The sequence below is a fragment of the Equus przewalskii genome, chromosome 1 (assembly GCF_037783145.1).
Source record: "Equus przewalskii isolate Varuska chromosome 1, EquPr2, whole genome shotgun sequence".
NCBI classification, from domain to species: Eukaryota; Metazoa; Chordata; class Mammalia; order Perissodactyla; family Equidae; genus Equus; species Equus przewalskii.
This window is the reverse complement of record NC_091831.1, coordinates 58398965-58543143: the sequence shown is the minus strand read 5'-3', so window position 1 is coordinate 58543143 and position 144179 is coordinate 58398965. Positions and strand designations below refer to the sequence as shown.

Sequence of the window (144179 nt, the reverse complement as noted above, 5' to 3'; positions counted from 1 at the left end):
ATTCAGTGGCCATTTACTTCACGTCCCAATCTCCTCTAAGCATTTTTCTAGTATGCTGTTGTTTAATCCTCATGACAACCTTACAGGAAGGTACTATTATTCCCCCCAGGTAGGGAAACTGAGGCACAGGAGAGTTAAATCACTTGGCCAAAGTCATGCCACCTGGGCAGAGCCAGGATTCGAACCTGAGCAGTCTATTCAGCACAGCCTTGCGTGGGGAGAGGTTTTTGCACGTAGCTGTAGGGAGATAGGAAGGCACAGGCAAGTTATGTCTGAAGCACATAACTTTAGTTGGGAGGAAACTCCCTTGGGGTGGAGAGACGGTGTACGGTAATGAGGTGGGATTCCCCAGGCCCCTCAGGCAGCCAGCCTCGCTCCCGACAGCAGTGCCTCACAGAGTGAAGCAGGTAGGCAGCGTACCCCAATGGAAGTACTATGTGAGGATTTTCACCAGATTCTCTCATTAAGCCTCACCAGGAAGGCCAGTGGTGCTCAAACTAGCTGTACACTCAAATCACCTGGGAGCTTTAAAAAAACCTGTGTCTAGACCCCACGCCAACTAAGTCAGAATTTCTTTTTTCTTTTTTTTTTTTTGAGGAAGATTAGCCCTGAGCTAACATCTGCTGCCAATCCTCCTCTTTTTGCTGAGGAAGACTGGCCCTGAGCCAACATTCGTGCCCATCTTCCTCTACTTTATCTGTGGGACGCCTGTCACAGCATGGCTTGCCAAGCGGTGCCATGTCCACACCCAGCGAACCCCGGGCCGCCAAAGCGGAATGTGTGAACTTAACCACTGCCCACAAGGTGGGCCCCTAAGTCAGAATTTCTGATGGTGAGTTTCACCCTTGGTGATTTTTTATAACTCCCCAGTGATTCCAGTGTGCAGGCACTGAGCTAGACCAGAACCTTCCATCAACAACTGCCTTCCATCCCTGAAGAAGCTGTAACCTCTCTCTTCCCCCTCCTCCCGTGCGTGGATGCATGCATGCATGCGTGCATGTGTGTGTGTATGTGCGTGTTTGTGTATGTATGTGTGTAGCTACATTAGGATGAGAGGAGCAACCAGCTCGGCCATGAGAGCTGCCACTTGGCTGGGAGGGTGGCAGAGGTGAGCTCTGTGGACTTACATCTTTCCCTGGGGGTTCCTCTTTCCCCTGGACCCTGGGCATGGTGCTCTGCTGCCCCAGTGCCCACAAAAGCCCCTCTCCTGGTTTCCCTGTAGCACAGCCCGCTCACCTGGTACTTTAGGAAGGAACTTCATCTATAAGCCAAAGGCAACTGAGAACATATAGATAGCAAAACAGAAGGCCAGTTCCCAAAGAACAAGTTTGTGGCAGAGAATCCTGGTGGAAGCGGAGAGCAGTTGGCCTGAGCTCCAGCACCTCTTACTTGGGCGCCTGCGGGCCTGCCCAGGTGGGCTGCTCAAGTTGGTTCACCAGTGGCGTGCTGGAGGCGCTCACTCAAGTTCGATGACCTCGCCTGTGTAGCCTGAAATCAGCCATGGTGGGAGTATTACACCATAAAAAATCAGCAAATGCTACAAATCAGAGGTTTTTGCCCCTCAAAGAGTTAAACCTTCACCAGCACTCCGCTGGCTCAGACCCTTCCCACTTCCTGCTATCATTGGTGTCCTGACCACTCTCCCCCACCACCGCCTTCAACTCACTTTGTTTCCCAGAAACTGGTTTCCCTGGTGGGGCCCTACATACCTCTTTCCCACCTGGTGGCTATCTTAGGAGCTTTCCTTCCTATTTTTCCAATTGTAAGGGAGGTCTTATTTCTCTGACAATGATCTTAAGCCTGAGAAAAAGATTTGTAAAGTTGGTATCAGCAACCTTAATTTCCAAGCACGGAGAAGGATTTGCGAAGGAGCCATTGGCCCATCGCCCACACCCCCGGGGAAGGAGCCTTCAGGGCAGGCGCCGACTTTTCCATCCTGTGTGTCCCATCACCCCGCACTTCCGGACACACGGCCGACACACAACCGATGGGGCAGTTCCGGTCCTCTGTGCGGGGGTGAGACACGTGCACGCCACCAGCTGTGAGGGAGGGAATGGGAGATGCTTCATGAGAGGTGGCAGTGGAATTGTCATTCTTCTCTGAGGCTCTCCCCAGAGCACCTAACTAAACCAATTGGAGGAACTAAAAGAGGCCTAGAGTGGCCTGGGAGGGCTGGGGGGATGGGGCACAGGGCCCTCCAGTGGCTGAGGTGCAGGGGGCAGGTGAGGGAGAGCAGGGCCTTCAGTGGGGCGGAAGGGATGGGCCCAGGGGAGCAAAGACCAAAATCTGACCGGGAAGATAAGCGCCAGGCATGGGCCAGGCAATTTGAGTTGCTTATTTGGCTGTCTCCAGAGCAGCCAGTAAGAAGACTGTGTTATTTCTGAAGAGAATTGTTCTGCTCCAGCTTTGGCTGCGTGTTAGATCGAGGCTGGGGAGTGTGCAGGAGAAGGCTGTGGCAGGTGGCCCACTGGATGCTATCAGCCCTGCTTTGCTGGCCAGCTGGGCATGGAGGAGGGAATCGCAGCCAGGGCTTTGCTCCTCTTCTGTTTTTCTTTCCCTGCAGTTTGTACTTAAGGAGAAAAGAAGTGTCTCTAGGTTCAGTAGTGGATTCTAAAGACACTCTGTGCTTCCCATCCTTTGATGGGGATGCCCACGGCACTGTCTGCATCTCAGTAACTCCATCCTTCTTGGGGAGCACCATAGGGTCCCCTCCGCCATCCCCTTTGGCTCTGTGAGGCAGGAGGACTGTTTTAAAGATGACAGGTTGAGGTTCAGAGAGTTAAGGGGCCTGCCCGAGGTTGCATGACTTTATGTGGCCGATCCGAGGTGAGAGCCTAGGTCCCTGCCCTGTCTACTCTCCTGGAGGGCCTCTCTTTCAGCAGAGAGCTGAGAACGCCTGGATCCACCAGCCTTCCCTGAGGGCCGAGGAGCTCGGCTTGCAGGATTAAGGGTGTGCAGTGTCCTCTGTGCCCCTGAGGGTAGGGGCTCTTCCTGTTTTCTTCCTGTGGCACCACCACCTCCCACCCCCACTGCGATGCTCAGTCCAGGGCTCTGTGGGACTGAGCGAGGCTGGGTCACTGCCCCTACCTGGCTCCTGCCAAGCTTCTGAAGGGACAGACCCAGCATGAGTGAGGGATGTGTGTGAGTGTGGCCTGGGAGCCTTCTTGTTACAGGCACCATTCCCTGTCCTCACCATGTCACTGTAGTTTGCTGGCTGGTCTCTTGTGGCTTTTTGAGTGAGTGCGTGAAGCTCAGCTCAGCTCAGCTCAGCTCCGCACAGCACAGCACCCTTGATCTTAGTTGTTTTGGTCCCTAGGCACCAAGAGCTGCATCGAGGCTGAGATCTGGGCCAGGGCCGGCCTGGTTCTCAAGCATGGATGTGCACGCCACCCCCAGGGAGACCAAGGTGGTCTCCGAGGTGCCGCCCACAGGCCTGAGGCACTACGGCTGGGGTGCGGCCTTTCTATCTTTAACCAGCACCCCAGGTGCCATTGTAAGAAAGTTTTCCAAAGGTGCAGGCTCCAAGCTCACTGGCCGGGATCCCTTGGGGATGCAGAGAAGGTGAAGGGTCCTGCATTCTGTTCAGAAGGAGATCACCCAGGTCAGAAGTGGGACAGCCAGCCCCGTGCAAACTCTCCAGTGCGCTCCTGCCTGGGCAGGGTAAAGGGTGTCCTTTGTTTCTAAGCTGCCAAGGGAGCCAGAGAACTTGCTCTGGGCCACCAGGTTGGGGAGCCTCAGATCCCAATTCCAGAAGGGACCTTCGATGTCATGGGCCCAGCCCCACCGAAGCAGGAGTCGGAGGTGGCTGGTCTGTGCTGGGAAGCTCACTCAGTGCCCCTTGCCACTTCCGTGGGCCCAGACCCTTCCTCCTCTCCTTTTAGACCGTGGGCCTCGTGTGTGAAGAAGAGCGCTCTGGAGCGCTCATTTTTGTCGTCTTGCCTCCAGCTGTCCCACTGGCACGAAACAAGTTTGCCAGTCACTAGTGCTGAAGATTAGTGAAGTGAGATCATGCTGACCTCAGGGAAGTACTTTTCTCTAAATACTGCCCACTCTGATTCTGCTATTATCAATTACTTTAAGCTTCCACCAACATAGCGGGAGGCTGGGATGGATGTCTGTGGAGGGAGCAGGCTGGGTCATCTGTGCAGCTGGGAGGAGGGCAGACGGGGCCTGGGGTCACCGGCTGCAGCCTTGTGAGATGACAAGAAGATGCAGTGGATTGTGCCCCACCTGTGCCAGGCTCACAGTGTTTAATCCAGGTGGGAGTCCTTCTTCCCTGCCCCAGGTTGCTGAGTGGCTTTAGTCCCCACCCAGGGTCCTACACCTCACAACAGAAGTCCATCAACACCACCATACACTTGGGGGCAGTGTGAAAGTCAAAGGAACATTACTCTGGCTTCATAAAAGAATTCTAGAAGCTCACATTCTACATTCTACAGTCACAGGCTGAAAGAGATGAAGTAACCCCGGAAGTCTTGTGGACTCATAGCCTCTCCTGATCTGTGATAGTGAAAGTTGGAAACAACCTGAATGTCCAACAATAGAAAGAGGAGCCAAAGTGTGGTCGCTCTATGCCATGGACCACCATGCAGTCATAACAATGTCACTGACTTGTAACCTGAAGAGATGTTTACATGTCATCAAGAAAAACACATTATGGCTTAGTATCTAGGATGCCATTTTTTAAATATTGGGGTGTGTGTATTTAAAAAGTTGTGTATCAAAAAGTTGGAAAGGCCATATACCAACACATTAATATGATTGGTTCTAGATGGTGGGACATGGGTGATTTTATTTTGGCTCATCCATAATTTCTCATTTCCTAAATTGGATTACTGGTGCTAAAGGGCCAGTGTCCTATCACAACCTTGGTCCACAGAGGCCTGGCTCTGACCAGCAACGTGCACAGAATGGGTCACACCAGGGGAAGGGCCCCAACTCTTGAATGTGCTGTGGTCACAAAGTTGCTTAATCAAGCCGTGTTAATGGTGGATCCACTGTAGGCCCAGCCTGGGGTGGTCCTGAGCCTGAAAGAACTTATGATCTATTTCGGGCGGTAAGACATTAATTCATTCATCCAACAAAGTTACCCTGTGGGCGCTGTGCCAGGTCCTGCATTCTCAAGGGGGACAAACATGCACAGGTTGCAGAGCATGATGCACGATACAAGCCTGGGAGAAAGGTTATGGGAGTTTGGGTGGGGACCAAGGGGAGTGCCAGAGGAGGTGGCCTTTGAGCTGGCATTCGAGGATGAGCAGCACATCGGTGAGTGGTGATAAGGGCATGGCCCATGGGAGAGGGGAGAGCTGAGGCCCCCCCTCCTCTCCAGGTGTGCCAAAGCCCAGAGGCCAGGCTTCTGTTACCATCGGGCCGCTGTGTGCCCTGTGGCCGTGGGAAGGTTGTTTAACCTCGCCAAGCCTCAGTCTCCCCATCCATAAAATGCTGATCCTACCGTATCTTCCTCTCCACCCTCCAGCCATCTCCCCCTTTGTCAGGATGCTCCGAATATAAATGATCTTTCAGCTTTGTCTAGAAACTCCCAGTTGGCCTCTTGGGCTTGTCACTTGTGAGCTCGGCTGCTCCGGTTTGTTGATTCTGCCAGTTTGACACAGTCTGCTGGCCCCATTGCTCCTTCCTGTAACCTGCTCAGACTGTGTTAGCAGTTAAGTCAGGGGACGGAGATCCACCAGTCCCTGCTCTGTCCCTGTGAAGGCCGTCACCACCCTTCAGCCAGGCGGTTTGGAGACGGGGGCGGACCCTGGAGAGGGCAGCGCGTGGGAGACTTGAAAGTGGCCAGCTGAGAACCAGGCAGTACTGGAGACCAGGCCTGGGGGTGCAGGGGTCTGCTCCGGGACTCGGCTGCAGCTGCTCTGTGCGCCACATCCCGCATGCCTGCAGCAGCGACAGCACAGGAGACTGTCCTCTGCTCTCCCTCGCACGGCCACTCTGCAGGCTGCTGGCCTCCCCAGCTGAGGGATGGAGGAGTCACGGAGTCCAGAGTGAGAAAAGTCCTTAGCAACCCCCTTGTTTACCCTCTCTGGAGAAACTGAGGCAGAACCAGTGGTCCCCAGTGGTGGCGTATGGGGAGATAGGGTGACTTGGCAGCTCTGAGCCTCAGCCCCCATCTCTGAAGTGAGGCTGTATTGAGATGCCCTCAGCCCAGGTCCAGCCCTTAGAGTATTGCTCAGCAGAACCTGCCTGTCGAGATGACCTTCCTGGGCCAAGGCCCTGGTGGAGGGACACGGGGTCTGGCACTGGTCTTGCCCCTCTGTGTTGTGGGATGAAGCACATGGGCTTTGGGATCAAAAACTGTCCTGCCTTCACCACTTATTGGCTTGGTGGCCCTGGGCCCTGTCAGAGAAAAACCAGAGCTGAGCAGGAGTTAGAACAGTAACAACAGATTTTATTCAGGTTATTGCAATGGGGGAAAGAGACGTCAATATAGAACCGGGCTTAATTCCAAATACAGCATCGCAAGTGGGAATTATAGCCACAGAGCAGGGTGGGGGTCAGTGGGTGGAAAATTACTAGGAGGAAGCATCAGGGGTGGGGGGGATTCTGGCTAAACCGTCTTCACAGGATTCTTGCTGAAGACAGGCCAGGGTGGTCAGACATCACCCGGGGGATGGTGGAAAATGAGGAACCCGATTAGATATCAAGGGTGATCAGATATTGAGAGTGGAGACTCTGGCTAAACCAGCTTAGCGGGATTCTCTCTCTCTCTCTCTCTCTTTTTTTTTTTTGTGAGGAAGATTGGCTCTGAGCTAACATCTGTGCCAGTCTTCCTCTATTTTGTATATGGGATGCCACCACAGCATGGCTTGATGAACGGTGTGCAGGTCCACACCCAAGATCTGAACCCATGAAGCCCAGGCTGCCAAAGCCAAGTATGCGAACTTAACCACTACACCACCAGACCTGCCCCCAGGATTATTGCTAAAATTGGACAGTGAGAGACAAACACAGAAACTCAAAAGTTAGGCCTAATTGGAAAATCCAGGGGAGCCAGAGTAGAGTTAGAGAATCTTTGTCAGCCCTGAGAATCCCAGGCTCAGTTTCCTTATCAGCAAAACAGGTCATTGTGAGGAACCATGTAGCACAGGGCCTCAAATATCAGTTCCCAGAAGTAGCCTCCTTTGCTGGGCTCATTTAGGCAAGGTGCTAAACCTCTCTGGGCCTGGATTTCCCTCTGTGTTACACAGGGGATAAAATACCCCATGAGATGACTCTACCTCTTAAAAGCTCAATGCAAGCTTTTCGTATCTGGGTGATCAGGGGCCGTGGGGATGGCGTCTGTCCTGCCTGACCACGCTGCTGGCTGTGCTGGTGGCCATGGCCATTACAGAGCTGCGGCTACTGTGAAGAAGAGGAAGGGTCCAGGTCATTAGCCCTCGTCTTCCCAGCCATCGTTGCTGAGGAAAATGGGGCCCAGCTTGCTTGAAGAGAAGCTAGAACTCCCCTGGGCAGCCCCTTCCCTCAGCCCCCACTGCAGCAGCCGCTGCTCCCAGTAAGGGGCGGGGAGGAGCAGGCTGCCGGCTGCTGTACAGTGTGGCTCTAGCACACAGATAAGCTCTGGAGAAAGTGGAAGATGTGGGTGGGAACTGATACCAGCTGATTTTCTTTTTTTTCTGAGCAAGTTTCGCCCTGAGCTAATACCTGTCGCCAGTCTTTCTCTTTTCTTCTTTTTTACACGGGCTGCCGCCACAGCATGGCTACTAACAGACAAATGGCGTAGGTCTGCGCCCAGGATTTGAACCCAGGCCACTGAAGTGGAGTGTGCCGAACTTAACCACCAGGCCACCAGAGCAGGCCCTGCCACCAGTTGGTCTTGCTTTTGCTCCCCTCCCTTGAGTAACGTCTGCTCACAGCCCTGCATACTGCATACGCCTTGTCTCTGCTGCTTTCGCTGCCTGAGCTTCCTAGTTTGCCCTGCACACTGGGTCCCTCCTTCGCTGCTCCTGTCCTCTCCATCCTGTAGGTCCCTGCCTGCCCGACAAGTACTGTCCAACTCCACACACCACCCTGGAGCTGATCTTCCTGCTGGGGGCCTGCTCCTGGTCGCCGCCCAGCCTCGTAACTCCCTCCCAGCTGCCCAGAGTCTTTCTATGCCCACCATGTATGTATGCCAAGCATGGTGTTTGGCCCTGGGGATTCAGGGATAAAGAAATGACTTTGCCCACAGGAGCTTAAGAGTTTCCTGTGCTCCCAGGATGTGCAGGGCCACAAACTGGACCGCTGGGCTAACAAACAGAGCCAGGCCCTGAGGGAGCTCAGAGCCAGGTCACCCCAAGGTGCTAAGGGAGAGCAAAGTCCTAATGGGAGGGGCTGCCTGTTGAAAGCACCTGTGGACTCCAGTATGTCCCTCCTTTCTGGTCTAAGTGAGTCTCACCTGTCTCAGGTCAGCCTGGCCGCCCAGGGACTGGGTGATCCCGGCAAAGATGCTTCCTCCCACTGTGCCTCGGTTTCCCCAAATTCGAGAGCCCTCCCAGCTCTGATGGTCCTCTGCTGTGATGTGTATGGCTGCTGTCCAGCAACTCATGAAAATTAATACCTCAAGGAAGCTTCTGGTTGGTTCTCTCCACTCTCAGCAGAGGCTACATCCAGGGCTTCTGACCTTCGGTGAGTGGCCGTGAGGGGCTCGGAGAGCTGTAGCACTTTCGGGAGAAATCTGAGGCCTCACACCTCTTCCCTTATCCTCCTGGTGGCAGACTCTGGCCAAGGTGTTGCTGGCCAAGCTCTGTGGCTGGCGTCTGCTTATCCTCAGGGATCTGGGTGGTGCTTGGCTGGTGTGTAGGCACCAGACTAGCCACAGGAGCAGGGGGCCTACACCTGTGGAGTGTGTTGCTGGAGCAGTGCGCTGGCATACTGCACACTGGCCTCTCCTCAGATTCTCCTGGCCTCCCTGCAAGGCAGGCAGAGTGACCCACTTTACACATGGGAAAGCTGAGGTACAGAGGTGCTGCTGCCTAGAGCAAGACAGTCAGGCCCTGGAAAAGCCAGTCTCATTTTTCTGACTCAAAGCTCTGTTCTGCATCTTGACTACCTCTCCACCGCCCACCCAGTATCATGTGGAATGAAGGATCTGGCAGCATTCGCCTGAAGAAGGTGGTGGGGGTCTGCTGGCTACAAGTTTCACAAGTGTTGTTATGGACAAGAGGGACAAGTTTGTTCTACACTGTGAGCTAGAGCAGAATAAGGAGGCATGGAAAATTCCAGAATCAATCTGAGAACATCTCCAGGAAACCCTTTCTCTTAGGGCAGGTCAACAAAATGGAACGGCTGCCATGGGGACCTTAGAGGGCTCAGAGATTCTGTGACTCCTGCCCTGTGCCCCTGGCTTCTTTAGAGGTGGAGTCCCTGGGCTGTGGGTGGCCCGGAATGCTGTGAGTGTCCTGGTCAGGGGAAACTAGACACTCACGCAGAGTCCAGGGAGCCCTGCAAGAAGACTGTTTTCTATCTCCCGTTAGTGAGGAAACTCCTCGAAGGGTTGTCACGGCTGGTGGAGGGGGGAACATGCCAGGCTGGGGGCCGTTTGGGAGGTGGCATGAAGAACATGGACTCTGGAGCCAGCCAGCCTGGCTCCAGGACTTCCTAGCTGTGGACCTCGGGCAGGTTACCTAACCTCTCTGCCCTTCATTTTCCTCATCTATCAAATGGACATCATAATAGTGCTCAATTCATACAGCTATTATGAGGATTAAAAACCTTAACATAAAGAGCTTAAGTCAGCAAGCACTCAACACGTGTTAGTTAAACAAAAAAACACCATCAACAAGACTTGACCGGACATGGAGATCCCGAAGGCCTGAAGCCCTGCAGACTCCCACCTGGATGGGAACATCCTGGGCTGACGGCCTTGGGAAGAGGCCCCTGGGAACTCCCATAGTTGCTGAGTCACCTGCTGACTCGAGTTGAAGGCCTTTGGGTTGCTTTACCTGCTCTCATCCCTGCCCACCCAGCTAGGCGCTGACACTGTGGAGCTTGCTGCGAACCACCAGGCAGCAAACCAGGGCCCAACTCTCCTGCTTCAGAGTGGAGCGTCAGTCTTTGCTCAGCCTCGGTTTCCTCATCTGTAAAGTGGGCAGAGGGGCACCTGTGCTGCTCTGCGCCCATGGCTCTGGGGAGAATCAATAGGGAAATGCTTTATCAGGTCAAGTGACATGCACCTGTGAGGAGCTGTCCTGAGCTAGTCGCCTCCCCTTCCCTTCTCAGAAGAGCTAGGAGGTAGCTACATCCCAGATACCAAGCCCGGAGGAGGGAGAGTATCTGTCTTCAGGGGATTCAGTTGTGTGGGCTCCCTCCACAGTGTAGAGAGCAGAGCCCAGAGTGGGCTCTCCTCACCCCCTTCCTGGCTGTGGAACCCCAGGCACTGCCCTCCCCTCACCGCAGAGCTCCAAGGCAGGGAAGGAAAGGGTACCACAGAATCCTTGCTGAAGTTCAGGCTCAGTGTCGGCCAGCCTGGAGATGGAGGGCAGGTCCAGGCAGCCTCCATTGAAAGCCCTGGGCCAGCAGAGTGACTGGAGCTCCTGGCAGACTCAGCAGGAGTTCTGCAGAACACCTTAGATGAAGTTTACTTTGCTGGAGCAGTCAGTCCTGCTCCTGGGCATCCATCCAAAGATGTTGTCACACTGGCCCTTAAGAACAGATGGAGGCCACCTGGGTATCCCTCACTAGCAGAGTAGAGAGGTGGGGTGTGGTGGGGACACAGGATGGTGCTCTAGGCAGCAGTCTAAAGCAAACGGTTTAGACGTTCCTGGGACCTCATGGATGGATTGTGAAACATAGTTTGGTCAACGGCACTGTTAGTGTTGCGTCCCATCCCCCTCCCCACTGACTTCCTGAAGGCTGGTTCCAGGGTGGGGGCAGTGAGGACCCGAGATGCGCCTTCCTAGAAAGTAAGCAAGTGCATCAGAAAGTGCTGGGGGCACGTCAGAGACTAGAGCCAGATTGAAGGGGCGCCTGCTGGCCAACTGGGGCAATTTGAGCACCAAAATACTCCAATACGATAAGGAACTGTGAAACATAGGAGTCTACGTTGATAATCAGTAGATGAGTGGGAGAGGAGGGAGGGCTCTTGCTTAGAGTGAAATACTGGGGTTGGGAAATCTTCATTTTGCAACCATCATGAAGATCAGATCAGGCAAGCCTCCTCCGTGGGTGTTAAATCTAGGGGCGATGGATGCTAAATTTTGATGAGGAGCAGGATATTTGCATGCTCTTAAAGTGTGTCCCGACAGACTTCTTGTTAGTTGCAAAGGAGGAAAAAGAACAGTAATTATATGGTGGAGAAATCAGGTAACCCTGGACTGGGTGAAGAAAATTAACGTCACTTATGAGGGACAGATGGACACCATGTATCTCCGGATGCGACACCCCGAGAAGAACAAGCCACCTGCGCAGTGTTTCAGCTGCGGATGCATAATCCCCATCTAATCCTGAGGAAACACCAGACAAACACAAAACAAGGGACTCTATCAAAAAGACAGGGGTAATGGCGTGACATTCTTCCAAAATGTCAACATCATAAAAGACAAAGGAACCCAGAGAGTCATGACAACTAAATGCAGTACCTGACCCTCCACTGGATCCTGTGCTGGACTAGGGGATGCTAAAAAGGACATTTTTAGGTCACCTGACAATGCTGAAATATGGGCCATATGTTAGATAAGCATTCTGTCAATGTAATTTATGAAATCGATAACTGTGGTTATGTAAGAGAATGTACCTATCCTTTTTTTTTTTTTGGTGAGGAAGATTGGCCCTGAGCTAACATCTGTTCCTAATGATCCTCTTTTTGCTTGAGGAAGATTGTCACTGAGCTAACATCCGTGCCAATCTTACTCTATCTTGTACGTGGGATGCCACCACAGTGTGGCTTGATGAGCCGTGTGTAGGTCTGCACCCAGGATCTGAACCCATGAACCCTGGGCCACCAAAGTGGAACATGCAAACTTAACCACCATGCCACTGGGCTGGCCCCCTAGAGAATGCCCTATTGTTAGGAAAGACACAATGAAGTAGGGATGAAGGACCTTGATATATGCATATTACCCTCAAATAATTCAAAAAACAATCGTGTGTGTGGAAACAGAGCGCACTCGTGCACAAACAATAAAGCAGAGGGTAAAATGTTAACAATTGGTGAATCTTGGTAAAGGGTTTATGGTGTTCTTTGTACTGTTCTTCCTTTGTAACTTTTTATAAGTTAGAAATTATTTACAAATAAAAAGGTAAAAAGAAAATGATAACTTGAGACAATAATATTCAAAATGTCCTAAGTAAACAATTCTTACCCTGAAGGTCACATACTAGCCGTTCACCAGACACGTACCAGATGGTTCCACTTATATTAAGTTCAGGAATAGGCCAGATGAATCAATGATGAGAAAAATCAGGGGTATAAACTGGGAAGAGAAGAAGGGACCCCTGTGGGCATTCTTGGCACGTTCCAGTCGATCTGGACGGAGGTCCCCCAGTGCAGACATGTGCACACCTCCTTGCACGGTAAGCATTATACTGTCTGTGTATCTCCAAAACAATTTAGTGGTACTTAGTGAAAAAACACAGAAATAGAATGAGATCTATAGCACAATACCATTTACCTAAGCTAAAAATATGTGCATAACGTGCACCAACGTGGTCCAAAATTTAAAACAAAACAACCACAAAAACAAAAACTCCTCACCTCTGCCCAGCACACGGTGTCCTGGAGGCAGGAGCTGGCTCTCGCCATTACTGACAGCCTGCGACTGTGCCAGCTCGGAGGGGTGAGGCCCTGGCCCTGTCCTGGGCTAGGGTGGGAGGTCATATGGGATCTGGGCTGCTCACAGAGTGGGATCACGGGGGGCGAACACAGCCAGAGCTTCTGCGGGGACAGCGCTTGCATCCAGGGCAGCACAGCCCTGGGCCTGGATGGTATAGCATTGGGCTGATTATCAGCTGCCTACTGTGTGTCCAGACACTGTTCTGAGTGCTTTGTGTTAACTCCTCTGATCCTTACAACAACCCCATTGGATAAGTGCTATTATTTCCCCCATTTCACCAATGAGGAAACTGAGTCACAGGAAGTTTGATTAATTGGCCTAACGATACACAGCTAGAAAAATGGCTGAGCTGGAATTTGAACCCAGGTGGTCTGGATCACTCTCTAAACCACAGTATGCACCCTCCTAAGTAGAGACTTCCCTATATGGTGGTCTAAAATGGGGAACAGAAAAACAGATCAGGTTGTCCCACAGGGGTCCTGGGCCCAGGCGGGGGGCCTGGCTCCCTGAGCTGAGGGGTCCTACCATCCTTGGTGTTCCAAACTGCCCGCAGGGCTGGGCCCCTTCTAGATGCCATTGATACAGCTTCCAGTCCCCCTGCTCCCTGCTTTCTCTGGCATGCTGCCGCATGCTTTTGCTCACCAACCTCGAACGCCCCTTCCCCTCATTCATATCCTGCCCACCCCTCAAGTCCGAGCACAGCTGCCCCCTCTGTGTCCAGGCTGGCTGCTCCCTCCCTGAGCTCCTACCGTCTTTTTGAGAACATGTGTTCCAGCTTGTGCTCAGCTAATTACAAGCTGGTTGTCTTAGGCAAGTTGACTTAACTTCTCTGGGCCTCAGTTTCCTTTAATAATGTTATCTAATATTCACTGAGTACTGTGTGGAGTTAACCACTTTAAAGTGTACAATTCAGTGGCATTTAGTACATTCACAATGTTCTGCAACCATCGCTTCTATCTCATTCCAAAACACTTTCATCACCCCGTCCACATTAGGCAGTCACCCTCTATTCCCACCCCCCGTGGCCCCTGCAACCACTAATCTTTCTATCTCTATGGATTTGCCTATACTGGACTTTTCATGTAAATGGAATCATGCAGTATGTGACCTTTTGCATCTGGCTTCTTTCACTCAGCATGTTTTTGAGATTCATCCAAGTTGTAATATGTGTCAGCGCTCCATCCCTTTTCGTGTCTGAATAATATTCCCTTCTGTGGATGTACCACATTTGGTTTACCCACTTCTCCGTTGATGGACATTTGGCTATGGCGAATCTTGCTGCTGTGAATATTTGTGCACAAGCATTTGAGGACCTGTTTTCAATTCTTTTGGTTCTTCCCAGGAGTGGAATTGCTGGGATAAATGGCAATCCAAAAGTTTAACTTTATTTTGGGGGGTGCTTTCCTGCCTGTGTTGTAATGCCCTGGGGGGCCCTGACAGCCTTTCGCGCTGGGCTGGGCGCCAGCAGCTGGGCCCCCCGTGCAGGGAGTGCCTCTCCAGCAGGGTGAGCTTCTCCCTGTTCCCTCGTCCTTCTTCTCTGCCTGCCTGGCCCCCTAACCTGTCCTCTCTCCCCAGCAGATGTGCCCGTGGAGAAGCTGGCCGCCATGCCCGCCTTGCGCAGCATCAACCTCCGTTTCAACCCGCTGAATGCCGAGGTGCGCGTCATTGCGCCACCGCTCATCAAGTTTGACATGCTCATGTCTCCAGAGGGCGCTCGGGCACCCCCACCGTAGGCCTGTCTCCTCCTGCCCACCCACCAAGGGACAGAGGCCACCTGGCCTGACACCCTGAGGGGAGGGTGTCCCTAGGCCCATGGGAGGCCAAGCTTGGGGGACTGGGGGTGGGTGGGCGGAACAGTGCGTGGTGGGGGGGTGCGGCCAGTCCAGGATAGACAGCTTAGAGCAGTAGCGGGCCCTGGAAGGCCCAGAGAGAGGAGGCGCAGTGGGGGCTGGAGCCCAGACTCCAGGCACTCACAGCTTCCGTGCAAACTTGGGCAGACCCCCCACCCTCTCTGAGCCTTGTTATTTGGGAAAAGGGGTGGAGGGGGGAACCTTTGCCTCCTTTGGGCTCCTTGGAGGCTTTTTAGGCAAAACATGCCTCCAAGTTACCCTCCAATCTTCGGGCACCTTCTGAGCCCACAGATGAGCATCGCGGAGCATTTTCTGGGCGCCTGTGGGTTTGAGGCCTAGTTTCTAGTGCTGAGAGCCAGTCGCTGCCCTGAGAGGCATAGAAGACAACCTCCATCTATTCATTGCTTCCTGAGAACCAGCCTGGATGAGGCCCTTCCCAGGGCCCTGTGGGTCTCTAGATTGGTGGGAAAGCTGTGGAGAGTGTGGCCTGGCGCTGCAGCGGGCTGAGAACATTTACATAGGAGCCCAAGGCCCAGCAGGCCGAGAGACCAGGGAACACATCAAGTCAGCTCTGTCCTTCCTCATGATGTCAGTGGGGTCAGAAGTTCTGAGTGCTCCTGGGGACGGACCAGGTGTGCCTGGCATCAACCCTTGAGCCGCAGGAGAAGTGGCCGGAGAGAAACAAAGCCACGTGTGCCTGTGGCTCTGGTCTCGGGTGATTGGGTGGCCACCGCCACCACACTCTCCTTCTGGCTGCCTTATCATTGGTCCATCTCGGGACAGAAGGCACCACGGACCACTGAATTTGTGATCAGCCAGCTCCCAGGCCACCACCCAAAGCCCTGCTGACCTAGTCACTTCTAAGCCCTCAGCCTGGAGTCTAGGATGTGACCAACCTTCCCTGTTTGCCCAGGACTGAGGGGTTCCCAGGACATGGAACTTTCACTGCTAACACTGGGACAATACCAGCAAACAGGGACAACTGGTCCCCCTGCCAGGTGGGGGCCTGGGGCTCTTGCTTTATGACAACGTCTGTGGTTTGTAGAACCCTTGACCTCTTGATCCCCAGGTATCTACCCCCCACCTTCTGATCTGTGGGGCAAGCAGGCTCAGAGTCCAGAGCCCAGCTTGTCTGGACCTTGGTCTTGATCTATGGGAGACACCTGAGGCCCCATGACTTGGACAAGCCAGGCCACCCACATCCTATGTCCATGGACTGGTAGCCACTCTTCTACTCCTAGGATTAAGCTGTTCAGAGCTGAGAGCACTGGCCCTTTCCCAGAATACTCCCATTCCCTTTATCCCAGTCCTGGGGCCTGCCCCTGCCCAGGCGTCCTGTCTCTTGGCAAGAAGCTGACAGCTTGGGACCATTGTTGGTTCCTCACTGAGCACTTAGCGTTCCGAGAGATGCTGTGTTCCCTCTGCTTATCTCACAAGGCCTGGTTGGCCAAGCTCTGGGAAAGTGGTTCTCCAGGGCTACAGAATTCAGCTGTGGACACTGGGGACAAGTTGGGGCTGCAGTAGTCCAGGCTGGCCTTGCCCCACCCACCCTGTGTCCTGGAGTGCAGTTTCTCCTTGTGGAAGAAGGGGTGCACTTTTCTGATACGCACAAAGGCATTGTGTGGCCAGAGCCTTGCAACTCAAAGTGTGGTCTGTGGACCAGCAGTATTGGCATCCGTGGGAGCTTGTTAGAAATGCAGAATCCCAGGCCCCATCGCAGACCTCCGGAATCAGAACCTACATTTCCATGAGATCCCAGGTGACTCCTGCAAGCACTTTACAGTTTGAGAGGCAAGGGCCAGGGGGCGACCCTGGGGATGTCCTCAGAGTGGAGGGTGAAAGTTCTCAACTCTCCCCCTGCCATCCCCAGGGCTCTGAGTCTGTGCTCCCCCTCCCTACACCAGCCCCCGGAAACCCTGGGCTTCTTAGAACTTTTCAGAGTCTTCATGGCACTCCCAGCGAAGGGAGTGACCGGCGGTCTCCAGGAAATGGGGGTCAGGTGTGCCTGGCCCTGTGGCCACTGCCTTTCTGGTTAACCTCTGCATGCCAAGTTCCTGCTTCCCCAGGTCCTCACCTCAGGCCTTGGGAGGGGTTGCTTCTAGAAGCTGTTTTCTTTCTGCTTGGCCAGTTTGCCCTTGCCTCTCTGGGAAAGCTGGGGCAGTCAGAGAAGCCCCAAATCAGAGCCCACCGTGTGAATGAGCCCTTAGCTTCAGTCTGCAATAAAGAGTGCACTGGTTTCCTCTGCCTGGTTGGCGACTGACTCATTCTCACTGCACAGACCTCCCGTAGCCTGGGTGTCAACCCGCCCACCTGGGAAGAGGAGGGACTGCCCCTCTTGAAAGCGTGAGGTAAAGAAAGCCATTCAAGGTGTTCCTCAGAATATTCACGGATGGGCGCAGGCTGCAGCCACACAGGATTGACATGTGCCCTAACACAGTGCTGCTGCAGGGCAGCCGGACGTCAGCCCTGGGGGAGGCCCGGACACCTGGGAAAGGACAAAGGGACCCACTGTCCCCACATTTTTCCTTTACTGATGGGAGAAATTACACTCTTGGTGGTTCATTCTGCAGGGTCTGTGCTTCCCAAAGAGGAGTCTCTGGACCAGCGGCATCGACATCACCAGGGAGCTAGTGAGACATGCACATTTCTGGCCCCACCCTGTATCTAGAACGAGACACTCTAGGGGTGTGGCCCAGCACTGTTTTAACAAGCCCCCAGCTGTTCTGACGCAAGTGAGAAACCGCTTCCGGGTACACACTTAAAGTCAATCTTTGTTTTCTAAATCAGAAAGGCCAACCTGAATTTGCCTTGAGTTTTAGCCCAGACCCTGCATTATTTTTATTTAACAAATACATACGGAGCTCACTGGGTACCAGGCAGTGTCTAAGCGTGTTATAGATGTTAACTCCTTTAATCCCTGTGACGTCCTAGCCAGCTCTCTGAGTTGGACAAATCCCTTTCTCCAGGCCCTGTTTCTGTCTGTAAGGTGAAGGGGCTGCACCGGGAGATCCTCGAGGGCCTTTCTGGAACTCGCATGGTCACTATTTCTCCGATTCGGGGGCCCTGCCATAACTGTCTCCTGAGCCTGGACTCAGGCTGCTGCCCACCCCCACCCAAAGGTCAGACGGAGGACTCCCATCTGACTCTGTCTCTTCTTGTCGAATGCTGACTCAAATATACCATCAGATCGCCCTATTGGTCCGTCAGAACTGAGCCGACTGCTCGCTGAAGGGAAAGCTTTGCCCGAGTCTGAGGAGAGTGTCGGCGCCCGGAGGGCAGAGTCTTGGTGGATTTCGGGTCTGGTTTCAGGTGGGGCTCTCAGTGCAAGGGAAGACACCTCGACTGGGACTGAGTGCAGATCATGATATAGTTTAGGATCGGTGGACACAACAAGGGGTATGTTGAGGGGAACGGTTGATCTTAAGGTGTAAATTCTCTTTTTATGCTGTTTGCTGAAGAGTTGAGCAGTTTGGTGTTCCTTTAAATGATTCTTTTGGGAATCTCCTAGAATGAACAATAAAATGATTTACAATTTACTTCCTGGGCAAGATTTTCCTGGAATAGTAGTACCGTCATGTTGAAGAAGATGGATGAATAACCAAGTCTTATTAATGTAGACAGTAGGCTGTGTGGGGTTGGAGGGGTTTTTCTTTCTTTGAGATATAATTGACACATGACATTATATTAGTTTCAGGTGTGCAACATAATGATTCAATATATGTATGTATTGCAAAATGATCACAATACCTCTAGTTAACATCCCTCACCAACATAGACAGCTTTGATTCTCAGTCTCCCCAGTACCATGTTGGACCCTAGACCCTTACTTTGGAGCTTCCCTTTACGTGAAATGTGTCTGTCCCTTCTCAGAAAGCCAGCCCTGGGCCGGGGAGCAGTTCCTGGAAGGGTGAGCATTGGCAGCCGCCCCAGAAGGCCTGGCCAGAGCCTGGGAGAGGTGCCAAGGCCTGGGAGATGACATGACTCAGGGCATGGACTGGGCCGGGCCCAGAAGCAGCCAGACCTTGCTGTGGATGCATGTCTCAGGGCCAGGTGGGGCAGAACCATTCCTCCCAAAAGGGACCCTCTGCTTTAGGTCCAAGCAAGAGCACTCTGTGAGCTCCTACTGTTTATCAGGACTGGGCAGGCACTGTATGATTTCTCATTTACTATTAGCAACACTCCTCTTGGTGCCCACTCTGCAGATGAGGCAGGAGGCTTAGTTAGGGGTCCACATGTGGCTAGGAAGGAGCAGAGCTGGGGTTTGAACTGGAGGCTGGCTTGGATGGAAGAAGCAATCACTTTTTCCAACTCGCACCTTCCTTCTCCCATCACATTCCTGTAAAGAGGCCTCTCTGAGCCTTGCTTTTCTCATCTATGAAATGGGTTCTAACCTGCCTTCCCTGATGTCATGGGGGTTAACAGCAGAGGGTGGAGGAAAGTGGCCCTTGGTGGACAGCAGTGTGTCCATTTCACCTACCTGAGAATGTCCTCACCCATCTGCTTACGCCTGCCGTGTGTGGGCCCAGCCTATGGTGCCCTGACCAGAACCTCGCCTCCCCAGGCAGTGCAGAGCTGCCTGTCATACCTTTCTGGAGCACATCTGGATGCTGATGGGAGATTTACTCCCACAGGGAGTAAGAAGACCCACAGCCCACCGCTCATCCCATCTTCACAGTTCAGGAATCTATGAAGCTCCTGTCAGGCCTCAAGGACCACTGAAGACAGGATGATAAGGCATTCGATGCCTTGGCCAGGAGCCAGCTGGGGCTCATGCTACTCTGTGTACCTCCAACTTCTTACAGCCAAGGGACCTGTGTACCCTCTTTCCTGTAGACGGGAAGTACTTAAATTAGGGTATCTTCAAGGGTGGGACCTGCAGGACTGCCACATTGCACAACTCTGATGGGTGTCATTCACAATGCATTCCAGCTGATTGGCACCTGTTACGTGGGAAACAATGTGAATGGGCCCCTAGAGTTGTGCAAGAGGTGGTGCTGGATCTCTGGACCATCAACGAGAGTCAATCACTGGAGTGCTTTAAGAAGCACATTCCCCAGCCCACCTGAGCCCCAGTAAACCAAACTCAAAGCAAGGCCCACACCTCTGCACCTTAAGTCTCTATTTCTCCTCCACACAGCACCCAGAGGGGCCTTATAAATCCTAAGTCACTCGTCTGCCCCAAGTCCCACAGTGGCTCTCCACTGCACTTCAATGTGAAGCCAAGTCCTTACAATGGTCTGCAAGGCCTGCCTTCTTCCTGTTACTTTCATCCTTCAAGCTTTCCTTTAACACCCAGGTGTGCTCATGCCTCAGGGCCTTTGCATCCCACCAGGAAAGTTTGCTTCCAAACGACTAACAAGCAGTAGGAAGTCTTCCCCACTTTGGTCTTCCCATCCCTCCCAAGCCATGATATTGTGGCTGGGCCTTTTCCTAAGTGGAGTGGCCAAAAGCCAGAAGGCATGACCTGAGGGAAGATGTGCAGCCCTCCGATCCCCCCCACTAGCCTGCTACTGTGCCTGAAGTCCATCAGTATGAGAGCTTTGCTTCTGGTTAAGCATTGTCCTCTTCTTACCACATATAATCATAGGTTCTCTACCCACCACACAAGAGGGGCCAAATAAAAACTGGAACACCAGACTTATGGCAAGGAAAGGTTTTTATTTCGGGTGACATAAGCCAGGAGACAAGAGTGAGCCCTCAAATTTGTCCCATCTCCCTGAAATATGGAGGCCAGGGGTTTAAAGGTTGCAAGGAATGTGTCTGCTTGTGGGGAGGGGGAGCCTGTGGCCTTGCTGGTCAGCACTTTCCCACCAGCCTGCATTTGGCTGTGTGAGGCTGTTTGCAAGGAGAAAGATGGTGAGATAAAGGAATTTGCAGGTAGGTGTCCTTGGTTGTCTGTCTCCATGGTGGCTAGTGGATTCTGGTGCCAGGAAGCCAAGGAGTAAGCAGGGAAAGGGCATGAGTGCTTTGGTTTTAACCCCGTATATGCTGAGTTTAATGTAGGGGAACCAATATCAGGCCAGTATCAATTTCCCCCTATTTTATGTTCCTTCCTCAATCTTCAGGGATTTGGGGTGACAACTTCTCTAGCTTCTTCCTGCTGAATCAGAGCATAGGTTGCTCTATCTCAATGAACCAGTCTTTTAATAAGACAGTGATGCAGGTGGGCTCCCAAAGTTAGGCCTGTACTGCATAAGTAAGTAGCCAGGTATTTCATAAGTGTTTCTAGAGAAACAAAAAGAAAAAACAAGGTTAATTGTTGGAGCAAATTATAAACCAGTTCCTGAGCCCAGGGGGCAGCGAATCGAAAATATTTCTAGAAGTCAGAGTTAAAGCATTTTTTGCCGTTTGAAATGTCTCTGATGGTGTCATTGGGTGTTCAGGTATCTTTCTGAGTGGCTTACATAGTAGCAGGCATGAATCCCTCTTAAGTTTATATTAAGATGTCCAGCTTTAGTTTGCAGGGCTTCAGGGGAAAAAAAAAGAGCAAGTTCAGTTTTCAATGATTCTGAATGAAAATGATGGAAAAATTGAAAATGTTAGTTTAGAGATCTGTAGCCAGATATTTCAGAAGACTAGATGAATTCAGGATCCAGTCCAGTTAACAGATATAAACCAAAACTTCAGACAATTAACAGAACTAGAATCTAATATCCATGAATGTGTATTATAGTTTTTATTGAAACATAATTTTTCTCTCTAAAATCACCCTCATTTTTACTAAAGATATCCAAATTAAGACCCCATTGGTTTACAAAATAAGTCTAGTTTTAATAAACTTGGCTCAATTATTTACATAAGTATAGCAAGAATAGCAATTGATCATATAGGCTCTTTTAAATCTGCTTTGCTGAAAGTTTTTGTAAGGAATCTCAGGTTGAACTTTAAAGGCCAGGAAAACCAGACCAAGAGCTTGTCGTCAGACTCTGCCTGTAATATCTACAGATTTGGGTGAATTTCTCTCTTCTGAGGTCCTCAAAATATTGAGGTTCCTTGCACCTGCCAGATAAGTAACCTTCTTTACTTACCCAGGATGATTGATGGGAACACGTGAGCAAGATACCAGGCCAATATTTTCAAGTCCAGCTGCTGGACTGCTTCCCAGGAAATCCCAGTCAGCCTGGAGCTGCAGAGCCATAGGCGAGAGCCTCCTGACTGGCTTGCCAAATTGTTACCACATATAATGATAGGTTCTTTAACCGCCACACAAGAGGGGCCATATAAAAACTGGAATAGCCAGGAGACAAGAATTAGCCCTCAAATTTGTCCCATCTCTCTGAAAGATGGGAGGCCAGGGGTTTTAAAGGTTGCAAGGAATGCAGCTGCTCATAGGGTAGGGGAGCCTGTGGCCTTGCTGGTTGGTGATATCCCGCCAGCCTGCACTTAGCCTTGTGAGGCTGTTTGAAGGGAGGAGGATGGCAAGATACAGAAATCTGCAGGTGGGTATCCTTGGTTGTCTGCCTCCGTGGTGGCTAGTGGATTCTGGTGCCAGGAAGCCAAGGAGTAAGTAGGAAAAGGGTATGAGTGCTTTGATTTTAACCCCACATATACTGAGTTTAATGTAGGGGAGCCAAAATCAGGGCTGGTATCACTCTCCCTGTGACCTTATTCCAACCCTGTCAGGATTGCAAAGGGGATTCCTATAGACAAAGCTGAGAGGTTGGACCAGACCCTTTCCTCTCAGAGCGTGGTCCTCAGATGAGCAGCATCAACAATACCCAGGGCCATGTTAGATCTGCAGAGGCTAGGTCCCTCCCCAGACCTTCTGAATCAGAATCTGCATTTTAACAAGCCCCCCCATGTGATCCAGGGGCATGTTAAAGTTTGAGAGGCATGGCATTCTGTGACTTTAAGGTCCCTCTCACCTTCTCAAAGTCTCTGTGATAGGCAGTGCCAAAGTATAACTTTGAGAAGCTAAAAACATGAATCTTGTAAATAGAAGATGAACATGTATCAAAGATTTTATTCAACTCATTAATTAATGAGGGAACCAATAAGATAGTAAAGCTGTTTCCCAGAGCATTTGAAGAACTGGAGTTATCATAGTCCTTAAAAAACAGTATTGGAATAAGATTGCTGTTACATACAACACTGATCAATGTCCTATAGGATAATAAATAGTCAACTTTAGAGTCGACTTTTTACTGGACACAAATCCACAAATTAACATGTAACTTCACAGAGTCCCTTAATTAATGGTAACTAACAAAACCACAGTGCCACGTTCTTGTGGGCAAGCCTGTGGACCAGTGCTTCATGCGTGCAGTTATCATCTTGGCCTCACTTCTAGGTTTTAAGTAATATTTCCTAAAAAAATTCCCCTGGGAGGGCATTATTATCCCTGGGACCAAGTTGATCATCTGCTGTGTGTTTCTGTTAAATGACTGGGGCCACCCAAAGCTTGAGGCAAAGGAAAGAACCAGAGGTGCAAAAAGGAGTAGAGAAGGAGAAAAGCATCTGAAATAAAAATATGTACTAGCAGCTTACCCTGTGTCTGTGACTATGCTAAGTGCCTTGCATTTCTTTTCTTATTTAATCCCCACAACAACATATAAGGTAGCTACTATTTTTATTTCCATTTTATAGATGAAGATGCTGAGGACTGGAGAAGATAAGAACCTGGCCAAGGTCAGACATTAGTCAGTGGGGCAGCTGGGATCCAAACCCAGGCCTTCTGACCAGAGTCGGTGTCTCTTAGAATCAGTGTTCAAGGCCTGGGGAATGGTTTACAAAAGGCTGCGCCTCACCTGGAGGAGGCCCCTGGGCTGCCCCCAGAGAGCTGCACACCTTTCCCAAGAGGCTTCAACACCTTCCCAAAGACTTGTTCTTCCTGGCGCCATGGAGACTGACCAGTACCCCTCCTTGACCTGGAAGCCCTCACCGCCGCCCAGGGTGCAGGACCCAGCCAGAGAGCTGGACTGCCCCAGTGTGCCCCCCTCCCCAGCTCCTCATCAGGAAGAAACTCCTTGCCCTGGGTTCTCCAGAGGAGAAGGTAAACTGTCAGAGTGAGAAAGGTCTGGTCCAAACCTCTCCGATTTTATAGATGGGAACACTGAGTTCCAGGGGAATGTTCGAGAGTGTTCCAGAGGGCACGTGGAGTAATCTGCTCAAGGACATGCGGGGAGCTGCTGGCAGAGCTCAGATGAATGCCCAGGTCTCCTGGCTCCTGCCCTGGGTTCCTTCTGGGCCCTTGCTTGGTCCTGATGTTTGGGAACTCATCTGCTTAGCACTCCTGACCTCTGCTCCTTGGCCATGCTGTCCTAACTGTGCTGTGGGAATGAATCAGCCATTAGAACCCTCACTTGTCATTTATGAACGCAGATACCAACTCAGGCCTCCTTCCTTGGGGAGAACTCACTAATAAGCATTTTAAAGCATTTTGAAGGAATTGGTCCTCAGAGGCTGGCTGAGGAGAGGGAGGGGTACCTCCTGGCTCCCAGGAAGGGACCCCACCAGCCTCCAGACCTCAGCCTCTCTGTAGCTCCCCTGGCTTCACTCTTCAAGGTGATAGTCCCTTCTCCCCTACCCACCACCCCCACCAAATAGATGAAAACACCAGCAGTGTGCCGGGGTCTGCTTCCCAGGGACCATACCACCACGAGGTTCAGACCTTCTTCCCCTTCTCTGTGGATTCTAAGCCTTTTCAAAATGGTGGCTATGCCAATGGCCTTCCTCATCCCAAAGGCCCACATGCATTTCCGATCAGGGAGCAATAGTCTGGGTCTCCCAGTGGAGATGCTTGGCTTTCCCACCACCAGGGAGGTATCCCACAGAGGACTGTGCAGCTTCATGCCAACCCTTCCTCAGGCACCTACCAACTCTCTCAGGCGTCTCAGAACCCACTTCCAACTCTGCTTAGAGGAGAAGTTCAGGTGAGAGGCCAGCACAGGCCTCGTACATTCCATCCACGCCCACCGAGGGCCTGTGACCAGGAAGGATGCCAGGTCATTAAACCTCCAAGGAGAAAGGCTGTCCTTCAGTCATGGTATTGTCCCCTTTGACTTCCATCACTGCCCGCTAGAAAGCCTGATTCTAAGATCACCCTCTACCTCTTCCTCTGCTCCCTGTGGACCCAGGTGTCCACATTCATTCCAGTCGGCACAAGAGGCCCTTCTCCCTTCTCAATCCCACTGCCCTCCTGCCACCTCTTGGTACCCAGCTTTTCAGATGGAAATCAGTTTCCAGGATGGTAGGGCTTTCTGTGGAAAGGCCCTAGGCCACAGCTGTTGGAGGTGGGGTGGGATGGGGAGCAGCTCCCCTGAGGATGAGGAGCCAGGCCAAGGGCTTGGCCAGATTGGGCAGAGCAGGAAGCCCTGAAGAGCAAGGAAGTGATGGGACTCCTCGAGATGCACAGAGACTGGCCTGGAAGACTGCACCCGTAGTTTCTCAGATGCTCCTGGGGTGCCACGAACCTTGAGGGCAGGCTGGGGTGAGGGGCAGCAGGGCCAATGCCCAAGGAGTCCAGAGGAGTGTTCAGCCTCTTTCCTCCACTGTCCAGCTGTGCAATATTGGGTAAGGCATTAGCCTCAGTGGCTCCACGTGCAAAATAGGAACAATGGTGCCTTGCTTGTCTGAAGGGCTCTGGACTTGAGGTTCAAGGCTGGGAAGTAGCCCAGCCCTACGGTCCAGTAAACCTGGGGGGAAGGCATGCTCTGACTGTGCCTCAGGTCTCCTGGGAGCCCCTTGGGGGTAGGGAGGGGAGTGAGAGGAGGCACTTTTTTAATCTGCATGGAAAGCCCTTTCTTCAATCTATCTGGCCTCTACCCACAACTTTGGGGATGAGGACGGGCCCTGTATTTTTGGCACTTGACTTTTGATCCTCAACAACAGCCTGGAGAAGAGGATCATAAATCCCACTTTACAGATGGGGAAGATGAGGTTAGAGGGCTTAAGGGACTTACCCTGGCCACTCATAATAAGTGGTGGAGGAAGGATTCACACCCGGGTCTTTCTATCCATGGCACTGCTCTGCCTGCCCCTCAAAGGCTGGGCCCACTGAGTTCATTCTGTGTGGTGCCAAAGGTACTTGGCACTGGACACATGTTCTGATGATGGAAGAAAGAAGTCTGTAGAAGAGGAGGCAGAAGGAAAAGAAGCTCTGTCATCCAGAACCATTCAAATAAAAAAGATGCGGGGAGGGGAATTGACCACAAGCTTACATTAATGCACTAGAATGATGTGGCTGTTAACAGAAGAAGAAAGGAGGGGAAAACGAAGAAGGAGGAAAAAAAAGTGGAAAGAGAGACTGAATTATTTAAAGCCTAGTTTCCAAATATTTACTGTGGTAAGTGCTTTACTACATGGCAAATACTATTATTATCCCTATTTTGTATATCAGGGGAAACTGAGGCACAAAGAAGTTATATAACTTTCCTAAAGTCACACGTACACTAAATGGCAGTGCTGGGCCAGACTGACTTTACAGCAGTGTCCTGAACTCTGCATTGGTCAAAGGGGCTTGATAGGACCTGTGACAGTTCTAGGTCCTGACCCAGAGGGACTTCAAGAACTGTGAGCACTTCCATAGGGAGGTGGACCCAAGATACTACGTAGCTACCATTTATTGAGCACTTCCCATCTGCCAGACACTCTTCCAAGGGCTTTCCACAGAGTACTCCTTTAATCTTCACACCTCTAGGAGACAGGTGGGATTATTTTCCCCATTTTACAGATGAAACTGAGGCAGGTCACAGGAAGAAAAAAGCCCAGAGAAACTCAGGTGTTTCGTCCACAGAAGGGCAGACTTGAGAGAGGGCACCCTCCCTGCCCCCTCCTGCTGCCCGAAGGGCCGTCCTGCGGGAAGAGGGCTTGATGGGAGGGCAGGAGGATCGGCTGCTGGGCCTTAGGATTGGACACCTGCCCCGGGGCAAGGCTAGACTCAATGACCTCTAAGCCCCTTCCAGCCCTGAGACTCTGCCAGCTACTTGGGGCAGAAGAGGAGCTAGAGGGAAAAGAATAGGAAGAAGCCTGATGTGAATGGTTTCCCCAGAGTCCCCCTGGAGTAAACCCATGGTCCCCAGTAAAGGAAGAAATGGGCCATTCACTCTCTTTGGTCTGCGTGGAACCAGAGATCTTGATTCATGTGACAGAAGTCTATGGTAGTGGTTGATGGGTGCCTTACCGTGGCTGAAATGGTTGGGGAGAGGCAGCCTCTCATCCAGCTCAAGGGACCATCTTTCGAGCATTTACCACGTGCTAGGCAGAACCTGACATCATCTCATTTACTCCCCATGAAATCATTTCACAAACGCAGAAACTAAGACTCAGGTGCTAGTAACACACTTGCCCAAGGATAAGCATCTAGTGAGCACCTGGGCCAGTTAACTCCACAGTCAGTGGTCATCCAAGGGACACACTGTCCCCACTCGCAGGGCTCAGAGCTGATAGGGAGGCCCACCTCCCTCCTTTGGCCCTCCTGTGTATTCACAGCTGCCTCTCATCCCCTTCTCAGGAGGGCCGCAGGGTCCTGGATACCAGCGTCGTGGCTGAAGGTCAGACTGAGTGGGGCAAGGACGAGGAGTGGGGACAGGGGTTGGGATCTGGGGCACCAGGAGAAGGGTGCAGAGTTATTGGACGTCGCTGCCAGGGCTGCAGCGGGCAGTGGGGCGTGTCCCCTAGTTTGGAGGGGTGCTCTGTCCCTTCCGAGGGAGCCGCATCAGGGAGGCGGGCCCGGGACGCCGCCGCTCGGCTGGGTGCCGCTGGCAGGGGCTGCGGCCAGCACAGGTGTGCCGGTTGCCATGGCGACGGCGCTGCCAGCCCCCTCGCCCGCCCGCCCGCCCCGGAGGCGCTGGGCAGCGGGCGGCGGAGCCGGGCAGGCAGCAGCGCTGCACCAGAGTCTTCAGCCCCGGCCATTGGCCGGCTGACTCCGGGCCCGAGGGGAGCGACACCCAGCGAAGGGCTGGGGCCTGCGAGCGCACCATCCCTGCCCGCTTCCACCGGACTCCGGACTCGATCCGCGGAGCGCAGAGGCAGAGGCGCGGGCCGGGCAACCCAGCGCAGGGAGACAGCTTCTCCCCTGTCAGCTTGGAGGGGCCCGGTGCCTCCCTCCATCGGAGACTGTCCCGGAGCGGGCGGGAGTGGGCAGCATGGAGGGTGAGTGACCCGGGGACTGGGGGTGATGGGACCGGGGGTGGGCGCGGTACTGACTCAGGGGCAGTGAGAGAAGGGAAAGAAAAGGACCTGGGGTGTCCAGTCACAGAGGGCTATCCAGAGCCAGACACTGTGACGCTGTGTGTGTGTGCATGAGACAGAGATAGAGAGACACTGAGAGAAAGACCTAGAGTGCTCTGTAGTGTGTGTGCCCGTGTGTGTGTGTGTGTGTGTGTGTGTGGAGAGAGAGAGAGAGACAGAGACAGAGACAGAAAGATAGAGATAGAGAGGGAGAGAAAGACCTGAGGTGTGTCGGTGTGTGCATAGCATCTCCCTCCTGCCTGGGCAGGGGATCATTTGAAACCAGGTGAGGACAGCTTGGCTATTAGCTTTAGAGAAATTGTAACTGGCTTTGCCGCTAGAAGGGGTGGGAGTAGTGGGGGAGATGGAATTCTAGACAAGATCTCCATGCAGAGAGAATTTCTCTCCCTGGGGGAAAGGGGAGGGGACTATGGACCACGTAAAGCTCCAAGCCCCTCTCTCAGCCAGTGTGGGCAAGGGAAACTTTATTTAAGCTAAGAAACTGGAGGACTGAAGGCTGGTCCACTGGCTTGCTGGGTGTCCTTGGGATGGTGCCTAAACCTCACTGTGCCACTGGTTACCCACCTGTTGAAAGGAGAAACTTACATTCAGCTGGCTTCACAGGGTGGGGCTATGAAGGCTGTGAGGGTGAAAAAAGAAGATGTGTTGAATAAATTCATGCTGGTAAGAGAAGACTGCTGCAGGAGGTAATAAAACCCTGAAATTCTGAGCAAGTAATTGTAAACACTGCTGGCAAGAAAGAAAAGGGAGTTTTACAGAACATCTTGTGCGGCTGCACTTGTAGCTTTCCAGTGAGCTAGGGTTTGAAAAGTGCGCACACAAAAGATGCAATGAGGAATGCATAACCCTAGATGAGTCTGGAAGATTGGAAGGATCTCTAAGAATAGTGTTAGCAAGACTCTGAAGCCCGAGAGAAGAGAAGCTGGGGAAAACTGGGGAAGAAGCTTCAAAGTAAGTAAGGACAACAAAAAGGAATCTGCTCAGGGTTTGGGGTGCGTGGTGTAATCCTAATGCACAAGGGAGGACAGGCAGAGCAGGGCACCGGCAATTTTAATTCAAACAGTGGAATAAAGAGCATAACGAGGAAATTGAAACCCAAGACAGGCGATGGAGAGACAGCATCCAGCCACATACAGTCGGAGCCCAGACAAATGACATCCCAGGGGCCTGGAGGCATTTGCAGATGTAATCATTGCCTCAGAGGAAATTACAGAGAGTGAAGGAAGTGCCAGAAAACTGAAGATGGGCAAATGTCCTGATTTTCAAAAAAGAAGGAAAGAGAGTTTTTTTAAAAAAAAAAAACCTCTAAAGTACTAAGATTAATATCAACCTCTGCTAAAATTCCAGAATAAATAATCAAACACAGAGAACACTTAGGAGACAATAAAGCAATCACACTTCTGAGGATTCTTTCAAAGGACGCCATTCTGTGCACTCACAAAGATAGGTGTGTGAGCGTCTGCCTCACAGTGCACGCTTGGAAACCATGTAGATGTCCGTAAATTAAGTAAATTGAGTGACGAGACACAACTGCAGTGGCATGGCTAGGCAGACATTAAGAACTGTGTTTAGGATTTTGTTTACTGGTATAAGAATATATTCACTGCCTACTGTGAATACTACTTTTTAAAAAAAGAAGCAGGTTTTAGAACGTGTGTACTATGATCTCCTTTATGCAAAATTACATAGGCTTATTATTGGATATATATGTAAAATATATGCAAGGAGATGGTCTTTGGATCTATCACCTAAGAGATAGGTCTAACATCTTTGAATTTTCCTGCCCCTGAAAGCATACCCTAAGAGAAGGGCTGGGTACAAGGAGTTTATTTGGGAGGTGATAACTAGAGGCAGAAGTCAGAAGGGTGAGATGGGAGAGGGAGAAAAAGCAAGGAATGGGTACATGAATGAACTGGGTTTAGCTGTGGGCGCTTGAGGGTTCTATCCCTCTGGGGACCCTCTGAGAAAAGTGCAGAATGAACCTGAAATTCTGCCCACACGAGATGAGGACCTGACTGCTGTTCACCCCTCTCCATCGATTGAGGGTTGCCCCACTCCTGCACTTCTAGGTGGTTCCTGATCATGGCTTCAAAGAAAGCAAAGCAGAGAGACCCCTGGACGCAGGCTTGAAGGGGCACTAGAAGTGCAAGGAAGTGTCCCCCCCAGCGAGAATTTTTGGGCCGAGGAGCTGTGGCAGGAAGCATCACAAAGGCGGCAGCCGCGGGGCTTCTCTCTGGGCGGGAGAGCTCAGTGGCGTTTGCTCTCTTCTTTCGCAGTGCTCAGAGCTGTTTTATAATAAGCACGTCATTTTTTTTTTTTAAGATTTTATTTTTTTCCTTTTTTTTTCTCCCCAAAGCCCCCTGGTACATAGTTGTATATTCTTCGTTGTGTGTCCATCTAGTTGTGGCATGCGGGACGCTGCCTCAGCGTGGTTTGATGAGCAGTGTCATGTCCGCGCCCAGGATTCGAACCAACGAAACACTGGGCCGCCGGCAGTGGAGCGCGCGAACTTAACCGCTCGGCCACGGGGCCAGCCCCAATAAGCACGTCATTTTTATAAAAACAAAAAAATGTTTCAAAACGAAAGAAAATAATGTACTGCTCATTAGGAGCCAATATTAATGCTCACTGAGAACAAATCAGCCTAAACGTACCAATTTTCCTCTTTCAGACTGGGTCTCTGAGAGATAGAAAGCTGAATTATGAGGTTTCAGCAGGATGCTGCAAAGATTTCTCAGAAAGCCCTGTGAACTGATGGAGAGACGTGGGAAAGGGGCTGGAGGACTGACAATGGAGCTTTCATTAAAGGCTTAAATGCAGCCTGGAGATCCCTTGGACTCTGATCTTGATGTGACATTAAATAATTTAGAGGGAAAGTAAAAAGCATGCTTATCAAAGCTGTGGATAAGAGCCAAAACACCCACACGGCAACAGATTCAAGGTTTAAGGGTGTCTCAACATGCCAGAATGCTGGGTCCAATCTAAGAAAATGAAAGGTAAAAGTAAGTGGAATGCAAAGTCCTGAATTTAAGTCCAAAAATCAATTGCATACATTTAAAATGGGGGAGATCTGGCTTGTATTCTTGAGGAAAATTACTGGGGGGATCAAAATGTACTGACAGTAAGATGGGCCTGGAATTCCTCTCAATGAAGAGTGGAGCCCCTGAGATGTTCAGTGTGGGAAAAAGGCAGGGAGAGGGCCGATGATCCTGGGGACAGCAGCTCACCTTTGTTCTCTGTGGCTCCAGAGAGCACATTACAGTAAGACAATTCAACTCAACATCAGGAAGAACTTACTGTCACTCAGAGCTGGCCTGGAAGCTGTCTCCTCATCAGTTCTCATCCAGCTTGAGTAAAGGGGACTGAGAAGGGGGCAGAAGGGGGAATTCTTGGGTGGCTGGATCAAAAACATGGCCTGGAGGGTCTCTGAGGGCCCAGAAGCCTGCTCCCAATGCCTGAGGACAGACACTGCAGTCTGCAGAGCCCCCTGCTGCGTTGCGGGGGCCAGCCGGGCAGTAACCCCCATCCAAGCCTTCCCACTGGGCCTTGACTGTGGTGGCGTGCTGTGCAATAAGTCAGCAAAGGACAGCAAATCAGATCCACTCCTAGTGGCTTCCTCAGAGTCCCTCGTAGCCTCCACAGCTGCCTACTGGGCCTGGGAGCTCTGTGGCTGGGGGACGCCATAGGCTGGGAGGATATATGTTCACACTGGCTGGAGGAAGTGGGGAAGTGGCCTGTGCAGAGGAAGGAGGCCACTGGAGAGAGGAGGAGGCGAGGAGCAAGCCAGCTGGCCTCCCTGTAGCCCAGGACACAGAAGCATTTTGGAGGTCCAGGGGGGTTCTGCTTTTCCATGCCCCTTGGAAATGCTGCCAGAGACACTGTGTCCTGTTCTTTTTCACAAAGCACTTCATCCCCTTGGGGTCGCCCATCCAGCCTGGGAGGTGGGCGGGGAGACAGCCTCACCCCCACTTAACAGATGATGAAACTGAGCTGAGGAGCTGCAGCTTGCCCTGGCTTGAAACTACAGTGGGTCTGCTGGCTCTCTGCACAAATGGCCCAGATTCTGGGGACTCTTGGGGCTGCAGTCTCCATGGAGCCCACCTATCCACTGTCTGCACCTTCCTGTCTTGCTGGGAGTGAGGAATGGGAGGAATCTCAGCTGCTGCTGGGGAGGCAGAGGCCAGGTAGGTGCAGTTCTGGTTCCCACTGGGGCCATGATCTGTCCGATGGCAGTCTGTCCTGCTTCTAGCAGTGAGTAGAAGCAATAATTATAGTAACTATTTCTCCTCCAATTGTTGTGTGGCCCTTTCTATTGCAAAGACCCAAGGTTATTAGAGCCAGGAAAGGCCTGAGTAAGCAGCTGCTCGGCCTCGATTTCACAAATGAGGAAATTGAGGCACAGAGAGTGGAACTGACAACACAGCTAATTTCTACCAGATCTACATAAGATATAAATATAAAATAATTAAATTCAGTCATTCTTTCTCAAAAACCTTTTGCTACTCTGTCATTATTAACTGAAATTGCACCATTAGAGCTTTGCTTTTTCTGATTCAAGATTTGACTCCCTTTAAAATTGAAACACCATAAAGAGACACAGCACTTTAAGTTGTTATGAGTCATTTCCTCATCCATGTGAACAAGTTTATCAGAATCTTTCCTAAAAGAAGATCCTGCTAGGAATAGGGAGAGAAAGAATATAAGTAGCTTGGGACAGGGACACTGAGACTCTGAGTGGTGATTCCTGGTTGGGAGATATTGGGTGGGGGAAGAATGAATCCCAAAGGAGGTAGGTGTTCACTTCCATTACTTCTCAGTTGAGCCCAGACTAGGCTGGCTCTCCCTCTGGCACTGTGTGCCTGCTTCTTCAGGAAAGGTTTTAGATGACACAGGCAGTATTTGTGGTGTCAGCTTTGAAGCTTGAGCCTTGGAATGGCAATGTCCCCCTCAAATCAAGGATCCTTAGTTGCTGTCCATTAGTTGCTGTTAATGGACACTGGAAGTCTTAATAGCTGACCTGGTGATGCCCAGAGAGGATGAGAAATGGTTGAAGGTGGCAGAGCCAGAGCCAGGCTTATCTCAGACTAGGTCACCTGGCTTACTTGATTCACCCTGAATCTTGGGGCCAAGTGAAACCTAAGGCTCCACCACTGCTGCCCCCTGTGTTCTAAGAGCAAGTCTCTTTATCTTTGAGCTTTAATTTTCCTATCTGTGATGTGAAAATAATTCTCCTTTCCTTTTCAGAGATAGCTTGATGTTGTATAACAAGTATTTCAACAATAATGAAAATGGTACATATCAGAGCCTATGGAATACAGCTAAAGCAGTGCTTAGAGGAAAATTCATAGCCTTCAGGACCTATATTAATTGCCAATGTTCATTAATCATCTCTATGTTCTAGGCCTGGTGACAGATAGTGGAAAGTATTCTGAACTGAATTAGGCATAGCTTCACCCTCTGAGGCATTTCTAGCTTAGTGAAAGAAAAAAATTCTACACATAGCTGAAGGAGGAAACTGAACGTGACCAGGACTGCAGGTAGACCCTGGGGAAACAGTCATAGAGCCCAGAAAGGGAGCTCCAGGGCATAGGCTTAGCCTTACCCAGAGCAAGAGAGAGGAAAACCCCTTCCCTTTCCCCCCTCACCTTAAGTCTCTTCTACCCTATTTTCTGAGGTCTGGAATGCCTTTGGATGTGCTGAGAGTGTAGGCTTAATATGTGAGTAAAGAGCAATGAGGTGACTTCAGTTTTTACTGAGAGGTAAACAACTTGCATCAGAACCTTCCTTCCTGAATATGGGTTTTGATAGGTAAAACAGAAAACTGGAGAGCTCCAGGAGGAAGTGAGGAGAAATGAAAAGATTTCAGAGTAGGAGAAGGGAAAGGGCAAAAAGAGGCTTGTTTGAGGTTCCTGCTGGCTGCTCCAGGAACTCCTCAGCACCTGTCGTTGGCCTCTGTCAACCCAAATGAGCAGGCCCACCTGCTCTCACTTGCCAAGAAGGGGCTGGGCTTGCAAAATCTATATTGCTGTGGCAGGTGCCTGGGCTGAGGTGGCTTCAGCTCGGCTTCCAGGAGGGCAGAGTGAGGTCTCAGGAAGCCTCCCCCTCAGCAGGGAGCCTCTCAGACACCCACCTTTCACTCACCTGAGTGTCCCAACACAGGCCTTGCCGAGACTGGCTTTCTCAGGAACAAACCCAAATGACTTGGACCCTCGCTGTGACCCTTCCAGCCCCTGCAGCTGCCTGGAAGATAGCTAATGCGGTCAAGAGCCAGCCCTTAAGTCAGAGAGGACCTTTATAATTTCCTGTGATGTTGCACTGGGCCTGGTAGCAACCCCATGAGATGGGGAAGTGCAAGAAGCCCAGGTCATCCACGTCTGAAAGCCAAGGAGAACACAGGGAGATCAAGGGTATCTCCCCAGTTCACCTAGGAGTACCAAGGGGTGGCATAGGGAATTAGGTTCCCCCATTATCACTCTCCAAGTCACCCTAAACTGAAAATCTCCGAATAACTGTGCAAAAGCAGCTTTTTTTTTTAAAGATTGGCACCTGAGCTAACATCTGTTGCCAATCATATTTTTTCCTCCTTCTTCTTCTCCCCAAAGCCCCCCACTACACAGTTGTAGATTCTAGTTGTAGGCTCTTCTGTTTGTGCTATGTGGGATGCCACCTCATCATGGCCTGATGAGCGGTGCCATGTCCACACCCAGGATCTGAACCGGCGAAACCCTGGGATCCCGAAGCCAAGAGCGCGAACTGAAGCACTCAGACATGGGGCCAGCCCCCAAAAGCAGCTTTGAGACAAGTTCCCAACCTTCTCCTTCAAACTAAGTTCCCCACCCCCCAAACCCCTCCTATATGCAAGTTCTGGAGTGACCACCACCGGGCCAGATCTCAAGGCCATGTTTTCTGGCTCCAGGTCAGTGTCCTTTCCCGCCTGCCTCAGTGCAGTCTCTGTGGAAGACATGGCCTGTTAGCAGCAGCATAGGGACGGCAAATACTTAACCTGGGGAGCAGGAGTCTTGGGGGTCTATGGTGCTGTCCCTACCCACCCCTACCCCTTCCGACTGTCCCTGGGGTTCTGATCCTGAACTCTGCAGACTCCAGGAGGTCCAAGGATGATCAACTTTAGTCCCCTTGTTTTAGTCAAGACACTGGGGTTACAAGCAACGGAAACTGACTCTCACTGACTTAACCAACAATGGGGATTTATCAGAAGAGTGTGGGTAAGTCATCCAGTGGAAGGAAAAGCTGTGTTCCAAGGACCCAGAGTTGGATCCAAAGCAGAAGTCAGATTGGCCATCCTTTGGCCAGGGGCCAGTGCAGACCCCTGATTGACAGTCCCTCTAAAGCTGCATGCAGGGAGGAGGGCTGACTCCCCAAGGGAAAAATCAACGCTAGAGAAAGGGATAATGCACGCAAGGTTCGCCACAGCTCCGGATGCCCACCACTCCCCTGCAAGTGTGTGTGAAACATTGAGAGAAGTTCTGCAGCTTTCAAAGACTGTAAATTCCATCTGGACAGAGACCGTTTCTTGGTATAGCAAGACAAAGCTCTGGGAAAGCGTCCGTGAAATGGATTCAGGTGCATCAGGGTCTCCAAGAGTTTGGTGATCCCCAAAATGTTAACCACCGCTAAACCCGAGCGTAAGCACCTTTGAGGGACTGTGTAATTCAGTGGTTCTCAAATCTGGCTACACTTGCAAATCACCAGGGAGGTTTAAATAAAAATATCAGTGCCTGGATGCCACCCCTAGAGAGTGATTCACTGGTAGGGATGGGGTCTGTCTTGTTAAAAGCTAAGCGATCTGGGGGGCCGGCCCAGTGGTGCAGTGGTTAAGTTCGCATGTTCTCCTTCAGCGGCCCGTGGTTCGCAGGCCCGGATCCCGGGTGTGGACATGGCACCGCTTGACAAGCCATGCTGGGGCAGGCGTCCCACATATAAAGTAGAGGAAGATGGGCACAGATGTTAGCTCAGGGCCAGTCTTCTTCTTCTTCAAAAAAGCCAAGTGGTTTTGCTATGAGTCCAAGTTGAGAAGCACTGTCGTAGTTGGTATGTTCATCACATTGATCAGAGCTTCCTTCTGATTAGGAAGGTCAAATGCAAGTTAGTGAAAAGGTAAATAAAAGTCACTTAAAACACCCCCTGTGACAAACACTGTTAATGTTTTTGTTTTGTCGTTTGTCACACACACACACACACACACCCTTTTACATGACATGCAGATTTACAGTGCACGTACGTAATACTTTGTAACCATTACAACTCTTGGTCAATATTTCCCCCCTACACCATTAGAGCTTGTTCTGTTCCTTAGGATAAACCTTAGAAGTGGACTGCCTGGCTTCGGGAGTGGGTCCCTTGTCAGGGTGCTGGACAGATGTGCCCCAATTGTGAAGGCTGAACTGATTTGTCCCTCCTCCCCCTACAGTGCACGGCCACACTCTAGCCCTCACTGAGCACTTTTCATCTCTGCCAATCTGACTGATGAAAAGCTTACCCCAATGTTCTCTCTCTCTCTGTTTTTTTTTTTGTGTGTGTGAGGAAGATTGGCCCTGAGCTAACATCTGTTGACAATCCTCCTCTTTTGGTTTGAGGAAGATTGTCACGGAGCTAACATCCGTGCCAGTCTTCCTCTGTTTTATGTGGGATGCCACCACAGCATGGCTTGACGAGTGGTGCTAGGTCCATGCCCAGGACCCGAATCTTTGAACCCCAGGCTGCCAAAGCAGAGTGCATGAAATTAACTACTCAGCCACCAGGCCAGCCGCACCCCAATGTTCTTTAAAATTGCATTTCTTGGGTTACAAATGAACATGAGTGTTTTCCCTTGTTCGTTAGCCTTTTGTACTGTTTTGTGTTGTGTTCTTCAGTGAATCCCCACAGCCTCTCAGCCCCGGCCGGTTCCCCCAGGACACTCTCAGGAAGCGGGTGTTGAATGGTGAACCCAGGTCCCTGGTCTGGGGCTGAGCTCCCGAGTGGTACCAGGACAGTGGAGCAGGTGGTGATAATGATGAAGTTAGTGTTAGTGGGAGAGCTGTGAACTCTGGGAAATACCCAGACTGATTCTGAGCTCAGGGCATTCATTTTGGTGGTGGTCTCTCTCTCTCAGACATCTTTCAGGCTTTGCAGGGAGGCCCAAACCAAGAGTATTATAAAATTATTACTCTCAGGGGCTGGCCTGGTGGTGCAGTGGTTAAGTTCGCACATTCCGCTTCTTGTCGGCTCCGGGTTTGCCAGTTCGGGTCCCAGGTGCGGACATGGCACCACTTGGCACACGATGCTGTGGGAGGCGTCCCACATATAAAGTAGAGGAAGATGGGCACGGATGTTAGCTCAGGGCCAGCCTTCCTCAGCTAAAAGAGGAGGACTGGCAGTAGTTAGCTCAGGGCTAATCTTCCTCCAAAGAAAACAAAAAAATATTACTCTCATATTCATTGTGCAGTTTAACACGGTCGACACTGCTGCTCCTGAGCTAACGTGCCGTTTTGTGCTGGTTTCAGCCTGTCAATAACCGGCGTTGTGGCTGGGCCACCCTCGTGGTTCTTAGAGTGACTGCAAGACGCCTTCAGCAAGATCCATGAGGAAACTGAAAAAATAAATGTTTATTACTTACAAGACCTGGAAATTACACAGCACACCGGGGCCACACAGCGAGGTTGTGGGAGAGAGAGAGCGCATGGGCCTGGGTTCTGCTTTTACCAGTGTTTGGGACGGGGCTTAGGGCACTCACTCTTTACTGGTGAATTTAAAATATAGGAGCAGGAATTTAAAGTGCAGGAAAAGGAAAAAAAAAAACCCACAAGTGGTCCAAATAGTTATTGAAATCAACCAAGATCTCTAAAAAAAAGCAGCCTCTGTGGGGGGAGGAGGCTGGCTCTTTTTTTTTTTTCCCCTTTTCTCCCCAAAGCCCCAGTACCATACTTGTGTATCCTAGTTGTAAGTCATTCTAGTTCTTCCATGTGGGACGCCACCACAGCATGGCCTGATGAGCAGTGCTAGGTCCACACCCAGGATCCCAACCAGTGAACCCCAGGCCGCCGAAGCGGAGTGTGCACACTTAACCACTTGGCCACAGGGCTGGCCCCTCTTTTTACATATATACATATATATATATTTTATTGAGGTCACATTGGTTTATAACATTATATCAATTTCAGGTGTACATCATTATATTTTATATTCTGTAGACTGCATGGTCTTCACCACCAAAAGTCTAGTTGCCAACCATCATCATACACATGTGCCCCTTTACCCCTTTCGCCCTCCCCAACTCCCCTCTCCCTCTGGTAACCACCAACCTGTTCTCTGTATCTTTGTGTTTGTTTGTTTATCTTGTTCATATGAGTGAAGTCATACAGTAATTGTTTTCTCCCTCTGACTTATTTCATTTAGCATAACACCCTCAAGGCCATTCATGTTGTTTCAAATGGCAAGATTTCATCTTTTTTATGGCTGAACAGTATTTCACTGTCTTCTATTTCACGTCTTTATCCACTGATGGGCACTTAGGTTGCTTCCATGTCTTGGCTATTACGAATAATGCTGCAATGAACATAGGGATGCAGATACCTTTTCAAATTAGTGTTTTCATGTTCTTTGGATAAATACCCAGAGGTGGAATAGCTGGATCCCATGGTATTTCTATTTTTAATTTTTTGAGGAAGCTCCACACTGGCTCTTTATCTAGTTGTGTACTGGCAATGTGTTTATTTGAGATAGCCAACGCTGAAGTGGATGCCTCTTTGAAGTGATACCTTGGCAATCAAAGCTTAAGTCAGGCACTTGCATTACAAAAAAGGAAAAAACACGACTGTCAGGGCTTGAACTACACATGCATTGAGTGCCCCATGCCTGGCGTCGCTCCAGGTTCTCGTCACACGTTATCTCGCTGACTCCTCATCACGACACCTTTGCAGTAAGTGTGAACTTATCTCCATTTTACTAGTGAGGACTCTGGTTTCCAGAGAGGTGACATGACCTACCCAAGGTCGTAGCCAGGAAATGTGTGTTCCCATTTTAAAGATGAGAAGGGTAAGTTCCCACAGAGGTGAGGAGTATCTTAGTCGGCTGAGGCTGCTATCACAGAACACCATAGACTGGCTGGCTTATAAACCGCAGGAATATACTTCTCACAGTTCTGGAGGCTGGGAAGTCCAAGATCAAGGCACAGACCAGGTGGCTGGTGAGGGCCCGCTTCCTAGTTCATACGCAGCCATCTTTTCGCTGTGTCCTCACATGGCAGAAGGGACAAGGCAGCTCTCTGGGGTCTCCTTTATAATCCCATTCATGAGAGCTTGCCTTCATGACCTAATTACCTCCCCAAGGCCCCTCCTCTAAATACCATCACACTGGGGATTAGGTTTCAGCATATGAATTTTGAGGGGACGCAAACATTCAATGTATTGCCTGAAGTCACCAGAAAGGAGAGCTGGGACTTCCCGGTCTCTGTGTATCCACTACCTCCAGGGTCTTTGCTCCAAGTCCTTTAGCTCTGTGGCTCTCCAACTGGAGAGTGCCTCGGAATCAACTGGAGGATACATTACAGCAGAGATACCTGGGGTTTTCGTTCCCTAGGGTTTCTGGTTCCCTAGATCAGGAGTGAGGCCTAAGAATTTGCGTTTCTAACAGGTTCTGGGTGATGCTGCTGCTGGTTCGGGGCCACACACTGAGAGCCAGTGCATCTCCATTCTCTCTCTGGCCCTGGGCTTTCAGTGGCCTAGAGCTTGATCTCTGAGATCATCAGACGCTGTGGAGGCAACCATTATTATATCCTGAGACCTCCAGGAAGCTCCCCAAGTATGGGAATTGCTTAATTGGGCTCGGCGGATGATTTTCACAGGCTGTCATGCATCCACAAGGGCACTGGGTAGATCCCAGAATGATAAGTCCAGGGTGTTAATGAGGTCTCCAGCTGCAGGCAGGGACCCAGGAGGGGGGAGAGGGCTGCCTGCCTCCAGACCATCTCACCCCAGCCCAGGGGAGTTGCCAGGAATAGGAAGGAGTTTTTCCTCCTTGGGAAAATAAGCAGTCTATAATGCTGGAAACTCGCCTAAGTGTAGAGACTGCTGCCCAGGCTCTGCTGAGGGTCTAGTGATGGGCAGGGTTGCTTCCAGACACTTCCCAGGGACAGACTGTGGCAGGTGAACTCACTAAGCAGTTCTCTGAGGCTTAATGAAGGCAGTAGGGGAAACACACAGACTGGAGTCTAGCCAGGCAGACCGACAGATTTCCCCAAGTCATGGGGACTGATTCAGAGTTGGTTTTGAGGCTCAGCAGGGGTAAGCCACATGGGGAGGCTCCCAAAAACTCTGTGGTGGGGGTTCTTTCTAAAGGACCCCAGAGATGGCCTTCCAACGCCAGTAATGCAGTTAGGAGCAAGACTATGTCACCTGGTATCAGGACCAATCTTTCCTTCCATTTTCTCTCCATACCAATATCTATCCATTCAACAACCAGTTACTGAACCCTTTGCAAAGGGCAGGCGCTGACGACACACTGAGTATGTGGCTGCCAACAAGGCAGGGAAGATCCCTGCTCCCCAGGAGCTGCCTTTCAAGGGTGGGAAAAACAATAAAGCTAAAAACCAATAAAATATTGACAGACTGAGGAAAATAAACAGGATGCTGTGAGAGATAATAGTGGGGCACCTACTTTAAATAAAGTGATCTAGTGAGGCTTCTCTGAGAAGACATCTAAGCCGGGAGCTAAGGGAGGGAAAGAGGCAGAGGGAATAGGAAGAGATAAAGGCCTTGAGGTTGGAAAAAGCAGGAGCGTGTAGGAGCCATCACAAGGTGGCCAGTGCATAATGGGCAAAGGGCAGAGTTGCAAAGGGTCAGGCCAGAGAGACAGCGACAGGAATCAGACCACGCAGTAAAGAGTTTGCGTTGTATCTGAGACGCAGTGAAGGGTCTGGGCAATAATCATCACCAGAGCAAAGCTGATGGGGAACTTGGCAGTGGAGGGACCAGGCTGACATCTCTTCAGCCCACTGGTCAAGCTTAGCGTCAAAAAAGAGACCACCAGATAATCTGACCTAGCCTCTAGATCTGTCAATTACAGAAAATGCAAGGGACAGAGTAGAACACGTAAAATGACATCACCAGGGAGCAATCAGCAAAATCCAGTCTGCAAGAAATTCTACAGACAAATGACCCAGATATTTATATGACAAATAAATTGCAGAGAGAGAAAAGAGAGAGAGAACCTAGAATCTAAAAGAGACTTAAGAGCCACATCAACCTGTTGACCTTAAACAAATAGGCAGCCAGTTATTTCTCCAGCAAAAATGGGTTTATTCAGAATCACCAAAATATTGCATTTTGATTTCTGCAGCCATGGCAAGCCATCTCCAAGTCCCCAGCAGCAAGGGGAGGAGAAACTCTTTTATAGAGAGGAAGAGGAAGTGGGAGGGCTATGGTAGACAGAGTCCATTGGAGGAGACTGGGAGTTCCAAGTGTAGTGGCTTTTCATTGGCTGTGACAGTCTCTTATTGGCCGAGCTGTTGCTGGGCAAGAAGAGGAAGTCTTTCTTCTTCCTCTTGGGCTCAGCAGTTGTTGTAGGGCATGAGAGCTTCTCCTTTTTGGCCTCCTGACTTCATTTTAATGAGGCTTCTGTTTATTAATTTCCACATTTTCCCCTTTTGATCGAGATCCTTCTCTGAAAGCATCTCTGACCAAGAGTCAAGTTTTCTGATTTCAGCAACTTCTTGTCCCTCAATGCCAGGGAGGACATTTCCTAGGTTTCATGTCTCATGTTGGAGGGAAAGTGCACAGACTGGAAACCTCTTGTGGCCACATTTGAGAAACAAGGAGGGGGAGAAGGGAGAACACTCAGACACTTTTAAAGTCCATGTGTTATCAAGATCATAGGCATTGGAGATCATTTGAAGCATTATGTTATCATCAAAGGTTTGGCACATAGCCTTCCAACTGCCCTGGTCCAGGCATCTTGAGGAAGCTGTCTCATGAGATGTTGTCTGCTTCAATTCTGAGAAGTCCTTACTTTCAAGTCACCAGATGACGTGCAGGTCCAGTCAGGATTTTGTGCTCTCTTTAGCTCTGTCACATGAATCCAAGAGTCTCTTCCTTGGAGTTCTGTGGCACAATGGTTACTTAGCAGTAGCCCACAGGGGCCTTTCCACTGAGGTTGAAGGGAGTCCTTCTGATAGACAAAATCTGCAGGTTGCAAGCTGTGATGCTTAAGGTCTTCGTCTCCCTGGATCACACTGTGAAGAGATTGCTCTACCAAAACGTGGTTATTTTTAGTAGAAGCAATTAGGCCTTCACAATATTGGAGTATATCTCCTTTTATCAGCTGTAGGTCAAAAGAGGCAGGAGCCAAGTGCCCTGTGCATCCTGTGACTGTCTCAAAGGGTGAGAGGTTATGAGTTCCAAAGGGGGCAGGCCTGAGATTTATAAGAACAAAGGGCAATGCTTTTGGCCAAGGTATTTGGAGGGTCTCTACAGATTTTGCCAACTGAGTCTTAATAATGCCGTTGGGGCATTTGACTAAACCAGAGGATCGAGAGTGGTAAGCACAGTGAAAGTGTCATAAAATTGGCCAAACAGCACAGACTTGTCGAGCACCTGACCGGTGAGATGGGTTCCTTGATCACTATGAAGCTCGAGAGGAGTTCCCCGGGTAGGGATAGTCCTTTCCCAAAGGACTGTGGCCACAGAAGAGACAGTAGGCTGTCTGCAAAGGAAGGCTTCAGTCCAGTGAGAAAACATACAAACCATGGCTAAAACATATTTATATCCATGAGAGGGGAGCAACTGTAGGAAATCCATTTGCCAAATCTCAAATGGTCCACTAGACAGTCTAAACATTCTGGGAGCAGTACGAACATAAAATACTTCCCTGGGTTGTATTCCAGACAAATGGGACAAGTGAGGTGGGTACTTTTTGTGGCCTTGTTAACGTTTCACCACCAATGCTGATTCATCAATGCTGTCGTTTTGTCAGTACATCAATGGTTTGATGCATGTGCAGTGGTCAGGGGTGGGAATTTTAGAGTCTTCGTTAGGACTGGGTTGTTATTTACTTGGAACTGGAGCTTTCTCTTTTTATCAAACCAATAATTGTTGAATTTCCACTCTTGTTTTTCCTTTTTTGAGGCCAATTGTTTGGCTCCTCTAGTTGGTTTTTTAAGTTATCATTTAGGGAAATATTCCTTTAGACTATGACTGAGGTTTAGCTGCTGTCGGTTCCTTTAAGGGCGGCATTCCTTGCAGAAATATCAGTAAGGTGATTCCCTCTAGCTTCCAGGGACTCAAGTTTAGAATGCCCTGGGATCTTAATAAAGCTAAAGTGACAGGTAAAAGTATAGCCTCCGATAATTCCTGAATGTGGAGGCCATTTTTAATTTTATTTCTGCTGGAAGTAGGGAAGCGTTGTTGCTTCCACAACACTCCAAGATCATGAGCCACTCTGACAGATTGGCAGTTTTGCCCTTGGCTAAAGTACAAGCCCATGTTAGAGTGCGCAATTCAGCCTGTTTGGCCGAAGTAGCCATAGGCAAAGAGGCAGCCCCGACAGTATCAAAATGAGTTGCAACAGCACACCCAGCACAGTGTTTGCCATTGTCACCTTTTAAATTAGAACCATCAGTGAGCCCTGGGAAGTCAGCATCACCCAAGGGGCTTCCTGCAGGTCATCACGAGGAGTCGGGAGGAGATCAGCATTAAGCAGTTGTGGGGGCCTTTGGCAGTAACCAGGGGAGAAGAGCAGCAGGGTTAAGATGATCACCACTTAAAAGGGTGATGTGAGGAGCGGTTAACAACAGGATTTCATTGAAGGTGAGATGGCTGACTGAAACATGTTGAGTGTGATGAGAACTCAGGAGGATTTCTACTGCATGAGGTACAAAAATGGTTAAAGGGGATCCCACAATGATTTTCTCAGTGGCCTTAACCCAAAGGGCCGTGGCAGGAATGGTTCTAAGGCAAGGGGGGTATTCTTGTGCCATGGGGTCCAGTTGCTAGCTATAAAACTGTGGTGGATGGTGGTCCCGTGTTTTGGGGTCTGTACCCGAAGGGCACTCCCTTCCTTCTCATATACAAAAAGGAAAATGGGAACTTGATCATTGTGATGTCCAAGGGCGGGTGGGTTCATCAAATTCCCATTTAAGGTCTTAAAGTCTAAGTCACCCAGTTCTTCCTATAAAATTGGGTTGAGGGTATTGTTCTTGAGTACAACATACAGAGGTTTGGCCATAAGAGAGAAATTTGGAATCCAATTTCAGCAATAACCAACTAGCCTGAGAACACTTCGCAGTTGGCACTTAGTTTGGGGTTTGGGGAAACTCAGGACACGATGAAGCCCATCTGGATCTAGTGTAGTCCTTGTTCCGATGTCAGATGCCCTAAACGTCAAACCTGGATTTGGGCCAACTGCAATTTCTCCTTGGCGACCTTATGGCCCTTTCAGGGTAAAAGCTTTAGCAAGAGTGGATGCTGCCTTCCTGTGAGGAGGCTTGGGAGGGAGAGCAAAGAAGCAAATCATCTGCAAGTTGCAACAAAGGAGAACCCTTAGGGAACTTTATATCATCCAGATCAGCCTTCAGGATTTGTGAGAAATAAGAAGGGTGCTCAGTAAAACTCTGAGGCAGGTGGATTGTTTTCCTTCCCATGTGAAGGCAAAAGGTGTTGACTACCTTCATCAACTGGAATGCTAAAGAATGCGCTGCTGCATAAGTAAATGCCTGTGAAGAACTCGCATCCAGTGGGGATGGGTGTTAGTAGCATATGAGGGTTAGGAACCACAAGGTGTCAAAGGATAACAATGTTGTTTATTGCTTGGAGGTCGTGGACTAACCACCCTTGGCCCTTAGGTTTTCTCACAGGTAAAATAGGAGAGTTACAGGGACTAGGACAAGGGATAATGAGGCCTCGAGCCTTGTCATCCTCTATTATGGACTTTATACCTTGAAGGGCTTCTTTACGTAATTGATTAATTCTGGGGAGAGATTTTGAGGGATCTATTTGAATCTTGATGGGAGGTGTGCTGTGAATTTTACCAATATCAGTTGGAGATTTTGCCCATGAGGAGGATGGGAGCAGACTCAATAGGGCAAATGATTACTGTTCCCAGAATCAACTATAGTACCGTCAAAGATGGAGCAAATAAAAGATGTCAAAAGGGTCATTTAATTCACCTGGTTGACTGTCTTGATGACTACTGTCAAATTCCAGAATAATTTCCCCCTTTTGGGGGAAAGAAATTCCAGCATGATACTTTCCAGAAGGCTTGGCCTAATAAAAATAGGGGTGGGGGAACTAAGGAGAAAAGGCTGCAAGTCTCTCGAAGGGCCTAAGCAAAAGGGACTAGGTTCAGAGTCAGGACACTGTTGAGGTTTATTAGAAATCCCCACCATCTGATCTGTTTTAGTCCTTGGAGGCAGGGCCTGCTTCATAGCAGTGGGGCTAGACACCGAGAGTGTGGCTCCGGGGTCAATTAGGACAGAAAGAGATTCATCTCCGATCTGGAGAGGTGTTTCTCTGAGCCGATTAAGAGAGAGGATTGAAAGAGGCCCTGTAGCTCCTCAGAGCCTTGTCACTGAGAATTTGGAGGACGCTGGAAAGGCTGGTTAGAGGGCTGAACGTGCTGGAACCCCTTAGATTTGTAACAATCCTGACATTTCTAACAATCTCTTTTTCAATCTTCTGGCTCTTCGCAATAATAATAACAGAAATGAGGAGGTTTTGGGTTTCGTTCGGGGCCTTCATTTGCTGGAGTTGAGGATTAAGAATTTTAGTGGTCTTGAGAAGGGGGCGGAGCAAAATGGCGGGGTGAGCTGACCCGGGATTCTCTCCCCTCCAAAATACAACAAAAGATTAGAAGAACTGAATTTCAGAGAATAAACATAATGCCAGCTCGTTAGAGACCTACAATACCAAGAAGGTGGAGATCATAAACCTTGCTTACACCCTCGGAGGCGCTAGAACGGTAGGAGAGAACATCGCTCCGTCCCCTAGAGTCTGCGATCACTGCAGCGCCGGCGCTGGAACGGTAGGAGAGAACATCGCTCCGTCCCCTAGAGTCTGCGATTACTGCAGCGCGGGTCGGGAAGGAGCGGGGAGGGGCCGTGTGATGGAGGGAACATCCAGGACTCCTGCTGCTGATTCAGTGGAGACCCGCTGACGCGGGGGAAAGCTTCCGTCCACGGGGACCCCATAAATCAAGGGCCTCAGGAGACCAGAGAACAGAACTGATCTGAACCCAGGCTGGCGCGTGTGAGTAACAGCTCCCCGCTCCCCCCTACGCAAAGCCAGTGGGCGCAGCCATCTTGCCCCAAAGGCGGAGAGCTCATAACACGCTGCTCTCGACCCCCATCTAGTGGCGACAGGCTGTAACTGCAACCGAATTATACCACCATGTGAAAAAACCGCTCCTCTACCATCCAGCAATTTATAAAAGCCCCAGACCAGAAGGAAAACAATAAAAACATAGAATTAAGTCCTGAGGACTTGGAATTAGGTAAACTAAGTGATAATGGGTAAACTAAGTGATAATGAGTTCAGAGCAGCTATAATCAAAAAACTCAATGAGGTAGAGAGAAAGATAGAGAAACAAGCCGAGTTCTGGAGTTACTTCACAAAAGAGATTGAAATCATAAAGAGGAATCAAACAGAATTACTTGAGATGAAAAACACAATGGACCAGATAAAACAGAATACGGATTCCCTGAATGCCCGTGTAGACAACGTAGAGGAGAAAATTAGCATAATCGAAGATAGACAGGCTGAATGGCACCAGACAGAGGAAGAAAGAGAACTAAGAATTTAAAAAAATGAGGAAAATCTCTGAGAGATAATGGATTCAATAAGGAGTAAGAACATAAGGATCATAGGAATTCCTGAGAATATGGAAAAGGAAAATGGAGCAGAAAGTGTGCTTAACGAAATTATTGAAGAGAACTTCCCAAATCTAGGGATCGACGGAAAAATGTGTGTAGAGGAGGGTTTTAGATCTCCTAGATTTGTCAATGTAAAAAGAGCTACCCCACGGCACATAGTAGTAAAGTTGGCAAAAAGGAAAGATAAGGAAAGAATACTCAGGGAAGTAAGAAAAAAAAAAAGAGAATAACCTATAAAGGAGCCCCTATCAGACTGTCAGCGGATTTCTCTACAGAAACCCTACAAGCTAGGAGAGAATGGAGTGACATATTCAAAGCTTTAAAGGATAAAAATCTTCAGCCAAGAATACTCTATCCAGCAAGAATTTCCTTCAGATATGAGGGAGAAATTAAATCTTTTCCAGAAAAACAAAAGTTAAGGGAATTTGTAACTAAAAGCCCTCCATTACAAGAAATCCTCAGGAAGGCTCTCATACCTGAAAAAAGAAAAAAGGGAGAAAGGGGACACAATCCACAGACTAGGGAGACCGATGGATAGAACCAGAACAGGATAGCAATTATTCAATTATAGCATTAGGGTAAAGGTAAGGAAACTACCAAAACAAGGATGATCTTAGCACTCTAACTACCAAATAATAAGATGAGTTGGAATAAAAAATGAAAATAATTATTTAGGAGGGGAAGAGCAAAGGGTCTAAATCAGTATTGGTCAAGTAAGTAAGAGACCACCAGAGAATAGACTATATTATACACGAGATTCTAATTACAAACTTCAAGGTAGACACTAAAATAAAGTACACAACAGAGTCACAAATCATAAATAAGGAAAAATCTAAGAAACCCAGCATAAGAAATTGCAATATTAAATGGGTAATCTAAAGCAAACAGGAAAAGAAACGCAGGAAAACAAGATAATGAGCAACAGATTAACAGCACTAAGTTCACATGCATCAATAATCACTCTCAATGTGAACGGATTGAACTCTGCAATAAAAAGACACAGAGTGGCAAAATGGATTAAAGAACACGATCCAATTTGTTGCCTCCAGGAAACACACCTGAGCCCCAAGGACAAACACAGACTCAGGGTGAAGTGGTGGAGGACAATACTTCAAGCAAATAGCAAGGAAAAAAAGGCAGGTCTTGCAATTCTCATATCAGACCAAGTGTATTTCAAAATAAGACAGGTAAAGAGAGACACAGAGGGACAACATATAATGATCAAAGGGACACTTCATCAAGAAGAACTAACGCTTATAAATATCTATGCACCCAACACAGGAGCACCAAGATTCATAAAGCAACTATTAACAGACCTAAGGAAGATGTTAAGAACAACACAATAATAGTAGGGGACCTCAACACCCCACTCACATCAATGGACAGATCATCCAGACAGAAAATCAACAAGGAAATAGTGGAGCTGAATGAAAAACTAAAACGATTGGACTTAATAGACATATATAGATCACTTCACCCTGAAAGAGCTGAATACACATTCTTCTCAAGTGCACATGGAACATTCTCTAGGATAGACCATATGTTGGGAAACAAGGCAAGCCTCTACAAATTTAAAAAAATTGAAATAATAACAAGCATCTTCTCAGATCATAGTGCTATAAGGCTAGAAATTAATTACAAGAAAAAAGCGGAGAAAGGCACAAAGATGTGGAGACTAAACAACACACTACTGAACAAGCAATGGATCATTGAAGAAATTAAAGAAGAAATAAAAAAATACCTGGAAACAAATGAAAATGATAGCATGCCATACCAACTCATATGGGATACAGCAAAAGCTGTATTAAGAGGAAAATTCATTGCAATACAGGCACATCTTAACAAACAAGAAAAATCCCAAATAGGCAACCTTAAAGCACATCTAACTGAACTAGAGAAAAAAGAACAAATGAAGCCCAAAGTCAGCAGAAGGAGAGAAATAATAAAAATCAGAGCAGAAATAAATACTATTGAAACGAAAAAGGCAGTAGAAAGGATCAATGAGACAAAGAGCTGGTTTTTTGAGAAGATAAATAAAATTGACAAACCACTAGCCAGACTTACAAAGAAAAAAAGGGAGAAAGCTCAAATAAACAAAATCAGAAATGAGCGAGGAGAAATAACAACAGACTCTGCAGAAATACAACAGATTATAAGAGAATACTACAAAAAACTATATGCCAACAGAATGGATAACCTAGAGGAAATGGATAAATTCTTGGACTCCTACAATCTCCCAAAGCTCACACAAGAAGAGGCAGACAATTTGAACAGACCAATCACAAGGAAAGAGATTGAAACAGCAATCAAAAACATCCCAAAGAATAAAACACCAGGACCAGATGGCTTTCCTGGGGAATTCTACCAAACTTTCAGAGAGGATTTAATACCTATCCTTTTCAAGCTATTCCAAAAAATTAGGGAAGATGGAACACTTCCTAACACATTCTATGAGGCCAACATCACGCTGATACCAAAACCTGACAAGGACCCCACAAAAAAGGAGAACTACAGGCCAATATCACTGATGAACATAGATGCAAAAATTCTAAACAAAATTTTGGCAACCAGAATTCAGCTATTCATCAAAAGAATCATACATCATGATCAGGTGAGATTCATACCAGGGACACAGGGATGGTTCAACATCCGCAAATCAATCAACGTGATACACCACATCAACAAACTGAGGAATAAAAACCACATGATCAACTCAGTAGATGCAGAGAAGGCATTTGACAAGATCCAACAGCCATTTATGATAAAAACTCTGAACAAAATGGGCATAGAAAGAAACTACCTCAACATACTAAAGGCCATATATGACAAACCCATAGCCAACATCATACTCAATGGGCAAAAACTGAACGCCATCCCCCTGAAAACAGGAATGAGACAAGGATACCCTCTATCACCACTCTTATTTAACGTAGTACTGGAGGTCCTGGCCAGAGCAATCAGGCAAGATAAAGGAATAAAAGGAATCCAAATAGGGAGGGAAGAAGTGAAACTCTCGCTGTTTGCAGACGACATGATCTTATATATAGAAAACCCCAAAGAATCCATTGGAAAACTGTTAGAAGTAATCAACAATTACAGCAAAGTTGCAGGGTATAAAATCAATTTGCATAAATCAGTAGCATTTCTATACTCCAGTAATGAACCAACAGAAAAAGAACTCAAGAATACAATACCATTCACAATCACAACAAAAAGAATAAAATACCTTGGGGTAAATTTAACTAAGGAAGTGAAGGACCTATATAATGAAAATTACAAGGCCTTTCTCAGAGAATTGGATGACGACATAAGGAGATGGAAAGACATTCCATGTACATGGATTGGAAGAATAAACATAGTTAAAATGTCCGTTCTACCTAAAGCAATCTACAGATTCAACACCATCCCAATCAGAATCCCAATGACATTCTTTACAGAATTAGAACAAAGAATCCTAAAATTCATATGGGGCAACAAAAGGGCCCTGAATTTCTAAAGCAATCCTGAGAAAAAAGAACAAAACGGGAGGCATCACAATCCCTGACTTCAAAACATACTACAAAGCTACAGTAATCAAAACAGCATGGTACTGGTACAAAAACAGGTGCACAGATCAATGGAACAGAATTGAAAGCCCAGAAATAAAACCACACATCTATGGACAGCTTATCTTTGACAAAGGAGCTGAGGGCATACAATGGAGAAAAGAAAGTCTTTTCAACAAATGGTGCTGGGAAAACTGGAAAGCCACATGTAAAAGAATGAAAATTGACCATTTTTTTCACCATTCACAAAAATAAACTCAAAATGGATCAAAGACCTAAAGGTGAGACCTGAAACCATAAGGCTTCTGGAAGAAAACGTAGGCAGTACACTCTTTGACATCAGTATTAAAAGGATCTTTTCGGACACCATGCCTTCTCAGAGAAGGGAAACAATAGAAAGAATAAACAAATGGGACTTCATCAGATTAAAGAGCTTCTTCAAGGCAAATGAAAACAGGATTGAAACAAAAAAACAACCCACTAACTGGGAAAAAATATTTGCAAGTCATATATCTGACAAAGGCTTAATATCCATAATATATAAAGAACTCTCACAATTCAACAACAAAACATCAAACAACCCAATCAAAAAATGGGCTGGAGACATGAACAGACATTTCTCCAAAGAAGATATACGGATGGCCAATAGGCACATGAAAAGATGCTCATCATCGCTGATCATCAGGGAAATGCAAATCAAAACTACACTAAGATATCACCTTACACCCGTTAGAATGACAAAAATATCTAAAACCAATAGCAACAAATGTTGGAGAGGTTGTGGAGAAAAAGGAACCCTCATACGCTGCTGGTGGGAATGCAAACTGGTGCAGCCACTATGGAAAACAGTATGGAGATTCCTCAAAAAACTAAAAATAGAACTACCATACGATCCAGCCATCCCACTACTGGGTATTTATCCAAAGAGCCTGAAGTCAGCAATCCCAAAAGTCCTGTGCACCCCAATGTTTATTGCAGCACTGTTTACAATAGCCAAGACGTGGAAGCAACCTAAGTGCCCATCAACAGACGAATGGATAAAGAAGATGTGGTACATATATACAATGGAATACTACTCAGCTGCAAAACAGAACAAAATCATTCCATTTGCAATAACATGGATGGACCTTGAGAGAATTATGTTAAGTGAAATAAGCCAGCGAGAGAAAGATAATTTGTGTATGACTCCACTCATATGAGGAATTTAAAACTATGGACCAAGAACAGTTTAGTGGCTACCAGGGGAAAGGTGGGGTGGGGGGTGGGCACAAAGGGTGAAGTGGTGCACCTACAACATGACTGACAAACATTAATGTACAATTGAAATTTCACAAGATTGCAACCTATCAATAACTCAATAAAAATAAAATAATAAAATAAAAAATAAAAAAAAAAGGAACCCTCATACACTGCTGGTGGGAATGCAAACTGGTGCAGCTACTATGGAAAACAGTATGGAGATTCCTCAAAAAATTAAAAATAGAACTACCATACGATCCAGCCATCCCACTACTGGGTATTTATCCAAAGAGCTTGAAGTCAGCAATCCCAAAAGTCCTATGCACCCCAATGTTTATTGCAGCACTGTTTACAATAGCCAAGATGTGGAAGCAACCTAAGTGCCCATCAACAGACGAATGGATAAAGAAGATGTGGTACATATATACAATGGAATACTACTCAGCTGCAAAACAGAACAAAATCATTCCATTTGCAATAACATGGATGGACCTTGAGAGAATTATGTTAAGTGAAATAAGCCAGCGAGAGAAAGATAATTTGTGTATGACTCCACTCATATGAGGAATTTAAAATTATGGACTAAGAACAGTTTAGTGGCTACCAGGGGAAAGGTGGGGTGGGGGGTGGGCACAAAGGGTGAAGTGGTGCACCTACAACACGACTGACAAACATTAATGTACAACTGAAATTTCACAAGATTGTAACTTATCAATAACTCAATTAAAAAAAAAAAAGAATTTTAGTGGTCTTTGTTTTAGGTGACTCATCTAGAGTGCGAGAGAGCTGGTTTGCCAGATTAACAAAATCTGGGTGGGCACAGTTTCCTATTCCATCCTGGTCCTTTTTACTGGAAGGAAAGGTCCTGTTCAGACTATTAATAAACATAGAGTTAAAAGCTTCCCGGGTGGAATCAAGATCTGAAGGAAGGGCAGAATTTTCTTAAAAACAATCTGGAGTCAACTGTGGGAGCCATGGACGGGTTCATGGGGTTTTGTGCACAAGCCTGAACTTTGTTCCAATCAGCAGGCGTGGGGAAGCCCCGGGAACTGCCGGATGAAGTCGCCTGCGATTGCCTGAGCCTCACCACACAACGTCAGTGGGCTGGTCACCTGGTTGTAACTCTAGAGACCTTGCAGGATTTTGCCAACTAGCGGTTTTCATCCACTGCTGGGCCTGTCCTTCACCGGAAGCATATGAATGAGCTGATAGAAGTCAGAGAAACCGGGTTGATAAGTTTGAATGACTCTGTTAAATTCCTCAGCAAATCTGTGAAGATCTTTGATTATTTTGGGAAAATCTTTGGCTATGGCTCACAGTTCAGCTTTGGTCCAGGGAATATAAGAAATTAAAGGTTTATGGACTGGTGGTTAGGAGAGGGGAAGGGGGAGGGAGGAGGGTGAAAGGCAGGTTAGGCACGTGTGTGGGGATGGGTTGTGATTAGTCTTTGGGTGGTGAACATGATGTAGTCTACACAGCAAACAAAATATATAACAATGTACACCTGAAATTTATGTTATAAACCACTGTTATGGCAATTAAAAAAAAAGAATAAAAAATCAAAAAAAAAGAGAAAGGTTTAGTTTTTGATCCCCAGAAGGCTTAATTTTAAAGGGACAGGTTCTGATAGGTTCAGACGCAGAGCAAGTCGGCAAAGGTTTGGGGAAGAGGGGCGTGGCTGAGAGTGAGGGCGCAGGGAGAGGTAGGCCTTACAGGAGCGGAAGAGGAAGCCTGCGCAGAGGCGGGGCCTGAGTACCAGGCGCCGGGGCAGAGGACCAGGAGGCTTCCGAAACCACTTTAATTGTTCCCCTCAGTTAATCTTTAAATTTTATTTTTTAAAGAGGCAATTTTAGACTCCTGGTGACGTTTGGAAGCCTTAGCATGCCAATCAAAACAGACGTTCCATTCCGTTTGGAAATTACAGAGCTAGTGCTGTCCAATTCAGTTTTAAGAAAAGGAAGTTTGGGCAGTTCAAAAGTTCCCCATAATGGCCATCGGTATCCTAAATTACTTTTAAATAAATTGGTCCATTTAAATTAGAAATGTACATGAGGAATGACAGCAGTTTTTAAACATCAAATCATCTGGGGTCTCTGTCGGGGGCACCCTCAAAATAGTTAGATAACTAGGATCTCATTTCTTAGGGGTTTTTCTCTAGAGCAAAGGAATAATTCTCAAACAGCTTAAACAGCTCTAACAGCTTAAACAGCTTGAGCAGCTCAAGCAGCCTGCAGGCTTACTCCCAGCCTGTCCCAGTGGAACATGCCGAGTTCATGAAGGTGGACTGAGGGTTGGATCAACACGGTTCCAAAGAACCAGTTCCCAAGGGTCAATATAGTTCCAAGGGACAGTCCGCTCCCAAGAGAGTCAGGCCAAAGTCTTGATGGCACAGTTCCAATCAACAGTCCAAAAGTCGGACCCAAGGCTGACCAGTTTCGGTGGAAACAGTCCAGTTCCAAAAGAAATTGGACCGAAGATTAGTGCAGTTCGAAGGAACAGCCTGAATCAAAGAGTCAGGACGAAGTGCCACGCGAGTGAGTACTCACAGACAAACAAGGCTTTAACCAGAAAAAGAGGAAGACTTTTTTTTTTTTTCCTGAGGAAGTTTTGCCATAAACTAACATCTGTTGCCAATCTTCCTCTTTTTGCTTGAAGAAGATTGTCCCTGAGCTAACATCTGTGCCAGTCTTCCTCTGTTTTGTATACGGGTCACCGCCACAGCATGGCCACTAACAGACGAGTGGTTTAGGTCCACACCCAGGAAATGAATCCACGCCACTGAAGTGAAGCGTGCCGAACTGAACCACTAGGCCACAGGGCTGGGCTCAGGATGAAGTCTGAAAGTAGATCTCGAGTAAAGCCTGGAGAGCCTCCGACACAAAGAGGGCAGAAGCTCAGATCCAGGAGGAAGACTCACCCTCCAACTCCAGGGTCGGTGAGAAAAGCAGCCAGCTCAGTGGGCTCTGTTGTGGGTACCACACCTGTTTGCTCACCAGTCTTGGAGTCGTTGGGGGTCTTTTCTGGATCCCCCATGAGAAATTGACCATGAAATAGACAGCGATCAAAATATTGACCTTAATCAAATAGACAGCCAGTTATTTCTCCCGAAAAAATGGGTTTACCAAATTTTTGGATCACCAAAATATTGCAGTTCGGGGTCTGCAGGCATGGCAAGCCACATCCACTTCCCCAGCAGCAAAAAGAGGAAAAACTCTTTTAAAGAGAGGAAGAGGAAGTGGGAGGACTATTGTAGACAGAATCGTTGGAGGAGACTGGGAATTCCAAGTGCAGTGGCTTTTCAGTGGCTGAGTCGTGACAGTCTCTCATTGGCCGAGCTGTTGCTGGGCAAGAAGAGGAAGTCTTTCTTCTTCCTCTTGGGCTCTGAAATCATTGCAGGGTGTCAGAGCTCCCCTTTGTGGCCTCCTGAATCCATTTTAATGAGGTTTCTGTTTATTGGTTTCCACAAGCCAAACTCAATGTGGAGGTGGTGGTAGATTTTACAATGACGGATCTTCACGAATCGTGATTCCCTGTGATCACCACTCTTCTGCAGTGTAACGTTGCCACTCCTCCCGTGAAGAGGAGGAGACTGTTTCTACTCTGGCTTGAATCTGGGCCGACTTTGTGACTTGCCTTGGCCAACAGAATGTGGCAGAAGTGATGATGCGAAAATTCTGCAGCCGAGATCTTAAGAAGCCTGTAGCTTCTTCTCTTGTTGTCTTGGCCTCCTGAGACCAATAAGCTGTGCAGAAGCCCAGTCTATTCTCCTGGAGAAGGAGAGGTGTTGAGAGAACTAACACAGGGCAGCACTAACCACCAGCCATGTGAGGGAGGTCGTATTGGACGTTCCAGTCCCAGTCGAGCCATCAGATGACCACAGCTGCATGAGTGATCCAAAGAGAGACCGGCAGAAGGGCCACCCAGACTGCCAAGCCACAGTGCCACACCACTAAATTTTGGGGTAGTTTGCAGCATAATAATAGATAATAGAAACAGAAATCTTGTTTGGATCGTCACTCAAACAAACCAATTATTTAAAAAATTATGTAACAATCAGGGAATTTTGAATGCTAGTTGCTGGATACTTGATAATATTATTACATAATTGTTAATTTTGTTATGATAATGATACTATGGTTATGGGGTTTGATTTTTTTTTTAGAGATACAAACTGAACTATTTATGCATGAAAGGAAGTGATGTAATATTCATTTCAAAATAATCCAAAGAGAGGTGGGGGAATGGGTGAGACATGGTTAGCCTTGAGCTGATAATTGTTGAAAGTGGATGATAGACATGTGGGGGTTCTCTCTTGTAATAGTTCATTAAACTATATACTCTTGTATATGTTCACTAAAACATTCTCTCTTCTACGTTTGACATTTTCTGTATTAAAATAAAGACGTTTGGATAAATTGGGTGCTCCTAGGGGGCCTAAGAAGGGGAGTGTCATGTCCTCCTCTTGCTGCATGCCAGAAGCTTCCAGCTTCTCCACCTCCACCAGCAGGCCCTCCACCCCCACCCGAGTGCCCCTGCTGCACCTGCTGGTCCCTGCGGTCCCTGTAGCACCAGCTTATTAGCCCTTGCTCCCCCCAGGGTCTCCCTAGGCTCCAGGTCCCAAGCCTCCGACAGGCCTCCAGGCCAGTGGCTGAGCTTGGGATGCAACAGAAAACTCCCCAAAGACTGTTCATCCCCTGGAACAGGCCACAGTCGGTCCCACAGGAAGGCGAGAGGAGCGTTTACAAGACAACACTGTGAGTCACCACACCTAATGACTTCCCAGAGGAGCTGTGGTGGGACACTTCCAAACGAGGCTGGAGAAACACACAATAAAGCCCCGGACTGATTCAGAGACACACAGAGCAGGGCCAACTCTGCCGCATACTCCTCTGCTACCTTGAGCCAGTCACGGAACCCCTCTGATCCCAGTTCTCCATTTTTGAATGGGGCTAATACTTAGCTGGGAGGGTTAGATAAAATAATAGGTATGGAAGTGCTTTGTGAAATGCTGTCCAAATGAAGCAGCTGATCACCACCTGCGGGGAAGTGAAGGATGGGTGCTAGCCTTGCCTTGGAATGGCTTTCTGGTGACTTTAATGTATGCCTTTGCTCCTTAGCTCTGGGTCACAATCCCCTTTCAATCTCCCTTCCTCTACTGCCTTCTTGCTTTTCCCAACTAAAGTTCTGTGGAGATGATGAGGAGGGACATCAAAGATTTTAAGGGTGTAGTAGTCAGGGTCCCAGAAGAAAATGAGTGGTGCATTCAGAAAGGGTTTAACTGCAAAGAGTTAGTGGAGGGACTTTACAGGGGAGTAGGGGGCGGGGTAAGAGAACCAGCAAGGGATGGTGAAGAACCCAGAGACTGCAGAGAGGAAACAGTGTCAGTGTGGCCCAAAGCTGGAGCCACAGAAGAGGAGTCACCTGACGGGAGCTGCGCCCATAAAGACAGCCCTACAGGCAGAACTGGCCAGGCAGGGAGAGAGTCTGGAGCTGAATACCCTGACCTCTCTTTCCTCCAGTCCTTCAGTCTCCTTCAGTGCCTCCCATTGGCTGAGCCCTGTCAAAAACTGGAGGGCAAGGGAACCTAGGTGAGGTAGTCCTTGGAGGTCAGCCTCTGGGGCAGAGAGGGGATTGTGTGCAAATGGATAATAGCTGACACTGGGGAACGAGTTGTGGACAGGACCAGGTGGGAGGTGTGAAATCAGGGTTTGAGTGGTTGTGGGTTGCAAGTCATGGATCAGTGCATCCAGTTGCGACTGGAGTAGAGCACAAGGTCTGGGTACTAGGGCAGGGCAGGGTGTGGAGCACAGAAGGGTCTCACCAGTAGTGAGAAGTCAGTCATCTCTTCTTTGCCCAGGATCCTGACCCATATGCTCCTTTGCTCCTAGGGAAGCACGCCCAGCCTCCCAACAGCCGCTGGCTCCCAAGCCAGAATGGGAGTAACGCCGAGGCGACCCCGGCGGCAAACCTCACCTTCTCCTCCTACTACCAGCACTCCTCACCAGTGGCGGCCATGTTCATTGTGGCCTATGTGCTCATCTTCCTCCTCTGCATGGTGGGCAACGCTCTGGTCTGCTTCATCGTGCTCAAGAACCGGCACATGCGCACCGTCACCAACATGTTTATCCTCAACCTGGCCGTCAGTGACCTGCTGGTGGGCATCTTCTGCATGCCCACCACCCTTGTGGACAACCTCATCACTGGTGAGTGGAGGCAGTGGAGGCAGTAGGAGTACCCCTCACCCCTGAAAGCGTTGTTGCCCTGTCTCTTGGCCAAGATGCTATGGTCTCAAACTCTCAAGACCGTCTTGTGGCTGAGTAATTAGACCAGAAATAATAGAAACAATAAATTAATTATTTTCTTTGTGCTAGGCATTGTGTGATGTACTCTGCCTGCATTATCTTAATTAATCCTCACAACAATCCGATAAAGTATGTGTTATTATCATCCCCACTTAATGGATGAGGAAATTGTGGCTCAGAGTGGTTAAGGGACCGTTCTGTAGTCACACAGCTAACCGTCAAGTCCCACATTCTCACATGCCTATTTCTTACCACTACACCATTCAGCCTCACTCTCACAGGTAGCTCCCGTGTGCAGAACTAGAGCCAGTGGGAAGAAATGGTAGGGAGACAGGTTTCCTCTGAATGAGGACCTAAAGATCCACTTATTTGAGCTATTCTCCAACAAAAGAGAGTCTTGTCTTTCAGGCAGCGAGCTACCTGTCACTGAGTGTCTAAGCAGGGACTAGCTGGCCATTTAGCAGGGATTTGGTAGAAGGGACAGAGCTAGGAAATACATGCATGCTACACACACACTTAAAATACACACCGTTGTTTCTTTATCTCTCCCTCTGTACGTACAAATCACAATACCTCCGCTTCCAGTCCAACATCACAGGATTCATTTTAACTTCCCTCTTTTCCTCATTTGTAGCTTCTTTCTCTGACAGTGAGAAATCTAGCTCTATTTATCCACAGCATATTTACTTATTTGTTCAGTCTTAGTATACACATAAGGTAGTTTTAGTATTGCTAACCCATACCTCTGTGAGAGACAAATTTCTTTTTTTTGTTTTTGTTTGTTTTTGAGGAAGATTAGCCCTGAGCTAACATCTGCTGCCAATCTTCCTCGTTTTGCTGAGGAAGACCGGCCCTGAGCTAACATCCATGCCCATCTTCCTCTACTTTATACGTGGGACACCTCCCACAGCATGGCTTGCCAGGCAGTGCCATGTCCTCACCCGGGATCCGAACCGGCGAACCCCGGGCCACCAACACGGAACATGTGAACTTAACCACTGTGCTACCGGGCTGGCCCCAGAAACAAATTTCTTAATGAGAGTACAGTATCTGTGTCCAGTTCTTATATAGAGAGTCCGTATGCTGTTTTCCCAAGTGACTTAGGTTAGTTTCTTGTTTCCCCATGCCCCTTCACTGGGGTTATTCTTCACTTGTAATACATTCAGGTTTATTTGTTATTGTTTGTCTTCCACTTTGGGTTTCCTTATGCCCTGATAAATTAATTTCTTTCTTTTTTGAGTATGTGAAACACTGCCATGGTTCTAAAGACAGAGTCATAACAAAAGATACACTCAGAGAAGTGTCACTCCTCTGTCATAGCGATTCCCCCTGCCCTCCATTATTTCACCCCATTCCTACGCTTCCCTCTACAGTTAGCCAGTCTCATTATTTTCAGATTTATCCTTCTTGTGCTTCCTTTGCCCAAGTGGATAAGCGTATATTTTCCTATATCCCCTTCTTTCTTACATGAAGGGTAATATACTATAGACACTCTTTGTACTTTCCTTTTTGCGCTTAGTGATATATCCTGGAAATCACTCCATATCAGTCATAGAGGGCTTCATTCTTTTCTACAGCTGTATAATACTCCATTGTGTACATGTGCTGTAGTTTATTCAACCACTCGTGTATATGGGAATGTAGGTTGTTTAGATATTTTGCAATTACAAACAATGCTACCATGAATAGCTTGTGCATATGTATTTGCATATTGGAGGTGTACCTCCAGGGTGGATCACCAGAGTGAGATTGCCCAATCAAGAGCTACGTGCACGAAGTAGGCATCACCTGGCTCCCCTCCACGGAGCTGTATCAGTTTGCATTCCCACCAGCAATTCGAGCTCCCCTGTCTCCACAGCCTTGCTTTTGCATTTTGCTAATTATGAGTGAGATTCGAACTGTTTTCATATGTTTAAAGACAATTTTTAAATCTTTCATGTGAATTGTGAATCTTTTTCACATTTTTCCATAAGGTTTTTAGTCCTCTGTCCCTCAATTTTTAAGGGTTCTTTACATATCAAGAGTAATACCACTTTGTGGCATATGTTGCAAATATTTTCTCCCAGTTTGCCAATTCTCTTTTGACTTTATTTACAGAAATTTTTGCTATAAAATTAAAAATTTTGATGATGTAGTCAAATTTATCAATCTTTTCTTTTATTGCCTCTGGATTTTAAAACATAATTAGAAAGCCTTTCTCTACACATAGATTAAAGAAGAATTCGCCTATGGGTTTTTTCCCTAGTACTTGTACAGTTTAATATTCTGCAGTTATACCCCTAATCCACTTGGGAATTATTCTTGAGTATGGAGTGAGATATGGATCTAGTTTGATCTTTTTCCGAATGGCTACCCAGTTGACCCAGCACCATTTATTAAAATGTCAATCTTTGCACATGCTTTCAGATGCCCTCTTTATCACATACTGAACTTCTACTCTACTTGAGTCTGTTGCCGGGCTTTCTCTCCTATTCTGCTGGCCTGCTTGCTGGTCTATTCACGCACCAACACCACACTGTTTTAATTATAGACGTTTAATAGTATTTTCTAATGTCTGGTAGGGGCTGGTTCCCCTTGTCATTTTTCTTTGTCAAGATTTTCCTGGTTATTTTTGTGGCTGTATTGTTAACTTAATTGAGCGGTTTTGTGTTACAGATCTCATTCTATTTCTTACTTTATTCGCTAAGCCTTCTATTGGCGTTGCCATGGGTGCATCTAACCTCTTGCTTCCCACTGCTGCCTGGTAGGCCACGGTGTGTGTCTACCACATCTTCCCTCTGACCTCCCAGGGATGGGCCCCCAGGTGGCCTCTACCTAGTGGTGTACTGGAGCCAGCTTGTCTGTGTTCAGTGACATCATGTTGATAGTATGAACTTTGCTATGTAGGGAGATTTTACACCACAGGAATTGGCAAATGCTGCAAACCAGAACTTTTTGTTTTCTTTTTTGAGAGTTGATTTACCAGCACACCACTGCCTCCGAGTCTCCATCACTATAAAAACATTGCTGCGAACGTGTTTACGGACAACGGGGAATGTCTGCAGGATAGGAACTCAGGAGAGGAATTGCTGGGCCAGGGAGTTTGCACATACCCAGTTTTCCAACAGAGAACCAACCTGCTCTCTACAGCGATGCTGACTCTCCACGACATTTAAACTCCCAGCACCCGGACCAAACTCTCACTGCTAATCCGTAGCAGGCAAAGAGACTGTAAATTAATTAATCTCCCCCTCAGTTTTCTCATCTGTAAAAAGGAGACGATAATAATAGGGTTGTTGTGAGGGTTGACTGAGACAGCGTCTGGTACTCAGTCCACGTGCAGGCAGAACGTCAACTCAGGAAAGACAGCTGGTGAAAAGAGGGCCCCAGCCTTGGGAGAGGACTCTTGTCTCTGGGCACAGTAGACAAGAATAAGGTGGGGTACCAGGCAGAGGGGGCAGAGATGCCAGGCAGTTACCAACACACGGCCTCAGGAACCAGGATGTGGATCTGGTCACCAATCCTGAGGGCAGGTGGGGCCCAGGTCTCCTGACAGAGCAGAAGCCTGGGGATCAGAGTGAGGATATTGGTAAGAGAAGATGAAGCTGCTTCTATCACCCCGAACCTGGGAGTCAGGATTGATTTGTCCTCGTGGTTCTCACCTTTGGCTACCACTCCAATCCTCTGGGTAGATTTTTAAAATACTGATGTCTCGGTCCCACCCCCAGAGATTCTGATTGTAAATGGTCCAGTCTGGGCCTGGATGCTCATTCTTTCAAAGTTCTCAGTCAATTCTAGAGAGGAGCCAGTGTTGAGAACCACTGGCCTAGAACCCGGGGCAGGGCCATGGGAGCAGAAAGCCAGGCAGGCCTGGGTGGATCCAAAGCTCATGGAGAGAAATCGCTGGTCAATATAAAAATTGTCTCTCTAATAGAACTGTCCATAGTGGTATGGCCTGGTCAGTTCCTTATTCCTAGAAGTGTGTAAGCCGAGACGTATGACTAACTGGCAGTACAGAAGAAAGATCCAAGCCACAGAGGGGACGGGCTTAGATGGTCAGAGTCCCCTGGCTCTTTGTGAGTAAGACTTCTCTTACTCTATGGTGGCCTCTGTCATTGCAGGGTGGCCCTTCGACAACGCCACGTGCAAGATGAGCGGCTTGGTGCAGGGCATGTCCGTGTCGGCTTCTGTTTTCACACTGGTGGCCATTGCTGTGGAAAGGTGAGAGGCTTCCCGACTAGGTTATCCCAGGCCAACTGGGGGCCCAGCCTGGAGAAGAGCCACTGCCTTCAGTGCTGGGCTGGCTGGAAGGCCGGGGCTGCTCAGCAGTGGGTGGGGCTGGATTCTGAGCCGTACAGGGAAGGATTGTGGGTCTGGCTGCCCACTAGACTTGGAAGACCTGCAGAGGACACCATCACCTCCTTCCAGAAAGCCCAGAGACAGCTTCTAAGGAGATTTAATAGGGATTCCAGGGGACAGGGCCCATGGGCAGTGAAGAGCTGCAATGGGTTGAGGGCAGGGCTAAATTTATAAGTTATAGGTATGTGAGTTATTTTTTACTAGACAAAGGAAAAATCATTTAAAAAGTCATTAAAATGGTATCAGTGCAGGTGGCATCTGGTTATCGGGTGGTCCTCTAACTTTGGATACAAATCAGGTCAGATCAGGTCAGGACGTCCTATGCTTCCCAGAGGACATTGTAGATCGGTATGTAGGCTGGGACGCCTCGGGCTTCTCTCCCTGGGGCAGCCTGGATCCTCCTCATTTATTTCCTGAGCAGCAGAAATCCTGCCATCCATGAGTCTGAGCCAGGCGAGCCAGCTTCGGCTTCACAGTGGCCTCAGCACGGCTGGGGAGGAGGGGTGTGTCCCTGCCCCTCCACGCCACCTCCACAGCCTTGCAGCTGCTTCCTGGCCATCCAGGCCCTCCTGACCCGCCATCGCCACCCTGTCTCCAGCTACTCCTGGTCTTTCAGCTCCAGATTCCATCAGATTCTCTGATAAGCATGAGTCTGCTAATGTGATGGAGCGGGGGGGAGGGGGGGCCAAGGAGGCTTTGCAAGCAATGAAAGACAGACCCAACTGCAAATGGTCTTTCTCCCCCTCCTCCCTCCAGGGAGCCCTTTCACTAAGTCACTTCACACTCTGAGCCTAAGTTGTCTCATCTGTAAAATGGTAAATACCCTGCAGGGTGGCTGGAAGGCTTCAGTGAGCTTCTGATTGTAGAGGTGATGCACACTATCTGGCACAGTGTCCAAATGTCAGCTCTTAATATTATTTTATTTCTTCCTTACACACAAAATGGATGGAGGAGAATCCTGGGACACACCAGGAAGGCTTTCTGGAGGAGATGGGAACTTGAAGAATACTGCAAACACCACTGGGAGGGGTTGCATACCGCACATGTCATTCAACAATGGTAACAAATGAAGATCAGTGAAGCAGAGGGACTTGCCCCAACTACCCAGGTAGTTAGTGGCCTTGCAGAGACAGGAACCCAGTTCCACCACCCCAACCACCTACTTCATTGGGTCACAAAAGACTGGGTTTGGTAAGGGCAGAGGTGGAACTAGGATGAGGATACTAGATTCTGGAAAGGGCGGAGCTAAGAAGTGCCCATATTGGGAGGAGGACAAGGAGTTGGGTGTGCCTGTTACATAGATAGGCTCCACATCTGAACCTCCAAGGTTTTCTGGAGAATCCATAAACAGCTAAACATTGTTTTCTTTGGTACATTTACCTAATCAGCCTACTCGAGGACAGAATGTGCAGACTGATCGCTTTGCTAGCTGCAAGTTTACCCCCCAAGGTGCACAGACAGGTTCATTGTTTCCCGCCTGCAGTTCCCTCCTCCCCTCTTCTCTTGTACATCCTGTTTTTGCCTTTGTTCCTTGGCAGCTGACTCCCTCCCAGGTGAGAAACCAATTTACTTGCAAACTAACCTAATTAACTTCTGATCTGTTTTTTGACGCTGCCTGAGGTGCGATGATGACTGTCAAGCGCCCACACCCCGCCAGCCCTCAGACAGGCTTGGCTCTCACTTGGGGACGACTGGGGCCCCCCCAGACCTCCCCGCCTCTCTTTCATCCCTCGCCGCAGGTTCCGCTGCATCGTGCACCCTTTCCGCGAGAAGCTGACCCTGCGGGAGGCGCTGGTCACCATCGCGGTCATCTGGGCCCTGGCCCTGCTCATCATGTGCCCCTCGGCCGTCACGCTGACCGTCACGCGCGAGGAGCACCACTTCATGGTGGACGCCCGCAACCGCTCCTACCCGCTCTACTCGTGCTGGGAGGCCTGGCCCGAGAAGGGCATGCGCAAGGTCTACACCACCGTGCTTTTCTCGCACATCTACCTGGCGCCACTCGCGCTCATCGTGGTCATGTATGCCCGCATCGCCCGCAAGCTCTTCCAGGCCTCGGGCCCGGGCCGGGCGGGCGGGGCGGCGGCGGAGGGCGCGCGCGGGGCCCGGCGCAGGGCGCGCGTGGTGCACATGCTGGTCATGGTGGCGCTGTTCTTCACGCTGTCCTGGCTGCCGCTCTGGGCGCTGCTGCTGCTCATCGACTACGGGCACCTCAGCGAGCCGCAGCTGCATCTGGTCACCGTCTACGCCTTCCCCTTCGCGCACTGGCTGGCCTTCTTCAACAGCAGCGCCAACCCCATCATCTACGGCTACTTCAACGAGAACTTCCGCCGCGGTTTCCAGGCCGCCTTCCGCGCGCAGCTCTGCCCGCCGCCCTGGGGGAGCCATAGGGCGGCCTACTCGGAGCGGCGGGGCCGGCTCGTGCGCGCACGGGTCTTCGTGGAGGTGCCGCCCAGCGACTCGGGCCTGCCCTCTGAGTCGGGGCCGAGCAGTGGGGCCCCCAGGCCTGGCCGCCTCCCGCTGCGCAATGGCCGGGTGGCCCACCATGGCATGGCCGGGGAGGATCCCAGCTGCTCCCATCTGCCCCTCACCGTCCCTGCCTGGGACATTTGAGTGGTACACGGAGGACGGGCCCTGAACCTGAGGGCGCCGACTGGACATGTGATTCCTGGACCTGAAAGCAGCCCAGTGTGGTTTTGAAGAGAGTACCATAGTGCCTGTTTCTCGAATACAAGGCAGTGGGCCGCTGCTAGTGATCTCTGCTACCTTCCCCCTCAGATAGAGGCCAAGGAGGGCAAGGGAAGAGGAGCCAAGTTTCCCCAAAACCCTTCTGTGTGGTGGGCGCCACAACCGTCATCTCGTGAATCCTCACAATGCTTTGGGAATAGGCTTTCTTATCCCCCTTCTACAGATGGGAAACTGAGGCCTGGAGAGGAGACGAGGCCAGCCCACTCTCACAGCTGGAAATCTCACAGGGCCTGATTCCAGGGCCTGTTTGGTTTTTACCATCTCACCTTTCTCCAGAGGGGCCCCTTAAGGAGGAGCACAGTGAAATGTGTAAATCCTCATTAGGCAGCTGGGAAGAAGCAGAAAGAAAAGCTGGCCTGTCCATTTGATGCTTTGTGTTGGTGTCCTGGAGTCCCTTATGTATTACTGAAGCCACCTTCCTTGACCTCTTCCCACAAGAACATGGTGCGCCCCTCCTGCCAGCTCTGCGTAGGTTTGTCTTTGTTCCAAGAGGTGCCCAGGGCCATTCTCTTCCTAAGTACTACATCAGGACGTCATGTCTGAGCAGCTGCAGAATGAACCCCCGGGAGTCTTGCCCTCCAGGTGTTGCCCTCCCGGTCTGAGCCCAGAGAAGGGCCGGGTGAGCTCTGTTCTCTCTCCTTTCCTCATAGGGCCCACTGCCATCCCCCAGGCCCAACAAGAACTCATAATGCAACAGGCAGCTGCAAGGCCACAGGGAGGCGTGGGTTTATTTATTCATGGACAGGAGAAAGGGAGAACACAGTACCCCCTTTCAGCCTTTGGAAATGTAGCTGCTCACTGGAGCTGCAAGCACAAAGCCTTCCCCAAGGCCTCTTTTTCCTTGCTGCCTCTGGGGAATGGGCGGAGAAGTTGACCAAGGGAAGCTGTGGTGCCCTTTGGGGCTTCATGGAGGACAAACACTAAACCCCTTTCCAACACAGATAACTCATGTACCCTAAAAAGGGTTGGGGATCAGGAAGTCCCTTGTGTACTTGGCTCTCACTCAGCACACCTACATGAGCTTGAAGAAAGGAGACTGCTCCTGAGATGGAAGGAGATGGGACTGACTCGGTGGTCCTTGCACGGCCCCAATAACCTGCAGTTAACTGGACATTTTCCCCTCATCTCTATGGAAGACAAAGTGTTGCTAGAGTTTTAGTGAATAAAAAAGAACATTTCCAGGGGGCTGGCCCCGTGGCCGAGTGGTTAAGTTCGCGCGCTCCGCTGCAGGCGGCCCAGTGTTTCGTTGGTTCGAATCCTGGGCGCAGACATGACACTGCTCATCAAACCACGCTGAGGCAGTGTCCCACATGCCACAACTAGAAGGACCCACAACGAAGAATATACAACTATGTACCGGGGGGATTTGGGGAGAAAAAGGAAAAAATAAAATCTTAAAAAAAAAAAAAAAAGAACATTTCCAGGGGTCAGGGCAGCGAATGTGACTCTGAGGCTTTGACTGTATCCAATCGATACACATTGACTTAACCGTGTTTACTCCACATTATGTACTAGATGTTGGGGCAGAAGAAAATTCTTAAGCAATTGTACAATATGTTGTCTCCAAGCATGTCCCCAGACACTGTCTCATTTGATTCATAAAATGAGGTGGAAGGAGATGTTGTTGCCATTTCACAAAGTAACAAAGGCTCAAAGTGGCCAAGGTCGCAGGCTGCAAAGGTTTGAATTAGAATTCGTCTTCTGATGGTTCCTTTCCACGCTGCATCCAGCCTTTCAAGGAAGCTGGATTGGGCATAAGGGGGAGGAGAGCGGGAAATTCTCGTGAAAGTTTTTTGCCTGATAGTGAACCAGAATCCTCACCCTCAAGATCTTGGTCCGGGAGATGGAAGTCTATTGTGTTAATTCTTGTAATATCCTTCCTGAGCTGTGCTGCACACAGTATCTATAAACCCATGTGTTGAGCGGACTGCCAGGATCCATCACAACTCCACACGATCCAGGGGTCTGGGGTGATGGATGAGGGTCTCAAGAGAGGGTGTGCCATCCTGTCCCTCATTAGCTAGTGCATGTGTGGGCCCCATTTTTGGTACTGTATCAGTGTTATGTGTCATGTAGGACAGAGAGTTCCCAGCTGCTTACTGTGAAGAACTCTGACTCCAGGCTCTAAAAATAGGCCAGAGAAAAGGCCATCTCAAACTCAAATGCTTGTCCCTGTGCCTGGGTGGCATCTGTCCAGAGACACAGTCTGGTCTCTCCTCTGGGTGCGTTTCTCCTTTAGCATGACTGCCTCAACCACAAAATCACAGCCTCCACAGCAGGGGGAAACCAGGGCACTCACTCAAGCCAACCTTTCCACCAAGGCCCCTTTGTTTCATTTCCCCCGAAGATGCCATGCTCTGAAAGACTGTGCCTACCACAAAAACTACACTAGGTCATAACTGATGTATTCTGCTGTTATTTTTATTTCTTTTTGAAGATCAATCAAAGGTCCTGCCTGCCCATTCGGAGATTTGATCTGAGTGGTAACAGGCATGACTTGATGCTTTCGTGAGGGGTTGAGGCCTTGTGGGTACCTGTGGACTGTTCATTTTTTGTGTATGTGGTGAAACGTGCACAACATTAAATTTACCGTTGTAGCCATCTTTAAGTGTACGGTTCAGTGGCATTAAGTGCTTTCACATTATTGTGTAACCATTGCTATAACTGTTTCCAGAATTTTTTTTAACATCCCAAACTGCAACTCTGGACGCATTAAACGATAACTGCCCATCCCTCCCAGCCCCTGCGGCCCTGGCACCCACCACTCTACTTTCTGTTGTATGAATTTGACTACTCTAGGTGCCTCATACAAGTACAGTCATGCAGTATTTGTCCTTTTGTGACTGGCTTCTTTCACTGAGCATAATGTCTTCAAGGTTCATCCATGTGGCAGCATGTGCAGTACTCTGTTCCTTCTTAAGGTTGAAGAATATTCCATTGTTATATATGTGTGTGTATACACACACACATCACATTTTGTTTACCCATTCATCAGTCAATGGACACTTGGGTTGTTTTCACCTTTTGACTATTGTGAATAATGTGTGGAGTTTTAAGATATTAGAAGTAGTTCCTGAAAATAGTGCCTTTGTGAACTCTGAGGTCAGAGACCCCAGTTTGGGGACCTGGGATTTCTCCCAACCTAGCATTTATGGGTAATGAAGTAGAAGCTCTGAGGAAAGCTATGATTTGTCTCACTCCCCTGTGCCCACCCCAACTGCTCTGAGCTTCTGCTGGGCTTTACTTCTGGACTAGAGTGGCTAGAAAACTGTGAGCTCCCTCCATAGGGTATTTTTGAACCTTTTTTGTAAGTGTAGCTTTATTATCCTCACTAGAATTCTGTGTCCTGACACCTGGGCCCTGTCAGAGACCTTGTCTGGCTACCCCCAGGCGTGCAATGGCAAGCAATGCAGACTTCTCCTGATGTGGCATCCTCCACCTACGGGCTGGTCAGGTCTCCTAAGGTGACTGCCTTTCACAGGCAGAAAGTTAGGAGACGAATTGGATGTGTGATGGGGAAAAGAGCCAAGGGCTTGTTGACACTGAGCACCCACACCCCAGAGAGGCTCTTAGAGGAACTCCGTGTCCTGTCCCGCCATGTGCAGCATGAGGCGGTTATTCTAATCATGGGTCTCCATTGATGAATGGCCTCTTGACTTCTCCAAGACCACGCAGCACTCAACAGACCAATGTGAGCTGGAGGCAGGGGCCCAGCCTAGACCCTACAAACCACAATCCGTCCAGCCCTATGAGGACTTTCTCTTGGGGCCTGGAGGACACATGAGTTGATTGGGTGGGAATGGAAGATGGAGTTGGCAAAGTAGGATGAGAGCCCCCCTATCATTAGTCTACTGTGTATTCATTCAAAAATCAAGGTGAGAGCCAAACCGAGAGCTGGATGGACAAAGCATTGCTATTAAGCTCTGTACCTTTTTGCATCCATTTCCTCAGCTCACCCCTTCCAAGTGCCACTGAGAAAAGACAGATGAGAAGGAGGTGACCCAAATGGGCCTCATTACAAGCAAACAATGTTGGCTCAACAAGAGATTCCTTGTTGAATAACCCAATTATTTATGTTTATGGCATTTTATTGTTGGTTTCTCTCTCTACAAAAGCACTCTATAATCACTGTGGAAATTTTACACAATTTAGATAAGCAAAGAGAAGAAAATAAAAAGCACCCAAATCCCACCACAAGAGATAAGCATAGAGTCATTTTCTATGCATATATATCTATATGTGTAAAAATTTTGTAACAGCTTTATTAAGAAATAATTCATTTACAATAAAATTCACCCATCTTACATGAACAGTTCAATGAGTTTTAGCTATTATATACAGTTGTATAATCACCATCACACTCAAGATATTTCCAGCATCCCCCAAAATTCCCTTGTGCCAATTTGTAGTCACCCCTCTCCCCACTCCTGGCCCCAGATAACCACCTGTCTGATTTCAGAATGTCATACACATGGAACGATAGGCTGTGTAGCCCTTGAGTATGGCTTCTTTCACTTAGCATGATGTTTTTGAGATTTGCGCATGTTGTAGCATGTATCAGTAGTTTGTTCCTTTTTATTGCTGAGTAGTATTCTATTGTATGAGTACATCACATTTTGTTTGTCGATTCATCAGTTGATAGACTCTTGGGTTGTTACCAGTTTTTATAAATTTAGAATTATGAGTAATGCTGCTATGAATGTTCATATACAAGTCCTTATATGTATATACGTTCTCAATTTTCTTGGGTAAATACCTAGGAGTGCGTTTACTGGGTTGTATGGTTTAAGTGTATAGTTTAACTGTGCCCAAGTATTTTCCAAAGTTGCTGTACCATTTTGCATTCCATCAGCAGTGTTCTTGCTCTCATGAGAGAGTTCCAGTTGTTCTTGCCAACATTTAGTAGTATCAGTCTCTTAAAAATGATCACTGGTGATGCTGGGCATCTTTTCATATGCTTATTGGTCATTGTTATATCTTCTATTGTAAAGTGTTTTCAAGTCTGTCTTTTAAAAATATGATTATTGTAGAAATTTTACTACAAAAATTTGCCTTAAATCTAAGAGAAACTTAACACCGACAGATAATTTTTAAACCCATCAAGAATGGGTTTAAAGTAAGATAAGTGGATAGAATGTGAAAGAGGTGAGAGGGCTATTTTAAAAAAAGGATTTTTGCATTTTTGTTGAGACATAATGGACACGGGAGGGCTATTTAATAGGTGGTTAGGAATGGCCTCTCTGAGGAGGTGACATTTGAGTTCAGATAAGAATGAAGTGAGAGAAGGAGCCGTGGGAATAGCTGAGGAAAGAACATGCCAGACAGAGAGAATATCATGTACAAAGGCCCTGAGATAGGATAGGGATCAATGAAAAAGGAAAGAACGCATAACAAATGGTACTGAATGTCAATAATTATATTTCTGGTCAACTCAAAACATTTATGTTAAATGTTAAAAGCCAGGCACGGTCGTAAGTGCTTTGTGTGTCTGTGATTTATTTCTCACCACAGACCATAAGCTCCAGGAGGCCAGGAACTATGTCTATTTCACTCATCTTTGTGGACTCAGACCTAGAACATTGCTTGGTACAGAAGAGGCACTCAATAAATGTCTGTCGAATGAATGAAGTAATGAAATAAGAAGGTATTTATTATTATTCCCAAACTAAGGCTCAAAGAAGTTAAGTAACTTACTGAAGATCATATAATTAGGAAGTGCCAAAGCTGAGACTCACATCTTGGTCCGTCTGACCAGGAAGCCCAGGGTTTTGCCACTCCCCCAAGCTGCTGTGGATCCTCCTTCCTATATTTGGGAAACTGAGGTTCAGAATAAATGAAAGAGGCTCCCCTCTAATCCTAAAAGTTAGAAAATTAAATTAAATTAAATTAAAGGGAGGTCCCCTCTAATCCTAAAAATAAATCCAGCCAGCCACAGGCTCCAGACTGCTGTTTTGGCCTGAAGACCACATTTCTATCACATTCAGTGACTTCCAAAGATTTGAGATGGAAGGAATACCAGCAGTTTAAGTAAAAGGTGTAAATTTAGTTTGACCCATCAAGCCTTCGTGCAGCCATGGGCTGAAAGAAATCAACCTTTCCACTCTCCTGCCTTGTGGTCAGGGGATGAAAGCTGCCGAACTTGCTGTACTGTGCTGCCTTGAGTTGTTTGTGCTCTCTCCCTAGCTGCAACGCCCAGGCCTTCGACTCCCATCACCAACAAATGCTGCTGTTGTCATGTGCAAGCAACCAAATGAGTGTGGCTGGAAAAACCCAAGCTTCGTGATTTGGGCAAATTAGTTTATCTGTCACAGAGCCAGTGGTGGTGGTAAATCACTCTGTGTTTGAGGAGTAATCACCCCCCACCCCACTCTGTCTTCCTTTCTGCAGGGAGATTAGAACAGCCAAAGCCAAGTTGTTTATGACAGAATAACCTACATTCATGTATTCTGACTGCCCCAAGGAAGTGCATTTTGTGTCATGCTGTCTGGCGATCCTTTGAAGTCACCTCTAATGATCATGATCACCTCCTTCATTCTCCTCTGGTCCATGTCTTTGGAACCTAATTCTTTTACCTATGCTAAAAGTGATGAAAAATAAACTCATTATAAAAGACTTCATGTTTACATTTTACTTTCTATTGCATTAGTAGTTTGCCTTTTTTTGTGTCTTTACTGTGAATGAAAAATTCCCAGGCGAAGTAATCATCCCTTCAGAAAAGGTAGACAGTAGACTATATTACCACTGACATCACATTCTTATTCCCACTTTACAGATGCGTGGAGCCCAAGGCATTTCCTTGAGGTCCCCACAGCTTCTAAGTGGTGAAATCAAAACAAACTTTAGGGCTTTGTGGGTTGCAGTTCAGTGTTCTTGACACTATATCAAATTGCCTACTTGGTTAGCTCCCCACTTTTAAGCGTATGCAGCAGTTTAGACGAAATAATTCTAGCATATGTGTGCTCAACAAATAGTGTCTTTGGAGTCTGGGAACACGGACGTCCCCACAGTCCAGTGCGCAGAGATGGAAAAGAAAAACATCATACTGTGGTACAGTACTTTCTTCGATGAGGCCTCGTGGTTGGCCGAAGAAGCAATGAGACAGCCTGAGGAGTGTTAGAAAAGAGCTCCTATAAGAAACTTGAAATAAGTCTTAAAAACTGAGTTGGAGACAACCAGGTAGAGGGTTTGAAGCAGGGAAGTGATGCATTCAGATCTTTATCCGTTAAAGCTCACACTGGCGGCAGGTAGAGAATGACTTGGAGGGAGACAGAGCTGGAGACAAGCGAGGTAGGAGGTACTTGCAGGAATCCACATGAGAAGTCCCAGGACTGGCTGAGGCGGTAGGGATGGAGAAGAGGTGACAAATTCAAGAGATGTTTGAGAGATCAATTCAATATCTCCTGGTGCAAAGGGTTCCTGGATCCAACTCCATTGTGTGTGTGTGGAGGTTTCCCCACTCCAACAAGCGGTTCTTGGACATCAGCAGGGTGTCCCAGAATTCAATTCAGTTCTGACACTATCTACACAGAGTTGAATCAGATCCCACAGGTAAAGGGCTCAGTCCCACAGGACTGCCCTCCACTTCAGACGCCAGTGCAAGGCCCACTCATTACCTGTGCTTCTGGCCTACAAACCGGAGGTTCCAAGAAGCCCCTCCAACTCAGGATGCCAAGAGCAAGTCCAGGTTGTTACCTGTAGTTCTGACCGACTGGCTATAAATCAGACGTTCCTATGACCCTCTCCTCAGGTTTGATTAATTTTCTAGAATGGCACACAGAGCTCAAGAAAACCCATTTACTGATTTGTTACAAAAGATATTAAATAATACAAATCAACAGCCAGATGAAGAGATACATAGGGCAGGGTCCCAAACAAAGGAGCTTCTTTCCTTGGGGAGCTTGGGGCCTGTCACAGTGGCACATGGAACTCTTCTGGTCCCCCAGTGTGGAAGCTCTCCAAAAAAGAAGGGCCAACAAGCTATTCTTTTTGGGGTTTTATGGAGGCTTCATTAAGTAGTCATGATTGACTGAGTCATTGGCTATTGGCAACTGATTCAACCTCAAGCCCCCTTCCACTCCCCAGAAATCAGGCAGTGGGACTGAAATTACTAATCCTTTGATCTCCTGGCCACCAGCCCCCACCCTTGGGTGGGATCCAAGAGTCACCTTCATTAACATAAACAAAACACTCATTTCACCTTTATGGCTCTGAAGCTTTCCAGGAACTGAGGACAAGAGACCAATATTATAACAAAAGATGCTCCCATTGCCCTTACGGCTCAGGAAATGCCAAGGGTTTTAAATGCTGTGAGCCAAGAGCTGTAGATGAAGACCAAATAGATAATCTGAATGACCAAATATATATATATATTTCTTATAAATCATAATATCACACCTGGTAACTGGTAGGATGTGGGAGTCATTATCAGGTCATTATCCAGGATGCTTTTAGTTGCCACTGCGAAATCTGACTCAAATTGGCTTAAACAAAAGGGACATGTTGGTTCATATAACAGTAAGCACAGAGGATTGGTTGATCCAGAGGCTCAACAATGTTATCAGGGACCCAGGTTGTCTCCATTCCTCTTCTCTGCCATCTACAGTGTCAACTTCCTCCTCAGGCTGGCTTCCCTTGTGGTGCAGAATGCAGCTATTGGCAATCAGAGCTACATGCTTTCTTGTTCACCTTGCGGGGGGGATATCTGCCCCCCTGACTTTCTCCTGAGAGAGCAAAGTACCTTCTCAGAAGGAGGCAGCAAACTTTCATTGGTTCAAATTGGGTCAGATATCCATTCCTGAACCAATTTCTGTGGCTAGGGGAATGTCATGTTCTGAATCCCATGTTCTTCAGTGGGTTCTGGAACAGTCAAAGGGGGTAGGAGTACAATGACTGATTTAGACAAATCAAGGCCCATCTCTGGAACTAGAGTCCATCTCCAATCTAATCAACCTGAGGGAGAGGGTGAAAGACCACTGAGAAACCGTATCCATTAGAACGTTTTTCAGCCACCAAGAAACAGACTACTCTCAATCAAATTGGTTTAAACACAACAGCAAAGTCAAACTATCTCGTATAATTTATTAGCTATTAATAAGGTTAATTTATTACCTCTTTGTAAGAAGACCTGAGGCAGGGAAGGCCCAGGGTTGGTTAAGTGAGCAGCTCAATGACATTATCAAGACCCAAGGTTTTTCCACTTGGCATCTTCATGGTAAGTGTATCAATATTACCTACAGACTACCTCTCCTCCAGGTTGTAAGACAGCTGTGCTTGGCAAATCCCAAGACAATACCCAAGAGAAGAAGAGACGGCCTCTTCTAGTGTAGCTCTCATAGAAGGAACAGAACTTTACACAGAAGCCTCTATCACACTCACCTTAGACTGCCTTGGCCAGAATTGTGTCACATACCCACGACCAAACTAGTCACTGGCAAGGGGAACGGAACCACTGTGATTAACTTGGACTAATCAGACCGTCCCCTGGGGCTGGGATGACACTGCAATCCCCGAAGCACAGGGCCATGCAGGGGAAGGTGGATGCATGTCTGAACAACAACAGAGTCCTGTTGGGAAGGAGAAATGAAGAGTGAACAGGTGTTGGGTAGGCAACCACCAGTGGCTGCTGCAAAGGTTAACCAGGGGGAGCCTGGAGGACCTTCCAGGTTGGCTGACTGGGCAGTTGTGGCACCAGTAACTGCGACAGAGGACTCAAGAGAGAAAAAGGAAAGTTCATTTTTGGATTTGGTGAATACAAGATGCTCATGGGGCAGCCAGGCAGAGAAGTCCAGAAGGCAGCTGTATATAAGAGTTGACCATAATTTCTTCCTAACACCTCCTCTTCCCCTGGCTTCTAAGACATCACAGTGCTGTGTTTTATCTCCCACCTCACTGGCATTCCTTCTCAGACCCCTTTGTGGACACCTCTTCTGCCATCTGTCCCTGGAATATTGGAATTCCTTGGGTTCTGTTCTAGACCCCCTGTTTTTTAAAAAATTATTACTCTATATACTTCCTGTAGGTGGTTTTACCTTCTCTTGTGGCTAAAATCACCCAAATCAATGACTCTGGCCAACTGTCCTTTCTTTTTTTTTTAATTTTTTAAAAAGATTTATTTTTCCTTTTTTCTCCCAAAGTCCCCTGGCACATAGTTGTATATTTTCAGCTGTGGGTCCTTCTAGTTGTAGCATGTGGGATGCTGCCTCAGCGTGGCTTGATGAGTGGTGCCATGTCCGTACCCAGGATTCGAACTGGCAAAACCCTGGGCCACAGAAGCCCATAAACTTCACCACTCGGCCATGGGGCTGGCCCCTAACCTTCCTTTCTTTTCTGAGTTCAATGCCTTATATCTAACTACTCCTTGGACATCTCAACTAGGACTTTTGTTTCTCCCCACCTCCAGAATGTCTATAAGATTCCCTCCATTATTTGTCACTGATAATTCTGGACAATTTTTTCCCTCTGTCTTATATAATGGACTACGCAAATGCAATTTCAAGCTGCCTCCTCATCCAATTCTATTGCTATCCTAAGTCCCTGTTGTCATATCCATTCTTTATTCTTCCCCTGCTCAGCTGTATTTGTTGTGTAGTGGAGGAGGGGGCTGGGGGCAGCTAACCACTGTAGACTAGTTTTCTCAAGCTTCTGTGTCAGAGGAATGCAAGATTATATTATTGTTCCTAATTATTCACTCTCCTCTCTGTAACAGGAGTATATATCCCCACATTGCCAAGTGCCTTATGGTGCCTCTCTGAAGATGAGTATACTTCCCTGCTCCCTTCTCACTGGACCTGGCTACATAACTTGCTTTAGCCAATGGAAGGTGAGCAGAAGTTGCTAATACCAACTCCTACCAGAAGCTTTAGGAGCCATGATGAGGTTCAAGCCATTTCTCTTCTCCTTCTACTATGAGACCAAGAAAGGAGCCGTTCCCTCTGTCAGGAGCCCAGAATAATAGATACACGGAACAGAGCCAAAGCCCTGACATGTAATCTGAGAAAGAAGTGAATGTCATTGTAAGATTAGGGGGGAGGGTTGTCAGTTAACACAACATTATCTAGAAAAGCTGACAGAGGAATTGGTGGCAGGAGCAGAATGCTTTCCTAAAAAGTGTGTCATTGGCTTTGGGACCTAGTGGTGGGCAGCAAGGACCACAGCCTTTGGTCCCGTGGAAGGCAGATAATGTACCAAGGAGCCTGTCGTTTTATGCAAAGAGGCTGGGAAACAGATTGTTACTAGTGTGCCTTGGTTGCATTTAGCTGCATTTGACAGGAAACTACAAGAAACAGATGAGCTTAGAAAAGAATTAGCTGTTTCGTAAGCAGGGATGAAAGGGATAACGGGAGACTCCGAAGTTTCAGGATCGGCAGGGTTAAAAGACTCAACTCTTGCTCATCTCAAATAAAGGAGAGAAATTAAGAAATGCTTTGAGTAACAAAGTTGATTACATGTCAAATTAAAACAGCCTTGGGAGAGAGACCAGAGCTTCTAGTACATCCTTTCTTGGATACAACGACTCAGGAAAAATACACTAAGGGCATGCTCTCCAATGGAGGCTTGATAAGTTCAAGTTACTGTAGCAATTACACCTAGAGAGAGAGGCATTTCTTGGAAAGAATTACAGGTGTGGTAACGGGCACATGGAGCTGGCTAGAATCAGATAGCTAAACACTATACAAGTTTTGAAAAGAGTTGTACTTCCAAGATGCACCAACTTGGGCTAAAAGAGGTTATGACTACTGGAGAACAACTTTTGGGCTCCCCAATTTCTGTGAGCAGGAAGGAAGGAAGTTGCAAAAGCTGCTCAATCCCTAAGGAGTATATATTTTCCAAATGTGGCCAAGAAGGATATTGGAAAAGAAAGGAACTTCCATAGAGTAAGGCCAAGGGCTCTGAAGAACAATAACAGGAGGCAACTCAAGAGAGCTGAACTGGAACTTAATCAAGGAATGTTTCCCACACCCTGTAGAATTTTGGAATTCTGACAACCAGTCATAGCTGTGTGCCTCGCATTCTTTCTTTTGATGAATAGGTGTTTATTTCACTGTTTATTCTGTCCTTGTTTAACCATTTCTTATTAGGTACAGATGTGGGGAGCAGTAGATAACATTTGTTTGTTTTAAGTGCGTAAGTCTCTGGATCAAGAGGAGCCATATCTGGACATAACACAGAAACTATCATGAGATACTAAACTGACTCTGACGTCATGATTGGTTGAGACTTTTGAGTGTCATTCTTTGTAGGGAGAGTAAGTGTATTTTTCATGCAAAAAGGGGACAAATGAATATTTACGATTAAGAAAGTACACTGTGTGTGATAAGACAGCATTCTTGTTACTATTTATTTACTTCTCTCTCTATAGGAGAATTATACATTCCTATACATGGTTACCCACTTGCAATGTCTGCTCAAGGAGGAGTTTATTTCCATGGCTCATTGGCATCAGACAAGGTCATAAGACTTGCTTTAGCTAATTGAATGTGAGTGGAAGTGATATATACTGCTTCTGATCCAAAGCTTTAGAGCCATCGTTTGGTTTGGCCATTTGTTTTCTCCCTCTGCAATAAGATCAAGATGGGGGATGCCACTTAAGCCTCAGTCTGCAAATGAGAAGACATATGGGGCAGAACCACAGCTGACCCATATCACCACCATGATATTGGAACTTGAACAAGAAATAAATGTTCATGTTCATTCTTGTAACCACTGAAATTCTGTATATTGTTTGTTACAGTAGCATAAACTAGTCAAAATTGACTAATACAGTTGGTTTTCATCTGGGCCCAGCCAATGGGAGACCCTGACAGGAGACTGGAGGGCATGAGGCAGGGAAAGAATACGTCTCCCCTTCCCTTTTTGCCCCAGGTAGCAGCTCCAGCAGCAGCTCTGTCTCCAGATGGGCAGGCCCACTGTGCTTCTAGCTTCTGTCCACAGCCCCTGAGTGACTCCCTTTGGTGACCCTGCCTCTTCCTCCTGCCTAGTCCCTCTGGCCTAGAGATGGTTGTGGCTTCCTGCTGTTGCTAATCTGTATTTGGCCTCTCGCCTCTTCTATTGCTTATTTACCAATTCCCTGCATTAAAGTTCCTCTGTTTTAAACATTTTGAGTAGTTTTTGTCTGGTTGGACCTAGGTGATACACCATCTATGTACAAATTTTGGAGTAATTATTGATCACAGATGTCTTAAATTTCGCATTTTTTTTAAGGAAAGATATATTTAATTATATCATTTTTTTTTTACCATCTCAACCATTTTTAAGTGTACAGTTCAGTGGCATTTAGTACATTCATACTGTCGTGCAACCATCACACCATTCATCTCCAGAACTTTTTTCTCTTCCAAAACTGAAACTCCATTAAACAACTCCCCATCCCCTCTTCCCCTCAGCACCTGACAACCACCATTATACTTTATGTGTCTGTGAATTTTACCACTCTAGGTGAAACTTCATGTAAGTGGAATCACACAATATTTGTCCTTTTGTGACTAGTTTATTTCACTTAGCATAATGTCTTCAAGGTTCATCCATGTTGTAGCATGTGTCAGAATTTCATTCATTTTTTAGGCTATCAGTCTATTTTAGCCAAGATGCTTTTAGTTCAATAATAGAAAACCCCAATTTAACTGGTTTAAACTCTAAGGAACTTATTATCTAACTCAATAAAAGGTTCCAGAGGCAAAGTAACTCCAGGGTTGGTTAAGTCAACAAGTCAAAGACATCTTAACAACTCAGATTCTTGCCCTATTTCTGCTTTCCTGATCTCTACATGTCAGCTTGGTTCTCAGGCAAACTCTCCTGATGACTGATGCCTTCTAAGAGGACTGCAGCCGCGGTAGCCATTTGTATTAGTTAGCTTTTGCTGGTTTAAGCTGCTATAACAAACAACCCGCCAAGTCTCTCTGGCTTCACACAACAAGCATCCAAAGTATACTCTCTTTTTAAGAGAGAGTAAATCTTTTCCAGAAACCCTCTAGCAGCCTTCCCTTCATCCCATTGGACATAATTGCATCACATTTGCGTGCCTGAAACTATCGCTGGCAACCATGATTGTCTTAGCTTGTTTAAAACTCATTCTTTGAAGACAGTGGAGGGGCTGGATGCCCTGAAGCAAATGTAAACACAGAGGAGTAGATACCTGAACAAAATCAGGATTCTTTTAGAAAGGAGGAGTAATACGCTATTGGGCAGGCTACTATCGGTGTTTGCCATAATACTCAAAACAAAGTCATCATTTTTCTCACCTTCCATCTCAACGAAACTATGTCAGTAAATGACACACCATTCAACCAGTTGTTGTCACCAGAAACCTAGAAATCATGCTCAAATTCATCTCCCTGATCTTTCACTCTGTCCAACCAATGATCAATTCCATCGATTCTCTCTTGAATTTAGCTCCATAATTAGTCTTCTCTTTGGCTACCCAAGCCCAGGGCAACACCATCATCTTTCACCTGGGCCACTGCAGCAGCCTTCTCATTGCTCTCCCTGCCTCTAGTCTTGCTAAACCTCATTCAGGCTCCAAGCTGCTAATAGAGACACGTTTTAAAGCAATTCTGATCATGTCACTTTCCTGGCAAATACCCTTCTCAGGTTTCTCATTGCTCTTAGGGAAAAGTTCAAACCCCACATGAGGCCTTCCAAGGCCCTTCACCATTTAACCCTGACCATATCTCTGGTTTCATCTCTTAATAATCCTTTTCTGGCTTCTATCTTGTCCTCCACCTTATGAACCCCTTCTCATCCTTCAGGTCACAGGTTAAGGGTCACTTCCTTCAAGAGGTTCTCTGCTCCCATAATGCAACGCCCCGTATTTCCTCTATCATTCTACATATCCAAATTTATTGTAATTATTTGTTGAAGTCTGTCTTCCCTTCAGACTGTAAGTTCTGTGAGGGCCAGCACCATGTCTTTCTAAGAGCTAGATCCCTACCATCTAGCACAGAGCATGGCCACAGTAAGTGTTAAACAAAATTTATAGATTTGAAAGTTTTCATGTTATAGGACCTATAGGTGGTATTTGACACCAAATATATATATGAGATAACTTAGGGAGAGGGTATATCTAGAGAGAGAGAATATGAGAAGTAAGAAGACAATGATGATTAAAATAAAGAGATGACGAGAAAGCTAAGGGGGAGGATGGGAAATGAGTGGCCAGAGAAGTAGAAGGAATGTCAGAAGAGAGTGCAGCCACCAGCCAAGGAGGAGAGGGCATCAGGAAATTGCAGGTACCCAACAGGATCACCCACAGCAAAGAGCACAGGATACCGACCGAAAAGCGTTATCGGATTTGGTTACAGACAAAGAAGGATAATGTCTGAGGACAGGGGTGCTCCTCTGTCAAATATACTTAAGAAGGTATTTTCCCCCTCCTTTTGATTATTTCCTCTATCCATTGGTCCAACAAAGATTCATTAAACATCTACTCTAGGCCAGATACTGGGCTCAGCCCCAGGGAGACATGAGAAAGAGAACAAGATCTACTTGGTCCTGTGGGGCTCACCACTCTTGTCTGCAAGGGAAAGTTACAAGGCACTGACATGAGCCCCAGCAAAGCCAGGCCTCAGTGTTTTATTGAAGTTGGTACTGATTGGCTCTCTGAACACATTCGATGACACAAGAGCTAGTGTGCCAGTCCAGAGGTCAGTAAGACTTTATTATTGTGCTATGAGCTGGCAGGAAACAAAAGCACTTGTGTGTGGCACATTATTGCATAATTTCTGTCTGTTCATAAGTCAGTCACAGAGGAGATTCTGAGTTTTTCCAAGAAAAGTAGTTCCATCTTCTCAAAGGCAGAAAATTGAGAGAGCAGGTCGATCAAAAGAGCATCCTCTTTAAAAAACTCTCTGAACTTGACCCTAATTAGTATTCACTTTGCAAAGATTCCTTTAACTTTCAGCAATACATTGTTTTACTGACTAAACTATTGCTCTATTTTTTCTCTCCCCTTGTGTTCCATAGTAAAACAGTGTGGGGTAGTGTTCAAAAGGTCAGTGAGTCATGGCCTTCTGAAAATTAACAGGAGTCTGGATAGAGGCAAGGGAGAGACACTCCTTCCAACTAATTAGAAAATTATCTTACTAGGTTTTCATTTAATCAGGGAGCATCTCGTTTTACAAATAGACATTGTTTTGAAAAAAAGTTTAAATTAAATTGTCTCTAAGGCACATTATCTCCAATGCCTTAGAAAAACAAGATTATTTAAAGAAACCCAGCCCATCAAAATTTTTAAATAAAGCCAGGTATTCTTTGAAATAATCATTATTATATAATCAAATTAGTGAATAACAATTTCCTAAGTTATAATTCGGATTTTGAAACATACTTTTTTTTTTTTAACATATAGGATTGGGGAAGTAAGTGATGCAATTATCTGCCCACAGCCTCAATCAGACTTTAGTTTTAGGGGTCTGGCCTGACACGATGCAAGAGTAGAAAAACAAGCTCCTAGGAGCTTATGCCTGAGAGAAACGTCCTCCAGGGACTCTGAGCTCACGCCTAGACTTTCCCAATGCTTCCATCGGCAGTCCCCGGGGATCTGGGATGGGTTGGGCAAGGAAGGGGCAGAGGGAATCCTCCCCCATCGGGGAACGTGGGAATAACAAGTTACACCGCCCGAGCGCTTACAAGGAGCCAGGCTCCTCCTCCAACTCTTGACGTGTCTCAACTCAGTTAAACATTCCTATAACCCATGAAATAGTTATTATCTCCATTTCCCAGATGAGAATCTGAGTCAGAAAGCTTAACAGCGAATTTGCCCAATATCATACACGAGAAAGCGGTGGAGCTGGTACCCAGCTGGTATCCATTTCGGGTGCCAGTGACATGCCTCAACTTCGCTTAAATGGATCAGAAAAATGCCCACCTTTGAGACCGCAGGCAGGGCGTGTCGGGTGAAGCGTATGACTTACAAAAGCCTTTTGAGATAAGGAATTACTCTGCAGGGAAGGGTGTGCGAGAGCCAAAGGTAGGAGAGGAGCCGACGGTCAATTCTATCTGGTCCAAGCTGAGAACTTGCGCTTTTACCCTTCTGCGTCAGAGTCGCAAACCCCGCCCGCCCAGGTGGAAGACTGGAACCACAGCCTGCCGGCAGCCACGTGGCCCTGTCTGGAAGCCAGCGCGGCGCCTCGCGGAGGCGGGGCCCGAGGGGGCGGGGCTAGGGCGCGGGGACTCGCGGGCCGGGCGGAGTGCGCCTGCGCGCAGGGTGGGCCGGGCCCGCGAGCGTGAGCCGCTTTAAAGGCCGCTCTCCCTCCTTGCTCGCTGGTCCAGTCCCTGCAGTGCGCAGGCGCCGAGATCTGTCCTTGTCACTGGGCGCCGCGTGCAGGCTTGTGGCTTTGTCGCAGCGGCGGCGACTCGTCTCCGCCACCATGAGCGGCTTCAGCAGCGAGGAGCGCGCCGCGCCCTTCACCTTCGAGTACCGAGTCTTCCTCAGTGAGTATCGGCGGCCCGCGGCCCCACCCTGCCCGCTAGCCCATTCATTCCCCGGCCTCGCCCTGCGTCCCGCCCGGGCGGCTGCGGCCCGCGCTCGACCCCTTGTCCCGGCCGCGGGCGGGGCTCCTTCGGCGGGTCCCCGGGGCCTGGGCAGGCCCGGCCCTCCCATCTTTCACGTCCCCCTCGCGGGCGGGACAGCGTGGGTCGGCGTTCCTCTTTCACGCGCTTGGTTGGACCCTAACGTGGGCCAGGCCGGTTTTGCAGGTGTCCGGCTCGGGCAGTGTCTAATGGGAAAAGGATACCACTAAGTCACCCTAGAAAGGTGCCTGGAGGTAAACTAATCCTCGTAAGAGGATTGCTTAAGTTGGAGGAACGTAGGGGGGTGGCGGGGGGGATGACTCCCCAAGATCTTAATTCCTTCACTGTAATTCGGATTGTGGGCGCCGAGGGGGATCAAGTTCAGCCCCTCGTTCTGCAGGTGAGGAAACTGAGGCCTGGATCAGGAGCGGTCAGTGGATGACTGGACCCATCCCTTGGGGGTCCCCGTAGCGCTCATGCCTCTCCTGCGTTGTGTTTTCCCGGAGCACTGATGCTGGGAATGCGCCTTGTGAAACAGAAAGCTGGTCCCCTCCAGTCGAGCAGGTGACGTCAATCTGGGAGGCAGAGTAAGAAAGTGCCAAGTTTTCACCCATGTGCAGGGAATTGGCGTCTAAGGGGTACTTCCCCCAAGTCCGCGCCTAGAGCGGCGCTGAGCCCGGGAAGCTGCGGGCTGGCGGCGCTCCGCTTTCCTCGGCGCGCCAGCTTTTGCGCTGTAGGTGGAGGAAAGCTCCCTCGGGTTTATCTTTTTCCTCTACCTCCCTCCCCCAAGCTACTGGGAATAGATTATTAGAGATAACCGAGGTGTTGAAAAATGTGTCACCAAAGGCCTTTCTGTTTTAAATTCTTTACGGTTTTATGCGGAAGGAAATGGGCAGGTGCACGAGCTTCTTTAAGTTCTTGCGTGTGTTGAACGTCAGGAAAGAGGGGGGCGTAGAGGGGACGAATGAGAATAGTGAAAGAGTGAACAAATCTCCTAGCAAGAAGTAGCCTGATGCAGGAGGAGAAGGAAAGTGAACTCAAAAGTGTCCACATCCAGCTGAAGTTGACTACGGTGTAAAATCCAAGGGTGGGGCTCCCCATTTTAATTAATTTCAGAATTAAGCAGCAAGGGCAGTGCAAGAACTTTTGACGAATACGTCACTGAACTATTTTTCTGGAGTTAGTCTTGGCCCCAGAATTTCTAGGAGGGATTTGGAGAGGTGACTGGCATGATTTGGGTACTTGCCGGCGGGCTGTATGTGCAGAGCAAATGCAGTTTTTAGTTATGTATTGGTGGCGAGTATTCGATAGCCATTATAGAAGACCGAAGCCACTCCTTGACTTTGGCACTGGCTAAAGTAACTGTTAGCTATCAGATGGAACTCGCTGGAACTTAAGAAATACTAGTAATTACAGCCACCTATATAATTATATATAATTTTGTTTCATTTGTTTTTTTCAAATCACAGATTTCTTAGCATCCTGCCTTAATAGAAGATTTTTGGCCTCTATAATGTTACATTTGCCAGTCTCTTTAAAACTCATGGTGGACTGCAAAGTCACAATTGACTCTGAAGAGACCATTGTGGTATTGGGGGTGGTCACTGTTACGTTTTTCCTATTCCACTTTGGTTTTTAAACCTGAAGGGATGCAGTGTGGACTGACCCTTAGGTTTCTTAAATATTCTTTAAGAATATTTAAGGGAGTTTTTTGGGTTTTCTTTTTAATTTTTTTAAAGATTTTATTTTTTTTCTTTTTCTCCCCAAAGCCCCCCGGTACATAGTTGTGCATTTTTAGTTGTGGGTCCTTCTAGTTGTGGCATGTGGGACACCACCTGAGCATAGCTTGATGAGCAGTGCCATGTTTGCGCCCAGGATCCCAACCGGTGAAACCCTGGGCCCCCGAAGCCGGCCGAGCAAACTTAACCACTCGGCAACCGGGCCGACCCCAGTAAGGAAGTTTTAAAATTACTTTTTGGATATGGTAGTTAGGTCTCTAGAATACAGAAATAACCTGTGAAAATGTTGCAGCTCGTTTATCCCTAAGAAAAATCATCATCTAAGATGGCTCTCTTCCTGGAGCATCACTTAAAGCAACATGGTTTCTAATTCAGCAAATTGGTCTCCTCCCTTCTCTTGGAGCCCAGTTGTTTCATTAGTTATGTAAACTGTCAAATGATGTAAGATCAACCCAAAACAATTGGAGCACCTTTTGTATGCCAGGCACTCCTAGGCTCTGGGAATATAAAGATCTCTAAGGCAGTCCCTGCCCTCATTACAGAGGTTAGTACCTGTTAGACACCTGAGGAGCACATTGGATGAAAACCTAACCCAGTCTTGGAGGGGTCAAGTAGATGAAGTATATAACGAGGGAGGCTATGCACTCGTGGGAGCAGGGGTATATGGGAAATCTCTGTACCTTCTTTTCAATTGTATTGTAAACCTAAGACTGCTCTAAAAAAGTAAAATCTTTTTAAAAATAATGTGTACTTCATGCATTTGGAAATACAGTCAACCAAAAAAGTAATAACTTTTTCTAATTCATTTTGCAGAAAATGAAAAAGGACAATATATATCTCCATTTCATGATATTCCAATTTATGCAGATAAGGTAAGACATCCTTATCTTTTGAATGTAGTCACTTCACTCAGATCAGTTAGTCCCACATGGGGATTTTCTTATACGTCTTAACAAGTGCTTAACGTGCCTCGTGCTGTGACTTAAAGGTATGTTGACTAAATAAGAAGTCAGTCTTAAATCCAGATTGTTTGGTTAAAGAAGCAACTATAAATTGGGGAAGGAGTAGAAGAACAGAAGTAAATGTTTTAAAACTGCCTTGGTTAAAAAAAACCCAGATTGGTCATTTGTGTGTTTGTATGTGGAACTAAAATTTTAGTACTTCATAAGTGGTTTTAAAATTAATCAAGTGGCCAACACAAAATTTGGGCTTTGATATTTATTAAGTGGTAAAAATAAACTAGACTATTAAGTGAATACAGGAAAATTCAGTACTTTTAATGGACTGGTAGAGTTAAGATCTGCAAATAGTGTTAATAAAGGTAAGTCCTCAAACTTCAAAAGAGATGGCTCTTGGGGCTGGCCCCGTGGCCGAGTGGTTAAGTTTGCGCGCTCCGCTGCAGGCGGCCCAGTGTTTCGTCGGTTCGAATCCTGGGCGCGGACATGGCACTGCTCGTCAGACCACGCTGAGGCAGCGTCCCACATGCCACAACTAGAGGAACCCACAACGAAGAATATACAATTATGTACTGGGGGGCTTGGGAGGAAAAAGGAAAAAAATAAAATCTTAAAAAAAAAAAAAAGAGATGGCTCTTCCTATACACACTTGTGAGCTGAAGAAATCTAACCTTAGGACAAATTGGTAAGAATATTTACTTTCCTAGGGGAAAAAGTCTGTAACTATATATTCCAAAATCTTTGTGATCCTTGGGAGGTAGATTGCTAGTGACTTTTTGTTTTTAATTTTCATTCTTGCCTTTTTCATATTTTCTAATCTTTTTTACAAAGAGCATGTATTGTTTGTACAGCTTAAATAGTTAATTTTTTTTTAACAAAAAACCACAGCTTGTTTTATCCTCCTTCCCAAGAGGAGAAGTTTGTACTGTATTCAGGAACTGATACAAGGACAAATGTCTGATTCTTTTTTATACCTTTACAAAATTTTTTCATTCAGCCACGAAGCTTGATTCACAGTGAATCTTTTTGAATTGTAAGATGTCAATACATAAGACATATGAACCTCACATTCCAGTGCTTGCCTAGAATAATAGTAAAGATGAAATCTTATCCTTGCACGTGCTAAGTCTTAACTGTTTTTCTGTGCTTGACTATCAGAAATAGATTCATTATACTTCTACCAGGAAGTTTGCTGCGGTTCTGTAATGACGCTTGGCCACTGGCGCAAAATCCAGCCTTCATGTTGCTGCTGAGGAGCCTGCCTGAGCTGGGCTCCAGCTGTAGGCGGTGGAGCAAACAGCCCGAGGCCAATTGTGTGCCACAGTTACAGCAGGGACCTCTAATTAGCCTGTGTTCTCCTGTGGGAGTCTCAAAGTTGTATTTATTCAGAAACTCTAATTTGTTACATCTGATTTCCTGGGAGTTGCGATGCGATGCAGGATCCTTCCTTCCTCTTGAGCTGGCGTCATCTGGTTGGCGTGAGTTGTCTTCTTGTATAATTAGTCTGTATGTCAAAGTGCTTTACAATCACATCTCTGACCATTTTGAGAATGAAGAGGTATAAAATGATGACCCTAAGTTTACTGATGGCAAATTGGCATCCAGATGTGCTAGGGAAGGACATATAGCTGTTTTTTAGGTGAGTTCATGGCGTCTTTGTCTGTTTAGGCTTCTGTAACAAAATACCATAGACTGGTAGCTTATAAACAGCAGAAATTTATTGCTCACAGTTCTGGAGGCTGGAAGTCCAAGATCAGGGTGCCAGCATGGTTGGGTGAGACCCCTCTTCTGGTCACAGACTTCTAGCTGTGTCTGTATGTGGTGGAAAGGGCTAGGGACCTTCATGGAGCCTCTGTTCTAAGGCACTAATCCCATTCGTGAGAGTTCTACTCTCATGTCTTAAGCACTTCCCAGAGGTCCCACCTGCTATACCATCACCTTTGAGGGTTAGGGTTTCAACACAGGAATTTGGGGAGACACAAACGTTCAGACCATAGCTATAACCTATAAGTGACAATATTTCTAGCCAAGGACCAGAATGATCATAGCAATTGTGTTGCCTAATCTTGTTGCTGCTTCAAGTTACCCCAAAACTGGAAATTGAAACTACCTTTTGGTGTTGTGTAAAATGTCTTCACTTAGTTTACTCTAAAAGTCATGTACGGAACTCGTTGTGCCTGTACTCTAGGGTTACTCAAATGAAAACCCTGGTCTGGCTCAAAAGCACAAACTCTTGGGCCAGCCCAGTGTCGCAGGAGTTGAGTTCACATGTTCCACTTCGGTGGTTTGGGGTTTGCTGTTTTGGATCCTGGGTGCAGACCTGCACACCACTTGTCAAGCCATGCTGTGGCAGGCACCCCACATATAAAGTAGAGGAAGATGTGTACAGATATTAGCTCAGGGCCAGTCTTCCTCAGCAAAAAGAGGAGGATTGGTGGCAGACGTTAGCTCAGGGCTGATCTTCCTCAAAAAAAGAAACAACCACAAACTCTTGCAGCAACTCCAGATTTCACCAGTGGCCCACTCAGTGAACCTCAGCACTCTGGATTCCTGCCTGAGAAGCAGGAAAGAGTTCTTTTGTTTTTAAGGAAGTTTATATAAAACACACATGAGGGTGTGTTACACTGAAGTTATTTTGGATTATAGCCTAAATAAAAGATCTGATCAATTCTGGTGATTGCAAAAGAGGGTAATTTTTTAAACATCCCAGTGTGATTAAGTGTACGTAAATACATTTTTGTGTGTGTGGCCATAGACTTTATCCCTAATGTGATCGGTCATTTGAGGGGTAATAGTGAGGGAATGGACCTTTAATACAGCTCAGTTAGCTCTACGAAGGAAAAATGCCCAAAGGCTTATATTCTGCTTCGTGTTAGGACCTTTCAATGTGGACAGCTTTCTATTTGATATATATGCCATTAGGTAATCCAGCCAGTCAGTTCTGGAGATCCTTGTGACTCAGATACATTGCTTGGATTATTTCCAAATCCATTAGGTGGAAGAAGGCAAAGGTAAAGACTCACTGGATTTTTTTAATTGTAGGTTGTCCTTTGCTTTATTTTGGGATCTAATATAAAAACACCTGTAGTTCAGAGTTTCTTCTGATAGAAATGGCGGGCCTTCTGAGATAACAGAAATTTTAAAAATCCCCAACAGAGTCAGCATAAACAGTGTGAAACACTGGTAGATTGAAGCTTTGTCTAAATCTTAAAGTGCTCAAATATCATTACTTGATGTTTTAATTTTAGAATTTTGGTATTTTTCTGTTCCGTGTTTTAAACTTTGATGTTAAATAATAGTTTGAACAATGTGGGCCTTTTGCTGGTTTTTTTTCAGGTGACTGTTGGCAGGATATATACCTAGGGAGCTGTGTTTTTCTTTTTCTCTTTTAAAAAAAAGTCAAGCTTCTAATCAAATAGGTTGATGCTTCAGAAACTTAACAGAATGTTTTCTGGAGTTGTATATCGTTCTTAAATTTTTAAAGAGACTATTTTGCTGTACCTGGCACTTTGAGAGGAGATGCACTGCTCAGGCGGGTGCTTGTTAGCTCACTTCTTATAGGGTTGCTTTGTTTTGAATTTTCTATTTCTTTTTTATAGACAGTTCTGTAAGTGGAAGTTTTTAAAATGCCACTAAATAATTTAAACACTGTTTGTCTTCCCCAACTTAATAGGTATATAGAATGGTTGGGTTTTCTGGGTTGTTGTTGTTTTTTTTTTGTCTTGTTTATCTTTTGGTTTTGCATTTTCAAAACCAAAGTTAGAAGTGGGAACATAGATGAAAACTGAGTACAAACGTAATTGACATGTCATAGCTAAGAATAAAGTCCTATTTTTTTCCCTCTCAGATGAACTCTAAGGTGACTAAATTTTGAAAACAGTTATTCTAAGCATAATCTCTGTGGTTTATCAATTTTGTCAAAAAGATAAAGTTGCAATGATTAAATATGCATATAATGGGCAGCCATAATGCTTGGCTTATAGTAAAGTCTCAATACATAATAACCAAGAAAATAAAAATAGAATTGCTGATGTTGACCACAATGACTGCTTATTTCTAAAGCCTTTCAGGGCTCTATTTTTTTTTTTTTTTTAAAGATTGGCCCTGAGCTAACATCTGTTGCCAATCTTCGTCTTTTTTTTTCCTTCTCCCCAAAGCCCCCCAGTACATAGTTGTATATTCTAGTTGTGGGTCCTTCCGGCTGTGATATGTGGGACACCACCTCAGCATGGCTTGATGAGCAGTGCTGGGTCTGTGCCAGGATCCAAACCTGTGAACCCCTGGGCTGATGAAGCAGAGCATGCGAACCCAGCCTCTCGGCCATGGGGCCAGTCCTAGGCCTCTATTTTTTGGAGTTAAGATCACTGAACTAGGAGGGAGAAATCTTGATTTTTAGTCCCAGTTTTACCACTCACTGGCTTTGCGATGTTGACCAAGTTGCTTTATCTCTGAGTACTGTTAGTCTTAGTGGGTATTTTAGATTATATTCTACACTGATGTCCCATGGTTCTGTGTGTATTATTGATAAAGCTTATTGATGAAGTTTCATTAGAGATCATTGTAAAAAGAAAATTTGTTGTTAATTTATTGAATGTTTCCTTAGGCACTATACCAAAGCCCTTATGTGGATTGTCTCATTTAGCCATCATGTTATTCTCTGAGCTAGCTTCTTTTATTAACCCTGCTATCCAAGGATCACTAACTAGAACTCATGAGCAATGGTGGCAGGATTTAAACTCAGGCATTCTGGCTCAGAACTTGTGGTCTTAACCATTGAGCAGCACTGCCTTGAGTGATTATGGGGATGTGTGTGGGGTGGATTTTACTTTGTGCTTTTTTGTATTTTCCAGATTTTCTGCAGTAAATATCTCTTTGATAATGAAGAAAAAAAGACTTGGTTAGGGTTTTTTTGGCTTAGAATTCAATGGAAATGAATAAGAACTTTGTTCCTTTGGGAAGGCTATAAAGTCGTCTAGTCCAGGAATTCTTGGTGGCCCCAAGGCCCTGGAATGCCCATCCATGAAACCCATGGATGAGGTTCTGTGAACTCTCTGAAATTGCGATTTGATGTAAGTGTGCATTTTTCTAGGAAAGTTTCTGTGGTCAAAATTCTTAAGTCATTGCAAATCATAGAAAAGTTTGACAGCTGGGAATGCAGACCCTTTTGCTTGATTTTATAAAGAGAGGAAAGTAAAGAGAAATTATGGTTAGAATATCTGTTTTCAAAATTTAGTAATCTTTAGAGCTCATCTGAGGGGAAAAAATAGCTTATTCTGAGTTATGACATGTCAGTTCTGTTTTATTACTTTCTATAGGTACATATGGCACTATGCGTTACCAAACACAAGACTTTGTTGGAACTGCTGTGAGCAGAAAATCTGTGTAATTGGAAAACAAATAGGTATTACTGAAAGGTGTTTGTTGTTTGTTTGTTTTTAAAATTTAATAGGTTAACTAGCTCCCCTGGACTCTTAACATAATTCATTGGGCGAATTTGTTTTGGTTGGTATAAATCAGGTTTTCCTTTGCGAAGTTAAAATTTTAAATGGATAAAGGGCACACACTGTGAACTTTGTCATCATATTTCTTTCTGTCAGCTTCTCAAACAGACTTTTGACAATGAAATAATCCAGGAACCCATTTATTTTTTCTTTTTAAAAAATTTTTTGAAACTTATTTTTTCAGATTTAATGAGGAATGATTAACAAATAATCATTCTATTTAAGATGTACAGTGTGATGTTTTGATATACGTATACATTGTGAAAGAATCCCCCCAATCAAGCTAATTAACCCCTCCCTCACTTCACATATTGACCTTTTGTGGGTGGGTAGGAGGTGGGTGGGTGTGTGGTGAGAACACTTAAGATCTGCCTACTTTCTTAGCAAATTTTCATAGAGCTGTGCTGTACGATAGATCTCCAGAGCTTAGTCATCTTAGAACGGAAAGTTTGCACCTTTTGACCAACATCTCGGTCATTTTCCTTACCCCCTAACCCCTGGAAACCACCATTCTCCTCTCTGTTTCTGTGAGTTTGACTTTTTTAGATTCCATGTGTCAGTGAGATCATACAGTATTTGTCTTTCTCTGTCTGATTTATTTCACTTAGCATAATATCCTCCATATTTATCCATGTTGTCATAAATGGCAGGATCTCCTTCTTTTCTAAGGCTGAATAATATTCCATTGCACGTGTGTCTGTGTGTGTGTCTAAGTGTATCACATCTTCTTTATCCATTCATCTGTTGATAGAACTTAGGTTGTTTCCATGTCTCAGCTGTTGAACTAATGCTGCAGTGAACATGGGCGTGCAGATGTCTCTTGGAGACTCTGATTTCATTTCTTTTGGATACATACCTAGAAGAGGGCTTGCTGGGTCAGGTGGTGGTTCTGTTTTTAGTGTTTTGAGAAACCTCCATAGTGTTTTCCATAGTGGCCGCACCGTTTGCAATCCCACCAACAGTGCACAAGGAGGAGCCTGTTACTTTTAACAACTTAAACTATATCTTAGAATCATAAAACGGACTTTGAAGCCAAAACTTAAAAGTAAGGGTTAAGAGCCATTGTCACTTGGTGAGCCCTGAATAAACTATAATATTTTTGGAAGTGATGAAGTCTGTGACAGCTTTTCAGATGCACCTTTATGGGAGTGGAGCATCTATTAATTACATGAGCTCTTCTAATAGAGATTTTATACTCCAAAACTACTCTCTAAGTTAAAAAAAAAAAGCAAGCTGTCCTTGTTTTTTATTAGCTTCTTGCTTTACGTCTAATCTCTGGATGGATTTAGAAGAAAATCCTCTCTACCACTACTGTTTTTATCCAAACTTTATTGCAAAACAGAAAAATAAAAGAAAGGATGATGGAATCAGAGGGTGATTTTTGTATTTTTTCCTGTCTGGCATTTACTTAATTTCTGGAGTTATCTAGAGAGACACGTGATGAGTCGTGTTGAAAATGCTAATTTAAGCCACTTATGTAATTTTGCAAGACAGCGTGTCATGTTCACTAGGCTTCAGATCCAACGTTGGAAGCAGATCGTAATCAGGAGACGTTCGTAAATCTTCCATTAAAGACACATTTAACTTCACTACTAAGATTGAGAGATGGGATGTAATTAAGAGCATGTTCCCTATACACCTACTTAACTATGTTAGTGTTAATACCCTACCAAATAGCCATAGCTGTTATTAATGAACAACCTGACAGACTACTGACTTGATCCACAAGAAAATTAACCAGCTTGGAGGTAAGACTCATGATCACTGTACTACTGTAATATTCCTGTTTAACCATGATGTTAAAAGCCTAACCAAGCTATGTTACATTTCTTCTGTACCTAAAACAATTTTATTTTAAATCTTTTGATTAATGGAGTGATATAATTTAGACTTAACTTTCCAATCTCCTTAGAATCTGGACATCTTTAACATTAACATTCTTTTTTTTTAATTGCCGGGAAGGATGCGCCCTGAGGTAACATCTGTTGCCGATCTTCCTCTCTCTCTCTCTTTTTCCTTCCTCCCCAAAGCCCCAGGACATCGTGGTACATTCTAGTTGTAAGTCTTCCTAGTTCTTCCATGTGAGCTGTGGCCACAGTATGGCTACTGACAGACTGGTGATGTGGTTCCACACCCGGGAACTGAACCCGGGCCGCCGAAGCAGTGAGAGCACCACACTTTAACCACTCGGCCATCAGGGCCGGCTCAACCTTCTGGTCCTGTCCATGAACTGATTATAAGTCTGGGAAGTAAGACTGATTGCTAGGTTATTTTATGTTGCTGACTTTGGGCAGTGAGAGCTAAAGCTGTAGTTGGCCTATCCCCTGCCTTCTCCAGCCTCGTCAGAATCGTCCTACTAGGAAGTTTCACATCTTCCTTTCTTACTCTGAAACTATGAACAGGGAGCTGAGAACTTGATGCCAAAGTAGGGACTTAGAATTTAGAAAGCATAGTAGAAGCGGAGAACAGGGGGCCAGCCCTGTGGCCTAGTGGTTAAGTGCGTGCACTCCTCTTTGGCGGCCAAGGGTTTCACTGGTTCAGATCCAGGACGCAGATATGGCACCGCTCATCAGCCCGTGATGAGGTGGCGTCCCACATAGCACAAACAGAAGGGCCTGCAACTAGAATATACAACTGTGTACTGAGGGGCTTTGGGGAGAAGAAGAAAAAAAAGAAGAAGATTGGCAACAGATGTTTGCTCAGGTGCCAATCTTTAAAAAAAGAAAAGTGGAGAACAGAGTTCTGGGAAGTCCTAACAATGGAGATAATAATACGATAAATCCAGGATTGAGCTAAATAGTAGTTGAAACCAGTTGGGGTTAAAGAAAGAAGGCATGAATTTGTAACTGGGTGGTACTAGATTTCCTAAAATCTTGTCTCAGTATTTTAAATACATAAATGTTGGAAATATTAGGATGCATGATTTTTTCCAGTTTTTTAATTGTAAAATACGTATAACATAAAATTACCATGTTAACTATTTTTAATTGTCCAGTTCAGTGGTATTAAGTACATTCATATTGTTGTGCAACCATCACCACCCTTCTCCAGAACTCTTCATCTTGCAAAACTGAAACTCTGTGCCTAGTAAACAGTAACTCCCCATTTCCCCTCCACTGTCCCTTGGGAACCACCATTCTATTTTCTATGAATTTAACATTTCTAGGTACCTCATGTAAATGGAATCGTATAGCATTTGTCTTATTGTGACTGGCTAATTTCACTTAGCGTAATGTCCTCAGGGTTCCATGTTGTAGCATGTGTCAGAATTTCCTTCCTTTTGTAAGGCTGAATAATATTCTGTTGTGTGTATTTTGCTTATTCCACGTTTTGCTTATTCATTCATCCTTTGATGGACGCTTGGGTTGCTTCTGCATTTTAGCTATTGTGAATAATGCTGCTATGAACATGGGTGTGCAAATAGCTCTTCAAGACCTTGCTTTCAGTTTTTTGGGTCTATACTCAGAAGTGGAGTTGCTGGATCATATGGTAATTCTATTTTTAATTTTTTGAGAAACCATCATACTGTTTTCCACAGCAGCTATACCATTTTACATTCCTACCAACAGTGCGCAAGAGTTCCAATTATAATGCATAATGTTTTAACAGTAAAAATGTTTCTATCAGTGGGGTAATTGGTTGAGTTTCTCGTATCAGTTGCACTGAAAATCCTCAGTATTACCCTTCACCTAGTGGCAACTCCCTGAACTGTAGCCATGGTGTCTAGGAGAAACAAACTGTTCCTTAGTTCCTGCTAAAGAAGGAGAACCTCCCCTGTTTTATATCAAAATATTTAAAAACATCCTCTGTTGTGATAATAATTGATGGAGAAAATAATGACTAAAAGCTACTACAAATTCATTGCTTTAAAAAACAGATACAGGGGCTGGCCTGATGGCATAATGTTAAGTTTGGTGTTCTCTGTTTTGGCGGCCTGGGGTTCACAGGTTTGGGTCCCAGGCGCGGACCTACACCACTCCTCAAGCCATCCTGTGGTGGCAACCCACATACAAGATAGAGGAAGATTGGCACAGATGTTAGCTCAGGGCCACTGTTCCTCATGAAAAAGAAAGAGTGAGAGAGACAGTAATGACTACAGCATCTACATACACTTGAAAATGTGCTGAACGTGCATTTTACCCCCTAGTCCCTCATCTGGGTTTGTGGACCCCAAGCAATAGCCTGAGGCCTACAAGCTGAAACGACCTGGTTTGGGGATCCAACTCTTAGGGAGTTAAAAGAGCTTTTATTCTGTTCACTGCTAGTCTTTAACGCCTAGAGAAGTGTCTGGCACAAATTAGTGGTGCTCAGTAAATATTTGTTGAAAAATGAATGAGTTGGCTTGAGGCTCCGTGCAGGATACTCCTTGCTAATTTTGGCCCAGCTAATTTCTAAAAAGCACCAAACCTTCAGGCTTTTGGAGCTCTTCTGTTTGCAATAGAGTTGTCTTACCATTTTCTGAAAGATGTTTTCTTTCCTGTAATGTTGGTTTTTTCTTTTTTCCCTTTTGCTTTCCATTAGTTATGTAGGTTTGTAATATTAGGTAATGTGGTTTTGAGGATTATACGTATTCATCATTTAATCCCATTAAAGTGTTCAAAATAGTTCCAAACTTTGAATTAGTGAGTTCAGCTCTATTTGCTACTTTTTTTTTTTTTTGAGGCAATTTGTTCATTTGGTAATATTTTCCCCCCAAAAATTAACTAATCTTGATTTTCACATCTCAATCTTTCATGTAGTAACAGCTCCATCTTGTGAGCCGTTCGGGTATTGCTGCTGAGGACTGCAAAGCCCTGACCTGTTCTTGTATCGCAGACACACGGATCTGTATTGTAACCCCCGAGTCGTGGTACCAGACAGAAAGAGTTCTTGAAACCTTAGAGTAAAGAGAATAAATTTGATCAGACGTTGGGTCTGAGGTTTCCTACCATGGACAATGAGCGATGTTTTTTCTAAAACCATCCAGTTATCCCTTTACAGGGAGAGAGCGGTTTGTGTTTGTTCAGTCCTGATTTAAGTGTCTCCTTCTTTGTGGGGTGTTCTGTTGTATCAAGTAGGCGTCAGGAGGCTTGGAGCAGAAACCCACAGAATGCCCGAGTCTCCTCAGTTTGACAAGAATTTAATAAATGACACAAGTTCTACACTCTATAAATCTGGGTAGCTTTTCTGCCTGGTTAAAAGTAGCCACAAGGTCATTATTGGCTGGAAACCTTTGACTTACTCTCTTGTAGCTTATCAGTCCCTGTTTTTTGATGCAAAGTGGCAAAGAAGTAATTCTAAAACGTTGTGTGGTGATTTTCAAATTAAGTCAACTTTTTAAAAAACCTATTTTATAACAGTAATTGCAGATTGGGCTTCGTGTGTGCCCTTTGTAGAGGCTATCAACTGAAAAACTGAATTTTTAAGATTTATTCCTTGGTAAAAATAATTTTCTATTTCAAGCTCAGCTTTAATTAGAGAACCTATTTCAAGTTGATATTTGACTATGGTATGCAAAATAAGATGACAAAGTGTGATTTTTCTTTCATTGTGTTTTTAAGTAGTAAACATCTGGAATTTCTTAATATATCATCCACTTTAATGTGGTCAGCTTAAGGCTATTAACTAATTACAACAGAACTGGCGTTGGTTAAAATATTTTTGGAACATAGTATTTTATCATCAGTGTCAGACTTCTTATCTTTTTGAGGAGTGTTTGATTTTTAAAAACAGCCAAATTGGAAGAACAATGCAGGTAATCAAGCTGATTAATTTTGTTTGAGGAGCCCAGCCCCAGTGGCCCAGTGGTTCAGTGGTTAAGTTCAGTGTGCTCCACTTTGGTGGCCTGGGATCAGTTCCCGGGCACAGACCTACATGGCTCTGAGTGGCCATGCTGTGCTAAGACCCACATACTAAAAACATCGAGGAAGATTGGCACAGATGTTAGCTCAGGGCAAACCTTCTTCAGCAAAAAGTACATAAATAAATTTGTTTGAGGCTAAAACTAAAGTATGACAAAGTAATTAAACTGATTTGGGATTTGTCTTAGAAACCACCTCTGAATTAGAAGATCCAAAAACATTGTAATTGCAGTGTCACCTGAGGAAATGAGTAGCCTGTGGAGAGGATTGCTTTAAAGATGGCCTTCCTCAGACATACAAGTTCTGTTATGATTAAAAACTGTTTCTTTCCTTATAGAAACGTTCTCCTCCCCCACCAACATTTTATTATGAAAAATTTTAAACATGCAGGAAAGTTTGAAGAATTGTACGGTGGACAGCTGTATACCCACCACCTTGATTCTACAATGAATATTTTCCTATATTTGCTTTATCTCTTCACCCCTCAAGCTGTCTTACTTTTTGATACATTTTGTTGAAAGTCCATTGACTTCAAAGCTCTGATGCAGTGAACAGTTGAGCTTTGGAACCAGGGCATGCTCACTCAGTTAGAGAACAGGTCAGCTCCTGTGACCGTCTCCCTTTCTCTGTTTTTCAGGACGTGTTCCACATGGTAGTGGAAGTACCACGCTGGTCTAATGCAAAAATGGAGGTATGTTTCATCTTATGTTGATGGTCAGACGGAGGAGATTAGTTTTGACCCAGGCACACTGATTTCCTCAAAGGTTAAACAGCTGAAGTCCATGGTTTTCTGTTGTCTGGTCCCAGTTTGTTTTCCAGTTACTCCTCCCATTACCTGCCAGGCTTCCTTCAGTCCTCCATCTGACCTGAGCCATTTCTATTTGCAAATATGCTTCAGACTTTCCTACCCCACCTTCTGCTGCTTGCGTTCCCAAAGTCTGGAATTATCTTTTTCTCCCTTCTCTTGTTCTCTTTAAGTCCATCATTGACTCCTCTACAGAGGCAATGGGCTTTCCGTAGTCACCCCAGCCAAAGATCCAAAAATGATCTTTTTGGAATTTATGTTGCATTTTGTAAATTGCTTTCTGATGACACCTGACATATTTAGCTTTTTGTTATGGATATCTATTATGTATTTCATGTCACTTAATTAAGCTTTTTGACAGTAAGCACAGTTTGTATGTAATAGACACTCAAATATTTGAATAATTTTAAATGCTTAATGGAAAGCTGAAGTTGGGTAATATTTATTTTGCCCTTTTAATAAAAATCTTAGTACTTTTATTTCTCAAGTGTTAGGATTTATTCCAGCTAATTTTAGATTTTGTTTTCTGAAATTTGTAAATGTTCTTTTTCCCTTCTCAGTAGTTCCTGTTTACCTCAAATAAATTTTTCACTTAAAGGCTGATTATGGATAAACTTTTATTTCAAATTATAACAATATTGGGGGTAAAATATATCATTAAAGTGGAATTAGGGGAGGTTCCGTCCATTATTTATTTCCTCAAATCCTTATTTGAAAAGTACTTCACAATGACTTGAAATTTCTTATTTTAGATTGCTACAAAGGACCCTTTAAACCCAATTAAACAAGATGTGAAGAAAGGAAAACTTCGTTACGTTGCAAATTTGTTCCCTTATAAAGGATATATCTGGAACTATGGTGCCATCCCTCAGGTATGTCTCTGTGCAAAATGTGCTTTTTAGCTTACAAAAATTAATCTTGCGGTTATTAAAAAAAAAAAATTTAAACACCTTCAGAAAGGTTTTGCTATGGTAGGTTTAAAAAACGTAAAGGATGAGGGGGCAGCCCCATGGCCGAGTGGTTAAGTTCACACACTCTGCTTCAACAGCCTGGGGTTTGCTGGTTTGGATCCTGGGTACAGACCTGGCACTGCTCATCAAGCCATGCTGTGGTGGCGTCCCACACAGAAGAACTAGAATGACTTACAACTAGGATATACAACTATGTAGTGGGGCTTTGGAGAGAAAAAAATAAAGGAAGATTGGCAATAGATGTTAGCTCAGGGCCAATCTTCCTCATGAAAAAAACATAAGGAATAATTAAGTCATTTTATTATTGCTTTGAACAACTTATTGTCAAGATAAACTGAAAGGTAAATATTTACAGTGTTTAAATTCACATTTGAAAGTTTGTTCTTTTATGAAATGTTTATTTTTCTATATGGACTGGTTATAAACTATAAAAGTTCTTTCTTACAGAATGAGTGGCACATCTATTAAGAAAGCCAGTATAAGCCAGTGGTTAAAAGCACTGAGTTTTGGCCCCAGACAGACTAAGCTTCAAATCCTGAGTCTGCCCCTTCCGGCTTACCTGACTTGCCTGTGTCTTCCTCCCTGTGTTATTGGTGTCTTCCCTGAGATATTAGTAGGGCTTACCTCATGTGGTTACTGTGAGCAATAAAGCCCTTGGTGACCTGCCACATGTCACTTCTCACAGCTGTTGACTTTTAGTCATTCCTTTTTCTTTAAGCCAAGTTCTTTGTGGTAAAGCAGTAATGGGATTGTATTTTCCTAAATAGCCAACCTTTGAGGAGGGGCAATGTCTGCATTGTTTACCAGTTTATCCCCAGCACAATGCCAGTGTGTGTGGTACGTTTTTATATAATGCTTGAATGAACAATCACTTGAATCATGTCTATTAGGAGTAAATGATGGATATTGAACTCTGATTTGGCTAGGCTAATGCTGTGGCACTTATGATTTCTACATGAACTATTCAATGTATTTTTTCCTGTTGATAAATGGTTTGTTTTTATGAACCATTAAGCCTATTAGGTAGAATCTACTGTGAAACAATCTGTAAGTTACCAAAACATGGGTCGAACTCGTCTTGCTTATTAGGAAATCATGAAGCCGTTTCTCTGCCTGAATTACAGCACTCAGCTTGTACTCGGTTGGTTTAGCGTTTCCCCTCCGTCCCTCTGGGAAGGCATTGCTGAAATACTTCTTCTGGAGGTTGGATTTGGCTTTGTTGGGTCCAGTCTTCTCTGTCCCCCTGCACTTTTATCTTTTTGCCTTTACTCTGGCTTAGCAGGCAAGTAAATCCAAGTAACGTGTTCCGGATTGGGGGCAAAAGGAACCAGAACAACAGCGACGTTTTAAACCTGAGCTGGGGGCAGGCGCAGGTCATCCATTGTTTTGAGATGCTCTGCGGGACTCGGTTTTGCGATTTACCAGGAAAGAAAGCTTCAGAAAATCCTGGTTAAACTTTTCAGTCTTGGGTCCTGGTCCGCGGTGACACTTTGACCATCAGAACACATCATTTCCATTTTAGTATTACTGCCTAGCCACCTCTGCTTTGGAAATTACTTTAAAGAAAATCTAGTTAGTAGAAGATAGTGTGTATGAAGAGTTCATCAACGCACTTTTCTTTTAATATATTTTTAAAGTAAATATTTGGGTCTATTCTTGTGTTTACCTGTTGTCTCATTTATTAGGTGACTGGTTTTTGTTTGTTTTAAATAGTATCATTGTCAGTTTTAAAGCTTAAATTTAGTTTAGCATTATATGCATATAGGAGCCCTAACATTTAATTAAAATTATTGTGTGTAGTTATGATTCTTAGATGTGAATAAAGAATTTCTTAAAAATGAGAAAATAGATAAAGATTCATATTTTCACAGAAAGACTCATGGATGTTGTCTTCTAATATCAACAGGATCTTCTTTGTCAGTAGCGTGTATAGGAATGATAAACTCGGGGCCGGCCCTGTGGCCGATGGTTACGTTCAAGCGCTCTGCCTCTGAGGCCCAGGGTTTGGCCGGTTCGGATCCTGGGCACAGACATGGCACCACTCGTCAGGCCACACTGAGGCGGTGTCCCACATGCCACAACTAGAAGGACCCACAACTAAAATATACAACTATGTACTGGGGGGATTTAGGGAGAAAAAGCAGGGGAAAAAAAAGGAATGATAAACTCTAAGCCTTATTTTTTTTTTTTAGACTTGGGAAGACCCAGGACATAATGACCAACACACTGGCTGTTGTGGTGACAATGACCCAATTGATGTGTGTGAAATTGGAAGCAAGGTAATGGAAATATTTTTCTTTAGGATTAAGATGATATTAATGAAATATACAAAGTTCATATTAAAATATATGACTTGTGAAATATTGATGTCTCTCTGGGTGATAAATTAAAAGCTTCCATTGTATCTAAGCATTTGTATATTACAATTTATACATTTAAACCTAGTTTGGAAAGAATCTGTATATGTACGTGTATGACTACCTACCTGTGGAAGACGTGGATGTGTTCTGCATTGCTTTAGAGGGCAGATGACTAGTTAATAGCTGAAGAGCGCCAGGGGGCAAATTTCCTCTCGATACGAGATAGACCTTGCCCAGTGATTTGGAGCGGTCAGTGAATTGGCCCACGACAAATAACCTCATGAGCTGGAGATTTATGGTAGGGATTCCTCTTTCAAAACAGGCTTGCTCTAAGATTCTTTATGATTTTTTTTAGGCTCAGGGAAATAGTAAACAACTGAAAAGACAGTTGTCATTCAGTGTTTAAGTCATCAAGTTAAGTCATTTGTATGACTTGCCTAACTCAGTGCGTCTATAAAATAAAAAGTAAGGAAAGCACATTTAAGTATGTATTTGAAACAAATTATGCTTTGGCACAATCAATGAGAGTTCAGAAAACATTAATTGCCCTGAACTGTGTTACTGACTTTCTTAGGACCTAGAAATAGTAAAGGGGTACCTATTTTCAACTTTGATAGGACTGACAAGTGCTTACTTATTTAGCTTTTTAAAAATTGCTTAAAGGAGCAATCTTAAGATAAGTGTGCTGACACTCAGCATCTTCCTTATCTCCTATTATCCACCAAGTAAAACTTTCTTCTAGACTTTTCATTCTGTAGTATTGTCCTCACTCTGGTTATTGACTCTCAGGTATGTGCAAGAGGTGAAATAATCGCGGTGAAAGTTCTGGGCATCTTGGCTATGATTGATGAAGGGGAAACCGACTGGAAAGTCATTGCCATTAATGTGGATGATCCTGACGCAGCCAATTATAATGGTAAGGAAATCAGAAGAGTCAGAGTCTTTATACCTATATCTTACATACCACCAACCTTACCCTGTGCTGACAGGGTTGTAAGCCCATGCCTTCAAACTGTCAAAGAATGGGGGAGCCAAACCTCTGGCAAAGCACTGTTATTTCTGCTACTGAACTTCAATAATTAACTAAGTAAACTTTCTCCTTCATTCCAGGAAAGAAAAAATCTGGTAGTTTGTGTTTACTGTTTTTTCCTTTCCTTTCATACATGTTGGCACTCAGTTGCTCGATTATTTAAAAAAACATTTTAAATTAAGATATAATCCACACACCATAAAATTCACCATTTTAAAATATACGATTCTATGATTCTTAATATATTCACTCGGTTGTGCAACCATCACCACTATCTAATTCCAGAACATTTTCACCACTTCACCAGGAAGCCTGGTGCCCGTTAGCAGTCACTCCCTATGCCCACTTCCCTCAGTCCCTGGCAACCACTACTCTATTGTCTGTCTTCGTGGATTTGTCTGTTCGGAACATTTCACATAAGTGGAGTCATATGATGGTATGTCTGGCTTCTTTCACAGAGCATATTTTCCAGGTTCATCCACATTGTAACATTTATCAGTGCTTCATTCCTCTTTTTTGGTGGTAAAATTCACTTGACATAAAATTTAGCATTTTAACCATTATAAAGTGTACAATTCTGTAGCATTTAGTACATTCATAAGGTTGTGCAACCATCACCACTATCGCGTTCCAGGACATTTTCATCACTCCAGAGGGACACTCCGTACCTCTGAGCAGTCACTCCCTATTCCCTCGTACTCCCAGGCTCTGCAACTGCTAATTTGCTTTCCGTTTTCCTTTTCCATAAAGGATTTGCCCATTCGGGATATTTCATATACGTGGAATCGTAAAGGATGTGGCCTTTTGTGTTTGGTTTCTTTTACTTACGGTGTTTTCTGGGTTCGTCCACATTGTATGTATCAGTACTCCTTCCTTTTTATGGTTGAATTATATTCCATTGTGTGGATATGTACCATTTTGTTTATCCATTCATCTGTTGATAGACATTTGGGTTGTTTTTGGCAATTAGGAATAATGCTGCCGTGAATATTCCAGTACGAGGTTTTGTGTAGACATATGTTTTTAATCCTCTTGGGCTTATATACCTAGGGGTGGAGTTGCTGAATCATATGGTAATTTTGATGTTTAATCTTTTGAGAAATTGCCAACTTTTTCCCAAAGCAGCTGCACCATTTTACAGTCCTGCCAGCAGTGCGTATATGTTCTGATTTCTCTGCTTCCTTGCCTTACACTTGTTATTACTTATCTTTTTTTATTATAGCCATTCTAGTGAGTCTTTTTATTGTTGAATTCTAAGAGTTATTTATATATTCTTGACCTTTATCAGATATATGATTCATCCATATTTTCTTCCATTTTGTGGATTGTCCTTTCATTTTCTTTTTTTGCTGAGGAAGGTTTGCCCTGAGCTAATATCCACGCCAGTCTTCCTCTGTTTTGTAATATGTGGGCCACCAGCATGGCATGGCCACTAACAGAGTGGTGTAGGTCTGTGCCTAGGAGCCAAACCCAGGCTGCCAAAGTGGAGTATACTGAACTTGACCGCCAGGCCAGTGGGGCTGGCCCCTTTTCATTTTCTTAAGCACTCAAGTTTTTCATTTTTATGTAGTCTGATTTATCAGAGTTTTCTTTTGTCGCTTGTGCTTTTGATGTCATAGCTAAGAAATCATTGCCTAATGCAAGGTCACAAAGATTTACATTTATATTTCCTTCCAAGAGTTTTATGAATTTACCTCTTACATTTAGGTCTTGGATCTCCCTCTCAGGATCCTAACCTTAATCACATCTGAAAGTCCATCTGCCACCAAAGGTAACACACTCACACGTGCTAGGGATTAGGTGGTGGACGGCTCTGGAAGGGGGGGCATTATCCCGCTACCGTAAAACTCTATAGGTTTTGACAAATGTGCGGCATCATGTATTCACTGTCGCAGTGTCACCACTTGTGGTGGGCAGAATATTGCCTAGAGAAGCCTAAGGAGACATGACTAATGTAATGTGGTATCCTGGGTGGGATCCTGGAACAGATAAAGACTTCAGTTAATAATAATGTATCAATATTGGTTCTTCATTTGGGACAAATGTATTGTGCTTATATAAGATGCTAATAACGGGGGAAATGAGGTGTAGAGTATCTGGGAACTCTTTGTACTGTGGTATCTTCACAACTTTTCTGTAAATCTAAAACTATTCTAAAAGTTTATTAGAAAAAATAGGCAATTGGAGTAGTTTAAGAGCATGATTAATAGGATGTGAGGTGCTATTGAGAAGGTCTAAAAAGTGTGTGAGCCAAATATATTTGAGTGTAGTCTCTCAAACAATTCTGTAGATGTTAACAGGGCTGATGGCTACGTTTCAGTCGTTGGGAAGAACACAAGTCAGTGTCAAACAGGTTGTGAAGTTTTGATTGTTTTTTCTCATTGGGATTCTACAGTGAGACAGTGACCTGAGAGTCACGTTGCTTGTGCTTGCAGAAGTACTCTGCTCTGTTAACTCTCTGAAAAGGGAACACCCTAGGCTGCTGATGGAGGTCCTCGTGTGCACTTGCCAGTGAATCCTGTGTTCCGTACTGCAGCTGCTTAACCATGATTAGAAAACAATGTTTTATAGACTCCAGAGATGCAGCCAGTCCAAAGGGACGGCTGTACAGGGGCCTTGGTGAGCTCTGAGGCCACGTTTACCCTAACAACTTCAACTACAATGTTATCAGACTCAATAAGATGTGTGTGTAAAAGATTTGGGTGTTCCTGCAGAAAATCACGTGGTTTCTGTGCCACTTGAAAGGGGGCAGCCTAACAGAGGACAGACTTGTGATATCTGTTGGGTTGTGCTTTATCTCTTGGGTTCTTGGGTCTAATTAAGGCATTTGGTTCTTGTAACCCAATTAAAGTTTGAGATTTCCTATGCAAGAGTCAACATCTTTGCATTTATCACGAGAGGAGTGTTTATGGTTTTAGATGTTTAATGGGATTACAGCAACCAGCCTACAGCTATCAGGTGGTAAAGTTTGTAGCTGATTTCAGAAATCCTCGTAGTGGTCCATGCTTTCTCCTAGGCATTGTATTTTCTTAATCACAGTTGTGTGAGCTAGGAGATCTCAAAGTGCTATTATTCTGACATTACTAAGTAGTGCCAAGAAGGCTCTTTGTCTTGTTAAGATTAATAAGAAAGATCTGTCCTGTGAACGGAAAGAGCATTGGACTAGGTGCTGAGATGTGGATTCCTTGGCTTATTGGCTGTATAACTTTGGGTAGGTTCATAATTCTCTGTAAATACTGTGATTTTGTGGTGGTCATCAAATGAGAGACTGTAGATGGAAAGGTTTTGCAAAAGTAAAAAACACTATATGAAGGGAGGATAAACTGCCACCTTCTCCTTTTACACTAGCAATATTTTTCAAATATCCCAAATAAGATTGTTTTCTAGAGCACTTATAGAAAATTGGCATTATCATCAATATCACCTTGACCCAGCAATTCTACTTTAAGTATCTATTCCATGGCATTCCTCATAAATATATACAGAGATGTATGTGCCAGAATATTCACTGCAGCATTGTTTATGGTAGCAGAAACCTGGAAAGAGCCTAAATGTCCATCACCAGTTGGATGGTTAAATAATTATGGTCTGTCCAGATGATGGAATATTGAGTGACCATTACAAAGGGTGAGGTAGGCTTGCGTATACAGATGTGGAAAGATCACTATGGCAAAATGGTGGTATTCCTTTCTGCTGTTATCTTTACCTTACAGAGCATGATCTCATGTATGTTTAAATATATGTATATTTGCATAAGTAGGTAAGTTCATTAAAAACTACTAGAAGAACACCAGTCCTTTAATAGTGCAGTAGGAAGAAGGATGAAGAGAGACTGACTTTTTGTTTCACATACTTCTGTGTTGTTTAAATTTTGTACAGCTAGAATGCATTCGTACCATTTGCTAACCCCTGACAGTAGAGCTCTGATTCTCTTGATTGTTGTGTCCGTCTTGACATGTACTGCTTAGACTAGACTGCACGTGCTAAGTGGCATGCTGTGGCCACAGTTAGTGAAGCCACACCTGTCATTGTGTTAGCACAATTTTGCTAGGGCCTCATTTCCCTGCAGTAGAGGTTATTAGAACCCTGAAAACTTTCTCTGGGTCGCTGGGCCCATGGCGCGAGTAGCATGTAGCTTTCCCTAAATGTCAAACTAAGGCAGTGTCTGTCTGTCATCAGTTATACTCTGAAGGGTTTATTGGCATTTCTAGATAGAGAGAACTCCTGACTAGCCACAACTTTGGGAGGGATAGCACAGAGCCATGGAAGAGGACAGGCCACCCACTAAAGCAACCTGGTCGGTCACTTTGATCCTCCTCGTTGTCGTGGGGCCCACAACAGCCAGACTACCCTCCTGCTTGGTTGTGGGAATCATTGAAAGTGAGCCTTACATTCCGTGCATGCTACAGCACTGCTTGGCTGGCAGGAAAGCCGAACCCAGGAAGGAGCCGCGTGGAATTGGTGCTGTCGTTGGTAGGGTCTTGGTGTGGCCTCAGGAGGCAATTCAGGTAGCTCTGCAGACTTGTCTACATACATAGAACGTACAACACGAGGAACAAAAATTGAGGGGTTTTTTTCCTTAATTTTTCCTTCTTGGTCTGGTGTTCAGGGTTTCTCAGTCTGGATCCAGCATACCTTTCAATGTCTGGTTCACAATCAGAGAGTTAATCAGCTCTTTGATTTTTCCTTGCTGTGGTATAATATAAAAATATATTTGGTTTTTGTCTCCAGTTCCTGGCAAAGATGTCCTAACCCTTTGGAATTTCCTGAGTGTTTGTGGTGTCTTTTGTTCATAATGAGTCCCTTTCCTCACACCTGAGCTTAAGGTGACTTAGGGTTAGGGCGTCTAGCTAGCCTCAGACTGGGGCTGGTCAGCAGAAAGACCAAGTGATTAGAGGATGACAACGTTCAGCCCTACCAACCGACCTCTGAGATGCTGGGAGGCTGGAGATGGAACTCCGTAGAACTCTTGAATAATGAGATTCGGAGGGCTTCTGAGTTGGTGAACACATCAGGTGCTGGGAGGGTGGTGGCCCACCCTGACAGGGCACGGAAGCTCCGCAGCCCTCTTCCTGTACCTGGGTCTATACGTCTCTTCCCTCTGGCTGTTCCTGAGTCATGTCCTTCATAATAAACCAGCAGACGTAAGTGAAGTGTTTCCTGAGTTCTAGCACATTAACCCTGAGGAGGGAGTTGTGGGACCCTCATTTATAGCAGTCAGTCAGAAGTGTGAGTGCCTTGGGACTTGGAACTGGTGTCTGAAGTGGGGTCAGTTTTGTGAGACTGATCCCTTTAACTTGTGGGATGTGACGCTAATTCCAGATAGATAGTGTCGGAATTGAGTTGACTTGTTGGACACCAGATTGGTGCCCGGAGAATTGGAGAATCAGTTATTGGTGTTGGAAAACACCCTACACTTGCATTTTGGATTTCTGGATTTTTGGGTTTTCAAATTATTTCTTATCTGGTGACACATTTTATGTTAATTATAAGTTCTTTGAAGTTTATGTTTAACATTTCCCAGTTCACTTTGCGAACTTTCTGTACTTTTAGTGGTATGATAATAGAGTGCATGATATTCTCTAACTATGTAGATTATAAATTGGACTTAAGCAAAGTTATTTGATACAAGTATAAATAAGCTTCTATTGTTGAATATATTCCTCCTTTCAATAATACTTTTCCTGATTGATTTCTTTAGCACTTGTATCTTCTGTTCGCTTGCATTGAACAACAGTTTTGTCATTTAAAATTGTTTGATGACATTGAAGCTAGCCTTTTTTGATGGCTGTACAGAAACTTCTAAAAGTTTTTTTAAACAGGATTCTCTTCTGTTGGCCAGAACTAAAACAACGTGATATAGAATGCCCATACTATAGAGCAAGAAAAGTCTATAGTCACTTACTGTGTAACCAATCAATGGATATCAGTGTAATCGGTTTTTCTTGTCTTTCAGAATGTAATTTGGGCTGTGATCCTCTGAATATAGCCTCAACCTGTCTTTTTTAATATCTTCTGTCCTTCCCATAAAAGTTATCCACACTTGCCAAACTATTCTTTCCTTATGTAGCCCAGTCATTTCTACCTCTTCTTATCTAGTAGAAGTTACTATGGTACTGATTATTCTCTCAGTACTTAACATCAGAGCTATTCTAAGACACTAGATCGTTTCTTTTTAATGTGTGTATGTGCTCTCTTCTCAACAAGGTGGTTAGCTCTAACATTATCTTGAACTTTTTGATAATCCATCCTGTAGCTCTTTCAAAGTAAGTACTTGATAATTTTTATTGAATGCATAAATAATTACATATATATCTTGCAATCTGCTTATTCTCTTCATAGATATTAATGATGTCAAGCGGCTGAAACCTGGTTACCTAGAAGCTACTGTGGACTGGTTTAGAAGGTACAAGGTTCCTGATGGAAAACCAGAGAACCAGTTTGCTTTCAATGCAGAATTTAAAGATAAGGTAATGTATCATTCAGAACTGTAGCTTTAGGCCTGTTTATTTGAGACATAATTTAACTATATATTGTTACCATTTAAAGACTATATGATCATAAAACAAATGTCTAAAGACATAAGACAGCCTTGATGTTGATTTATTCATTTAAATATTTTCTTCCATTTTTGACACACGGAAGTGATTCAAAAGAGACAGAGTTCTCAGGCTTTGGGAAAATGTTGATAATAAGAAAAGAACATTTTTCTATCATTGTAATGCACATCTCTTCAAATTATAGGACTTTGCAATTGATATCATTAAAAGCACTCATGATTATTGGAGAGCACTGGTGACGAAGAAAATCGATGGAAAAGGAATCAGTTGGTAAGCATTAGCTCTTCTCTGCATGTTTAGCACACAAAGCAGACCAGCTTGCTCCAAAGGTTTCGATAACCATAACACACTGTACAGTTATATTCACTTAGGAAAGAGACTGTCCGTTTTGTTAGTGCTCATGTGAGTGGGAAGGTAGGTAGTTACACGACTGAAAAGTGCCTGTAAGATGCTCTCTGGACAAGTATGAACTAAAACTATAAAGGGGACAGTGAGGTCAGAGCTCTGTGAGGGTAACTGGGAACAGCTGCCTAGCGTCAGGGTGCTCGGAACGTAATGGATAAAATCAGGTTGAGTGCAAGCTGTGGTATTCTCTGGTATAAATATGTAAGATACATTGCAACTAGACCTCTGGCTACCATGCACTCGAAATTTACTGCCACTAAAATAATAGCTAATATTTATTGAGCAGTTAATATTTGCCAGGCACGTAACAGAGATGGAGATTAAACTTAACCAAAGTAATCCACAATAAGTGTTTTGGAGTTAGGACTCGCATCCAATTCTGTCTGACCCCCCCAACCCATATTCAGGACAATATACTTCCTCTTAGCTATTTAAAGATTTATAAGAGAATGCCCAGGGGCCGGCCCTGTGGCCAAGTGGTTAAGTTCACATGCTCCACTTCAGCAGCCCAGGGTTTCGCCAGTCCAGACCCTGGGCACGGACATGGCACCGCTCATCAGGCCATGCTCAGGCGGCATCCCACATGCCACAACTAGAGGCACTCACAACTAGAATATACAACTATGTACTGGGGGGCTTTGGGAAGGAAAAAAAAAGATTAGCGACAGTTGTTAGCTCAGGTGCCAATCTTTAAAAAAGAAAAAAAGAAAAGGAGAGAGAGAATTCCCTCTATCATCACTTAACTAATATTGTTCTGGAAATAGTAGTCAATGAAGTAAATAAGAGAAATGATGTGTTTTGATGCAGGAATATTGGAAAAGGGGGAGCAAATTGTGTCAAATGGTATGATTGTGTACCCAGAAAACCCTAGAAAAAATAAATAATTCAGCAAGATGACTGATTACAGAATGAGTGTATATGTATATTGATAGCTTTCTATACAAACTGTAACAGAAACTATAATGGAGGAAAAGATCCCATAGAGAATAGTATTTTTTTTTTTTAAAAAACCACCAAAGTATAAAGAAGACATCTGCAGGACCTAGAAGAAGAACACTTGAAGACTATTGAGAAATATAAAAGATATTAAATAGAAAGGTATACTATGTTCATGAATAATATTCAGTTTCATCTAGAAAAAATTTGCATGTGAAAATAGCCAGAAAAAATTCTGAAAATTCTGTAGGTGGTGGTGGAGAGGAGTGTTAATTATTTTAGTATTGTTTAGTAACATTGTTTTACTAAGAGTTTGGTATTGAAGAAAGTCAGATTATTCAGTTCTGTTAGAGTTTAGTAGACCTAAAGATGTTTGGGAATTTAGTTTATAATGAAGAAGGTATTATGAATGAGTGGTATTGGACCAACTGGCTGTTTAGGAAGAAAATAGACTAGATCTCTCTCTTGCTTCTGACACTCCTTATGCCAGAGATGCACGCTGGCAACCACCACTGTGTTCTGGCTGTTGGATTCTGGTTTTAAAAGGTGCTATAACCAGGCAGGTGCTTCGCGAGCACGCTGTACAAGCAGCCCAGGCCCAGTGTTCTTACGTCCAGCTGCTTTGTGCCTGTGTGGTAGGTAGGTGCTGTCGGTCGGCATTTGAGTTTGCAACCTTTGTCTTACGTTGATATTTAATTCCAGACAGACAAATTGTAATGTTAAAAAATTCTAGAAAAAGTGCAGGTGAATTTATTTATTAGCTTGTAGTAGGGAAGGCTTTTCTAAACAGAACACAAACTCACAATCCATAAAAGAAAGTTTTAGTTTAGAATATTTTTTATGTATCAGGAGACAATTTTTCCCAGTTTCTTTTCTTTTTTAACAACACATGACAAAGGGCTAAATTCCTTAATTTATAAACAGCATATTCAAGTCGAGAAGTAAAAGACCAACAACTCAATAGATGGATGAAAAAAGATAGGAAAAGGAAGTTTGCATGTAAGGAGGTGTATAGTCTCACTCATAATTTAAAATGCAATTCAGCAAGATAATGTTATTCCCCGTTAGATTTGCAGAAATTTAAAAAATTAGATAATAGCTAAGGATGCCAAGAACACAGACATCTATCTATCTATCTATCTATCTATCTATCTATCTATCTATCTATCTATCTATATAGTTGGTGAGAATATAAATGGGTACAGCCTTTTTTCTTTCTTTCCTTTTTTTTTTTTGGTGGATGATTAGCCCTGAGCTAACTGCTGCCGATCCTCCTCCTCTTGCCGAGGAAGACTGGCTCTGAGCTAACATCCATGCCCATCTTCCTCTACTTTATATGTGGGACGCCTGCCACAGCATGGCATGCCAAGCGGTGCCATGTCTGCACCCAGGATCCGAACGAGGGAACCCCGGGCCGCCGGAGCGGAATGTGCCAACTTAACCGCTGCGCCACTGGGCCGGCCCCTGGGTACAGCCTTTATGAAGGGCAATTCGACGATATCCAGTCTAAAAATTAATATTGCATGTATTTCTTCATCCCACCACTGCTAGGAATGTATCCTTTAGCTGTATTCCAAAAGCTCACCAAGATATATTTATAAGGATGTTCATTCTAGTGTCACTTATAATAGCATAAAGTTAGGAACAACCAGAATAGAATGTGAAGTACATCAATACAGTCGCGCGTCGCCTGAGTTTTGAGAGGTGGAACTTCTCTATCAAAACATGAACTTTTAAAAAAGTTTTGGACATGTTTTACCAGATTATTTTTCAGGATTGTTGAATTGGTGTTGCTCCTGCGGGAAGGTCTGTTTATTTCAGGTGCCTCACCAGCACTGATGGGAAATGGTTGTGTCTGTTTTTTCATTTTATCTCATTTGGAAAACTGTGATTCCCCTTTTAATGTGCAGTTCTTAGCTATTTCAGTGAAAATTACAAAGCTTTCCATCTCAGATTTCTAAATCTGGACTTAAGGTATTTAGATAAAGTTGACAATGAGAATAACTATAACTTGCCAAAATAAATACTTAGAATATTTAACATAGGTGAGAAAGCTTTCACTAACTAAACTTGAATCTCATCGGGCCTACCATCTTCAACTGGTTGTTTTTGAACTCTGAGGAGAGAAGTTTTTGTTACTGTGACTCATGACTGCTTTTGTTTTATTTAATAGCATAAATACCACGGTGTCTGAGAGCCCCTTCAAGTGTGATCCTGATGCTGCCAAAGCCATTGTGGATGCTGTATGTAAAAGTTTCCTGGAAAAGGGACATACCTGGGGGCTGAAACATATGGTACTAAATGGGGAGGGAAAATACTTCTTTGAACAAGTATTTGAGACCTCCTGTATGCATATTACTATGTGAGGTCTTGAAATTACAAACCTTGAACACACACAAGTAGACATTTGACCGAGGGGAGAAGCTGAGGAGGGATCTGTCGACCCTAAATTGGGCAGATAGCAAAGCAGTACAGTTTGTAACAATCAGAATGATTCCAGAATGTTCTGACTAACCCCAGTGCCTCTGTATTGATGATAAGCCATTCTTCACAAAAGAACCAATGGGAACTTACTTGACTTGGTTATGACAAGGACTGATAAAGTTATCAAATCTCCGCTACCATTGCAGAGTGGTTCATAATCTTAGAAAGGACTTTCACGTGAGGTAGTAAACCATCCATAAAAGAAATAATTTTGATTTTGTACTATTTTTAACTATCTGATTTAGATTAACCAAAAGACTGAACTAGATCCTCTTATTTTAATTTACAATATTACATAAGAAAAACAAAAGAAAATGAGGTATGTCTTTTTATTGCCTTGTAAATGAGGTAGTACGAGGAAAAAGAGCAATTGAACAATGAAGCCAATGCATTTAGATTTATCTGTATTTATATATGAATTCCAAGAAAATTGAGATGGATAAGAAAAACTGGAAAGAAAAAGCCTTTGGTTAACAATCATAACATTTCAGTGAGAATACTGCCTACATTTTATATATATGTGTATATATAAAATCATTATATATGCATAAATCCAGTTTTTATTTTTCAGAAAACTTTTTTTTAATTCTCTGGTGTATCATTAAAAGTTTTGAATTTGTGGGGCTGGCCCCGTGGCCGAGTGGTTAAGTTCGCGCGCTCCGCTGCAGGCGGCCCAGTGTTTCGTTGGTTCAAATTCTGGGCGCGGACATCACACTGCTCATCAAACCCCGCTGAGGCAGCATCCCACATACCACAACTAGAAGGACCCACAACGAAGAATATACAACTATGTACCGGGGGGCTTTGGGGAGAAAAAGGAAAAAATAAAATCTTAAAAAAAAAAAAAAAGTTTTGAATTTGTTAGCATTTCTTAGCAGTAGAGCAAACCTTGAGTTGTTCTCATATAAGTTATTTTTAGAACCTAACAATTGACCTGGTTGTCTTCTGTTCAGATTCTTTTTGATTTTTGTGTCAGTATACTTTTTTAGCTTATTTTTTTTTCTGAGATTAGACTAATACATTTTAATATTTTATTTTAGTTACCACCGCCATGTGAATCTGCCTGCACAGTACCAACAGATGGTAAGATCTATATTCTAGTAAAATTACATTAAACATATGTGTATGTGTGGGAAAATTACCTCTGTATCTATAGATATCTTTCATACCACATATGAAGGAAGGAGAGAGGAAACATTTTTAGAGTTCCATAGTATACGTGGGAAGAAAGATGGCCATACATACCACCTTTACTGCTGCCCCCATCACAGCAGTTTCCACACCATGACCCATGCGCTCCTCGGAGTTCCGGGGAAATGCCTTGTGGACGTTGGAGCGGGCTGGGCTCTGCGTCCCCATCTGGCCACAGGCTGCTTTGCCCAGAAAACAGTTCTCCCCCAGTTACAGTTCTCTGTAAGGTTCTTTTGGTGAGAATCACGTGTCTGTATGATTAGTATCAGGAGTAAGGAAGCCCAAAAGAAAACGCTGTGATAAGTTACCTGTTTTTGTCATAGCGAAACTTTGCATGTATATGGGTTTGCTTTAAGATAATCCATAGTACGATATGTTAAAGCAAGTATATTATTCTTTGTTATATGTTGGGTGTATTTTGATTCTAATTTGTTTTTCTTTTTCTCTCAACACAGTGGATAAGTGGTTCCATCACCAGAAAAACTAAGGATATGTCTTGGAATACAAGCTTACATTGCTGCATCCTATTCGTCTGCAAGTATTAGATGCAAAAGTGGTAGCTGTTCAAAGCTTTAAATTATAGAACTAACATAAGTAAGGGAAATTCTGCTGTGACCAATCCAATATATTCAATGTATATTCCAGTAATTTATGTTACCCATCTAAAAGCATTTTTCATATCTCCACTAAGATAACTTGTAGTACATGCTTAAATATCAAAGCAGTTGTTGTAATTTGGAAGTTATTTGTGAATAAATGTGCAAGATAAGTAGATATTGGATGTATATGTTTACCATGTCTCAGGAAATAAAATTATTTTGCTGAAACTTGGTTTATGATATTTTTATTTGAATCTGAAGCCTGACATTACCAAGCAGGCATGGGTACTGTTTGGTGTTTGTTTTCTATCAATGATCTTATAATTCAATTTTTTTTTTTTTTTTTTTACTTTCTATTAGGATTATGATAGTTTACAACCTTGTGAAATTTCAGTTGTACATTATTGTCAGTCATGTTGTAGGTGCACCACTTCACCCTTTGCACCCTCCCCCCAACCCCCCTTTCCCCTGGTATCCACCGATCAGTTCTCTTTGTCTACATGTTTAACTTCCACCTGTGAGTGGAGTCATACAGAGTTCGTCTTTCTCTATCTGGCTTATTTCACTTAACATAATACCCTCAAAGTCCATCCATGTTGTTGTGAATGGGACTACTTTACCCTTTTTATGGCTGAGTAGTATTCCATTGTATATATAGACCATATCTTCTTTATCCAGTCATCAGTTGATGGGCACTTAGGTTGCTTCCATGTCTTGGCTATTGTGAATAATACTGCGATGGACATAGGGGTGCATGGGACTTTTGGAATTGCTGATTTCAAGTTCTTTGGATAGATACCCAGCAGTGGGATGGGTGGGTCATATGGTATTTCTATTTTTAGTTTTTTGAGAAATCTCCAAACCATTTTTCATAGTGGCTGCACCAGTTTGCATTCCCACCAGCAGTGTATGAGGGTTCCTTTTTCTCCACAACCTCTCCAACATTTGTCACTTTTTGTTTTGGTTATTTTTGCCATTCTAACAGGTATGAGGTGATATCTTAGTGTAGTTTTGATTGGCATTTCCCTGATGATTAGTGATGATGAGCATCTTTTTTATAATTCAATTTTATAATTATTAAACTAAAACTTTATTTTTAGAAACATGAGATTGAAATCCCTTATATTTACAGTGGTCTTGATACTATGCTCTTACCTAATTTCTAGCATCCCATAATAAAGCAAAAGCTTTTTAGTTTATATCATATTAGCAGAAGGCACAACCTTGCTCACCTATTGAAATGTAGTTACTTCCTTTTCTTCTCTAATCAACTAATTGGACCATTAAGTCATTGATGTTATATTCTGAATTGTCAGCTGGAATAGCAGTGTGATTAAGTTCATGGGCTTGGGATCTGCACAGACCTGGATTCTTAATCCTAGCCCATCTTATTAGCTCTGTAATAGGTCAGTTACCAACCACTCGACTTCACTTCCCTCATTTGTAAGACAGATGTTATTCATGTAATCACATGTACCAAGCATTCAGATTTCTTTTTTTTTCTGAAATTTTTATTGAGATCATTATAGGTTCACATGCAGTTATAAGAAATAATAGAGATTCTTGGATAAAGAAGATGTGGTATATATATACAATGGAATACTACTCAGCTGTAAAACAGAACAAAATCATCCCATTTGCAACAACATGGATGGACCTTGAGGGAATTATGTTAAGTGAAATAAGCCAGTTAGAGAAGGATAATCTCTGTATGACTCCACTCATATGAGGAATTTAAAAATGTGGACAAAGAGAACAGATTAGTGGCTCCCAGGGGAAAGGTGGGGTGGGGGGTGGGCACAAAGGGTGAAGTGGTGCACCTACAACACGAATGACAAACATTAATGTACAACTGAAATTTCACAAGATTGTAACCTATCATTAACTCAATAAAAAAAAAGAAAGAAAGAATAGAGATTCTCCCTATGCCTTGCCCAGTTTCCTGCAAAGGTAAGATTTTGTAAAACTAGTAGAATGTCACAACCAGGACATTGACTTTGATACAATCCATCGATCTTCAGATTTCCAGTTTTGCTTGTATTTATTATGCTGTATTGTTCCATACAATTTCATCCCCTGTGTAGGTTCCTGTCTCCTACAAGATCCTGAACAGTTCTAACATCACAAGGATCCCTTGTGTTGCACTTTTATAACCACACCCACTTCTCTCATGTTCCCCCCACACCCCCATTATTAATCTCTGGCAACTACTAATCTGTCCTCTATTTCTAAAGTTTTGCCATTTCAGGAACATCATATAAATGGAATCATACAGTATGTAACCTTTTGGGGGTGGCTTTTTCTCACTCAGCATAATTCCCTGGAGATTGATCTAGGTTGTTGCGTGCATCAATAGTTCATTCGTCGTGTTTTTTTGATGAATAGTACTCCATGGTATGTGTCTACCAGAATTTGTTTTGCCTGTTGAAGGACATCTAGGCTCTTTCCTGTTTGGGGCTATTACAAATAAAGCTGCTATGTACATTCATACATAGAATGATACACCAGTATAACTTTTCGTTGCAATTGCTAGGTCATATGATACATATTTAGTTTTATATGAACCTGCCAAACTGTTTTCCAGAGTGATTGTACTATTTGACACTTCCAATAGCAATGTATGAATGATTCAGTTTCTCTACATCCTTGCCAGCATTTGGCTTGTCACTATTTTTTATTTTGGCCATTCTGTTAGGTGAGTGGTAATATCTCACTGGTTTTAATTTGCATTTCTCCAGTGGCTAATGATGTTGAGCATCTTTTCATGGGTTTATTTGCCATCTGTGTATCCTCGTTGGGGGAGTATCTGTTCGTGTCTTTTACCCATTTTCTAATTGGATTATTTGGTTTTTTACTGATAAGTTTCGACTGTCCTTTGTCAGCTATGTGGCTTGCAAATATTTTCTCCCAATCTGTAACTTGTTTTTTCATTCTCTTTACGTGGGCTTTCACAGAGCAAAAATTTTAATTTTGATAAAATCCACCTTATCAGATTTTCCTTTTATGGATCATGTTTTTGGTACCGAGTTTAACTCTTTGCCTAGATCCCAAAGATTCTCTCCCATGTTTTTCTCTAAAAGTTGCATAGTTTGACATTTTACATTTAAATCTATGATACATTTTGAGGTTCTTTTTATATAAGGTGTGAGGTTTAGGTCGAGGTTCATTTTCTTCCCTCTAGATGTCCAATGATTCAGCGCCATTTGTTGAAAGTTATTCTTCTTCCATTGAATGGGTTTAGTGCTTTTGTCAAATGTCAGTTGAGCATATTTGTGTGGCTCTATTTCTGGGTCCTCTGTTCGGTTCCACTGATCTATATGTCCATCCTTCTGTCAGTACCACACTCTTGATTACTGTAGCTGTATGGTAAGCCTTACTACCAAACAGTACTTCCTCTCACTTTATTCCTTGTCAAGATTACTTACTCTAGGGCCTGTGCCTTTTCATATAAATTTTAAAATAAATTTGCCTATATCTATTGTCTATGCCTATAAAAAACCTTATTGGGATTTTGATAAGGCCCTGCATGAACCCTCAGATCAATCTTTAGCCATGTGTCTAGTTTCCTAATGAGTTTCTGTCAGTGGTTTCCAGTTTGATTCTATTATGGTCAGAAGACACTCTGTATGATTTCAATTCTTTTTAATAGATTGGGGTGGTTTTATGGCCTAGGGTGTGGTCTGTCTTGGGAAATGTCCCATAGTGTTAGAAAAAGGAATGTGTATTTTGGTGTCGTTGGGTGGAGTATTCCATTTATGTCAACTAAATCCTGTTGATTGGCAGTGTCGTTCAGCTCTTCTGTATCCTTGCTGATTTTCTCTCTATTCATTTTTCAGTTGCTGAAAGGGGGGTGATGAAGTCTTCAATTATAACTGGATTTGTCTGTTTCATCTTTCAGCTCTATCAGTTTGTTCATATATTTTGAGGCTGTTCTTGGTGTGCACACATTTAGGATCTTAATGTCTTCCAAGTGGATTGAGCCTTCTGTCGTTACGTAATGTTAATTTTTGTCTCTGGCAATGTTCTTTGCTCTGTAGTCTACTTTATCAGCTATTAATATAACCACTCCCCTTTTTTTTAATTAACGTTTGCATGGTATATCTTTTTCTATTTTTTTACTTTCAACCTACATATGTTGTTGAATTTGAAGTGAGTTTCTTATAAGTAACATAGTTGAGTTGTATTTTTTAGTCCACTCTGCCAATCTCTTTTAATTGATATATTTAGACCATTTACATTTAAGATAGTTATTGCTATGTTAGCACTTTATCCTGTTTAGGGTTTGCTCAGCTTCTTGGGTCTGTAAGTTTGTGTCTTTCACCAAATTTGGGAATTTTTCAGCCATATTTCTTCAAATACTCTTTCGGCCCCAGCCCCACTCTCCTCTTTTAATGGGACTCTGATGATACAAATGTTGGATCTTCTGATGTTGTCCTACAGGTCCATGAGCTGTGCTTGTGTGTTTTTTCTTTTTTCTAGTCTATTTTCTACCTTTTTCAGACTGAATGAGTTGTATTGTTCTGTCCTTAAGTTCACTGAGTCTGTCCTCTGTCATCTCCACTCTAATATTGAAACTACCCAGCAATTTTTCATTTCTGTTATTGTATTTTTCAGTTCTATAATTTCCATTTGGTCCTTTTTTATAATTTCTGTTTCTTTGCTGAGATTTTCTATTTTTTAACTTGTTTCAAGGGAATTTCTAATTGACAGTCTAAGTGCAATTTTAAGACTGCTGCTTTAAAATCCATGTCAAGATTCATCTCAGTGTTGGCATCCGTTGATTGTCTTTCTCATTCAAGTTGTGATTTTCTTGGTTCTTGATATGATGCGTGATTGTTAATAGTATCCTAGACATTTTGTCTGTCATAGTTGGAGACCCTAGGTCCTATTTATATCTTTTATTCTAACAGGCTTCACCCTGTGTAGAGTCAGCGCGTGGGTCCTGGCCTCCTTTTGTAGACTGTGGTTTCAGCGGCTTTGCAGTGTTAGTTGGGTCTGCTTGGATTATCTGGGGCTGTGGGGACTTCTGTTGGTTCCTGCTAGTGCTGCCTGGGTCCCCCAACTGGTTCTCCCACCCCACTGCACCACCCTAGTGTCTGTGGGTGGAGGAGGGGAGTCTTAGGCTGCAGAGATAAAGAGGCTTCCTGAACCAGTCCACCTGCTAGAGCTGGATTTCTCCCTCAGGCTCAGCCTACCCACCGACCTAGGTAACTCTTGGTCACAAAAGGAGTCTCATGCCTTGTGAGGAAGGAGAGTGCCTCCCCTGGAGGCTTATTTCTGGCTGGGCTCCCAGTGATCCCCCTTGCCAGGTGGTGTCATGCCCACCAGAGGGACCCCCGTTCTCTACGGGGGAGGGATGAGCCTATCTGGGCTGCCATGTGTTGCTGGGTGAGGGTCGGGAAGGACTCCTCCTGTTGGGTGATAGGATGCAGTGCCCCACCACTCTTCTCAGGTCCTGGGGTCCCATGCCAGCTCCCCATCTTAGCACCTTTCAGAGCTTTCCTTTGGTTGTTATAAAGATTGTCACCTGAGCTGACAACTGTTGCCAATCTTCTTTTTTTTAATTGCTTTTTCTCCCCAAATCCCCCCAGTACATAGTTGTATAAGTTTTGGTTGTGGGTCCTTCTAGCTGTGGCATGTGGGATGCCGCCTCAACATGGCCTAATGAGTGGTGCCATGTCCACACTCAGGAACCGAACCAGCGAAAACCTGGGCTGCTGAAGCAGAGCACGAACCCAACCACTTGGCCACGGGGATGGCCCCTGTAAGTCCTATTTTTCAATGCTGACTCGGTCATTGTAATATGGATTTCTGAAGTAATTTGTTTGGTGGGATAAGAAATATGTTTTCTGATGAAAGGTTATGCAGTGTGAGGGACTTCACGAGTATTGGCCCAATAGATAGGAATCACCCGTGGATATTTATGGAAAGGAAAGGCGATAGAATACCAGCGGAAACAATGTCAGCAGTAGTTGTCCTGTATGATCCTCCGTAGAAAGCTGCCACTCCTCTGTCAAAGCAAGGAGAGGTATAATACTCTTGCATTGGCTTGCTAGGGCTGCTGTAACAAAGCACTTCGAACTGGTTGGGTTAAACCAAGAAATTTATTCTCACACTTCTGGAGGCTGGAAGTCCAAGGGCAGGGTGTCCGCAGGCCATGCTCCCCTTGAAGGCTCCAGGGGAGGATCGTTCCAGCCTCTCTCCTGCTTCTGGTAGTTCCTAGCTGTGGCAGCAGAACACTAAACTTCACGTGGCATTCTCCCCACGTGCTTGTTTGTGTCCAAATTCTCCCTTTTTATAAGGACACCAATCATCGGATTAGGGGCCCACCTACTCCGGTATGATCTCCTCTGAACTAATTACATCTACAAAGATCCTATTTCCAAACAAGGTCACATGCTGAGGGCTGGAGGTTAAGACGTCAACATAGGAGTTTTCGTGGGACAAATTCTACTCCCAAGGAGAAGCTTGAATATTTGGAAAGCTCTCTTCTTCGTCATCGACGCTGGATAAAAGTTATCTGCATACTGAAGCCAAAAAGAAATCCTAAGCCTGGTACAACAGGCTGGAAAGGATAAATTTCCAGGGATAGATTGCAAGGTCATGGAATATAGAGATTTGTTTTTTATTGAGGTCATAAAAGCTTATAACATTGTGAAATTTCAGTTGTCCATTATTATGATTATTTGTCAGTCATCATATATATGTGCCCCTTATGCCCAGACCCCTACCCACTTCCCCTCTGGTAACCACTAATCTGTTCACTCTGTCAAGTGTTTATCTTCCACATATGAGAGAAACCATACGGTGTTTGTCTTTCTCTGTTTAACTTATTTCACTTAATACTCTCAAGGTCTGTCCATGTTGTTGCAAATGGGATTTTCTTTTTTATGGCTGAGTAGTATTCTATTGTATATATATACCACATCTTTATCCATTCATCAGTTTTTGGGCATTTGGGTTGCTTCCACATCTTAGCTATTGTGAATAATGCTGCAATGAACATAGGGGTGCATAAGTCTCTTTGGATTGTTGATTTCAAGTTGTTTGGATAGATACCCAGTAGTGGGATAGCTGGGTCATATGGTAGTTCTATTTTTAGTTTTTTGAGGAATCTCCATACTGTTTTCCATAGTGGCTGCACCAGTTTGCATTCCCACCAGCAGTGTATGAGGGTTCCCTTCTCTCCACACCCTCTCCAACATTTATTTTTAGTCTTAGTGATTATAGCCATTTTAACAGGTGTAAGGTGGTATCTTAGTGTAGTTTTGATTTGCATTTCCCTGATGATTAGTGATGTTGAACATCTTTTCATGTGTTCATTGGCCATCTGTATATCTTCTTTGGAAAAATATCTGTTCATATCCTCTGTCCATTTTTGATCGGGCTGTTTGTTTTTTTGTTGTTCAGTTGTGTGAGTTCTTCATATATTTTGGAGATTAACCCCTTGTTGGATATATGATTTGCAAATATTTTCTCCAAATTAGTGGATTGTCTTTTTGTTTTGATCCTAGTTTCTTTTTCCTTGCAGAAGCTCTTTAGTCCGATGAAGTCACACTTGATTTTTTTTTGTTTCCCTTGTCTGCGAAGACATGGTATTTGAAAAGATCCTTTTAAATTTGATGTCACAGAGTGCATTACCTATATTATCTTCCAGGAATTTTATGGTTTCAGGATTTATCTTCAATCTTTGACCCATTTTGAGTTTATTTTTGTGTATGGTGTGAGATAATGGTCTACTTTCATTCTTTTGCAAGTGATTGTCCAGATTTCCCAACACCATTTATTGAAGAGCCTATCTTTTCTCTATTGTATGTTCTTGGCACCTTTGTCAAAGATTAGCTGTCCGTAGATGTGTGGATTTATTTCTGGGCATTCAGTTCTGTTCCGTTGATCTGTGTGCCTGCTTTTGTACCAGTACCATGCTGTTTTGATTACTATGGCTTTGTAGTACATTTTGAAGTCAGGGATTGTGATGCCTCCAACTTTGTTCCTTTTTTTTCAGGATTGTTTTAGCAATTCGGGGTCTTTGGTTGCCCCATATGAATTTTAGGATTCTTTGTTCTATTTCTGTGAAGAATGTCATTGGGATTCTGATTGGGATTGCACTGAACCCATAGATTGCTTTTGGTAGTATGGGACATTTTGACTATGTTTATTCTTCTAATCCTTGTGCATGGATATCTTTCCATTTCTCTATGTCATCATCAATTTCTTTCAATAATGTCTTATAGTTTTCATTGTATAGGTCTTTCACCTCCTTGGTTAAATTTATTCCTAGATATTTTATTCTTTTTGTTGCAATTGTAAATGGGATTGTATTCTTGAGTTCTCTTTCTGTTAGTTCATTATTAGAGTGTAGAAATGCAACTGATCTTTGTAAGTTGATTTTGTACCTGCAATTTTGTTGTAGTTGTTGGTTATTTCTAATAGTTTTCTGATGGATTCTTTAGGGTTTTCTATGTATAAAATCATGTTGTCTGCAAACAGCAAGTTGGTCACTTCTTCCTTGCCAATTTGGATACCTTTTATTTCTTTTTCTTGACTAATTGCTTTGGCCGGAACCTCTAGTACTATGTTGAATAAGAGTGGCAAGAGTGGGCACCCTTGTCTTCTTCCTGTTCTCAGAGGGATGGCTTTCAGTTTTTCCCTGTTGAGTATGATGTGGGCTGTGGATTTGTCATATATGGCCTTTATTATGTTGAGGTACTCTCCTTCTATACCCACTTTATTGAGAGTTTTATCATAAATGGATGTTGGCTCTTGTTAAATGCTTTCTCTGCATCTATTGAGATGATCATGTGGTGTATCACATTGATCGACTTGTGGATGTTGAACCATCGCTGAGTCCCTGGTGTAAATCCCACTTGATCATGGTGTATGATCCTTTTAATGTATTGCTGTATTCGGTTTGCCCATATTTTGTTGAGGACTTTTGCATCTGTGTTCATCAACAATATTGACCTGTAATTTTCCTGCTTTCTGTTGTCCTTGTCTGGCTTTGGGCTCAGGATTATGTTGGCCTCATAGAATGTGTTAGGAAGTGTTCCAACATCTTCAATTTTTTGGAATAGTTTGAGAAGAATAGGTATTAAATCTTCTTCGAATGTTTGGTAGAATTCTCCAGAGAAGCCATCCAGTCCTGGACTTTGATTTTTTTGGAGGTTCTTTTTTGGGGGGGTTAGGAAGATTGGCCCTAACTCTGTCTTAAATTTCTTTACTTGTGATTGGTCTATTCAGATTATCTATTTCTTCTTGATTCAGTTTTGGGAGGTTTATGAGTCTAAGAATTTATCCATTTCTTCTAGATTGTGCAATTTGTTGGCATACAGTTTTTCATCGTATTCTCTTATAATCCTTTGTATTTCTGTGGTATCTGTTTTAGTTTCTCCTCTTCCATTTCTAATTTTGTTTATTTGAGCCTTCTCTCATTTTTTCTTAGTGAATCTCGCTAAAGGTATGTCAATTTTGCTTATCTTCTCAAAGAACCAGCTCATAGTTTGATTCATCCTTTCTATTGTTTTTTGGTTTCAATTTCATTTATTTACGCTCTAATTTTTATTTCCCACCTGCTGAATTTGGACTTTTTTTGGTTCTTCTTTTTCTAGTTCTGTTAGGTGTAGTTTAAGATTGCTTATTTGAGATTATTCTTGTTTGTTAAGCTGGCTCTGTATTGCTATGAATTCCCCTCTTAGGACTGATTTTGCTGCATCCCATATGAGTTGGTATGGTGTATTTTCATTTTCATTTGTCTCCAGATAGTTTTTGATTTCTCCTTTAATTTCTTCAATGATCCATTTATTGTTCAGTAGCATGTTGTTTAGTCTCCACATATTGGTCAGTTTCCCAGCTATTTTCTTGTAGGGGATTTCTAGTTTCATAGCAGTATGGGCAGAAAAGATGTTTGATATGATTTCAATCTTCTTAAATTTATTGGGGCTTGCCTTGTTTCCCAACATATGGTCCTTCTTTGAGAATGTTCCCTGGGCACTTGAGAAGAATGTGTATTCTGCTGTTTTTGGATGGAGTGTTCTATATATATCTATTAAATCCATCTGGTCTAGTTTTTCATGTAATTCCACTGTTTACTTGTTGACTTTCTGTCTGGATGATATATCCATTGATGTAAGTGGGGTGTTAAAGTCCCCAACTATTATTATGCTGCTGTTAATGTCTCCTTTTAGGTCTGTTAATAGTTGCTTTATGTACTTTGTTGCTCCTGTGTTGGGTGCATATATATTCATAAATGTTACGTCCTCTTGGTTGAGTGTCCCTTTTATCATTATATACTGGCCCTCTTTGTCTCTCATTGCCTTTTTTATCTTGAAGTCTACTTTAATCTAAGTATGGCAACTCCTGCTTTCTTTTGTTTGCTGTTAGCTTGGAGTATCATCTTCCATCCCTTCACTCTGAGCCTGTGGTTTGTCTTTACAGCTGAGATGTGTTTCCTGAGGCAGCATATTTTGGGGTTTTGTTTTTTAATCCACCCAGCCACTCTGTGTCTTTTGATTGGAGAATTCAATCCATTCACATTTAGAGTGACTATTGATGTACGAGAGCTTCATACTGCCATTTTATAGCTTGTTCCCGATTGTTCTGTATTTTCCTTGTTTCTTGTCCCATGTATTTCCGACTGACAATTCAGCTTGGTGGTTCTCTATGATGGTTTTCTCAGTTTTCTCTTTATTTATCATTTGCGTCTCTGTTCTAATTTTTTTTTGTAGTGGTTTACTTCTATAAAAGCTCTCATAGATGAGATAGTCCATTTTCTGATAGCCTTTTATTTCCTTAGTCTAAGCAGCTTCCATTCCTTTCCTCTTCCCATCTAAGTTATTGTTGTCACAATTTATTCCATTTTGTGTTGTGAGTTTGTGGTTAAAATGAAGTGATTATAGTTATTTTTGATGTTTTTCCTTCCCTTTATCTTTAATGTTATAATTAAGTGTTTGCTAACCTGCTATGGTAGACAGCTGCAATTTTCTGATTTTGTTGGTCTATTTATCTCCTTGCTCAGAACTTCCTGAACCCTTTTTTTGTAAACACTTTTTTTTTAATTCAGGTATGAGGGCCTTCTTAATCATTTCTTGTAATCAGGGGTCCTGTGGTGATGAACGCCCTCAGCTTTTGTTTGTCTGGGAAGGTTTTTATTTCTCCTTCATATCTGAAGGATATTTTTGCTGAGTAGAGTATTCTTGGCTGAAAGTTCTTGTCTTTCAGAATTTTGACTATATCATTCCACTGTCTCCTAGCCTGTAAAGTTTCTGCTGAGAAATCTGCTGAAAGCCTGATAGGGGTTCCTTTGTAAGTTATTTTCTTCTGCCTTGCTGCCTTAATGTTTTTTCTTTGTCATCGACTTTTGCGAGTTTTACTACTATATGCCTTGGAGGTCTTTTTACATTGATGTAATTAGGAGCTCTATTAACTTCATTTACTTGTAATTCCAGCTCCTTACCCAGGTTTGGGAAGTTCTCAGCTATTATTTCTTTAAACAAGCTCTCTGTTCTTTTCTCCCTCCCTTCTCCCTCTGAAATACCTATAATACTTGTGTTGCATTTCCTAATTGAGTCAGATATTTCTTGGAGAGTTTTTTCTTTTCTTTTTAGTCTTAGTTCTTTCTCCTCCTCCATCTGAAGTATTTCTATATTTCTGTCCTCTAAATTGCTAATTGTGTCCTCCGTAATATCAGCTCTGTTATTTAAGGACTCCAGATTTTTCTTTATCTCATTTATTTTGATTTTCATGTCCAACATTTCTGATTGGTGTTTTTCATAGTTTCAATTACTGTTGTGAAGAATTTCCTTGTTCATTAATTTTATTCCTGGTTTCATTGAAATGAGCCTTTCTGAGTTTTCTTGTAACTTGAGTTTTTTATGATAGATATTTTGAATTCTCTGTCATTTAGATTGTAAATTTCTGTGACTTCAGGGTTGATTTCTGGGTATTTGTCATTTTCCCTCTGGCCTGGAGTGTTGATATACCTCCTCGAGCTATTTGATGGGGTCGATTTGTGCCAACGCACATCACATAGTGGTAGTACCTGGTTGCAGATCCCACCTGCTGCCACTGGAGAGGGGGCAGGAGCTGAGTATTCTGAGCCCGCCATGATCCTTGACAGCTGTGCCTGTCCTTTGGAAGCTGTGCTGATAAGGCCCATCTGCGTTTGCCCACTGGCCCTCACTGCTTTACACATGTAGGCATGCAGGCACTCTGGCGGAGTTTCCTTGCTCTAGCCAACTGGCCAAGCTGGTGCACCAGGCAGGGAGAGGGGAGCTTTCTTTCACATGCATGATCCTGGGGGTGGTCCCAGTCTGCACTTGCTCTCTGCCCTACTGGGCTGGCTTGGCTTGGTGAAGATGCCCATGTGATTGCTTAGCCTCCTCCATGTGGAATCTTCCCATGGGCTGGGAGGCAACTCAAAGAGCAAAGGCGTTCCTACGGAGGGCTGCCCTTTCCTCCCTCCTCTCAGAGCCATGCACAGTCCCATGCCCTAGTTTGCTGCCATTTGGGGAAGGAGAGGAGATCCCCTTATCTCATTCCACTGCCTCCCAGGGGGTCCAGCACCTCCACCTTCAGACATATGGCTGTGTGGATCTCTCAGACATCTATTGTGTTGTGTGAGTGTCCTCTGTTTGTTTATGAATGTCCTTTTCATTGTATCTTAGTGGGGAGAGACTAAGGGAAGAGCTCACTCCACCATGATGCTGACATCACTCCTAGAATATAGATATTTTTGTTCCTCTTGTTTTCCACAGTGTTTTTGCTAGTTTTCAATGCAGCATATGATTGCATTTTTTTCCATGGGATGGGAAATCAGACACAGCTGACTCTATTACCATGGTTAAATTACTTAACTTACTTTAGCATTATTAATTTTCCCATCCATAAATGGTGATCATCACAGGGTGGAGGGGATGTAGGTGAAGGACTTAGCCCAGTGCCAGGGTCACTAGTGGGTGCTCAGTGAAGGCTGGTTGTTCATAATTGAAATTGCAACAACACTGAGAGTGATCAATGCATTTTTTCAGGTAAGGGAATAGGAAGCATTGGCCCAATTGTGTAAAGGGTCTGAATGAGAATGGAAATTCAAAATTCATGTTCACCATTGCTGAGCACAGGCCTGCCTGTGCTGCAGCTATCATGGCAATTATGTCCTATCTGATCGGCATATTTGCTCTGCAAGGGCTTCAATTGTGCTTTTGCACAGAATGTTCTTTACTTTTAGAGAAAGCTGCCCCGACTGCTTTCTGGGAGTCTGGGAAGAAGGGAATTTGCTTTCACATGAACAAGAATGCAGTGCAAATCGCTTCATGGTGGGCAAGTATTTATAGACAGTTATAAACTTGAGTCAATTGCCAAACAGTTCATTGCTCACTCTGTCGGTCTTTGGGATCATTCCCTTAGTTTTTACGAAACCTTTAAATTAATGGAAAATATTCACCAGGAGTAACAGTAAGCAATGAAGATCACAAGGTTATGTGGCAATCTGAATTTTTTAAAAAGCCTGAGGGCAATTTGGCAATCTCTGTCAAAATTTTAAATTCCTACTTACCCTCTGGGTCAGCAATTCTGCTCTAAGAATTCATTCCGGTGGACTAAGATTAGTCAACCAAGCACACAGTGTGTGGCAGCTTTGTTCACTATAACAAAACCTGGAAAATATCTAACTGTCCAACTGAGGAATGGCCGTATGTATTATCTGTACCACGTGGCAGTTAATGAAGTCACTGCATGGGCAGATATGGAAAAGATGTTCAAAATATATAAATGAAAAGAGAAAGCCGTAGTGCTCTTTAGCAGCCAGCTCCAGCCTGTGGGCTAAATGCAGCCGGCCACCTGTGTGGTCAATAAAGTGTTATTGGAACACAGCCACACCCATTCATTTACGAATTGCTGTGGCTGCCTTCGAGCTACAATGGAGAGTTTAGTAGTTGGGACAGAGACCAGATGGCCTGCAACGCGAAAAATATTTACTGTTTGACCCTTTACTGAAAGCATCTGCCAGTCTCTGCTCTAGCCAATGATCCTATTTGTGTTTTTTACAAAGGGAGCACCAGGGAGAAAGAAATACAGTAATGGATATGATTGTATCGGCATGGACAATTTCTGGAAACAAATAAAAACAAACCACAGTTTGCAATGATTATCTCGGCACGGTGGGAATGTAGAGTTAAGCATGGAAGAAGGGGGCTCTGGGGAGTTTCGCTCCACTGTATAACCTTCTGTGCTTTTTGAATTGCTTTTCCTAGAAGCATGTAGACCTTATTTTAATTTTTTTTAAGAAAGTCAAATGGAGTAGGAGAACACCAATAGATGGTGCTCAGCACAGCTAGTGGCAGAGGGCTCCTGGCTCAAGGCAGCTTCTCTCCAGTGGTCCCTGAACCACCAGCACTGAATCACCTGAGATATTTATTAAAATATATATATGTGTGTGTGTATACACACACACCTACTGAATTAGAACAGGAGGGGCCGCGCCCTGGGATCTAATTTTTAACCAGTTCCCTGGGTGATTCTTACATACCTCAATGTTTGAAACCATGGCTCGAGTCATAAATCTCAGATCAACGAAAGCTTTCTCAGTGGCTTGTAACCTGATCAGCATGAGATAATCCAGCAAATTTCTACCACAGCAAGAGCAGCAATGACACGAGTTCCCATTTGCGAGAACTTCCTAAATGTCCAGCCCTGTGCTATAGACTGTGCACTTCATCTTGTTTAATTCACTTGCAACACTGAGCCAGAAAGCCTCAGTGACCTGCCTAAGGTCTTTGAGCACCTCTTTGGGTCAGGCCCTTAATATAACTCTTCTCCATTTATAAAAATTTTCAACGTTATATAAAGTGACTCAGGCAATTAGTTACATAATGAAGATATAGTTCACTTAACCACCTATAATTTGCCTTTCGGTTTATTTCCCGTTTCTTACGATTTTCAATAATGCTGCAATGAATGAATATCTTCATAAATAAATCTCAGAAAATAGCTCTGATTTTTTGAGCATAAATACCTAGAAGTGGAACTACAGAGTCCATGAATAGGCAGATTTACAAGGATTTTGACGTGTGCTCAATTGCCCTCCAGAAAGGTCTCATCAGTTTGCCCTCTTGCCAGCTCCTTAGGAGAGTGCCTCAAATCTCAGAGTTTTGGACATAAAATATGTCTCTTAGCTTATTAAATGTACCTTTTCCTTCCTCCTAGTAATGTCTAATTAACCCTCAAAAGAATGCTCTAATGTTTCTCAAACTTCAGTGTGCCTCAGAATCGTGCCGAGGGCTTGCTAAAACCAATTGCTGGCCCCACCCCCAGAGATTTTGATTTCGTAGATCTAGGGTGGAACCTGAGAACAGGTGTTTCTAACAAGCTCCTGGGTGATGCTGGTCTGAGGACTGCACTTGGAGAGCACTGCACCAGGGAGAGACTTTCTCGATTCATGGTGCAGAACAAATTTTTCCTGTGGAACCTGCCTTGTTCTGTACTGTGAATTGTGCTAAGTGGTCTGTCTTATTCTGTACTGTGCATCTTGCTTCCTACTGACACATCATTGCTAGCAGAATGGGCACTTCATAAGCTTTCTAATATCTAATAAGCATGTGTTGTTGCAAGGTGACCCTATGTTGGCGCTGGGCTAAGAGCCCGCGTGACAGAATACCACAGTTTAACACTCTTTGCCTCCAGCAAGTTCACCGGTAGGAGTGAATGCTTCAAGGAGATACATTAAAGAGTTCTTGTAGATGTGGAGCAGTTGGACCCCCTCATACGCTGCTGGTGGGAACGTAAAACAGTGCAGCCACTTTGGGAAATAGGCAGTTCCTCAAAAGGTTAAATGTGTTACCAGATCACGTAGCAATTCCACTCCTAGGTATATACCTAAGAGAACGTATGTCCACACAAAAATTTGTACACAAATATTCATAGCAGCATTATTCATAATAGCCAAAAAATGTAAATACCCCAAATGTCCATCAACTGATGAATGGATAAACAAAATGTGGTATAATCGTAGAGTGAATACTATTCAGCCATGAATATGAATGAAAATAAGGAACGAAATGCTGATACACAACTCAATATGGATGAAGCTAGAAAACATTAAGCTAAGTGAAAGAAGCCAAACACAAAAGGCCACATATTATATGATTTCGTTTACATGAAAGTCTAGAATGGCAAATCCATTGAGACAAAGTAGATTAGTGATTGCCAGAGCCTGGAGTGATGGGGGAAGGATGGAGAGTGATGTCAATGGGTGTGAGGTTTCTTTAGAGGACGGTAAAAATTTCTTAAAATTGGGATGATGATTGTCCAACTCTGTGAACATACTAAAAACCACTGAATTGTATACTTTAAATAAAATGAATTCTATGAATTTTATGGTATGTGAATTATATCTCAATAAAGCCATTACCAAAACCCCCAAAATCATGTAAACCAACGTCAGAGGTGCTATAATGGTAGAAAAGAAGATAGAGGGATAATATGGGGAGAGGCCAGCTGGGGAAGACTGACTAGGGGGGTTTTGCTTGACCTGAGTCTGGAGCAACAAGGTGCAAAAGAGACAGAAGGGCGCTCCAGAAGGAGGGAATAGCCCATGCAAAGGTATAGAGTCAAGAAGGACCCCAAGGCTCAAGAGGATGTTGAATATTGAATGTTTTGATTGTGCCAGCAAACTAGAATTAATGTAATCTTATTTAATCTCCATAAAAATTATTTCTTTACTCAATTATTGAATAAATTTCATTGGGCACCTACTATATGCCAGGAACTGTGCTATCTACCAGAGACACTATAGTGAGGTAGACACTGTTATTGTCCATTTTATGCATACTCAGGTTAAAGAAGTTACCCAAAGTTACAGAGTGAGTAAGTAGAAGAAGTGGGATTCAAACCCAGGCCATCTTACTCCAGAGCTCATTTTCAAAAAATGTTATCATCTTATACATCCCAATAAATAGTCACAATTTAACATAAATGCATTAATACCATTACACATTTCTCCATCTCTCTCTCACTTTCTCGTTGTCACTTGCTCTCTCTCTAGCTTTATTGAGATAATATTGACAATGACATTACGTAAGTTTAAGGCATACAACCTGCTGATTCGATACACTTATTTATGGCAAAATGATTACCACCATAGCATTAGCTAACACCTCCAACAATGAGAACATTTAAGATTTACTCTCTTAGCAACTTTCAAGTATATAATACAGTATTGTTAACTATAATCACCATGCTGTACATTAGATCTCCAGAACTTATTTATCTTCTAACTGGAAGTTTGTATCCTTTGACCACCTCTCCCTATTTGTCCCACGCCTCAGCCTCTGCTAACCACCACGCTACTCTGTTTCTATGAATTTGGCTTTTTTAGATTCCACATATAAGTGATGTCATTTATCTTTCTCTGTCTACTTATTTCACTTAGTGTATTGTCCTCTAGTTTCATCCATGTTGTCAGAAATGGCAGGATTTCCTTCTTTCTCCTGGCTGAATAATTTTTCATTGTATATACATACCACATCTTCTTTATCCATTCATCCACTGACGGACACTGAGGTTGTTTCCGTGTCTTAGCTCTTGTGAACAATGCTGCAGTTGAACGTGGGAGTGCAGATACCTCTTCAATATCCTGTTTTCATTTCCTTTGGATAGCTACCCAGAAGTGGAATTGCTGGGTCATATAGTGATTCTATTTATAATTTTTTGAGGAACCTCCATGCTGTTTTCCATGGTGGCTGCACCAGTTTACATTCTCACCAACAATGTACAAGGGTTCCCTTTTCTCCACATCCTTAACAAAACTTGTTATCTCGTGTCTTTTTATGTTAGCCATTCTAACAGGTGTGAGGTGATGTCTCACTGTGGTTTTGATTTGCATTTCCTTGATGACTAGTGATGTCGAGCACTGTTTCATGTGCCTGTTGGCCGTTTGTATGTCTTCTTTGGAAAAATGTACATTCAGTTCCTCTGCCTATTTTTCACTCAGATTTTTTACTGCTGAGTTGTATGAGTTCTTTATATATTTTGGATACTAACCCCTTACCAGGCATATGATTTGCAGATATTTTTTCCCATTCTGTAGATTGCCTTTTCACTTTATTGATTGTTTCTTTTGTCATGCAGAAGCTTTTTAGTTAGATGTAGTCCCACTTATTAATTTTTGTTTTTGTTGCTTGTGCTTTTGGTGTCATGTCTAAAAAATGTTGTCAAGGAGCTTTTTCTCCATGTTTTCTTCTAGGAGTTTTACAGTTTCAGTTCTTATGTTTAAGTCTCTAATCAATTTTGAGTTGATTTTTGTGAGTTATGTAAAATAGGGGTCCAATTTCATTCTTCTGCATGTGGGTATCTAGTTTTCCGAGCACCATTTATTGAAGAAACTACCCTTTCCCTATTGAGTATTCTTGGATCCCTTGTCAAAGATTAGTTGACCACATATGTGAGGGTTTATTTCTGGGCTCTCAATTCTGTTCTATTAGTCTATGTGTCTGTTTTCACATCAGTACCATACTATTTTGATCACTATAGTTTTGTAGTATAGTTTGAAATCATATGCTCATCTCAGTAGATGCAGAAAAAGCACTGGACAAAATATGACATCCTTTCATGACAAAAATGCTCATCAAATTGAGTATAGAAGGAACATACCTTAACACAATAAAGGCCATATATGAAAAACCCATAGACAACATCAAACTCAATGGTGAAAGGTTGAAAGCTTTTCTTCTAAGATCAGAACTAGGATAAGGGTGCCCACTCTCACCACTCCCATTCAACACGGTACTAGGAATCCTAGCCAAGTCAATCAGAAAAAGAAATAAAAGGCATCCAAATAGGAAAAGAAGAAGTAAAACAGTCTTTGTTTGCAGATGATATGATTTTATAGAGAGAAAATGCTAAATACTCCACCAAAAACAGTTAGAACCAATCCACTAATTCAGTAAAGTTGTAGCACACAAAATCAACATATAAAAATCAGTTGCATTTCTGTACACTAACAAAGAAACATCTGAAGAAGAAATAAAGAAAACAACCCCATTCACAATAGCATCAAAAATAATAAAATACTTATGAATAAATTTAACTAAGAAGGTGAAAGATCTGTACACTGAAAACTATAAGACTTTGATGAAAGAAATTGAAGAAGATAGGAACAAATGGAAAGATATCTCATGTTCATGGATCAGAATAATTAATATTGTTAAAATGTCCACACTACCCAAAGCAATCTACAGATTCAATGCAATCTCTAGCAAAAGTCCAATGGTATTTTTCATAGAAGTAGAAAAAATGATCCTAAAATTTGTATGGAACCACAAAAGACCCCAAATAGCCAAAGCAATCCCAAGAAAGAAGAACACAGCTGGAGGCTTCACACTTCTTGATGTCAATCTTTTTCTTTTTTGTCTATGCCCCTCTGCCTCTGTCCTTCCCTCTTGACAGTCCCCACCCCCTGAACTCAGATTCTTTGTGAGGAAAGAGTGGGACTAAAGTAGTTTTATTTATTTTAAAATAAAATTTTAGGGGCCAGCCCCATGGCTGAGTGGTTAAGTTCACTCTCTCCGCTTTGGTGGCCCAGGGTTTCACTGGTTTGGATCCTGGGCTCAGACATGGCAGTGCTCATCAGGCCATGCTGGGGAGGCGTCCCACATGCCACAGCTAGAAGGACTCACAACTGAAATATACAACTAGGTACTGGAGGGCTTTGAGGAGAAGAAGGAAATATAAAAAAATTAAATCTTTAAAAAAATTAATAAAATAAAATGTTAATTTTAAAACATTTTTACATTTACAGGAAAATTGAAAATTAGTACAGAAAGTTCCCATATACCCCATTTCCCTATTACTAACATCTTACATTACTATGGTACATTTGTAACAATTAATGAATCAATATTGATACATTATTATTAACTAAGGCCCATTGAGATTTCCTTAGTTTTTACCTAATGTCTTTTTCTGTTTCAGGATCTCACATTATGTTTAGTTGTCACATCTCCCTAGGTTCCTCTTGGCTGTGACAATTTCTCAGACTTTCCTGTTTTGGACGACCTCGACAGTTTTGAGGAGTGCTGGTCAGGTATCTTGTAGAATGTCTCTCAGTTGGGATTTGTCTGCTGTCTTTCTCATGATTACACTGGGGTAAGTTGTTTTAGGGGGAAGATCACAGAGGTAAAGTGCCATTCTCATCATATCGCATGCAGGGCACATACTATCAACGTGATGGATCACTGTTGATGTTAAGCGTGATCACCTGGCTGAGACAGTTTGTCAGGTTTCTGCACTGTGAAGATATCCTCCCCCACCCCTCTCCTTACTGGACTCTTTGGATGGAAGTCACTATGTGCTGCCCACAGGTGAGGGGTGAGTTGTATTCCACCTCCTTGAGGACAGAGTGTCTACATTATTATTTGGAATTAGTGTGTGTGGGAGATGTGTCTATTCTCTCCCATCTATTTATTTATTCAGTCATTTATTTATGTCAGTGTGGAGTCATGGACATTTATTTTATACTTTGGGCTATAATCCAACACTACTTTACTTATTTTATTGCTCGAATTGTTCCAGTTTGGGCCATTCGGAGCTCGTTTTCCCTTTGACATGCCCCCCCAACTTTGGGTGTTTTTTGGGGTGTGTGTGGGAGGCACCTCTTTACTTTCTGGCACTACAAGATGCTCCAGGCTCATCTGGGCTTCCCTGCCCCAGCCCTAGAATCAGCCATTTCTCCAAGGAGACTTGGTTCCTTTTATTGGAAAATGGTATTAGCAACTAAGATCTGAGCATTAGGTGTGCTCATTGCTACCGAGTCGCTGTTGCTTCTAGGTGCTCTCAGCCGACATAGCAAGAAAATATATGTGTGTATACTAACCTGTGTATATACACATACCTATAAATACTTCCGCATATAACCAACTCTATCTATATTAAGCTAAACAGGAGTTCACACCGATGTTTCCACCTCTAATCTATTACCACATGGATCATTCTAGCTTTCTCCCCTTGCTTATCTACAACCTCCCACTCCAACAGTGAGAAACCTGATGATGGTTTCCCCTCAACCATCCATTTACTTAATTGTTAAATTCCAGTATACGTGTACAGTCATGTGCTGCATAATGACGTTTTAGTCAATGATGGACAGCGTATAGGATGGTGGTCCCATAAGATTAGTACCATATAGCCTGGGTGTGAGTAGGCTACACCATTTAGGTTTGCGTAAGTATACTCTATGATGTTCGCACAATGACTAAATCGCCTAATGACGTATTTCACAGAATATATCACTGTCGTTAAGTGACTCTTGACTGTATTGTGGTTTCCAAATTGTGGACCTGTACCCCTGTGGGAAACAACTTTATCAGCTAGAGTACAGTACTTACACAGTTCCTTTTGCCTTTAGTCCTGCAGACTCCACTAGCACTCATTTCCAGAGATACATAGTTCAGTATCTTTTCTCCCTACCCTCTTTAGTGAGGCTTTTCATACATTTATAATATAGATTATTGTGTCACATTCTGTATTCCATCCTAGGATCCCCCAATTTCCTAAATGATTTTATGTTTAGAAATGTAGCTTCACCTATTTAATTTTTATTTTTTCCAACTTTATTGAGATATGATTGAATATAACGTGTTAAGTTTAAGGTGTACAACATGTTGATTTAATACACTTATATATTGCAAAAGGATTACCACCATAAGCATTGGCTAACACCTCCATCATGTCACATAATAACCATTTCATTTTTGAGGTGAGAACATTTAAGACCTCCTAAATGATATTTTTAAGAAATTTGCATACATTAATAATCTGTGTGTAATGATCTGTGGGTTTTGACAAATGTATGTAGTCATGTATTCATTATTATTTATTTTTAAAGTTACACAAATTCTAATATGTTAAAAATTAAAAAAATACAGATAAAGTCCTCCTTGCTCTCAGTCCCACTCCCTTCTTAGAGATTAACCACTGTTATCAGTTTGGTATGAATATTTCTAGATTTCTCTTTATGCTTTTATGCACATATATTTAAATATATATATATAAACATATAATTTAGTGTTTTTTTAAGTATGCATGGGATCATGCTTATATACGTTTTGAGATTTCATGTTACTACTTATGGATCTACCTAATTCTTTTAAACTGGTGTAAAGATAATACAGATGTACTGTTGAACACATATTCTTTTGTTTTTTAAGATTGGCATCTGAGCTAACAACTGTTGCCAATCTTTTTTTTTTTCCTTTTTCTCCCCAAACCCTCCCAGTACATAGTTATATATTTCAGTTGTGGGTCTTCTAGTCGTGGCATGTGGGACGCCACCTCAGTGTGGCTGATTGAGTGGTGCCATGTTTGTGCCCAGGATCCGAACTAGCAAAACCCTGGGCCACCAAAGCAGAGCGCGTGAACTTAAGCACTTGGCCACCGGGCCGGCCCCTGAACACATATGCTTTTTTTTTTTGAGGTAACTACTGCTAATCCTCCTCTTTTTGCTGAAGAAGACTGGCCCTGAGCTAACATTCATGCCCATCTTCCTCTACTTTATATGTGGGACGCCTATCACAGCATGGCTTGCCAAGCGGTGGCATGTCCACACCCGGGATCCGAACCAGTGAACCCCAGGCCACTGAGAAGCGGAACGTGCGAACTTAACCGCTGCGCCACTGGGCCGGCCCCTGAACGCATATTCTTAATCCACTCCCTGTGACATGTTCCAGAAACCTAATGTGTTGTAGGTAGCTGGGATGCTGGTTGCAAACTGGAGAATAGAAGGAGGGCAGGCAAGAGAGGTAGGCAGGGATCAGATAATGAAAGGTCTCAAGCTCTCTTGCTAAGGATACCCTGGACTTTAGGAAGCCCTGGAGAGGCACCAAGAGTTTTTAAAGCTGGAAAGGAACATATGTTATTTCTGCAGTGGGTACAGAAGCATTTTAAGGAATCCTAGTGACTTGCAATGCTCTTTGATAAAATATCTTTTTCACCTCATACTCTTCCATTAGAAATGTCCAAGCATGATTGTTGACTGCAAGACTGTTCTATAAATACTGGAGTAGTAGCCATAGTATGATATAGCATTTGAACACACTCATTCCACCAGGATTTCCTGGGTGGTCTGTGGGGGAGAGTGAAGGGGAGTACAATGTGGTGCAGTGGTTTTCAAAGCAGGTCCCAGCCTTCTGGAGGTGCCAGAGGGTCTTCCAATTGGACCACTAAAACCTCGGAGGTGATTTCCAAGTGCCACTAGACTGCAAGCTCCATGAGGGCAGGGACCCCATCTCCTTTGTTCCCTGCTGTATCCCCAGCACCTGGCATAGGTCCTCACATATACCACGTGCTTCACAAATATTGAATGAATTAACTAATCCAAACATACAAATTCTTTCATTGCTTCCTAAAGGCAAATAGTTATGTACCAAAATATGACCATAATTTATTTACAAACTAAAACATGTATTTCTGGAGTTTATTAAGGACTCTAATTCAATATTCTACTAAATATAGTGAGCTATCACATCATACTTGGAAATTTTGTAAAGCTTGCCACATTCAGGCTTTTTTTTTTCTTTTTCTTTTTTGCATATATGAAGGTAGTTGGAATTTCTGCAATGTGAGGAAAGACAGCTTTATTACTGCTGCATCCTCAAAACTTCCTGAGCTGCCTGGTGACCTCAACTAATGCTTTTAAATTAGGAATTAATATTAATTTAGTCTACTAACATCAATGTAGTATGCTGTGGGTGTTGGGTTAACCTTCTAATGTGAACAAGTGCATCTTTGCATCAGTTGTACTTTTGGCCTGTAATGTACCCAATGACTAGATTTTTTTTTTAACCATCTTAAACTGTTTTTAAGTGTCCAATCACTGGACTTTTAAGACATGCATGCATGGTGTTGCAAATAAAAGTCATCCATAACCCTAGTTCCAAAGGAGATTATGCCCCATCCCCCAACTCTGGTTATACAGCGGCATTTCAACACTACTGAAACTTCTTTTTCCCCTGGACGGCAGGCAGAGGTAGGGTAGGTTAGTCTCTGTGACATCTCCCTGCTTAAGAAGACCAGTTTGGGGGGCCGAACCCGTGGTGCAGCAGTTAAGTTTGCACACTCCGCTTCGGGGGCCCCGGGTTCGCCGGTTCGGATCCCGGGTGCGGACACAGCACTGCTTGGCAAGCCATGCCGTGGTAGGCGTCCCACATATAAAATAGAGGAAGATGGGCACGGATGTTGGCTCAGGGCCAGTCTTCCTCAGCAAAAAGAGGAGGGTTGGCAGCAGATGTTAGCTTAGGGCTAATCTTCCTCAAAATAAAAAAAAAGGAAGAAGAAGAAGAAGACCAGTTTGAGTCACCCGATTGCTTAGGCAGGAGGATTTCTGCACTCTGGTCTGCCCAGGAGCAGGGGCTGAGGTGGTTCCCATGACGCAGGATTTCCGGTTTTAAAATTGGGTGGTCCTGGGCAAACTGGGAGGAGTTGGTTGCCCTACCTGGAGCTCCAGAGGCTAGCTTGGTCTCAACCAATTAGAGAAGGAACTATTTCTGGAAAAATCCTGTGGACTTAATAACAGTTGCTGTTGTGGTCTGTGAGAGAGAGAAGACTCATGAGTTCTGTAAGATGGAAGGACTTCCCAACATACAGGAAGGAGGCAGACTGAGTCCCACGTGTGCCAGGCCCTCTGAAGCAACATGGCCTTCGCGAACAGGACCTCATGGACTAGTGAACTCCGTGAGGAGGGACTACGATTCTTGCCAAGTATAATCCAAGCAGATCCAACAAAGCAGCTCCTCTCTTGCTGCCCGCTCAATGGAAGAAGTGAGGCGGCTTTCCAGAGGAGGTGAAAGTAGGTCAGCCCAAGGTACATCAAGAGAACAGGAAAGGCCACCTGGGCAGGGGTGGGAGCTGGGGCTTAGGTGAAATGACCTGGATTGCTATCCTGCTTCTGGAATGCTCTGTGGCCTTGGGCAAGTCCTTTTCCCTCCCAGGGTGGCAGCTCACTGTCATGAGAGCTTTGTCCTGAACAATCTTAAAGTTCCTTTGGATGCCCTGTCACGAAGAGAGACGGGTCGGGAATTCCAGAAAGCAGTGATGTGTCTGGGGAGTGAGAAGCTCTTTTGCTAGTCCTTGGGCCTGATGTGGGAGCATACAGAGACAGCCACAGGGCACAGGAGAGAGGCCAGCATCCTTGGTTTTCTCAGGCTGCGCCTTGCTGAGGTCAGAGAAGGCTGGGATACTTACACTTCAGGAGATGACGGGGTCTTGTCAAATTGAAGACATGTTAGGGCCGGCCTCATGGCTGAGTGGTTAAGTTCACGCGCTCTGCTTCAGCGGCCCAGGGTTCTGCTGGTTCAGATCCTGGGCACAGACATGGCACCACTCGTCAGGCCATGCTGAGGCGGCATCCCATATGCCACGACTAGAAGGACCCCCAACTAAAAAAATATACAACTATGTACTCGGGGGATTTGGGGAGAAAAAGACACACACACACACACACAAAAGATTGGCAACAGTTGTTAGCTCAGGTGCCAATCTTTAAAAAAAAAAATTTAAGAGAGTTCTCGTCAAGATGGCACTGTTGACGTTGTTGACTGCAGACGCTGAACTCGCCTCCTCCCACAAACACAACCAGGTTACAACAATTTTAGGAAGAATCACCCTGGATTGAAAACTGAAAACTGGATAAAAAGAACCCCCACAACAAGGGACAGTCCTGACGAAAGCAGAAGAGGCAGTAACTCCGGCCAGAGAGGAAAAAAGCCACCTTTGGGAGTGGTGGAGCTTCTCAGCTGGCCAGGCAGGAGCCAACCTAAGGAACCAGCCCTCCCTGGAGGAGTGAGGTCCGGAGCGGGGGCAATACTGCTATAACCATCCTTCGGACTCAGCCCAACTGAGAGGCAGGTCTTCTGTCTGGCTTTGCTAGCTATTAACTGCAGCAAGGACACCCCAGAAAAGCTATCGGCTTCGGCCGAAAAGATCCGGGTCTTAAAGGGCCCACGCACACACTCATTGCAGCAACCTAAAATCACCAGAGAGAAGGCTGACTGTCCTTTGGTGAAACGAGACTCACCTGGTGGGCTCTGGGGGCATCTTGGTGAGAGGAGGATCCTCGCCAGAGACTGAGACATTGGTGGGGGCCGTTGTTCTGAGCTGGTCCAGGCGTGCTGATACGGACCAGGTGGGGGCCAGTGAGGTGCGTCCCTTGGGCTGTTAGCCCAGGGGTCTGCCACACCCACTAGAGCACAGATTTAATCCAGTTCAGCCAGGGCAGGCTACCCGCCCTAGGGGCTGGCCCCACCTAACAGCAAGCCCTCAGGCTACTTTTCAGCCTGCACTGACTGAGTGCCTTGATCCTCTACAGGCAGGCAAAGGTGTCTGCCTCTGTGGGGCAGGGCTTGTGTGAGGACCAGGTGGACTGTGGGGGGCATTGGGGCAGAGGTGGGGGCCTCTGCAGTGTGGCGGTGGGGTACGCTCCAGGGGGTTGAGAAGTGTGCACGGACCAGGACTGTGCTGACAGTGTATGTGGTCCAGAGGGGGGTGAGGGTTATCAGAGGCAGAAGACTTGTGTTTCACAAATAGCCATAACAAGGATCAGCCCCACCTTCCAAAGCCTGAAACAACTGAGTGCCTCCATGCCAAGGGCTAGCCCTACTCAGCTGCACTCCTAAGAGAACTGACATCAGCCTTGTTGGCCTCAGGCCCATCACAACTGTATACCCCTGAGCCTAGCAACCAGCTACACTGGGTACCCACCCAATTAAGAGGACAATTGCAATAAGAGTGTGCTAATAGGCGGGACCAAGATGGCAGAGTGAGTGGTCTTCTTTGTCTCTCCCCCATCGAATCTACAACTAATTGGACATTCACCAATTAACAAAGGATATCCAGATAGCATCTCAAGACGCCTAAGAGTCTCCTGCTACTATACATCGGAAGGTGGACGGACTTCCCCCCCAGGAGGAGGTGGAAATAGGTGAAAACTCTCCGACCCCTGACCCCCGGACAGCCTAGTTCCTGCAGGAGGCTCTCTTCCAGCGGACTCCCCCATAGCATCGCCACACACCAAGGGCGGGAGTGTGCACTCACCAGCAGAGTGACAGTGGAAACAGGTGACAACAGCCCTACTCAAGCCCCCTGCAATTACACCTAAGCCCAGGGGGAATCCCCAGGGTCCCACACCCACTGGCAGGGAAGGCCTCCGCTTGCCATTAGCAGGGAGGCCCCGCCCAGAATCCAGAACAAAGGGAAGCTCCCGGCGGGCGGATTCCCCGGCACGGCACCAGACCGCAAGCTGCTGCTGGGCCCACGGTCTCCGGCGCACAGGTCGGTGCAGGGGGCACCCGGACTTCCTGTGGACATGCTTGGGGACTGGGTGGAGCTCCAACACCCGGCTCTGCAGCCCAGGGTGACAGTCCAGGGTCCTGCACCCCCCCAGCAGGGAGGGCCTCTGCTCGCCATTGGCAGGGAGGCTCCGCCCAGCATTCAGAACACCAGGAAGCTCCCTGGAGCAGAATTCCCCACAAGGCAGCAGCTTACAAGCCACTCCCAGGCCCACAGACTCTGGCCGTGTCCCAGACGAGGCAAGGGGCTCCCAGAGATCCCGTGAGAGTGGAGTGGGGCAGAGTGGAGTTCCGGTGAAACAGCTACATAGCCCAGGGGGGAACTCCAGGTTCCTACAGCAGCCTGAGTGAAAGCCTCTGCACAGCACTAGTGGAGAGGTACCGACTGGCAATCGCAAGGTGGGAAGGCCCTAGGGCAAAAGTAGCACAGCTAGGTGAGCTAACGACAGACTGCAGAAGATACCCATAGCTCTGCTGGGACCCATAGTGGACAAGTGTGATCTTGTGGGCTCTATTAGGGACAAAGCAGCAATTACAGGTGATCCTGCTCCTGGCTGCTGGGAAAGCCCACAACACTGCTGCAGACCACAAGGAGGGAGCGCGTCTAAGTGGGCTGCAACAGTAGGCACCAGCAGCCTGAGGCAGCCTTGCGATTGCCCCCACAACTGATGAGGGACCCCCACAGGACCACTGTGACTACGAGGAGGGGTCCAGGTCCAGTCAGTAACAGTTGACAGGGTTCCTGGTTGGTGCAGTCTAAACAGCTGCCCCCCCCCCACACACACACCAGTCACAACAAGTGGAAGAAGCAACTAAACTCTATGTGGAGGCACAAATCCATGCCATCAAGCAGTATGAAAAAATATATTAAATCTCCAGAACAGGAGGAAAACGATAAACACCCAGAAAACAATCCCAAAGACAATGAAATCTATAACCTAAATGATGATGATTTCAAAACTGCCATTATTAAAAAACTCAACGAGTTAAAAGAGAATTCAGATAGACAACTCAATGAGTTCAGGAGCTATGTCACAAAAGAGCTTGACACTATAAAGAAGAACCAATTAGAAATACTGGAGATGAAGAACAAAATGGAGGAGATTAAGAAAAATCTGGACTCTCTGAACAGTAGAGTTGATAATATGGAGGACAGAATTAGCAATTTGGAGGATAGGAATATAGAAATGTTGCAGACAGAGGAGGAGAGAGAACTAAGACTAAAAAGAAATGAAGAAACTCTCCGAGAATTATCTGACTCAATTAGGAGATGCAACATAAGGATTATAGGTATAGAAGAGGAAGAAGAGTAGGAGAAGGGGGCAGAAGGCCTGTTCAAAGAAATAATAGCTGAGAACTTTCCAAACTTGGGAAGAGAGATGGAACTTCATGTGACAGAAGCCAACAGATCTCCAAACTTTATTAAGGCAAGAAGACCAACCCGAAGGCATATAGTAGTGAAACTAGCAAAAGTCAATGACAAAGAGAAAATACTAAGGGCAGCCAGGCAGAAGAAAATAACTTACAAAGGAAACCCCATAAGGCTATCAGCAGATTTCTCAGGAGAGACCTTACAGGCTAGAAAAGATTGGAATGAAATATTCAAAACTCTGAAGGACAAAAACGTGCAGCCAAGAATACTCTACCCAGCAAAAATATCCTTCAAATACAATGGAGAAATAAAAACTTTCCCAGATAAACAAAAGTTAAGGGAGTTCATCGCCACAAAACCTCCTCTTCAAGAAATGCTCAGGAAGAACCTCATTCCTGAAAAATCAAAAAAAGGAAAGGGGTTACAAAATCCAGAAGAAAGGAGATAAGCAGAAGGACAATAACACAAAGTAACAGCTCTCTATCAGGACAAAATGCAAAAGAACCGGAAAACAAGTGATAAAATGGCAACAGTAGGCCCCCACATCTCAATAATCACTCTAAACATGAATGGATTGAACTCTCCAATCAAAAGGCACAGAGTGGCAGGATGGATCAAAGAACAAGATCCAACAATATGCTGCCTCCAGGAAACACACCTCAGCCCTAAAGACAAATACAGACTCTAAGTGAAGGGATGGAAGACAATACTCCAAGCTAATAATGAACAAAAGAAAGCAAGTGTTGCCATACTTATATCAGACAAAGTAGACTTCAAAGCAAAACAGATAAAGAAAGACAAAGAGGGGCAGTATATAACGATAAAAGGGATGTTCCACCAAGATGACATAACACTTATAAATATATATGCACCTAACACAGGAGCACCAAAATTCGTAAAGAAACTATTAACAAAACTAAAAGCAGACATCAAAAGCAATACAACAATAGTAGGGGACCTCAACACCCCATTAACACCAATGGACAGATCATCCAGACAGAAAATCAACAAGGAAATTATAGAATTAAATGAAAAATTAGATCAGATGGACCTAATAGATATATATAGGACACTTCATCCAAAAACAGCAGGTTACACATTCTTCTCAAGCGCGCATGGAACATTCTCAAGGATAGACCATATCTTGGGAAACAAAGCAAGCATCAATAAGTTCAAGAGGGTTGAAATAATATCAAGCATCTCTTCTGATCATAATGCTATGAAACTAGAAATCAACTACAAGAATAAAGCTGGGAAAGGGCCAAAAATGTGGAGACTAAACAACATGCTACTGAACAAACAATGGATTATTGAAGAAATTAAAGAAGAAATCAAATATTATCTGGAGACAAATGAAAATGAAAACACACCGTACCAAATGATTTGGGACGCAGCAAAGGCAGTCGTAAGAGGGAAATTCATTGCAATACAGGCTCACCTCAATGAGCAAGAAAAATCTTACACAAACAACCTCAAACGACACCTAATGGAATTAGAAAAAGAAGAACAAACAAAGCCCAAAGTCAGTAGAAGGAGGGAAATAATAAAAATTAGAGCAGAAATAAATGATATTGAAACAAAAAAGACAGTAGAAAGGATCACTGAAACGAAGAGTTGATTCTTCGAAAAAATTAACAAAATTGACAAACCCTTAGCCAGACTCACTAAAAAAAAAAGAGAGAAGTCTCAAATAAATAAAATTAGAAACGAGAGAGGAGAAATCACAACAGATACCAAAGAAATACAAAGGATCATAAGACAAT

The 144179-nt window shown here is 44.7% G+C and overlaps 3 protein-coding genes across 7 annotated transcripts in view; all 3 read left to right on the top strand.

The window, feature by feature from the left end:
• Positions 1-16856, top strand: part of LRRC20 (leucine rich repeat containing 20) — a 78490-nt gene extending 61634 nt beyond the window's left edge. For 2 of the 5 annotated variants that reach the window (XM_008538224.2, XM_008538225.2), the window contains exon 5: positions 14343-16856. In XM_008538224.2, the coding sequence (XP_008536446.2) occupies positions 14343-14497 (155 nt within the window). In that variant the 3' untranslated portion in view covers positions 14498-16856. Of the gene's footprint in view, positions 1-3881; positions 3917-14339 lie in introns of those variants that run through there. The other 3 variants (XM_070611969.1, XM_070611987.1, XM_070612003.1) reach the window with 2 other exon arrangements.
• Positions 16857-55914: 39058 nt separating this feature from the next.
• Positions 55915-64838, top strand: NPFFR1 (neuropeptide FF receptor 1). The gene is made up of 4 exons (XM_070620762.1): positions 55915-56007; positions 57303-57648; positions 61848-61947; positions 63825-64838. The coding sequence occupies exons 1-4, from the start codon at positions 55915-55917 to the stop codon at positions 64696-64698; spliced, it is 1413 nt and encodes a 470-aa protein (XP_070476863.1). The 3' UTR covers positions 64699-64838.
• A 17137-nt stretch (positions 64839-81975) lies between these two features.
• On the top strand, positions 81976-113943 carry PPA1 (inorganic pyrophosphatase 1). The gene is made up of 11 exons (XM_008508080.2): positions 81976-82260; positions 84891-84949; positions 97012-97065; positions 97932-98051; positions 100343-100429; positions 101300-101426; positions 107883-108010; positions 108285-108370; positions 111615-111684; positions 112966-113008; positions 113572-113943. The coding sequence occupies exons 1-11, from the start codon at positions 82197-82199 to the stop codon at positions 113601-113603; spliced, it is 870 nt and encodes a 289-aa protein (XP_008506302.1). The 5' UTR covers positions 81976-82196; the 3' UTR covers positions 113604-113943.
• The last annotated feature ends 30236 nt before the right edge of the window (positions 113944-144179 follow it).

Coding starts and splice junctions, on each gene's coding strand:
- NPFFR1 (XM_070620762.1), top strand. CDS start 55,915: ATGCCAGAAGCTTCCAGCTTCTCCACCTCCACCAGCAGGCCCTCCACC. Junction 57,649..61,847: donor TGTGGACAACCTCATCACTG/GTGAGTGGAGGC, acceptor CTGTCATTGCAG/GGTGGCCCTTCGACAACGCC. Junction 61,948..63,824: donor GTGGCCATTGCTGTGGAAAG/GTGAGAGGCTTC, acceptor CCCTCGCCGCAG/GTTCCGCTGCATCGTGCACC.
- PPA1 (XM_008508080.2), top strand. CDS start 82,197: ATGAGCGGCTTCAGCAGCGAGGAGCGCGCCGCGCCCTTCACCTTCGAG. Junction 82,261..84,890: donor CGAGTACCGAGTCTTCCTCA/GTGAGTATCGGC, acceptor TTCATTTTGCAG/AAAATGAAAAAGGACAATAT. Junction 97,066..97,931: donor GGTCTAATGCAAAAATGGAG/GTATGTTTCATC, acceptor TTCTTATTTTAG/ATTGCTACAAAGGACCCTTT.